Here is a 119,709-nt window from a genome sequence, read left to right as displayed (position 1 = left end):
TACAAGTCTTAGTTTATAAATATATATAGTATCTGACTATATATATCAGTAGAAAAACGAAAGTGAAGTATAATCCAACGTATAAAAAAGGGGGCTTAAAAGATAGATAATATTTTGTATTTCATGATATGATGTATGGACAACTTTTCTTTTATATTGCTCTATCCTTTCCTTTATATCTACCACAAGTGTGCATCAGATCGAGAATAACAATCACCAGCGAAAAAAGATAGTAAAAAGTGAGAGCCAATACAATTGTGTTGAAGGAAATCATGCGAAAAGATCTAGATAAGCGTGAAAGTGATTGAAATCTTTGTTAGATTATCTATTTTTGGACACCACTGTCATTAAAGCAGCAAAATGCCAACCCTCTTTAAGCTCCTTATATGTATATATACAAGATTTTTATTTTAAAAATAATTAATATTACATTAAATGACTAAGATTAAAATTATAGTGCAGTAAATTTTTTAGAATCTCGATCCCTCCTTATTTACTTCCCTCGCTCCCAATCACGGAATTGGTATATCATATGTTCATTTCTTTTACATATATAATAGTATGATACTTTTTGTAAAGCTATTGTAGAACAACTATATAATCAGCTATTGTAAAGCTATTTTTCATAAACAAATTGTCTTGTTTTCATAATTTTATCATAAGTCTTTAATAACTAAATTTAACCTCAAAATTTTAAGATATATAACATGATCACATAATGAGACTCTAATTGAATTAAATTAAATCATTTAAGACATTTGATGATTTTAATAAAAAGAAGATATAACATGATAATTTAAATTTTGTTTTATTACTTTTTGTGTAATGTCATTTATTTTATTATCTCAATATATATTAAATACAAGATAGGATAAGAATTTATCCTTTTCCTATCATATTTTATCTTTATTTTTTTTTTCTTATTATATTCATCAAATAATCTGTAAAGTTTAGAGCTATTGAAAACTTAATTATTCATGTTTGACTTATTTATTTAAATAAACGAATTTAAGTTTTAACTTAACTGTATTAACATTTTTAGTATTTGAATTTAACTCATTAATTTATATATGAATTGTTTTTTATTGATTTTTTATTTGAATAAAAGTATTTATTAATTTTATATTTAACAAGAAATTTTCATGTTAAAAAGTCAAAAAAATTATACAAACAATTTTTTCATATAAATAATTTAAGATTAAAGATAAAATATTTTATGATAAAAATAATATATTTTTAAAGAAAATTTCTTATCATCCATTGAAGTCTAACTCTTAAGAATTGAAATTAATTAAATAATATATATAAGATACATAATAAATAACATTCTTGTTTTTAAATAAATATTATAAATAAAATGTTAAGTGTTAAGATTGTCTCACCGGTAGAATATATTTTGTTTAGTAAAAATTAAAATTTTAATATATATAATCATTATAGTTAGATAGCAATATGAATCATTATACTAATATTAATTTACTTATTATTTTGAGTATCAATATTTTATGTTAACAATTTGCCTAGTAATATGATATATCGTATGATTAAGTATATACTTATAATCTCTATACTAATAATTTAATTTGTTAGTGAAAATTCGTATCAACAAAGATTAATTAATCCAACATGGAACCTTTTTGTAAACTCCGTTTCTCTAGTTTATATTAAAATGAAACTATCTCTGCGATGTATCAGCCAATTTTTAGATTATATAAATTTTGTACACTTCTTTTATTTCATAATAACTTATAATTTAATTGTTATACTAATAAAATTTAATATTCATAAAGATTAAGTTTGACAAAAGCAATTAAATATTACAAGCTACGAATCTTGATATATATATTTTAAAACATCATCTTGAATAATTTATTTTTTTACTAAAAAACATTTTTTTTACCAATATCGATGTACGTTTCCTAACTGTATCGATATAAAATTATATAATTTATACCTAGGATAAAGATGACTATATATATATATATACCTAAATACTTGTGAATCTAAACATGAAGTTCATTAACAAAATTTCTTCTGGAGATTTTAAAGCAGTGCTCTGAAATCTTCCACTGTATACAAGCCTATAACCTCATATATTAGAGAAGAAGCAATTAACGAGAGACAGCAAGAAAATGAATCTCTAATGAATGGATGGATCCCATCTGATAACGATTCGGTTTGGTCCACATTAAGAGGCATGCTTTTTGAAAATTAGACACAAAGAGGCACTCTAAGGCATAATGAAATTGGGTGCACCAAGGTGATCTAAGATAAGTGGATAAACACGATCAATGGAAGATATAATATAAAGTGTTTTATGGAACAGAGAGAGAGAGATACGAAGCAGCACACCAACAAGAAGCAATAGTAGCCTTTTTTGTTTGAGGTGAAGTGGAGATTGGATGACAATAATAAGAGAAGTAGAATGTTTGGAGTTTGGAGAAAAAGAAAGAAAGTGAATGAAAATGAGAAAAGACTCACTTGGAATTGGGAGGGACCCACTTGCCCACTTAAGGAGAAGAGAAGAGAAGTGGGTCCCAAAGGGGTACTCATGGGCACATAAGCTATGTAGAGGAGGACAACATAATGCATGCAAAGAAAGACACTTGTGGAGGATACAATCATGAGCCTTAGGGAACCTCCCACTACATTTTTCCTCCTTCATTTTCAGTGCTCCGACCCACCCCCATTTATTCACACGTGTGTTCTTCCCCATTGGCTCAATCCACCTCACATTCCTGCCACGTGTCTTTTCCATTATTAATCCCCATCTTATGATTAGTGTGCAAAGGGAAGGAACAAAAAGACAAATTACTTATGGTTTTTCTGGATATCAGTCTTGCGTTTTTTCACTTTCCAAAACTTCTCTTCTTTAAAACTAATAATAAATTCCTAACACTTTGCCTTATTTCTTAATTTACCCTTAAAGATTAAGTCATCTGCTTTTGTTATAAAACACTATTATATTCAATATAATCATTATGTTAAAGAAAATTTTATACTGAAATTGACGTTTTATATGTCATATATAAACTAAGTTTTCTTCTTCTTTTTCCCTTTTAAATGTAAATAAGAATAGTATACTTAAATATTAGCTGATCTATCATTTGATATCTGTATTGACACGATTTTATAATACAAAAAAATTAAAAGTAATATAACATGAACAGCAATCAAATTATTTTAATAATAACTTTAATAAAAACATCATGCTTGATAATTTTTATAAATATTGAATTTCTTCAATTTAATTATCAAATAATAACTATATGTTGAAGTTTATTGTATAAATTAAATACTTATAAATACATAATTTTATAATTAATATTTATTTATATTTTAAAAATTTATATGAAATATTAAAATAAAAGTGTTCGATAAATTGTTAATTAGTGTTTTACTTGTATGATTTTTTACCGGTTTGATTTATTTAAAAATAATTTCGAATTTAATATTTAAATTAATTAAAATTTAATATTTATAAAGAATTATTAAGTAAAATAATTTTTATTAAAATTGTTGATAAAGTAACTTATATATATTCTCGTATACAGCCAAACACAAACTCTCTGTTCACTCAGTTTTTCAGTGAACGCCAGATTTGAATTGTACTCGGTTGCGTGTATAAGTTTTGTTAGATAAAGACTATAATAATAAATAATTTTTTATTAAACATTAATATTTTTTTGGTGTATTTATGATATAGTTAATAATTATCTCTTTTATTAATTTTTCTATTTTTAGTGACATTTTAAGATTTTAATAAAATAATTTTTATTTCGATTCCATTCTAAATAAATAATAAATATTATTGAGTATCGTGTGAGACAATTTTTCAATAAACAAGCAGATTAACAAGTAATAAAGAAGATTTAATAAAAAAATTATTATTTAGAACATGTATCACTTTCCTTAATTTTTATACAAAAAAATAAACATAAATTAATTTAAAATGAGGAATAAAATTTTATTTTTATTGTATACATAATTTTTTTTTATTAAGAGTGACAAAATTACCTTATTTTAATAACTTTTACACCACACATAAACTTAGTCTTCAATTATTAACCAGCACACAATAAAAAAAATTAAAGTGCAATTTAGTCAATGAGTTCAATTAATTAAAAGCTAAGTAACCAATAAAAATTTAATTAGATTAAAATAATCTCGAACCAATTATATATCTCAACTAACTGGTACAGTTATCAGCAGAGATAAAAGTCAAACTCGTCATAATTTAATTAAATCTTATTTTAAGCATGATATATAGACAGATTGATAAATTTGGTGTCTGTGTAAGCATGCATTTTACTTAAACATATTAGAAAGTGTCGTATTTCTTTCTTTTTTATATGTATAATTATTAAGGGTATTTTTCAATTGATAGTTCCAGTCTATTTTATTAATTGAGTTGTAAAATTATTAAAATAAAATTTTCTTTTTCCTAATAAAGTGTTTTTATATACAATTACAAATTAAACTCGATTTAGTATCTTTAAGATATATAATTATTTATTAACTGTGTCGAACTTTATTAATAAGAATTATTATATCTAAGAGAAAAACAATCTCACCTAACTCCCTCATGTAATTGAACGAGGTCATAAATAAAAATAAGAAAAAAAATATGTAGATACAAACAAGTTATAACGATTTTTTTTATAGTTTATGTAAGTTATAAATAATTAAATAGATGTTATATCCCTTATTTTATCGTACAGTAACTGTTTATAATAACAATAATAAAAAAATCATCATTAAAATTTTAAGATGTGCAGATAGGAATTAATTTTTCATAATCAATTCAAACCTTTTTCCAATAAATTATAGCCCTCGAGGCGGTAAAAGAATAGAGAATTTTACTTTCTATATTTTCATTTGTGTATATTCAATTTCTTCCACCAATGATAAATATAATAAGTATTTATAAATTATCATAAAAATATATTTTATTATTCATAATATATTTTTTGGATTTATTTTTAAAAATTTTAAATATTCATATAATTCTTTTAATATATACTCAAAGAGATACAGTAAATACATTAAATTTTATAATTTTCTATTTATAAATTTTGATTGTGTTTTTTAAACACGCATTAAAATTAAATTTTTAAAAATAATTATTTACTGATCAAACGAATTTCATATAATATTCTATTAATTTATTTTTTATATTTTCATAAACATAGCTGTAGATTATACAAGATATTTACTAGCTACATAAAAAGTTCATTTTGAAAGTGTGAACGATTGCAGATTTGTGTAAAATTGCAGTATACGAATTTTATTATTAAAATTGCTAAATCTTAATATTAAGGATCATTGTTTTAATTTTTATTTATCATATATATAGAGATATTTAAAATATAAAAAACAGTTAAAAATAAAAATACTGTATAGTCATGGGTAGCGTGATTTTGATTTGTCAGCTAACGAGCGTTGTGATATGATGTGTGTGTGAAGTTTTTGTTTTTTTATGCAAAAAGGTCGTGAGGCAAAGGCGTCACCGTCCAATACTGGTGTTGCTCCTAATTCATGTTTCTCCTGTCATTATCATTTCTATTACAAATAATTAAATTAATTAATCATCCGTACCATTTCGTTAGCTTAACCGTCAAACTTGAGGTTCAAAAAACAGTTATTCTACATCCCATTACATTATCAGTTACGCATAAGCTTATTAATCCCTTTGCATGAGTTTAATTAAACCACAATCTCTTGATTATCAAGATCCCTTTTTCTTTATTTTCTTGTCTCTTTTATCATTCTCATCGTGTCTTTTCTATTTACAAGTTGCAAAATTTTAATTAGTATTCATGTTAACTTTAATCATAATTTATTTAATAGATAAATAATTTGTTCTATTTGCGTTGAGCATGGTTGGTTTATTTCTTTGATTTTCTTCTCTTTTTATTTTTGTTTCAGTTAGCTTCGATAACCTTGATTCCCTTACTTTTATCATATGATTGTAACTTTGAGTTGTTATTATTCGTGGAGACCAATTGTAAGTCGTTACTGTTGTTATGTGACCTTATTGTGTTTGATATATTTTTATAGTTGCCATTTCTTATTTCTGTAACTTTTGTTAGTTATTTATTACTCTAAACTCATTTTTATAGATTAACGTAAAATAAAAATCATTATCAAGTAATCTTTAGATAGTGTAATTAGACATTCATACCATATGTGAGATTAGTCTGTTTTGATGTTACCTCATATATTAATTGGATAATATAGCTCTGTTGTCATTCTTAAATAGTAAAGAATGCTAATTTTAATCAAAATGGTTAGTTTCATCTTTTTAATCTTAAATTTAGGATGCTATCATTTGCTTCTATAGCAAAAATGATTTGGGGGTGTATGAATTTCCATATTCTATTACGTCTCGTCTAAATATCTTTCACTGTTTCTTGTACATATCTTTAAAACTAGGAAATTAAATAAAAATAAAATAACAATCTTGTAATTAAAAGTAAATATAATTTTTTTTAGAAAGAAAACAGACCTTAACTTTGGGCGCACATAGTATCTCTTTTTTAATGAGATCTTATTGTTCAGTGCTAGTAGGAAAAAGTACCTAATTAATTTGCCTACAATTACCATTTACTAGTGACGTAGATGGGGAAAAAGAAAAAGAAGTGTCATTAAAATATATGTATTTATATTTATAAACTTTAGAGTCTAAAATATAGTAGTAGATGACTATGATAATCTTAATAAAGGGAACAAGTATTGGGAAAGACAGGAGTCATCTATTACTGTGTTTGTCTTTGGAAGCACTTGTATAAAAAAGATAAAATAAAGGAAGAAAAACACACAAATTTAATATAATTATATATATATATATATATATATATATATGCTTATGTTTACAAATTTTTAATATAATTTTATTATTTTATAATTTTTGACCAAATAAAATTAAAAGTCTTCTCACATTTAATTTTTAAGTGGAAAAAATTGCAAACTTTGGTTGATACATAACTTCAAAGTTTGAGTATACTTAAAAAGACAACGTACTATTGTGACGAAATAAATAAGGTCACTTTGGTCTGACAAGGAGGACCCAACCCATTAGTTTTTGCTTCTATGGACACTTTAGACCTCTAGGTACTTTTGCATTTAGTTGCTTTAAAAAATGGTTCATTGAAAAAACAAAGAACCGTGTTTCTAGTTGGAGAGCAAAATTAGGCTTAGGCCTTGTAGAGTCATCAATTTGCACTTTTATGCTCAGTGTTGGTAGTGACAATTTACAAATAGTATTAATTATCGTCTATTAAGTCCTTTTAAAAGTAAGGGTTAGTATTGAAAGGAGATGATTTGGACTTGGTATATAGGCCTTGGAGAAAACTGCAAAGGAAGTTACGTACTAGATTGTTTGCTGGCTTATGAACCTTATGGTCATATCAAAAGTGTTGCTGTTAAAGGAGACGATCTCAACTTTAATAGTGTTTTAGAGTTGATAAAGATTAGATCTTCATAATTAGATCAGAGCTAAATTAAAAGGTTACATTTACAGGTTTTCTTCCATTAACTGGGATTTGTTTTGAAAGTTTATAATGTAAGCTACGGAAGAACTATACATACATAATGGGTTAAGGTACTCCTTATATTCTTATAATATTTTTCTTTGGCTTATAAAAAGGTTGTTTACTTGATATTGATTATGGTTTGTAGTTCTTCCTAAAATCTATTTGGCTTAATCTAGCAGCAGGTACCTATTTACCTATGGTTTTAAAAAATAAAACAAAAGTTTGTGTTCCTGATTAAATCCTTTGTTCAACACATTTTTTGTTGCTTTCTTGCATTCGTTGAGCTAATCCACCTTTTGCATACAAGACAAAAGTTGATGAATAAGGTTAAAAGGAGTAATTATTATATTCATTTTGTACATAACTTGGTTACAGGCTCTTTATATCATGCATTTAAAGGCTCAAAGTAAAATGATATTTGACATTGAATCATCTGTCATGACTATGTTTTTATGTTAACATTTTAACTTCTTATCTCTTGAAATAGAAAGAAAACTATTCTAGAGCAATTAGAACAAACAAAAGGCGAATTATTATGTTTTCATGTCTCTGAAGTAAAAATTGCTTGTATTTCAGACAATATAATTGTCAGTGGATTTGATTATGATAGATCTATAGTCACAATTAATAAATGTTAGGAGAAACTTTTTCGATTCTTTTCAAAATTTAATTCTTATTGTTTATTATCATAATACTTGATTTATATAAGTATTTAACAATTTTGGAAAGTTTAACAAATATGAAAAACTTTGCCAAAAGTTTTGAAGATTTTTTACTTAATCACATGAATTTTTAAATAATTTATATGTTTATATATAAAAAAGTTAAGATATTAAAAATAAAAGCAAATAATAATAATAATAATAATAATAATAATAATAATAATAATAATAATATTTTGAAATAATAAACGGGAAGGGGGCATTATACAAGAAAAAATTTAAATTAGATTGAAGTTAAGAGTTAGAGAACAATTGTCTAATTGCTCTAAAAAAATTACTTTAAGTAGACTTTAGAGAGTAATTATTCATTTAAAAAATACTTATAACTGTCACATAACTAATAACTTAAAACATATTATTACTAAATATCTCCTTTAAATCCCTTTTAATGAAGCGTCTTTAATACTTGACTTTAAAATAAGTTTACGTGCCTTCATTGTTTACATGTCAAAAGAAAACATAAATAAAATAATTGAAACTTACACCAATAATTTTTGAGTTGGAGGACTTTCAATTTGAGACAAACCGACGTAAAAAAATTAATAATTAATCCAAGAAATACATAAATTTTTTACTTAATAAAAATATTTATTACACATGAAAATCTTAATAAAATTTTCTCTAAATATTTCTTATATTTTTACCGTCCGAAGCCAGATTATTTGAATGATGAAATGCTTCTTCGTTCAAAGTTTTCTTTAAATTCGTATTATTTTAAAGATGAGTTATCTCTGTCAAAATATCTCTATAGTATTTCCCTTTTAATAAATAAATAAATCAGTGAACAAACTTTTTAAAGAGGGATTTCTTTTATTTCAATTTTTCTGCTTAAAATTGATTTACATATTTAAAGACACATTTTATAAAAAGGAAAAAATAAAGAAAATAGATTTGTAGTTAAATATATCCTTAAAATATAATTTTGGAAAATATTCTTAATAAATTTATTGCTATTAAAAAGAAATTTAATATCCTCATTAAATTTCATCTCTAATTTTAATCTTTTAAGCAATATCATATTCTGTTTGACCAGCAATAATTCAAACAACCTTCACAAGTCACAACAGCCTTGCCAAACACAGATATCGACCATTTTTTCAACGTTGAATGTTTTTTATAATAATGTATAGTGAGTGCAATAGTGCATCATACCATCTTGTCACTGGTGGAAAGATGTACAATGCCTTGCCCAATTGAAAAGACGAGCCAACCTTTCTCATTTCTCATTTTGATTTTCCTATGTAATAAAATATATCAGAATAAGGTAAATCGATAAATAAAAAATTTAAATTAAACACTTGAATAAAAGCTTTTGCCTGAATCATAAGGGTGTGAAATAATTTATTATTAGTGATTTAATGTCAGTTTAAAAAAGAAAACTCTTAAAGCATTATAGATAAAGTTTAAAATAATTATATATTCTTTTTCCTATAATTTAAAACTAAGTCATACATAAACTTGTTATATTCTAACTTATGTTTCATATTATTTGAATCAAATAATTTATAACCCTAATTAACATGCTACTTTAAAACTTGCATTATTCATTGCTTATAAATAGGATAAGTGTCAAAGGGTATTCATCAGCCAAAATTATGTAGAAGCAAACTTATGCAAATTTAAACCAAAGTGATTGTTAGGTTAGAAAAACCATCTTTAAAGTGATCATTTTTCGATTTGAACTTTGATATTACACCACTCAACCAACATATATAATGGGATTTGTATAGTGTTAGATGAGTGAATCCCTCTTTCCATCATTCAAAGATATGAGCATTATTCCTGTGATTCTTTAAAGAATTTCAACAATAATTTAATATTTTAATATTAATATTATCTATGAAATTAGTAATAATCTAATTCCTAAACCATACGAGATTGATATTAATTCAATACCTCTTTTAAGTGTATTATTGAATAACTAAATTAAAATCTCTTTAAATTAAATATGGACAAAATAACATCTATATATATTTAGACTTGAGAGGATTAAAAAAGGTTTACTCATACCCAAAACCTCAAAACACAAAGTATATTTTCCAATTCACTTAATTGCTACAGCCATGCTTCTGCATTGCGTGTAATTATCAAACTAAGAATGAATCTTGTTTTCATTAAAAAAAAGAAATGCTAAATTAACATTATTTTTTACTTATTTTTAATTCAGTCTTTATTATAATTTTTTTAAAAATTAGTCTACATACTTATAAATAATTTTAAAATAATCTTTACCAATAACTTGTATTTCTTAATATTTTCAGTTTCTTGACTTATATATATGCTTTTTATGACTGAAATATACTCAGGTCTGAAAAATATTACGTCAAATATATAAATATTTTTTAAAAATCTTATAATGTTAGAGATAAAAATATATTTAAGCTTAATTTTATTTAGTCTGAAATACACATTTATTTTTTTATTTTTACCTACACATTTTTTAATATATTTTTAATACACTTTTAATTATTAGTTAAAATTTATTAAAAAGTAAAAAAATTATATGTGTTTCACTTTGTTTGTTCTTGTTCTTAATTTAATATTTTTCTATTATATTTTTATAAATTTTAATTAATAATTAAAAAATATGTAAGAAAATATGTTATTGGTTGGCCCTCTCTCGTCCTGAGCGCAGTTGGTACAGGTTCGGTAACTATAACATTCGTTACCTACTAACAAATCTAAAAGGATGATGTAACTGCTAGGAATAACGAAAACGGAAAGATATTTTCTTCTGATCATGTTTGACAATTTTTTCAATTAAGGCATAATTTATTTAATTATTTAAAAATTAATTTAATAATTTTAGTCTAATTCCTTAAATAAGATTTCAGATTCAAGTCTTTATGCATATAAATTTTTTTTAATAATAAACTCATTTAGTGCAACTTCAGTGAAATCTGAATTAAACCAGACAAAAAAAAATATTTATTTCATATCAGTATTAATAGTATATATTTAAATTTATTAACTTATTACTATCTTCTTGTTTTTATCTTCAAAATTTAATAAATTTTTTATTACTTTATTCAATGTTATATAATCTATTTTAATAAAAATTTCATTTAAATATTATATTGTTTTTTAATTTAATTGATATATATATATATATTTAAAAAATAACAAGAAGCTTAAAATTATTGTGAATATCTAAAATTATATTTTTTAATCTAAACATTATTTTATATTTATCAGCTAGTTTAATGATTAATTTCTTTAAATACTTTTGATTAAATAAATTTGCTTTTTTAAAAAAAAAATTAGCTTATAAATTTCTGTCTAACTTTTTAATGTCAGCTAATTTATCAGTTTTTATAAACATAATAATTGAGTGCCTAGAAAAACGTGTACTAGATATATAGTTGTTTTTGGTATGTTTTCTTACTATTTCATGAAACAAGTCAAGTCATAAATATTCCAAATTTACTAATCATTGCAATAGAAATAATCCACAAACTTTCTTGGCAATTGATATTTACTCTCAACATGCAAATTTGAATTTGGTTGACTGTGCTGGTTCCTTCCTAGTGTTGGTTTTCAAGATTGTTGTATGCATAGAATATTTTAATTTTTGTAGTCTCTAATTTTATAAAAAAAAATTATTTTATTTTCTATTTTTTAGAAAAATTAAAATAAATATTTTTTTAAAAGTAAAATAATAATAACGACTTTGTGTTTAGAGACTAAATTATCAATGCATGAGCAAATATTTCTATTAAGTTACTATGAACTATTTTCTTTTAGCCGAATCAATAATTGAATAAAACTAATTTGAACTTGTATTAAATATGAATTGATTTAACAAAAGGTGGTTTTCTTTTCCTTTAAGAATGAATTGCGAATTGAAGTCATGAAGAACTAGGTTGCATTCTTATCTTTCCAACTAGATATATATAAATTAAGCAAACCAAATAAACGAGCTCATTGAGGAAGAAGATTGAGAGAAACAAAATACAGGCACAGTCTGAAGCATAAGGAGTGTCAGAAAAAGTAGCACAGCATTTGGCCAAATTAATGATCAAAGTGTTTACCCACTATCACACACCACAAGGAATCTCCCAATTCAGCGGTAATTTTATTTTATGGGATAAGAAGTAGCTTTCTTAGTAAACTAAAGTTTAAAGAGAAATTCTAGAAGTTTATATTAATAATTCATGAGAATCAAAGTCTAGTTTTTGATAAAAGAAATTGAATTAGTGAAACCCTTGTTTCTTTCAATGGGAGTGGCATGGATATAAACTTTAAGAGGATAACCCTTTTCAGTTTTCACTTTCTAAAGACTTTTATTTATGAGAAGAAGTAATTTGATACTTGGGCATGCCCCAAACCAAGGTGAGGTTTCCCTTAAAGTTACTTATATCAATGTTGATGGTAGTGACTCCTGGCTCATGGTGGCAGTCATGCTTCATTAGGAGTTTAGGCCAATTTTATCAATATTTTTAAAAATCATAATAATTAGTCTAAAGCAAAGCATGGGTTTAGTGGGGTTTAACTTTCACTTTCGAATCTAATGTCTAAAGACAAAAGGGGCCACCCACGGCCACATAACATAGACAGAAACATATCTCAAATAAAAAAATATACAACAAAATAGGAAAAGCCTTCAGTGTTGTATTGTTAATCCGATAAGGACATTCCCCAATCCCAAAAGGCTAAACTAAAGCCTAATTAAATTAACAACTCCTTGCCCCAACATTCCATCATATATTATATTAATCCATGTAATTAATTAATCAATTAATGAACCCTTGCACTTAATTATGTTGCTTTAGCTAACACACCTCTTTTCTACAGTGTACACGTAGCCCACCAATGTGCCATTTCAGATGTTAAATTATATTTTGATCAGCTAGTTCTTCTCATAATTGATTACTTAATTCATGAACGGGTCTTGTTAAATATGGTTAATTCATGATTAGATTCTTATTCTGGAAGATATTTAATAAGCTGCCGACTTGTACGGATCAAGTCTAAATTTGCAGATTTGTAGCGGCCACTTTTTAGTCTTTTCATTTTGATCATGTTAAACTTTTCTTTTAATATTTCAAATTACAAATGGCTTGATCTTTCTATTTTTAAATTTATAATTTTTTTATCTTATTGCTTTATAAAAATATTCATTCTATTTTTATAAAGTTAATATGTAATTAAAAGTTTTATAAAATTAACACTAAAATAAGTAATTATTATAATCTCGGGCATTAAAACAAGGTTTATCCCATTTTAACTTGTCCAACATGCTGCAAAGGCCCCCGAAAAACTTTAACATGTTCATGTTTAATTAATTTTTATGTTTTAAAAGATCATTCTCCACTCATAAGAGATAAAAATATGTTACCTGTTAATTTTAAATTAATTCGTTTTTCTCATTACATTATGGTCATTATCAACTAAGTTTAAATATATATATATATTTTTAAGGATCGTGAGTAATAATTTGTTCAAGGAACATTTATAATACGACAGAGCTTATTCTCTAAGTAAATGTTTTTCTCATACACAATGTTTACACCTAACTAAAAAAAAATAAAAATAAAAAATCAAATATACACTACATGAACTAACTACCAATTACTTTAAACATCTTGCTACTAATATTGAAAATTTAGAAGACAATATTTTTTTTCAAAATCTTATTGATTTTAAAACTTCATCAAGATATTTATGTTATGTTTTAAGATTCCTAATAGATACAAAGGTTCCCAGCTAAATACTGATTATGTTATTCATAAGAAAAATAATTAAAAGACTTATACTTATTAAGATAAATTAAAATATAACGCATGTTAATCTTATAAAAAATAAATTTTCTTAGATAATTGAAATATTTCTTAAGAAAAATGTAATTTATCTTTCTAATGGATAGACAAGATTTGGTGTATAGTTTCGCAATCAATTGAATTGACTAACGAATCAGCGTCAGCGTAGTACGAAAACACAAATCCATAGGCGTGCACCGTGGCGTGCGTGAGCCTGAGGTTAACCTAACGTAGATACACACAAAAACCACACACAGACACGCGATGATACGTAGAGATATAAGTATAAATAAACTTAAGAAAATTATACGTTAACACCCATATTTTAGGCGTTAGATAGGTAAGGAAAATAAAGAAATAGTGAGAAAAGAGAAAAAAAATAATAATGGATGATGTGATAAAAATAAAGAAGAAAGTAAAAACTACATGTAAACAAATAGTATAAAAATATAAGAATTGATAAATTTATGCATGATTAATTAAGCTATAGAAAAATAATGCTTCACATAAATTGAGTCACACAACTCAATTGAAAGATAATAAAACATTAATGATGAAGGAAAATAATAATAAAATAAAAGAAAATATTAACCCCTAATTTTTAAGATTAAAGTTAAATAAATACTAACAATTTTTTTATTTATTTTTAATATAATAAATATTTTATTGTTTAATAAAAAATATAATTTTAGATTCTGAAATTTAGTTTTAAAGACTGTAATTAAGAAAACTGGCGATAAAAAATATGGATATATGAGAAAGTTTTACATATAAAAGAACAGCATTACCTTAACATATATATATATACGAGGAGTGGGCACAAAAAGCTAGAGACAAAAAACACATTCCATTATTAATCTAACTTTTGTCTACTATTATTATTGAAGCCTAGGTTATTGATGATTCTGATAAAGAACATTCTCCCAAGTTCCAATCTCTCTCCTTCTCTCACTCTTTCTCTCTCTTACCACCTCTCTTTTATTGTATTTTTTGTTTTTAGTTTTTCTTTGTATCCACTGCATATAAAATCATTATCATAATGAAGTCTATGCCAAACCATTCTTCTTGTAGTACTTGTATTACTTCTCGTTGGTTGCACTGTCTTGCCATTTGTATCTTGTGTACCTTCTTAAGCTTTGAGGTCCCTTTTACTTTTATTCCACTCAAGCACACATCAAATAAACAAACTCCTTCAAGTTCCTTCTCTAGATATCTAAATCTCTTCCTTGGAAATGGAATTCAACAAGTTCAGAATCCGAAGCTATGAGGGGCAATCTGATAGGGCTCAAGTGGAAGATCTTGAGAGAAGATGTGAGGTAGGCCCATCAGAAAGCGTGTTTCTCTTCACAGACACTATGGGTGACCCCATTTGTAGGATCCGAAACAGTCCCATGTACATGATGCTTGTAAGTGATATACAACACTATGCCACTAACTTCATGCCCTTGTAACTTTTTCTTTCTTTTAATGGATCACAATTTTGTAGCATGTATGAATTCACGTTTAAATGTCATTGGATCTACGTTTACTTCAACGCTACTAATTGTAATTTTTGCATTGAATCTACATTTATAAGTCTTCTAACGTGAATTCAAACTTAAATTTCTCTTGGTGTTTCTTATTCTTCTTGTTTGATCATCATGTCCACCACTAACTCCTCAATTTGATGGTAGGTGGCAGAATTGGACAATGAATTGGTTGGTGTCATTCAAGGCTCTATAAAAGTGGTCACGGTTCATGGTCATCCTCCAAAGGATTTGGCAAAGGTGGGTTATGTTCTTGGCTTAAGGGTTGCTCCTCATCATAGGAGAAAAGGGATTGGTTCTAGCCTAGTGAGAAGGTTAGAAGAATGGTTCACTTCCAAAGATGTGGACTATGCATACATGGCAACAGAGAAAGACAACCAAGCCTCGGTTAGTCTCTTCATGGGAAAGTTTGGCTACACCAAGTTTAGGACTCCATCTATTCTTGTTAACCCGGTTAACAATCATTGTTTTCAAATCTCATCCAACATTGAGATAGCAAGGTTGAAGATTGAACAAGCTGAATCCCTCTATAGAAGATTCATGGGCTCCACAGAGTTTTTCCCTAATGACATAGGCAACATACTTAGGAATAAGCTAAGCTTGGGAACATGGGTGGCCTATTTCAAAGGGGATATTGCTTGGGGTGATTTTGGGTTAGATGGACAAGTCCCACACAGTTGGGCTATGCTGAGTGTATGGAACAGTGGGGAAATATTTAAGTTAAGGCTAGGGAAAGCACCTTTTTCTTGCTTGTTGTGCACAAAGAGTTGGTGGTTGATTGATAAAATTTTCCCATGTTTGAAATTGCCTACCATACCTGATTTCTTCAACCCATTTGGGTTCTACTTTATGTATGGGGTGTATCATGAAGGGCCATTCTCAGGGAAGCTGGTAAGGGCCTTGTGCCAGTTTGTGCACAACATGGCTGCTGAGTCCAAGGATGAGAATTGCAAGATCATTGTGACTGAAGTTGGAGGAAGAGATGAGCTCAATCATCATATACCACATTGGAAATTGCTCTCATGCCCGGAGGACTTGTGGTGCATAAAGGCTTTGAAAAATGAAGGGACAAACACGTTCCATGAATTAACCAAAACCCCACCAAAAAGGGCTCTTTTTGTAGACCCAAGAGAGGTTTAAAGCATGATCTCAAAAAGAAAAAAAAAAGAAGAAAAAAGTAATAAAAGGGGGACAAAAAAAAGCTTAGAAAATATCTTGACCTTAATTTTTTTCCCTTTTCTTTTCTTTCCTTAGCTTTGTCTAAGAACCAAAACCCACCTCATGTATTGTATGATAAGTCCATCCATCTCTCTCTCTCCTGGTGGGGGTTTTTCTCTAGTTCCTTTCACATCGGTGACACAAAATCTCAAAAGATATCCATAATTTAGGTGCCACACTTTGGTGTCCTTCTTAGCAATTCCATCTTGTGCCTCATGACTCTGACTACTCAATTCCCTTGTGGTCCAAACTTTGTCCCTTCCCCTCAGGTAAAATTTTGAGCTGGACCCTCTTCCCTCACTTTGTCGCATCGCATCGAGATATGGTCTCCAAAACATGTCATCACTGAAAAAAAAAATATAAATAAAGAGATTTTGAGCCATTTTATATGAGATCATGAAAGTAACCATTATTCTATTCAAGTCAGAGTTAGACAACAACTGGTCCATGATAAAGGAAAACAAAAATCAAGTGTTTCAAGTCTCAAGTGGTTGGTTTCTCCTTCATTTGTTTTGGAGCATTATTGTCCCTAACCACATGAGGAATGTTGATGGTGTAAAGTTGCATGCCCTGGCTCATTGGAATCAACCGAAAAAACAAAAAAGAGACATGGCTTGGCTTTTCACTTTTTACCATTAAGGCAAATGTTAGTTAACTAGGGACCTTGTTCTCGGTTAGAACCATATAAAGTTAATGGATTTGTATTTAGAAAGATTCTGTAATTCTTCCAATTCTATTCAGCACCACCACACAATAGCAATCATGAAGGTTCCAATAAAAGGATTGAGATATCAATTGGCTCCATTTATACCATGGACCTTTTTTTATAGTGTCAACATTTTAATAAAAAATAATTTTTTTTAATTACATTATAAAATGTATATTTTTATAATTGAAATTCAATAATCTCTGTAAAAAAAAAGAATGAAGAGCTTTAACCGGACTTAGTCCCAAGTTCAAAATATTTAGCATCAATATAGTGCGATAGAATAGTAAAAGATATAAATTATAATATATATATATATATATATATATATATATATAATACAGAATATTATTTGTCATTAATTATTGAACCTTATCACTTTCTTCACAAATATTATCCATAATAATAACTATTAAATAAGTCATTACTGTAATTTTATTAACAAGTATTAAAATAAATGTATTATACAAATAATTCGTCTCTAATATAAATTGTGATACATTTTAATTTCAACCTATAACAACGATGCGAATTTTAGTAGACACAAAAAAAGGGTAGTAGTAACTAAAACCCAACTTCATGAATAATATCATATTAACGTAATATAATATAAATGATAATTATAAAAAATAATTATTTTCTATTACTCTATGAGAATATTATATCAAAAAATATTCTTTAAAAATATTTACAATAAGAATAAAAATTTGACATTTTCATATTAAAGTTTTTAAAAAATCTTTCTACCAAACGCCCTTAAAGTCAATTAAAAAATTGATCATTCATACTTTTATCTTCACTTTTTCTTTTAAATGCCTATGAAAAAAAAATATTACTCTATGAATGCCAATGTTAATTATAAGTTAATAGCAGACAAACAAATAAATCATACATACAGTCTTTAATTATTGAAAAAAAAATGACATCCTTATTACGCATAAAGTTATAATCATCATTTATATGTTTACATTCGGATACAATGATATATTGAAAATGGTGCGATTCTGTAGCAATTCTTATATTTTCATAATTTTCTTTTACAAAAAGTAATATTCATAAGAGTGACATATTTCTGAAAGGCCAAGGGCATGCATGGTTCTTCCTTGTCTTCGAAAATAGGGAGCTGAAAGTACTCCGATGATATAAACCAATAGATGCTGCGGAGGCCATCTACTATATTCATATCTGACTTGAAAATGAAAGCTCTTCCAAACTGAAGGATTTAGTGGTTGAGGAATTGAAGAGACATTCAAAGTAGCAAGTAGCCACAGGACCACTTCAATTATAAATTACTTTCACAAATTTTATTATATTTTTAGTTATTATTAATTCAAATTTATTAAAAATTATAAAAATATAAAAAAACATTAAATTAGATAACAGAATTATTAAATTATAATGAAACTCATATATATTTTTTGAATTTTTAATAAATTTTAATTAATAATTAAGAATGAGATAAAATATGTTATGAAATGTATTGTTAACCATTTTTCTTTATCACTTAAGGTCATTCCTTGGAAAACCAGAATCCATGAGTTGCAACGGTCAAATGGATTTGGTCTATCAACAACCTTGTTTTGCACAAATTTTATGTCATTAAGTGAAGCTAACTCTGTTTGCATGCTGCTTTCAATATTCATAAATGTCATTCACTTTGTTTCCATGCTTATCTTCAAAGACATTCCATGACTTATTTCCCAATCAAACATGAACATATTTGATATTAACTGTTTATATATATTATGGTGTAAAACCATTGACCTCTAATTGCAACTTGAAGGAATGCAAATCATTTTGTTAATTTTAAATACAGAAAATGGATGAGGGAAAGGGTTCAAAAGTTGTAGATTCCTCAATTGTTTTGTCAGCAATAAATTTTTAGCCTTTTTTTTCACAATTAATTTAAAGCATTTTTATTGTTTATTAGGAGTACTTTTTTTCTTGTGTTAAAATGACAACATTAGATTTATCCTTTAGTTTTTGCATAAAATCTTGAAATAACAAATATAAAGGAATAAATAGAGTTTTTTTTTCATAGTTCTAATTCTTACATTCCACATAATTTTTTTTTAATTTATACTAAAGTATTAATAATCACATATTTTTGAAACCCAAATAAATTTTTTATACCATATATTTCTACAGATTAGTTTATACAGTTTGATGATTAGGCAAGAAAAATTTAATTTGAAAAGGATTAAAATGAAAAAAATAATTTGCAGAAGAAATTAAAAATCCAAAATAAAAGGAATACAATGCGAATGGAAAGGAAAAAACACTCCTGTTTTATTGTTTGGTTTATTTCACTTCATCTACTTTTTATGTTTGATAGATTTAACATAAGTATAATAAAATTAAACTATAATGAAAATGAATACGAAAATAAAGTAGCATTGCTAGTATCTTCTTGATATTTGCAATTTATCTTTCTAAAACTTTGAAAGAAGAAATTTTGTGAACAACAGAAAAATTACGCCAAGTCGTTAAAAGAAAGGATATGATATATCATATGTGCTAAGGTAAGATTATTGGATATGGATCATCTATGATTTAAAATAAATGCACCCTACATGGTTTTTTTTTTTCTGGTCAAAATGCACCCTACATGGTTCAAGCTCAAAAGTAGACTCTCTTTTTGTTTTTGGGTGACATAAAGGGGCCACAAGCCCAAAAGCAACAACACCTATCCGAGCATTATGGACCCTAGAGAAAAAAAAATAAAGCATTGAGAATTGTTATAAACTATTCTTCAACCATACATATGGACCCAAGACAAAAACCATACACATACTTGTGTTGTAGAAAAATTGATATTGACCAAAAAAGAAAAAAGAAACATATATATGCTTTAAGATTGTATTGATAATAATTTTAGATTCAGTGGTCTAAAGCAATATTTGACTAAAGAATGTGCTTTAAATAATAAAATACTAATATAATTGTTGATTAAATCATTAATGCTTGGAATTATGATTATATATAACAAACTTCAAAGTTATTAACATTTTAATAGTTAATTTTTTAATCAACAATTTTAACTTTTTTTCGATCTTTTAAAGCACCTTATCATAATTGTGTTTGAGGATAAATTGTAAGTGTCGTCTGAAATTTAAAACATCCTCCTTAAAACATGATTGTAATCTACATTACTAGAATTGTATTTATCATAATTAAGCTAAACTTTAAAATAAGCTATCCTATTTCAACTTTACTGCTGAGTTTTGCCACTGATTATCATTTGTATGGCGTAACTGTTTTATTCAGTCTTCGCCTTGGTGGTCAAATCTGTTTCTGAGTGAGACTCTGCAGAAAAGGACAGGGGGAGAGGAAATGTACTGATCATGAATGAACGTTGATTTTCTAGGTGGATTTTCATTTTTTATAATTTTTTTATTTTTATCTCTTTATCTTATATTTTTTTATTACATTTCACACTGTTAAAGGGATAGAAGCACCTTTTTATTATTTTATACACTAAGAATATGTTTAAAATTACGACAATAACAATTTTTGTGTGTATGTATATGTGTCTCTGCATCCATTCAAATTAAAGGAGATAACTTTCAATTCATGTGTTTAAGGTCATTGTATCACATGCTATTAACATGAGCTACCCAGTACATCAATGAATACTCATATATGCTAATACGTTATACAAAGAAGCCAAGAAATCAAGTATTTTCTTAAGAGGGTAAGTTTTCTTCCTTCTCAGTCTATCCTCTTTATTTCCTTCAAGGAGATCTTGGTTTTCAGTAAGATGGTTAAAAGACTTGTAGTGGTAATCATACAAAGCACTTGAGGTGATTAAGAATTTTTTTTGCATGTTTTGGGACATGTTATGGTTTTAACTGTTTCTTCTAGACTTCCAAACCCTTTAAGTAGTCAGTATAATTGGTTTTAAGAGATTTGAGTTTATAGCCAGAATTTGTTTATCTTGATGATGGACTGTTTCGGAGTTTACGTGAACGTGAAATTCAATAAACATCTAGTAAGTTTCGGATGCATATGCTTGGTTTATTTCCATTTCTTCACTTGAGTGCTTTGCTTTCATTTGAATTAAGCTAATCTATTTTTTAAAAGATATTCATTTCATGAGATAACCTTTTTATGCCTTCTCTGTACCTCTTTGTTATATGTAATAAAATGTCAAGAGAGGTGAGGACTTTCCTTTTCAAGGCTATGTTTTATAAAAGCACCCTAAAATAATGTAGGTTGTAATTATAATTACTCTTCTCCATAGCATTTTTACTAAATTAAAAGGCTCTTAATCTCCAAACAAGTGTTCAAATTATAAATTGTTTACTGCATGTTTATTTTAATTTATGTTATTAATCAAATAATTACTTATTTTTGTTAATATCTAGAAATCTTTTTAAAAAATAAATAATTATTTTTTGTAAAAAATTACAAACTCAATTATTTCACATCACCTTTTTTTTTTTCCTGTATCTCTTTGCATCCGATTAGTTTCCTTTACTCTTCCTCTATTTCTTTCATATCTCTGTACATTTTAACACGTAGAAGGAGTGTAAAAGAAGTAAAAGAAAGTGATGTGAAATGACACCTTTTGTTTTTTATGCATAGAGGTGAGTACTGTGACACAGGGGACTTGGTATTTTTGTATTTTTACCTCCTAAGGTTGAATGATAGTACTTTATATCCTTCCATCGTAGTTATCATTCGCTTTCTCCTTTATAGTATTTGATATCAAAACTCTGAAACAATGGCATGTCCATGGTGGGATGATGATGATGATGATTACAAGCATGTGGGAGGGTCACGCCATGAGGATCACAAGGATAAGAGCCATGAGGTGCACAAGGGTAAGAACCATGAGGAAAACAAAGGAGAGAAGAAGGAAGGGAACTATAATGAGAAGATGAAAGAGCAAGAGAAAAGCCATGAAAATGGTAGTGGATTTGAAAAAGGGTATGAAAAAGGCTATGAGGATGGCTATGACAGTGGTTATGAACATGGGTTTGAGCATGGTTGTGGATACAGCCAAAGTAGTAAACGTGGTCAAGGTTACAATGATCAAGACAGCAACAAGGAGGGTCAATCTGACGATAGTGATGATATATCTGAGTATAACGGTGGTTATGAGCTTGGTCATAACCACAACAGTGACAATGAATACGGCTATGATGATGATGATGATGGCTGTGGATACGGCTTTGAATGTGATCATGGTGGCTGGAGTGACGATGATTAAGATGATCTACTTTTTTTAAGTTAGGGTAAGGATTCTTTTTACTTCATAATTATATGTAGAGTTATGTGATTTTTGCTGTTATGTTTGTATGATTATGTCAGTGGTGATCTTATTTTTTGTTTACTATGTGAAAAAAAATTTACTTTCTTTTATCATAAAATTAAAAGCTACTATGCCATTTGATTTAGCCATGTTTCTTCTATTTTTAAAATCAGAGCTAACACTTGTTTTAGTCATTTCTTTTTTGGCTATTATCTTTCTTTTGTTTGCCTCCTGCAGGTGTGTGGTTTCGGAATCAGAGTAGTGATAATGGCTTTTGTCTCACTTTAGAATTATGTGTTAGAGTGAGATTTATGTATGCTAGATAGTTACAAAAGCTCATGTTCTAAGTGTTAATCGTCTAGTTTACATGTTATATTAGCTATATGCAAAGAAGTTATGTACCTTTGAAAATTAGTTAAAGTGGGCTTAGATGTTGTGAATTGGACCTCTAAACTTGTTTGTATGTTATAAATATTAAGTTTGTTTATGTTTGTTTTTATGTTATTAATGTTAAAATCATTGAGCTTGCATATAATTTAAAAAGTGATTGATACCAAATAAAGTTGAAGACAGACAAGACTAAGAAATTGCTTTCATGTTTGAGGGTAGGATAGTAAAACTGAACTAGTTTGGCTTGAGGGTAGATGACAAAAGAATTCAGGATTGATATATCTGACCAAATGTACCTGTACCAAAAATATTCTGGGTCACAAGGAAACAATGAGCTGAAACATTTTATGTTGTAGATTTTTATTTTTATTTTTTGGGTTGTTAAGATTAACATTTATTTTATGCAAATAAAATTTTAAAAATAATATAAAGTATTTATTATATTATAATTATAAAGTATACTATTTTTTAACATTTTTTATTTACTTTAATCAATTTCGGATTGGATCTTAAAAACATCTTAAATTTTGATATTAATAACTTTTTTGTCCAATATTTTATTTTATTTTTTGGTCAATCATCCTTTGAATAAGAAGCACAACAGCCCAAAACTGCATACAATGTGGGACAAGCCCAATTTTGTACGATCAAGCGAGTAAAGATATAAAATGGACATGCTTCGGCCCAATATAACTATATGGGCACATGCACCTGAAAAAAAAAAGAGAAATAGAAAGAATAAAAAAAACAGCTTTAATGTTGATGCTTTTATAAAAGGAAAGAAAAATCGTTTACCATAACTAACACTTTTTTCCTTAAAAATGCTAGTGACGAATTTATTACTGTCAATTTAATATTTAATATGTCTAATAGATAGTAAAAATTAATAATTAGAGAAATTAAAATCATTAATTTAGTTGAATTTTTTATAGACAATGGCAAAATTAAGCAGGCTAAGTTTGTTAAATGAGTGGTACCAATGTCGGATCAGCTAATCTATTTTTAAGTGTTAACTTAATGTTAATGCATGTTTAGATGAGATTATTTTTAGTAAAATAATTTTTTATTTTTTTAATAATTGTCTTATAAAAATGTAAAAAATAAGTGATTAATTTATCAAAAAAAAAGTTATCCAAACATGTATTTAATAATATAGAATATGCGAAGAGGAATGCTCTCCGAACAGCAATATGTAAATACTAAAAATAGTAAGAGCAATGCCATACAATCAAAGCAAAACTAAAAATGAAAAACTTTTATTATTTTACTTGGCGTTGATGCCTATCAGTACGGAGACGGGAGAAACCTTAGCAACATATTTTTTAATATTTTTTTATTAATTAAAATTTATTAAAAATTATAAAAATAAAAAATTATTAATTTAAGAGTAAAAAAAGGTAAAATTTATATGATTTTTAATAAATTTTAGTTTATAATAGAAAGTATATTGGAGAGAGAGAATATTAATGGTATTTTTCTGGGGAAACATTATTGCTAATATGAATATCTCTATTCTGTTGCTTCTTCCAAGGTTATAAAATCAGAATGGCTTCTTGTTGAAACAATCTATGGTTCCTTCCACCAATAATGTTATATATATATATATATATATATATATATATAGTTTTATTTTAAAATATTTTCTAAAAGTAATAAGTTGAAGAGAGTGAAAGTAAAAAAGAACCTCTCTAGATGTTTGTATATATAATCCTTCTAACTTAACGAGTATATGATCTCAAATTTAAGTCTTAAATATCAAATTGTATTAAATGTTTATAAAGCTAAATTTTATAAGTTAGAGAACTCAAGATATTATATCTAAGCTTCATATTAAAATCTCGTACTTTTATTATCAGACTCAACTCTCAGACCTTCCAATCAAAGTATTTTATCACATTTTGCAGTTTTAATGCCTAAGTTGGCTAACTTTGCACTAAAACCTTGAATGCACCACACCATGCTAGAGGCTCACTAACACCAGAATTTCATGTTTTCTTCAGAGGATCCTATCATTTTATCATATTTAGTAATCGATTTAAGTATAATTATTTTATGTGAAAGATATTCATAGTCTAAAAAAATAAATAAAAAAACACCATTTGATACAAATATTAATTCAACGCTGTAATATTTAATAATTATAGAATAAACAACCTCTAATTCAAGATCACAAGATGAGAATTATATATACACACTTTTGAATTTTCTTTTCACTGTTAATTTTTGTATTTATCTTATATATTTACTTTTTTTTATCACATAATGTATAATATTCATTATTTTAATAAGTTTTTATTTTATAAAATAAACACTAAATAAAAATACATTCATTGTTATCTTTTTAAAAATCTAAAAAAATATATAATAATTAAAATGTTTATAAAAGCAAATATTAAAGCATTTAAAATTATTCTTTGCTTAGAAAACATGACGAGACGCAGCAACATCAGTGTATAGTGTAACTAACACCTAAAATAACTTTGGTCATCTCCCCCTTTACGTGTAACTTTAAAAATGCTGAGAGAAAAGTTTGAACGTTAAACAGTGTATGAATAGAAATGATATATGCATTTCCACAAACTTTGTGGATGGATTTCAGACGCAGCACACCAAAGCAACTACCAATAGAAAACAACCTTCATGACCACGCATGCATGCATGTGACCTATTCACTACATTCAAAAGATACAATACCCAAACTCAAAACCAGTGCGCTTCATTTCATTTCACCTCAAGCCCTTCAACACACCGTTTGAAATACTCCATCAACGTTAACTCTTCATCCACGCAATGGCGGCATGTGTGACGGACATTGCTCGTGCCGCCGCATGTCGAGACAGTGTGGCGGCATCGCATTTAAAAGTAGTCTCTGTCTTTACAATTTTTGTGACTAGCATGGCGGGTGTATCGTTACCAGTGATGCTAGCACGATACTTTCAAGGAAAGTCTCTTTATGATATGGCGATTTTGGTGATCAAATGCTTCGCGGCCGGTGTTATTCTCGCCACTTCATTGGTCCATGTGTTGCCTGATGCATTTGCTGCACTCTCTGATTGTCAGGTGGCATCACGGCACCCTTGGAAGGATTTCCCTTTTGCGGGCTTGGTATTTCTTCTTCCTTCTCATCTTTGTAGTATTAATAAAAAGGTGTTTGTTTCGGTAATTAAAAGATATTTATATCTTAAGATAGATCATTATTTTTCATTATCTATTGATGATTATGATTAATTTAGTATAGAATATCATCTTAATTTTTAAAACATAAAGAAATTACTTTAATAAAAAATAATTATTAATTTTTATCTTAAATATAAAAAATAAAAATACTTTTTAGATGTATTAATTACAAAAATTTTATATTCTTATTTCTTTTACGATTTGTGTTAATATATTAGCCACTTTTTATTTATGAAAAGAATTATTTTTATTTATTTAATATATAATATATCAATTTGATTATTGAATACTATAGTGTTTATGAAATAAAGTATAAATTTATGACTTTAAATTATATACAACCAAAGATATATAATAGCTATTAGGATTAAATTTTTGTTACTGTTCTATTAATAGGTGACCCTCGGTGGGGCTCTGATGGCGCTGGTGGTGGACGCCGTGGCAAGCTCACACGTGGAGCATGCGCACTATGCGGCAATGGAGGCAGAAGAGAAGGAGGATGAGTGGAGAATGGAATTTGTAGGCGGCGGCGGCGGCGGCGGCGATGATAGTGACAGCGAGAGGGTTGAAGAGTTGGCTCGGTTGAAGCAAAGATTGGTGTCACAAGTGTTGGAGATTGGGATCATCTTTCACTCAGTCATTATAGGAGTCACCATGGGAATGTCTCAGAATGTTTGCACCATTCGCCCCCTCGTTGCTGCTTTGGCATTTCATCAGATTTTTGAAGGCATGGGTCTTGGTGGCTGCATTGCCCAGGTTACTTCTTTTATGTTTCTATAATATGATTCTGTTAATCTTAACTTAAAAAGATTGAATTTAAGCATATAAAAATAATGTGTTTTTTTAAATTAAAAAGTATAATATTTATTACATAAGTTAAATATTTGATAAATCAATACTGTAAACTAATTCAAAATACACACAAGCTAGTTCATAAAACTATTATGTTCCCTACCATAGTTCGCGTTCTATTATACAATACAACATTATGACATAAACTAGTTTGGAAAATTAATATTCGGTGCATGTGTGTTTGGATTTTATTTAATTTATTGCAGGGAAATTTGGTTTTAAACCATAATTTTAACTTATATATGTTTCTAGCTTGAAGAGCATTGATAGTTTGATTTATATATTTGATCAGAAATTAATATCATGACGTAGACTATATAAGAAAATATTTGTGTTTTTTATACTCAGTACAAATTACAACCAAAACAAGCATCCTCTAGATAGCTATTACATTTTTTTTTGTCATATAAGCTGAAATTATTATATACAAACTTCTGTATTTATTGATGGGTTCTTTAATTTCATGACTTCGACTTATCCAGAAAAAATTTATGGCTCCCTCAAATTAATCCATGAACTAATACAAAGTGCATTTATTAATGAACTATTGTTTATGTGGATACATTTATTTGTAGGTAACTTGTTAATATTATGTCTCGTGACAAAAGATGATGTTGATTGGTATCTTTGTGTGTGTATGGTACTCACAATTGCAGGCCGGGTTTAACTTTGGAACAATGGCGTACATGTGCTTCATGTTTTCAGTGACCACACCAATGGGGATAATTTTGGGGATGGTGTTATTCTCAATCACTGGTTATGATGATAGTAACCCTAATGCCTTGATAATGGAAGGGTTACTAGGTTCAGTTTCTTCTGGGATACTAATTTACATGGCTCTTGTTGACCTTATAGCAGTTGATTTTTTTCATAACAAGCTTATGAATTCCAATATGTGGTTGAAAAAGGTGTCTTTTATTGCATTAACTCTTGGCTCTGCTGCAATGTCTGTCCTCGCGCTTTGGGCCTGAACATTTTGTCTTGTGTTCAATTAATGTGCTAGTGCTAAATACAGAGGTTATTAGTGAAAGAATTTGGTGCAAGTGTAAAAAATAAAAAAGAACTTCTACCCACAAGATATAATGTGTGTAGTGGAAATCAAATTAAGGCAATTTTGAAATTAGGTGGGCACCCTACTTTCCTTGTTCACTTTCCCAATTAAGCTATCTCTAATGAGATTAAAAAAAAAGCGTCAAGGTAAAAAGTGATTGCACTAATTATCTTTAAAAATAGCAGAAAAACTCTGTGCCACTCCATCCTAGGCCTAGCTAGTGGAGTATTGTTTGTGGCATTCTTTGTCAATGAAATTATGAAGTGTCATTATTTTGTACTAAAACCCCTTTTCTTGTTGCACTTTTATTTCTTTCGAACTTTGTTGAAAGTAAGTTGGTTCCACTATGTGCCTTTTAATTTGACTGGAACCAAACCTATGATTTAAAGTGGTGCTGATCTATATCTTATATAAAGTAACTTGTTTTGTTCTTTTCTTGTGTTTTCTTTATTATCATCCACCTTCTCTCGGTTTGGAAATTGTTGTTTGATTATCGCTTTATTGGATTTAATTAATAAACTCAAAATTTATTAGTTTATTTGAATAAAATATACTTAAAGAAAAGAGTTGTTTTTTTTATATCGTCTTTTTGAATTAAGTTAAAGCATCAATAAATAGAATTTATATATATATATATATAATATTTAGTTGCTTATCTTCAACTCTTACTCTAAATAATCAAAATTAATATTAAAGAAAATGAATTAGTTGTTCCAACTTTTATGAGAGCAAGGAAAAAATTCATGCCATAAAAGTTCATAGCATGTTTGAATATGTTTTAAGAAGTTCTAGTATTACCTTTGAAGATGTTACTGTAATTTTGAATTTACGTAAAATTATTTGATAATTTTATAATAATTTTTTAAAAATTATTTAAATTAAGTAAAATTAGTCTTTTTGTCTTATAACTTTAAAACAAGCTTTCTCTACCTTTTTTTGAATTTATTTTAATCTTTTAACTTCAAAAAAATGTTTTAAATAACTTTTTTTTTCATTAAAAACACTAAATATCTTCTATCACATATACTTTATAGATATTGGTCATTATTTTCTTCATATTTTTAACTGTGTCTCTTTCATTTTATCATCTTCTTCCTTCCTTTTATCTTGATCTTTTTATTTCATGTTTTTCTTATTCTTCTTTATTTTTCTCTGTTTTCAAATTTGTTACTAAATGTCTATTGAAAGTAGCTGCTTAAAAGTTTCTTTTGAAATAATATATAAACTTAATTTTTCTTATTTTACAATAATCATTTCTTTATTGGAGTTTACATAAAAATAAATAAAAACAAAATAGGCCTTTCAACCTAACTCTTGTTACAACTATAAAGCGAACCTTTAGCATATTCCATACTTTTTTATCTTAAGCAAAAGACTCAAAATTTTTAAAGTTACAATTGGAGTTAGAGATGAGAAAAGGTGGATTCTAATATCCTCACTTCTTTTGTAAAAAGTAAGAGAAAGAAAACTTTTGTAAAAATAATTATACATTATGGACCATTGATTTTAATCGAGTGATTAAAAATGGATTACATGATATCAGTTATTTAAGTTAGATTTTTGAAAGGATACATTGATAATTTCATATTTTTATTCTTTTTTCATGTTTTCTTCCTCTTCTTGTTGGTTCTCTTCATCTTTAGCGGTAAAAAGACCAGTTTATTCAACTCTATATTATAAATATTCAACTTCTGTTATTTTGATATATAAAGGTCATATATATATATATATATATATATATATATATCGAGTTTATTAAAAATCGGATGTTGAGAGTTTAATTTATAACGATAATTGTATAACAGAACAACAGGTGTTGAGCGTTTACAATGTTAAAAACATGAAATTTCAAATACTAACTATGTATAAAGTTAAGTTTAAGATAAAAATAACATCAGGTTGTGAAGATTCAATGTAAAAAGTAAAGATATTTTGATGGGTTAATCACTATGAGCATCGGGTAGATTTAAAATTCATTGTAGAAATTAATGTTTTGGAAGAAAAATATTTCAACATCAGTGAGTTGCAATGAGTTTATTAATATTAATGTAGTGTATATTAAAAATAGATATTTGGGTTGCATATTTATAACGATTGTATACTGTGCAGTAGTACAAAATGTAATGAGTTGTGTTCTTAGCCTTTCTCAATAAGGAGATAATTGTATTACTACAATGAAATTGGTTATGCAGGTCACAAATATGAAAAAAAAATGAATATTTTATAGTTTTTATAATGGTTCGATAGTTAAAAGATGTTAAATTGTAGACAGAGTTTAACAAATGTGTCGCAGATATTTGCATCGGTTGCTTGCTTAACTAATGCCAAAAAATAAGGACCTTTAATAATTAAGTCATAAACATATTTACATCAGTTGTGTGGGTGAACTGATGTCATAAAATGCGCACTTTTTACAATTTATTATTGCACTATATTTGCATCAGTTGTGTGGGTGAACCGATGTAATAAAATGTACACCTTTTATAATTTACTATTACACTATATTTGCATCAGTTGTGTGCATAACTGATGTTATAAAACATGCACCGTTTACAACTTAACTCATAAACATATCTACATCAAATGTATGGTAATATGATGTTAATGCCCTTTCAATATTGTGGTCATTGTAAAACCTTCCTATCTTCAGCAAGGTGAAAATTCTCGTATTTTCTATGTACATGTTCCTACGGCACATGTGAGTATTCTTGTTTATATTGCTATAGCTATAAATACTTTCTTATTCTCATAAACAAAACATCCCCTTTTCATCTCTCTTCCGAAATCAGTATAGAAATAAGTGTTTTTCTTACGTTATTTACCTTAGTTACTGGGGGGGGTTTTGGAGAAGACTTATATGGGGCATCTTTTGGGTGTGGGATGCTTATTTAACCTCTGTTCTCATCTCGTTTTTTATTTACCTAAGTGCACTGCGTTTTTCAAAAGTTTCATGAACTCACTAGGTGAGTAAAGTAAAAGATTTGGGCAATATAGATACAATAGTTTACAAAAAAATTTTTAAAATAAAAACAAAAAAAGACAATGTTCATCAATGGTAGAATAGTTTCCGCACTTCTACCTTTCTTCTGTGAAGATGGAGCCATTTACGGTGTACCAATGCAATAAAATGTGATATGAACTAAGGTTTCAAAAATGGTAATGCATACAAATTCACGCTTTCATCATTTAACAATGCCTATAGGACATATCTAGTGTCATGTATTACATTCTTTTAAAATTGTACATAAAGATTTTTACGTCAGTTATAGAATTAAACTGATGTACAATTTATCCAAGTTTATGTTGAGGTTGAGGTCTTTTACATCGGTTGGACAACATAACTGATGTAAAAGTATTACTATATAAAAAGATAACTTTTTACACTAGTTCTGTGAGAGAACCAATGTAGAAATAGTTACATAAACAAGAATAACTTTTTACATCAGTTCTCTCTAAGAACCAATGTAAAAAGTTGTAATTTTTTTTTTAAAAAAATATTTTCTGCATCTTCTTCATTTTTACTTTTTTTTCCATATTTCATCTTCTTCTTAGTTTTGTTAGAGGTCTTTTTCTTTCCAGTGAGATTTTTCCAGCCATATCTCAACCTGTTTTTTGTTATACAAATTGAAATCCAGTTTTAATTGATAAGGGAGTGCATGCGATTTAGAGGAAATAGCGGTAGAAGTCACAAAAGAGAACGAGGGAAGACCACGTAGCGAATGGTTCAGAATATGAACATAGCGTTTCATTACTTAATTCATTTCGATAAAGTCTTGATATCAGGACAATTCAAACAAATAGAAAGTAGATCTGATACTTTTCTGAGATCAGGAAATCGGTACTTTCAGAACTCAAGTAAGCAAGTGAGTTGCCTCATTCCTCTCAACCTTAGCCTGGGAATATGCTTTACCATTAAGCTTCTTCTGCGTGTGGAATAGTTCTGACGAGGAAAGACCACATTTTCATCTCTATGTAATTTCATTTTCATAAATACATGTTGGTATATTTAAATTTTAAGGATGATAAATTAGACTTAATTACATACAATTTCAAAATTACGCAAAAAATTTAAAAACACTCATGTGTTAGTCTATCTTGATTGATTTATGCAGAAAATTTTAAAGTTTTACGCATATTTTATGTTATACAGATTGATTTATACATAATCCAAAATATCAATTTTACCTTATTATCTTTCTTCATCTATCTCACTTATAACTTCTTTTCATATTTATTAACATTTTTAACTTTTAATCTTAGCAATCTATTTTTATACTACTTCTATCAACGACTCAAATTTAAATATGAATCACTTATGCAAAAGTAATATTTTTAAACCAATATATTTATTACAAAAAAAGGAAAGATATTAAAATCTCCCATGAGAAAGTTTTAAGAAGGGTACAATTTCTTAAAAAAAATTATTAGTGTTTAATCAAGTCTTAGGAAGAAGGTCTTCTGCTTTAGCTTTTCAAAGACATTCTTAATGATGACACTTCCCTAAATGTATAGGTAACTTGTGAATGGGTGAATTGGCAAGAAAAAAAAAAGAAAAAGAAAAGAGAATAAGATGAAAATGAATAAAAAGATAAACATGAAATGGATAAGGAAGATGAAGTGTTGGAAGAGACACATCGAAGATTTGAAAAAAAAAAAACAATAGTCACACAATACATATAATAAAAAAATAATAATTTTTTTTTAATGAAGTTAGTATTTTTTTTTTAAAAAATTATTTAAAATATTTCTATAAGTTAGAGAACTAAAATTGATAAAATAAAAGACAAAATTCAAAGTTACTTTAAAGTTAAAGAAAGGAAACATTAATTTTGTCTTTAAATTAATATAATAAATTATAGTTTTTGTGTAAAGTAAAACTTTTATATTAAAATTTTATTATAAAGTTACTTTTTTAAAAAATCAAATATAAATTACTTTATTTTAAATTTATTTTAATTAAAATTAATTTTATAAAATTTAGTTTACAAACACCCAACCAAATAAAAATTATATTATTCTTAGCATTTTTATATTATTTTTAAAATTATATTTAACAAAATACTTAAAAAAATTAAAACCTCAAGTCCTCTTCCACCCGAATCTTGGCCTTTGAAGTAAGTTTTTACTCAGTTTCACATATGCTTTTATTTTCTTTTTACAAATGAATAAAACATCGAACCAACTTTTTTTTTTCTTTTAAGGTGAATTATATCCACCTAAATTCAATCTATGCAAAATCTATTTAAGCAAACAATGTTAAATGTTTTGATTCTTACTAAAATTACATTTTATACATAGTTTAAGATTTTAAGTTCCTTTTCATGTTGTCACTAAAATAATTCGAACACTCATCATTACTTTGCTATCATCTTTACCCAGTACATCAGCACTATTGATTTTCCATCACGATCACTGCAGTTAACAATTGTAAGAGTTTAATTTAGATGAAAAATAAAATATTTATTTTAAAAAATATATAAAATTTAGAGGTTGTATCGTGTGTTTATTGAAAAGGTTTAAATACTTTTTCTTATATTTTTATGAAAATTTGATTTTAACATCTTAAATTTTTTTTTGTTCAAGTTTAAGTTCTTCAATTTTTAATATTCAAATTTTTTTGTCCTTAATAACAATTTAAGTAACTAAGAGATTGTCTAATGCTAATTTTTTGTTACACTGTATTAATGAAAAAGACAAATAAATGTTGAATTTATAAAATTTAAGTTTAAATAAGAATTAAAAACTCAAACCAAAATCTCATAAACTATGGAGATATTAAAACATATTTAAAGGTTTAAATATGTGATAGCTAAATTTTGGGAGAAAAAATATTTTATTTTTAAATTTAATTATGTAATATTTATAAAATTAATTAATTAATTAATATATAATATTAAATTTATACTGATAAACAGTTTTAGAACTTTAATTTCGAAAAGTTATAAAATTTAAAAATTATTAATTAAAAAAAAAATCTACCCTTCCTTTGAAATCTAATTCTAAATCACACTTAAAGAATAATAAAAGTGTTTGTATATCTACCTACTCTTGGATTCTTACTTTGTAATACTACTCTTTCTTTTCTTTTTCTATACTGTGGCTGTGAATCCCATTAAAGCTGAAAGGAGCAAGATCAGTAATGTAATTTTTGACACATTTTTATAATATATCTTTATTATTTGATTAAAATTTATTAAAAATTATATACGTCTTATTCTTTCTTTTTTATTCTTAAATTAATATATTTTTATATTTTTTAGTTGTAATAAATTTTAATTAATAATAAAAAAACGTGTCGATAACATTTCTGATATTAATAATTTGTAAATAATTGAGAATCATAGGATTGGAAAATTGGTGATCCAAGTCCACCAAGTTATTGGATGATAAAATTTCCAATGAAATTTCAGAGCAATTTAATAAAATGGTCGGTTACTAGTGACCTAACTATAACTACGTCTAAACAGCTACCACAGCCAGCAGTGTATCCGTGACTTGTGCAAGTCTTCAAAATATGCTACTTCCTTCCCATCTTTTTTATAAAAAACAAAAATTTAAATTATTAAAATAAAAAAAAAGCAATTAAATCTGTTATATTTTTTATAAATATAAATTTTATTTCAAAAATATTTATAATATTAAATAATATAATTAATAATTTGTATATTTATCATACTGATAAAAAAGTATAAAAAAATTAATAATTAATATATTTTAAATTTATCATTTATTTTTTATACTAGAGACTAAAATAATGCTTCATTTTGTTTCTTATAAAAAAAATCAGAAGATGTATAATTTTTTAAAATATCAATGCATTAATATATACTATAAAAAAAAATTCAATAAACAATTTCGTAACTATGTATCATAAATATGTTTCCATAAAAAATTATTATTGATGAGATATTTTTATTTTTAATAACACACATTTTTAATATACTTACTAAAATTTATTAAAAACTATTAAATTATGTGTTTTATTCTTTTTTTACTCATAATTTAATATGTTTTTATTTTAATAAATATTATTTAATAATTAAGCATACGTTGAAACAAAAATTTAAACAGTGTCAGTAACATCTTTTTATTTAATAAAATTAGGTAATTTTATTAAATAATAAAAAGTATCCATCATAAATTTAAGCAGTTAGAAGCCCTGAGCTGTAGTTCTAGTTCAAGTGGTTCAGTGGCCCAACCATACTCACCCATTGACCAAATTTTCTAATGCCCATACGTTACAATTAGTATACCAATTGATAGAAATGAGGAACGAAAGTTTCATTCACCAAATATAATATACACTTGATAGATTTCTCGTCATTCTACATCTTTTTATAAAATTATCTCATTCTTATTAATTATTAAAAATTGAAAAATAATAGCAGCATACTTTTTAATATATATTTTTATTAATTAAAAATTATTAGAATTATAAAAATATAAAAAATATAAATATAGAAGTGAAAAAAAGTAAGACTAATATGATTTTTTATAAATGTTAGTAGATAGTAAAAAGTGTGATTAAAAAAATCTTTTAAATTATTAAAATTGAAAAATAGTAGCAACACATTCTCTGACATAATTTTTATTATTGACTAAAATTTATAAAAAAATACACGTGTTCCACTTTTTTCTTATTCCTAAATTAATATTTCTATTTGATACTTTTATAATTTTTAATAAAGTTCAGCTTACAGTAAATGTGTTAGAGAATTAAATTAGCACATTCATTTTTTAGAAAAGAGCTCAAACATTTTTAATGATGTATTAATATATTATTTGACAATAATGTAGAAAATTTAAACAAACGTATCAATGATTATTAAATGCAGTTAATTTTTTTCATAAAACATACGTTTCTATAAATATAAATTTCAATAAATTTATTAAAAATTGAAAGATATTTTTAAATTATTAAAAATAAAGAAATATTAGCAGTATACTTTCCAACATACTTTTTATTTTTGGTTAAAAATTATAAAAAATATAAATTTTATTTTTTTAACTCCAAAAATAATGTTTCTATCTCATACTTTTATAATTTTTAATAAATTTTAATTAATAATAAATAATGTGTTAAAAAATGTATTACTAACATCCTTCTTGAAGATTAATTTGATTTGAAAAAAATTTAAACATTTTTAATGATACAATTTGATAATAATATAGAAAATTTAAACAGAAGTATAAAAAATTATTAAATGCAATAAATTTTTTTTCATAAAACATATTTTTTTTACAAATATATTTTTTAATAAATTTATTAAAAATTGAGAAATGGCAGCAACACTCTCTTTAACACTTTTTTTCACATTTTTTTATTTATTCAAATCTCACTTTTTGTCACTCCTAAATTAATGTTTCTATTTTTAAATTATAAATTATACGTTACATTGCTATCATTTCTCTTAGAAACTTATCTTACACAATCATTATCTTAAAAGAAAGCTCAAACATTTTTAATGACGCGTTAATATATTATCCGACAATAATGTAAACAATTTAAACAAACATCAATATAAATGATTATTAAATGCAGGAAATTTTCTTCATAAAACATACTTTTCTATAAATATTATTATTTTATTTAATATTAATGTACAATAAAAAGTAAAAGTAAGTAAGGTTGCTTGTTAAAGACTTGTTACATACTCTATATAAGGCATTTGTCAGATTAAACCTATTTACTAAATGAGTTAAGTAAATTAATTTTTGTAAAGTCTCTTTAATCAAAATACGTCCGACTTAAATACATTTCCATCCTTGGGTATAAATCAAGATCTTAAATGATTGAATTTTTAAAATTAATTTGAATTTACAAAATTAATACTACAATATACTTTTTAGATTTAAATATAGTCTTAGTTTATATTATATTCATATATATATATATATATATATATATATATATATATATCTTAATTTTAAAGGTTTTAGTTCTTAGTAATGATGAGACTAATTAAGAGAGTATCAATGTAACTTTTTATCAGGTAACGTCCTGAGAGAGTGAAATTATAATCTTAGAGAAACAAAAAAGAGTTAAAGCATATTTAACTCTATGTTTTGCATACAAACAAAAGAAGATTAAATATTTAGTATATCGAAGAAACTGAAGATGCTTTGATTTGATTTTTTTATCTCTTCTTTCTATGTCAGTTAGAAATAGACTGGTCCTATTTCCTTCAGGTAAAAGAGGGTTTATTATAACAAATGCTCACAACTACCATCCACAGGACTCATGATGCATGCTCTACATTCTTTGTGGGCAACTACTTCCTGCACGGTATGGTCATAAGCTTATCTTATACTATTAATTTCCAATATAACTTTTTAACCAAACTCTCTCTGCACAGCTTTCATTTTCACTCTTCAACAATCTCATACCATTCCACCACTCAGAAATGTCCTCTGAACATCACTACCATTTTATTAATCTAAAGGGTTCAAACTTTCACTCCTATGGCCAAGGTCTGTTCCTATTACTATGGTTTATTGCCATTCTCATTTTTGTCCCTTCATTTTTCCTATGTGTCCTCTTATGTCACCGTCGCTTCTCACAACAACATAACTCCGCAGCCACCACAACGCTCTCTCCCCTCCATGATCATCAAAAGGTAAGAGTTGATTTCACCAACAACACTTTGTTTTCATCTACAACTACCAAGGTTGATGAAGGGTTTGAGAAGAAAGAATGTTGTATATGTTTGAGTCTTTTCCAAGATGGTGAAAGGTTGAAGGTGTTAACCCAATGTCAACATGCCTACCATTCTGAGTGCTTGGATATGTGGCTTCGTGCACATCCTAGTTGCCCTCTTTGCAGGGCCTCACTCAATGTTAGTAATTCTCTGATGAAGAAATCTGATGTTTAATTCAATTGTGACTTTGATATTTGTTAGTGTTGAAACCATAGGATATATCATATCATTGCTCATACCTTATGGCATGAGTTATATCTATTAATGTACTTTATTGCTTAGGAGTTTCACAAGGGATTAAAGAATGTTGATCTCTTAGCTGGGTATTAATTTGGTGCATGATTTAATTTCTTGGAAAATGATTCGTATATCACATGGTGTGTCTATTTATGAAAGATAGGATTGAGAAGGGGAAGGGGGCAAGGGATAAGTAATATAATATCTTAATAAAAGAGTTAAAAATAAGTAAAAAAAAAAAGTTTTTATTATTTTTTAATCCATATTGATTTTATATAAATTATGCATTAGTTTCTAATATTATTAAAATATAATGAACGTTTATGTAAAAATGAAACGTATTTTTTTAAATTTTTTCAAATTAAAACTCAATTATATTACCCTACTTTTGCTCCACTCTTCGCTTGCATAAATTTCTCATCACTTTAATAGAACAGTTTACGAAATGGGCCATTTTAAGAAACTAAAAAAAGAATGTGTGCACGCACTAAATATAGGAGTTTCACAACAAATAGTTGTATGAATAATTAAAAATTTATAATATATAAAAATTGTCACTTGTCAACCGATGACGATATATGAAAAATAAAAAATTTATAATGAATTTAGTTTGCATCGGTATCAAATATATAAATATTTGAAATTGACAACTTATTAATGTCATATTCAACATTTCTATTCGCAACAAATGACTTATCCGAACATGTAATTAATAAAATTAATTGAAATACATCAATATAAAAATATATATTATTATTAAACTCTGAATTATCGTATTAATTAAGATTATTAATTTTATAATAATTAAATTAAATTTATATATACCATTATTCTAATTAATGAATACTATGACCATTTACTAACATTAAACTTTAATTACGTTCTTTTCAAGTTTAGTAAATAACACGCATGTTATTAAAAAATATATAAAATAATGATAATCAAGTTTAACATACGTTCAGATTTATAGTTTAATTAATTAATTCACATTTTTTATGCAAATTCATATAATAAATTTATAAATCGTTGATTTAACCCTTCCAAACTTTTACACTTGAACAATTAATGGTAGGCAGAGAAAATAAAACAGTCCATAGTCAACCAGAAAGTATCTTTTGGTCATTAAAAATAAAAAATATTATAATATTTTTATTGAAGAGTTTGTTTATAGTAATTCTATTCGATTTAAATAAAATTACTTACAATAAAAGAAATATAATTAAAAATATATATTAAAAAAACATTAATTGGTTACGGTAGGGGATTGGGACAGAAAGTTGTTTTGGTCCGAAGATAAATGTGTTGGCCATCCCATTAATAACTGGGAGAAGCCCAACCAATTGAATTGTCACTCAATGCTTTCAGTTCCATTTCCCAAATACCAAATAGCCCAAACATGTTGCATCACTATTCCAATATATCACCTTATTATTCTTTTAATGAAGCTTCATCTTTATTTCATGAACTTTATATTTTACGTTTTCTGTCTTTTAACATTGCTTTATTTTAGAAAACGATTATTATTTTTTAATATTATTGCTTTATTTGTTTCTTATTCAAGATATGGTACCTTATTAACAAAAGTAAACTCCACATGTACCAAAACTTTCAACATAGCAGACAAAAGAATTTGCAAAGTTGGGAGAATGGGAGAAAGTTGGCCATTTATAATATTTAAGTATATAAAACTATCCTCTATGGATTTTGGAGAGTGAATTAAAATGTAATTTTCAGCTCAAATTTAATTAATACAATAATATTAAATATTTGATTCGAATAAAATTATTTCAAGCAGAGAATACTTAATTAGCTAGTTTATTACAGAGTGATGCTCATAACAATATGATAGATTTGATCCAAGCAAAATTATTTTATAATAATTAAAATATACAAAGAAAAAAGAAAGAAGCTAAAGAGGAAAAATAAAAGAAACTTAAATGGCTTTTTAAGGCCAAGAAAAGTCAAAAAGAAACAGAACAACAAAGTAAAGTGCTTTAACACATACATAGTGGTAGGATTAAATTCACATGTTTCATGATGCATGTAAATTTAGATATATAACATCCCCAAAACCTTTCATTCCTGAGCTTGTGTTGCGAGGATTGAACCAAATTTCACAATTTTTTAGGCACTTTTGAACCAATTTTTTCTAAAATTTAAAAAATCACTTTCATCTTTGCATGACAAAATAAGGATTTCCTCATTTTTCTGTAGCCTTGCTATGCAGAGCCGAAAGACATTGTAATTGCTTGTTAAACAATGTTGCTATATCAAAATTAATTTCTGTACTCAAATTTTTAAATTAAATAAGAAAAAAAATTAACAATACACATTTATTGTGATTTTTTATATTTTTAATTGTCATACATATTATTAGTTCTTTAAACTATATATCAAATTTTAGTTTTTGTCTTTATAAAATTATTATTTTTTATTTTATAACATGATAGAAATATATTTATTCAATGGTGCCTAAAGACTAAAACCAGCAATTTTTAAAAATATATGAACTTGAACCGTACTTTTATAGAAGCTAAAATAAAAAAAACATTATATTTTGATAGATAAAAAATATATTCTTAAAATTTTAATATTTTTATTAATTTTTTAATCACTTTAATTCGAGTAGACCCTATTTTTTTAAGTCTCATAAATACTTAATAAGACCTTTTTCTTAAAATATTTTGTCATTAATAATATAAGATAAAAGTGTATATATAATAAATTAAAATTAAAAACTTTTTAATAAAATTATTGTTTATAATACTTTTATTAGAAGTGATAGCAACATATTTTTTATAACATATTTAAAATTATAAAGATAAGAAAATCATTTAATTAAAATTAAAAATAGCCCGACTTTCATAATTTTAATAAAATTTAATTAATAATAAAAAATATTTGTTAAAAAAGTGTTAAGATATGGGTTGATAATATTTTTATTTTTTATTGTATCTCTAAAAGTAAAAATCTTAGATCGATAGAATATTTTTGCATAGAGTGATGATTAATTGCTGATCATGTGCGCTGTCGCATCTTCACATCTACCACCATTAATTGCATCAGACAAATTGCGGGGAACAACAACAACGGTAATGTCACAGATTAATTAATCGCTTCTAATTTACTTTTATAATTTACATTATCATGTAAAAATTTTAACATCACGTAAAATATTGATATATTTTATATATAATCATGTTAACTTATTATTTAAATATTAATATTTTTAACAGAAAAAATTTATTCGCATAGTATTTGTTATAAATTAGTGTATTTTATGTAAAAGTTCTTCCTTATATAGTATTATTATAAATTGTTATTCCTCTTAAAACACACACAAAGAAAAGTTTCATCCCTTGTGAAAATTGGTATATACATTATTAACAATAAAACTACATTAATAATATAAAGCATTAAATTATCAAACGATTATGTAGATATAGCAAATTAATATATACATTTGATATATTATATTACTAACATAGACTCACAATATTTATATTAAAAGTTTGATTTTTCATCAAACAAAAAGTATATGATCAAAGATAAGTTTAATAAGTAACGTGAGATGCAATATTGTTAATGCAACTCGAGAATAGAGTGAAAATAAGTAAAATATTAAGAAATGAAAGAAATAACCCATAAATATTGCGGTAAGTATTTTATTAAAATGTGACATGTTTTTATTTTCTGGTGTTAGATAATTTTATGTTAACCACACTGAAGTAGTTGAGCATATTATCTTTTCATTGAGATTCATATAAAGATTATTAAAAAGAATAAGAAAAACGTGTTGCTATAAAATGAAAAAGTATGGGGATGATAATCCAATTGTTTTCTGTTTTCTGTGTGAAATATTGACTAAACAAGTTTGTCTGGGTCAGGCCAAGGTGTACATTAAATTCTGTGAAGCAGTCATCATTTCTGATGGGCTCACTTGCTCCAGTTTCTTTGACCCACAAGAGCTCTAGCCTCATGCAGAAAATTTCAAAAACATTGACCACCAATCATGGAAATGCTTGTACACACTTTATTTTGTCCTTCTCTAACACTGTTTTCTGGTCACTTTGGACTTTGGATTGGAGCCATAAAGTAAAATTTAATTAGATTGATTTAGTTTTTTTTTAAGGTTATACATTTAATTTAAATCAAGTTTGAGTTAATACCCTTTTAGTGCTCAAGTTCAAAACTTCAAGTTAAGACCAAATTGTTATACACACACATGTGCACTTACTTACTCTTAATTTCCCAATGTCAGTGATGATTATATCTAAAATCATTTTTATTAAAAAAAAAATACACCTATCCCTTATTTTATATATTATTCTTGCAGAATGAATTAATGATACTTATTATTTAAAAATAATTATTCATACTTTCTTTATTTTTATATACGGATTGTTCAAAGTAGTTTGAAAGATAATAGAATAAAATATGTATAAAAGTAATAAATGAAAATCGTGAATCAAGTAGGATTAAGATGTAATATCAAATTTTTATTATTTCATAATTCAAATTGTGAAATCATTTGAAACGTTGGCATTACACTTCATAAAATATTTATCACTTTTTACAGCTATAATTTATATTATTAGTCATTTGTTTCACTTAAAATACGATGACCAGGTTTCATAATAGACAAAGATTGGAAGGACTTGATCATGTTTAGAAAACTATATAAGAGTATTGTTTAAATATAAAGGAAATATTTAGAAATATCTTTAGGATATTGATTAAAGCATAAACAAAATTATATAAAATTATTACTAACACAATATCTTATCATTTATAATATAGTTTCATCATAAATTTAATAAATTTATTTACTTATTAATTTTTTAACCAGTATCTAACTAAACTTAAAAAAAAAAAACTAATAACTCAAATATAAAATGCACCACTATAGAAAATTAAATTCATAATAAATTAACTATGTGAACCAATTCAGATATTAAATTATTGAAGATATTTATAGGACTGATGGACCCGCCTAAACGCTACTCTAGTAGTTTCCTGCAAACAAGCGATCCATTATTTTGCAACTTTTGAATTTTGATCACGACAGTGAACAACACAACTCTAGACTTCAGAACATTCAATTGCTGTGAAAAAGCGTATCATGAAATGTGTTAATGTGAGTAACCAAAGTAGCATTGATAAGTGCCTAAGTGGTATCCATAAAAGTACTAGCTAGCTTGTCTTTACCCTTTGATTTAGCCAGCTACCTCTAGTGTTGACACTTTGCGACACTATGTTCAAAAGAAGCAATAGAGGGGTTGCTACTACTGCTAGCTCGCTGCATTGCTCTTAACATAGATACAATTCACTATAGATTATGCTCATAAATTGTTGTAGATTTGGTCTAAGTAAAAAATATTTTTTAAACAGTGAAAATTTTGCGATGTCAAATGTGTGCTAATAAGAAGTTAGCATTAGCAGAAAGCCCATTCAACTAATCCATAAAAAAAATAACATTTTTTAATGTGTTTTCAATAATACTTGTCAAAATATTAATAAATAATAAATTTTTTATTAAAATTATAATATTTATAATATATGTTTAAAAAACTTCCTTTATATTTATTCATACCGTCTAGCTGTCACAAAAAGCGAAAAATGCATTGGCCAGTAGTGAAAACAAGAGAACAAAAACGCAAAGTGAAATTGAAAGACAAAAAAAATTGCCAAGAACAATTTCATAGAAGGATCAGGAACCAACAAGCCAACAAAGAAGCCTGTACAGAATTATAGTCGATGTTGCTTATATACTATTCATGGTGAATTGTGTAGATTGTAGAAAGTAGACACTGAACAATATCATATATATAGCATCATCTCAAGCGTGTAATTCATTTACATTAGAAGGTGGGAAAACTTTGCTAAGCATTCTCTCCAAAGAGCACACAAACAAAGAAGATGAAGTTTCTGACACAGAAACACTTACCCTTCTTCCATTATCAATATTTTCATGCTCACTCTCTCTAACCTCAGAACTTGGAGCATCATCAATCACAATCTCAACCAAATCAGAACCATCATATTCATCTCCATCAATTGAAACCATACGAGAATCGTTCTCAACAACACCAACTACAATCGGAGCTCTACAGATTGGGCAATTGGAATGTGAACTCAACCACATGTCAATGCACTCAACATGAAAACCATGGCCACACTTTGGCAAACACCTTCCCATTTCGCCATCCTCAAAAGCACTCAAACAAATCACACATTCAACTTCGTCTTCAACCTTCTTCTTCTTACCAATACTACCCTTTTCATCATCACCAGTACCATTACCACCCTCTTCATAAATGAAGAGTGGAATTGATCTAATGATGGATGAGTCAAGCCCTTTGGTGTGAGAACTGGAAAAGGGTGAGTCTTGTATGTTGAAGCTATGGAAATGGTGGAACCTTGCAGGGCCAAGGACGTCGGAGACGGTCACCGTCGTTCGTCGTCGCCGGCGCCGTCGGGCCTGAGCTTGTGCCTGGGCCAAGAACCATTTGGCATAGAGGTGGAGAAGAAGAACAAAGAGGATAACAAGAAGCAAAGAAACAATAGCTGCAAGCATGATGTTACTGTTGTCTGAGAAAATGTTCTGAAACATTTGGGTCAACGTGTTGATGGGGTTGTTGGATGAGTCAGATTGGGTTGGCATTGTGAAGAATGGCCAAAAGGGTGTTTGATTTCTGCATAAAGGTTTGAACTTGCAAGGGTTTTATTAAGTGGGTGGGTACTGGGTGGTTCAGAGTGAAGTGGATCAAAATCTTGGTGTGTGGTTACTCTTTTTGTGTTATGTGAAAGTGGTTACGTGAAAGTGAAGTTAGTTTGTGGTGAGGGAATGGATAAATTAGGGGAGTGTTGCCTCTTGGGTATGATACATTTGCGTGTGATGGTTAGCAACAAGTTTGTGTTTCTCATGCATTATATGTATTGTATTAGTGAAAAGGGTGTGAAGGGTGAAGTTGAAGTCAAAGGAGAATCCCTGTATCCAAGGAGCTAAATGGGGACTTATGCATGGGAGGGTGATGTGATGAGAAAAAAAGGTGAAGAAATGAAGGACTCGTGAAGGCGACGGCAGCAGAAGAGGGTAGTTGAGTTTTATTATATTCATGTGGAGCAGTGTAGTCTTTTTATTTATTTATAGTTTTTTGTATACTATGGTTTCGGTGGAGTAATTTTTAATGCATCATTATAGACCCTCAATTAATTATCGTTTTATATGTATAAAAAGTTATCTTGCTGAGAGATGATAATATTGGCCAATGAAGATCATAATTTATTTCTTATAAAAGGGTTATAAATTCTTCTGAACAACTTCTTAAAAAGAGTAAGTTAAAGAATATCCTAAATAGGCTATTTAATTAATCTGAGTCAATTTTATTTCGTTGGACTGAAAAAATTTGTTTCATATTTGAGCTATAAAATAATTAAAATTTAAACCTTAAAAGCTAACGAATTTAAGTCGAAACGACCCACTTCATTAGCTTCATCGAGTCATGATAAAGGCTTGCCTTTTATTAAATAATAATACATTTATTGAATAATAATGGAAGTATTTAAGAGATCGTGTAAAATAATGAACCATTCTTCCTCAATTATTTATTATAAGTGGTGATTTGAGTAGGGGATCCCAAGGTCTTATCATTCCGAGTGAAGATTCTTGAGACTTTTGCAAAATATTATTGCACCAAAGCCAATGTAAACAAAGGAAAGGGAAGTTCTTGCTTCAACTATGTTTTGCTTAGTTATTATTATCATTATTTACTTAAAAGTTTGTCAATATAGGGGTGGCATTTTGTTTGGGCTAGAAGTGGGGTTGGGTAAGGGGTCCCCATTACTGTGTTTAAAAGATGCAATGGGATGTTCAGGGGTCCCATGTGAATGGAACCAGACACTATCAGAACTTTATTTTCTTTCTCTTTATTTTGTCACACATTGACCACTCTACAAGCGCAGCTAAATGCCAATAGAAACAGTAGATCTTTGCATAGATTCCACCATTTTTTGCTGCATGCTTCCGCCAATGGATCAATTCATTCCTTTTAAGAGAGGACATGGCATGCTCATATGTATAGGCTCGTGAACTCTGACGTACTCCGAACTGCTACCATGTCATTATTGTATCATGTAAAGAGCCACCTAATATGGCAAATTGCCATCTTCCAATGCACTTCAAAATTATTGCACTTTTTTTAGCTTTGTTTTTTTTTTTTTTAGTTATTTGATCATTCTACCTAATCAATTAGTTATGTTAAAGTAGAGCATAAAATAGGTTGTATCGGCCTCACTAAATTATAAAATTTAGACTTCAAATTTTAAGAATTTTTTTCCTAATTCATTCAAAAATATTTAAACAGACCCTAAACTCGTTTGAGTTGAATTTGAACTTTTATTTCAATTGATATATGTTTTATTATAAACAATCTTGTTCAAGTCAGATATAATTATTATGTACATCAAAACTTTTTTTCTAATTTGAATTCAAAAATTAACTTATAAGTTATATATATTAGTTTTTTTTTTTTTAAACAAGTTTAATTTAAAGGAGTGTTAATTTAAATATTGTATACAAGATGTGACTCGGAATTTGCGTTGAGTGCGAAGTGAATGGTAATTATCGTCGTTTACTTGGCTTGCAAATGGTGGGATGAGGAGATGAATAATCATGCAACGTAGGCTTCTCATGGTAATCGTACGGATCAGTTCTGATGCCATATCCGAACTTCTTATTTATCCATGTTCTGGCCTGTTTATTCTTCATTGAATAGGAAGACAAAACTAAGTTATCTCAATATAATATTTATTATCAATTAGTTATTCTAATCATAAAATTGACTTTTGTTTTTTTTGTTTAGACTCTCAATATCTAAAAAAATACATTGAAGTTCGACTGATTCAAAGTTAAGTCAGGAGTCACTTGGGAACAAAGCCATTTTAGCGTCTTAATTATACATTAATTTTTTTTATTAATTTACTTTTTAAAACCTCATTATTTTTAAAATATATTCAATCCAAACAGTGAAAGATAAATTACAAAAAAAAATAAAATGCTAACAACACTTGCTTTAACACATTCTTAGTTATCAATTAAAATTTATTAAAAAATATTAGAGTTTCACTTTTACTCTTAATTAAATATTTTTTAATACTTTTATAATTTTTAATAAATTTTAACTAATAACTACTAAAAAAAAAACACGTTAAAGAGTATTTTAAAATTACGTGATGGTCCATAATCGCATAATAAGATTTTGGTAAGCTGGGGTTAAGACTAGGCTTGTTGTAACCATGATGGAACCAAGAATGGGTTAATTTTTCCCTCATTCAACCAAATGTTAAAGTCAAAGATGCACTTAGATGGCAAGGCATAAAAGCTTTGAGCTTTAATACTTTCTGAATAATAAAATCATTTAACATAATTTCATAATTAAGGACTGAAATATTAAACTCCTAAAGTCAAAGTTTTTTTTTTCATAATCAAGAGCTTAAACTTACAATATCATGGAATGTGTATTAGCAATGCAATGGATGAATATATTTCCAAAAGAGAAGTCATTTACATTTGAAATGAAATAATATTGAAGAGTATAACTTCCCTTCGTTATGGTAATTTTAAACAATGTAGTCCATTCACGGGAATATTACATTTTGCTAATAAATTGAAATCAGAAGAATGGATAATTGGTTTGTTGGCCATAATATTAGCAAGAGAACTTTTCTTCAATTCATTTTAGTCCATTAGTTTATATCTTTTCTCTTGGACACCCGTAACTCCCATTTGAATCTCTATTATTGTATGAAGAGGAACCTGGAAATGACAAATCTCATGTTAGATTCTTCAGCATGTTCATCATCATTCACCAAAAGTGACCACTTTCCCAAATGACATGATCCCATAAAAAAATTGTTAACAACAAAATATAAGGATGGAAAAGTAAGACAATCTCCATTCCATTAGAGTATAACTACAAACAACTGTAGTTTGTTCTTCAATAAATTATCAGTTTAATCGTTATTGAATGCGTTGGTCATTTTAGTCTCCTTTCAACTGTAAAAGAACATTGCTTACGTTACTCCTTTCAACTATAGACTAATATGATTATGCATAATGTTTTCTAAGGTTAAGGATAAAATGATTAATGCTTACAACATAAAGAATAAGGCTACACTAATTTGTTCTTTAAATATTTGGAACCAAGTAAATCAGGCCAAAGCATCAAACTCCAGGTTTCATATGCACCCATCTAGTAAGAACAAAACTTATAAAAAGGTGACAAGAGTTCAGCTAAATATGAATACACAAATTACCTCTATATGTGGAATTTCTTTCAAAGGCCTGTCAGCAAAATAAGCATATAGTGCCCTCAAAACTGCCTGCAATGAGAAAAATATGGAAGAACCTCGTGGATTAAAACCAGTCAACCATGAAGTCCATACAAGCACAAATTTAGCTTAATGTTTTGCGTACAACCTGGTGAGATATCACAACAACAGGTGCTCGCTGTCGCTCGAGCTCTATAATTACAGGTTCTAACCTGTATTATTGCTAAAACTAGAGTTACTTGTATAAAAAAAAGTTGAAGCATGAAGATAAATAATGTTTATAAGATAAAATGTATGAACCTTTGAATAACATCCAAGTATGACTCCCCACGAGGATAACGATACCTAAGTTTGTCCTTCTTGCGGGATCTGCAATAAGAGGGAAAAAGAAATAATCATGCCATCTAAATAGCATTTCCTAACCGCAAAAACCAAAAGTTTCACATTAGGCTTCTTTGTTATCTGATATACCAGTTGCATTCAACTTGCAAATAAGAGAGAAATTATAAGTCTGCAACATACTCATACTCCCCTGGCATGTTTTTCTTGATTTCTTCGTATGTCATGCCATCACAAACCCCAGCATTTATCTCATCTAGTGCACGCCATTGTATCTAACAAACATAAAGATAGTAAGTCACACGGCGTAAATTTGTCAACCCATTTCTCCTGAAATAAATGAAATGACTGCAGACAATCATAAGCTTAAGTATGACACTAACCTTGGGAAATCCAACAATTGGACTTGCTGTCAGAATTGTGCGCTGCAGCGTACTAGTCCATATCTAGACAACCAGTTACAAATATCACAAATCATCCATCACTTCAATATTTGCTTATATTTATACATGCTCTCAGTTAATATGAGAACTTGTTTGTTATTAACTTCAACAAAGCCTACATGTAAAGATAACAACACTGTAGTGGTAGATATGAAAATTCATGAAACCTTAAAAGGTTTAACTTGCTTGGGAGGGAACCTGCACTTTTATGATGATACCTGAGGTCCAAACCTGGATAAAACCCTTTCTGTTCCTTCTCCACTCTTGTTGAATTTAAACCATCACAAATGTCATCAGCACAAAGACGTGCCTTCGAATTTATTGAGTCATATTTAGATTAAATAGACGAATCTTGTCTTGTGTATTACTTCGAGGAAGGAATAGAACCTAGGATTTATCTTCTTTACTTTCAAATGCATGGCAAGTTTGGCAACTCTCTTTGTATTGCCTTCATCAGAAACGTATTATTATGTCTAGGTTTAGTGTACTATGTAAATATTGTAATTAGAAGAGTTGTCATTTGGAATTTATCATATTCCTAATAAAATATCGAGTCTGTGTTGTAGTTGAGACTTGAGACATCAGTTTTCAGCACATGTATCTCTTTTCTCTCTCTCTCTCTCCCCCCCAAGTTCCAACAACCTTTTCTAACAAGAGACAATAAAAAAACTTTCCTGCATTAACAGCACAACTATTACCCTCATTTTTTAACACAATTCATAAATCATAACCCCCCATCCCCACCCTCCTCCCAAAAATAGTGACTCCAACCACAACAAAAGACTTTTCACACTAGCTGCAGATCAACTATAGAGAGTCATGGACCGAACAACATCATTTAATGCCAAGAACCAGGTGTTTAGAGAGGCCATTTTAAACTAAGTTCTTTCTGATGGTTTCTCCAAGTTTTAGTCTTCAATCTCTTACTAAACCACTGAAATTTATTGAATGAGTAGTGTCAATCACTGATTGACTTATAACTGATTCTATTTCTCACAACATTGTTTAGCAGATTCACTATAATTAAGTGATATATCGTCAATGACACTGGCAATATATCACAGTTCCACATAAAATGTTATATGCGGATTTAGCAGACAACAGCCTAGGCACATGTAACAAATAAGCCTTATCCTATGAAGTCAATTACATAGATCATTCGACGCAATTAAGCTCAGTCATAAACCAAATTTTTATAAGCCTAGGCACATGCATAGAAGAATATTAGTATTCCAGCATCAACTTTGTGTAAACATTGGGTTCCAAGGAAAATTGCAGTGATTGAATCTATACAATTGATAAAGCTTACAGAAGCAGCCCGTTCTGATTTAAGACGCTTTCCAACAAAGTTAGCAAGCTTCTTTGCATAAAGCTCTCCAGCCTCACTGTTATAACAAATAGCATAGTGTTTTAGGTAGTCGGCCAAATATTAAGAGTGATTACAGCACATTAAAAAAGGGAGAAGAGTAGCAGGAATTCAAAGATTGAGGAGTTAGAACTATTGCACTGTTTCAACCTTTGCAAGAAAGCCCTTAAATTGAATTTATTATCTAACAACCCTTGTCTCCCCTCAGAAACCAATTGTGCCATAATACTAGAAGTATATGACAACAAAGCCTTAAAGGTCCCAGTACAAAACCTCCCACTTTCCAGACTAATTGGTAAACTAGTCAAAACAGTGACCAGATTGTTCATTTACATTCATCTCTCTTCCTTTTCTACATCATATATCATCCTCAATTTTAACCTTACATTGAATAGCAACTGAAGAGACCAAAAATAAGAAATACCTTATTGCAGTATCCCCTCCAATTCTGCCTCTCACATTATCCTGACTTTCCCCATGTCGAGTAAGCAATATTGGGCGTGGTGTAAGATGTGTATTTACCTACGGCACATAAATTGAGGTTTCTATAAATGTATGAAAATGAAACGGAAGAAAACTTCTGGTTATTCATACGAAAATTACAAGTGATACAATGTCTATGCAAAACTTCTTAGATATTAGTTTTTGTAAAATATATAATATTTTCAACTATCAGAAAACCTTCTATAAAAAACCATTTTTATTTTATAACCACATCTCCAAATTTAGACTGAGCAGTACAATATCCCCAGTAACATTTTCCTGGAACATTGACATGTATTTGTGAGTGAATATGAAAAAGTAATTAATTAGTTTAGTTCCAGTATCCATGGATTTGTGTATTTCTTGTTCCACAGAATTAGCCTTCACATAAGTTGACTCAAACACTAGCATAAATAACATTAACTACCTATTAATTCTTGTAAATCTCCCTAACGTGAAAGCCTAGTAATATTTTACCCTTAATAAACAACAACCAAGCCTCAGAAATATCATTTATTACTGATATCTTTTAATAATTTCTTCTAAAGTTCTTTTGAATCATCTACATTTTTTCACTAGATTAAATTAAGTTATCTACTCTCCTCGTTGGTGTCCTTGATAGCTTTCTTGGCACGTGATCAAACCACTTTAAATGATTTTTTATCATTTTTTTCACTAATTTCACTATAGATATTACTCGAATATTCTCGCAAATATAATAATTTCTTATCCTGTTTTATCTTGTATGACCATTTATCTATTTTAATATTCTCATATCTGTCACTTTCATTTTTTTTTTCTCATTTTTTTTAATGTCCAACATTTGTTACTATATAGAATAGTTGATCGTATGAAGTACGATAAAATTATCCTTTCAGCTTAATAAGTACTTTATGATTATAAATAACTTACGATGCTAATATTTTACCCTTAATTGAGTCAACAAATCTTAACCAGGCCCTATTAAATTTAATATTATTTTGCATCATGCCGTCATCATTATTCCTAAAACACATTTAAGAAACACAATCTATTTATAATTAATAGCTATCTTGGCCGCAACCTACAAGAACCACTTTGTTCATTCAGATTGAGTAGAACTAATAGAACTTCCCATTTAATGGTTTATAAGGTAAGTATCATAAAGATATTTTATTGCTTTTTAGAAGATTATGTATGTTCTTGCATCTGTCCTATAAAGCCAAACCCTAGCCACAAAGATTTGTAAGACTTGCTGCTTCCTAAAAGTTCGAGGAGAAGTGTCTTTCCAGAAGGTCAATTACGAAAGCTCAATTAGACATTTCACTAGGTATAAGTCCAACCCAATTATTTATGTGATGCAATATGTAACCTAGGTGTAAGAAACTTCCGTATTTTCCAAGGATAGAAGTTTAGAGTGATAGCTTATTCACATTAATTTTGTCAATATTGGGTCAGATAGTATGTTAATCAACTTAATTGTTTTGTGTGTGTGTGTACACATTTTAACTGTAATTTTGGTATTTAACTACATACTTCAACAAGCTTACCAAGAAAAAGACAATTCGTCCGGGAAGGTAGCCACTGATATTGTTCACCTAGACCAAAGACACAAATTATTAACAATTAACAAATAAAAGTCACACATGAAACTAAATAGGTACGTAGAAATTCAAGAACACACACAGAGGCCCTCTACACTCTATCTTTGCCAGTGTTCACAAAATATCTGAATAGCCAATCAATTCTAATACATGGAAAAAGTTCTGAAGTCAGCGCTTAAACACTTTGTCAATGATCACAAATTTTCTACCCATCAACATCAACATAATTAAGAGCACTATAATACTAAATATTATTCACTTGTGCATTGTATTGTATTACAATAAGATGTTGTTCAAAAAACCTAAAGCATTAATCCTTATTTATACTAATCATAATCCTAACTAAATTTAACAAATTATGAAATAATAGGAAAGACAAAAACAAAGAAAATACAGAAACTATTTCTAAGAAATAATCTCTAAAATACCGTAAACTAGTTTAGATGCAATCTAGATATAATTGGAAACTCCAAATAACTATAAGTATTAATATTCCAACACATGGAACAAATAATTATAGACAGACATAAAGGGAAATCAAAGAGTACTATAATCATCTTAAGTTAGATGTGAAATTAAACCATTTCAATATCCAAGATACCATAATTAAGATGTTGCTGCAACTAGAATTTACATTTAGTTTATCAGGGTAGTAAAAATCACTACCCTGACCTAAAAACCTCTAACTTAACAGAACTATTTCTTGAATCAGTTATGTCCAATCACGAGTAACACCATGAAGGAAATCAATAAGCTGAACTACTAAAATTTTAACATTTTTGCACCATTTACAATTATCAACACATCTTATGCTAAGCACATCACCAAGCATTCATATGCAATCTTTCAACTATCAAACTACAGCTACCAAATGGACAACCACCATCATATGCAATCTATTACACTAGCCAACTAGATAACGAACTATGTAACAGGATTATGTTCAATGAAACAATGACATAAACATTGAACTTACTTGTATTTGTCCACCATGTCCACTGACCATATCAATCATTTTTATGTAAGATCCTTCTTCTACTGTCTCATAAACCTGGTACATGGAATCAACATTATTTAGGGAAAAAAGCTCAGCCAGAACAATCATTAAAAGTAAATTGTATAGACTTGCCTTCTCATAATTGGCTAGGCGAGTTTTAAAGTCTTGCAATCCAGCCTCAAAATCTGGCCTGCAAAAGAAAGTTAATTGCATGTGTATCCACATAGCCATCAAGATACGGTGTCACTGGTGTTAAATGAAACATTACTCTTCTGCATAATCAGGACTTTGCTGAATTTTAAGACGAATATTCCTTTCAATTATATTTACATCATTGCATATTGTTTCCAGGAAGATAATCTGCAACAATAAGACACGTGAATCAGAAGAGCTCAAAACTAAAAATATTACTTTTATATCATACACTTATTTCAGGGCTGTCTTTGACTACCTTGCATCTTCCTTCAGCCAATTTCATTAGCATGTTTCTTCTTTTCTTGCTACTGTTTGTGGCATCAAATATCCCAACCTAAATTGAAATTAAGACTTATGCAAAATAGCATGAAAGAACGCATTAAAGTAACAAAAAATCAAACAAGAATGAACTTACCTGGCCACCTTCTTGCATCCAAGATATCATATCTTCAAATGCCAGTGCTGCTACCTAGTGGCACGTGATATATTAAAACTATGTACACAGAGAAAGGGTCAACATGGTGTCAACATTATGTGAACCATCCATTATAAATCAAATATTAGAAGTAGCACTATACTGAAGGATAGCAAAGTCTAAACATGATGATGTCTGCCAATATGAATTTTTCGCGTTTCCTTTATTCTAAATTTTCTGGGTGGTGTTACTTTATGCTAACAAACTCATTTAAAACAAAATAAATGGCAATAATAGCACTGTTTGAGATAACACTGTTTTACAAGGCAATGTATGCCAATGTGTGATAGGAATCCCCTCCCCCCCCCTTTTTTATGGGGTCAGGATGGTGAAGTTTTTGCACCATGCTGTACTTAGCAATCACAGAATATTCAACTTGAATAATATTGGTTTTATTCAAGAAACAGTGGCAGGTATGATTCAGAACCAAAACAGTAGTATGGTTTTCTTGAAAGGAAGAATAAAAAAATAATTAGTTAAGTGGCATGATTTAAGAAATGAAATAGTCCAATAGAATAAGATTAAACCAATTATAGTAGCAAAGCCATCAAAAAATTGTAAATAATAATAAAGACCTAGTATGCAAGCTATATATTTTATCGTGTCAGTTTTCACAGGTTCACACTTAATCTACTTAAATTAAGGGAAAAAAAAAAAGATCAAAACTACCTCATTGCGTGCCTCGACACCCTCAGGATTGTCAGCTCGAAAGAAATCAGCAGACTGCAGAAAATAATATGATAAGAATTAAGATTACTCAAGAAAACATGGCAGGCTAGTGCAACATCTTGATTTCAAGAATAAAACAAACATCTAGAAAGGAAATCAGCTGTCCACTGCCTTGTGATGATATCATGACGTGGCAATTTTGAAACAAGCAGGCTATTCCATTACAAAATTGTGCTCAATTTGATATGTAGCAATTCCAACTAGATCTCAATCTCACAAATACCATCAATATCTACTGAAGGAGCAGCACTGAAATTGATAATAAATACAGAAGTAGCGAGGGTGCCAGCCAAACTAAAGTCCTGTGTAGGGTCACCTAAAAATTGAGAATGGGTGCATATGTGTGGGGTATTACTCTTTTTAAAAAGAGACAATCACTGACTGTCAAACTTATAGCAAATCATGTTCCTACTATATTCGTTTTGGTTTCTAAACACCAAGCCTGTGTCATCATATTAGAGTCCATCCCCACATGTTACTCATTGAACTTTAGAATACTGAGAAGTGATAACTAGTTAAACAAAATGTTAGAAAAGAATTCTATGACCACTGTTTTGGAATTATTTTCACCATCTACACCTTCATCACAAACCCCATTAATTCTTATGACAATTAATATCAGGCATCAGTATACAGTACTATATCCAATAAGGGAAATAAATAAAAGTAAAAATTAAGCATTATAAATATGAGAGAACAAATTTCTGTAATCATGAGAACTTGTATGCCATTAAATATATAATGTAACTATGCAGATAACCATTAAGTAAGGCATAAACTATTTCACAGATGCATATGATAAAGTTTACCTGATTAGCTCCATGCTTAAGGCGACGATACTGCGACCTCCAAAAATAAGTGTGTTAATATTTACATTTGACATATTTTCAGTTTTGCACTAGGTCAAAGTATATTGATTAAACAGATGAATGGTGTTAAGAATGTGAACAACCTTGCCAACATTGAAGTGTTTGGTATTATGACCTAACCAGCGAAGATATCTTGTAAGTTTAGCAGCAGTGAAGGTTTTACCTCGGGCTGGCAGACCCACCTACATAAAAGAAATTACTTAAAATTAGAAAAAAAATATTTTTAGAAATTTTAATTTACTAAATTTGATGAACTACAAACGGAATTATGATATTTTTATCAGGAGTTTCCAAATACTCAATATATATTCTTAAGTTTTTATCTAATGTAATTTACAACCTAAGACTCTAACTTGAAGCAACAAGAAAAAGTATAAAGAGAATTACTAACTATTAAAATTAATGAGTAACTACTCATCATGCCAGAGAAATACCAGGATAATTGCCAAATGTCTATCTTCCTTGGGACCCAGCATCTGATCAGCAACAGCTGCTGCAGCAACAGCTCCAGCAGCAGCGGGCATTGAATTCTATCAATAGAAATGCAAAAGGGCAGAAACAATTACTAGCCTTGCAACACAATATAAGTTAGTTGACATGCAATTAATTTAAATAATAAACAGAAATGGAAATCATTTATACAAACCTTGGTATCATGATACAAATTGAGATCAGTAGAGAAAATATTTGAACTAGAAGATTTTACAAGTCTAGGAGATCCAACACCTCTATCAACAAAAAGTCCCCTCTGTGTCTCTTGCCTTTGCAGAGGTGAAAATGTTCCAACTGACTTGGATTCAACCATTCCAGAACTTTGAAACATCTTTGATGGATCGGGCACAATAACCTCCATCTCCTGATTGGAAGATCAACATAACCTATTAGGTGTAATATATTATGTATTGCAGTATCAAGAATCAGTATAACCTATTAGCTTACTTTCCTACGTATTTCCTCTTAGACTCAAGAAGTGGCATTTTACATTTAAACATCATATAAAGTGCTATCATTTGTTACTTATAAAGATATAGTGACTTATCAAAGGGAGGGAGAGTGTGTCAAATTAGCACCCTGTAGAATCAAATATCTGCCAGTTAGTCACAGATGTTGATGAACAGAAGACATTTCATTGTCGATCTTGAAATAATTAGTCTTCTGTAAATAAAGTTAAAGATCCATTACAATCACAGAAAAATAAAGGCTCGTGAGAGCACCATTGCACATTATAATATTAAGCCTCTGTCTGATAATCAAAATTAAGGAGCACAGGTGTTTCCAATCTTGAACCAATTAAAATCTTACGTAAATACAGTTACAGATCCAATACAAAAAAATAAAGGTTCATGGTAAAAAAAATGACCAAGTTAAAAATAAGCACAGAAAATTTATTAAATTGATTACAATTTATCCTCTGACTGATTCAAGTTTTTTACTTAGTCAATTATCCTCAAAACAATAAACTGTAAAGAACTAATAGTCCATTTAGAACATATAATCATAATTTTAAAAAGTGATTTTGAAAGTAAAACCTTGACGGGATATGAACTGCTGCCAGACCCACTAATTAGTGACCTTGGATTCTCTGTCATGTTAGCTGCATATACATGGGCTGAATTTGCAGAAGTTGAAGGAGTTGGGACAACATAATGCTCAAGATCAAGCTCCAAACCCACAGAAGAACCATTCTGAAGCAAGGAATAAAGTAAGCCTCACATTAACCTTGACCATACATTTCACATAACATCCTTCTCAGATTAGAAACATACTACAAAACAAAGTAACAAACTACAGCTCTATAGAAATAAGACAGCAAAATTAGTTGGGATTAGAAAAGTCCTGAGTAAATTACATTGCCTACATAACAATCAAGGGAAAAATTAACCGGACTATCAAACTGACCAATATTTTTGCACTAACAGTTGAAAAATATTGTCTAGAGAAAGGTGAGGTTTTAAGTGCAAGACATCCTTCATGTACACACCATCTCAATACTTAAAACCAGATTAACACTTTGTTCTACAGATAGCAAGGAAAGAGAGGATTAAAAGTAAAAAGAAGGAGGCCAAAGAGGAAGGATTTTATTTTGGTTTTACCTCACCACCAGTCTGAGGTGCTGAATTTATGCTAACGTCAGGGATCCATCGCACAGATGAAGGTCGAAAATTGTCCTGATAAGCCCTCCAACTAGCTGCAAGGTCAAAGGGAGAAACCCTGTCCGCTTTAACAAATACTTGATACTCGAGAACCTCGCCACTATCAATCCTAAATAACGCAAGCCTGGCATCCTCCTGCAATGCTCCCCCAACTAGTAGGCGGCTCGGCCCCTCCTCAACAAAACAAGGTGCATTGCTGTGCTTAGGTTTCAACAGGAATTTGAAATCCAAAGTTTCTGAAAACCCCACACATAATTCAAAAATTAAACACCCCTTCAATGTCAATAATAAAATTAAGCAGAAGACAATTTTCATAGCCGAACTTCATTTGTTTCACAAAAACAAGACACCTTAACACCAGACTCTGTTCATAGTGAAGGCAACGAAGCTATTGCTTTTTTCCCCTCATAATCTCTGAATCTTAAGACATTATCCACTGTTTTACTGAGCATACTTTTGTTAAGTGAATAAGACAAGGAACAGCAAGAGACAAATTATTAAAAAGGTCTTGTTAACAGGTACCCTTAAGGTTAATTAGTAGAAAGTTTTATTAACATTAGAAATCACGTGAAGAGTGCATTGTTGTACTTTCAAATAAAAATTTTCACTTTCTCATTCTTAACCAATGCTATTGGCATTTGCCTTAGTACATTTTTTTTTTTTTAATGTATGCATCATTGCACATGATAAGAAATCGATAAACAGTAAATTTTTGTTAGAAATTACAGCGTTTAATAGTATCAATCCATTAAATTATGTAATTTGCAATAAAAGAAATTACTGTATAAAAATTCTTATTACACACAACATTGCACAGGTTAGAAAGTCATTAAAAAACGCAACTTCAGAATTAAAAAAGAAACTGGAAAATACATGAAACACAAAATAGTTTTAATTAAAAATTATATTGACGTACACTAAAAATCACAGAAAGAGTAAGTTATTACATTTTTCAATAATAAAAAATTACTTAATTCCTTATGCAGTGCCTGGATTAGCAATTAACTTATTAAAAATTGCAACTTTTGAATTAAAAAAAAAAAGTAGAAAACAGTTGAAACAGACATAAAGCAAAATTAAGCAAAGCAAGAAAGGGAAAAAAAAAAAAAAACCATTACCATGATTAGGTGGAATGACAAAGCTAAGTTCCCACATTGACACTGATTCCCGTTCCATAGAAAGCTAACATCAACAACCATAGAAGGAATGAAAAAGAAGAAAGACCCGTTAATATATGATTGAAATGCAGAAAAGGGTAGGGATAAAAATTACAGCTTTGGAAGGATCCCAAGAGCCAATAAGAGGAACAGAGCCATAAACGTGAGGAACGAGGTCACCAGTGAGTTTTCGATTCTCCATCTTGAGAGAGACATAGAGTTGGCGACCAGCTTCTTCAAGGCCATCACTCTCTTCCTTGCTTCCTTCATCTGAGTCCTTGGATGCACCAGTTCCCATTGTTTTGTGGATAGGAATAAGGTTCTTTTCCTGTGTTAGTGTGTTTGGATTTATGGATAAAGAATTTGACAATTGAAAATGTGAGAAAGACAAACAAAGGAAGGGAAGGTAGGTGAGTGGTGAGTGCTCTCTTCTTCTTTGGACCCTTTATACCTCTCTCTCTCTCTCTCTGGTGTGGTGTAGAGTGTAGTGCTCTTCTTGTACACTACTTTCGCTATGCCTACGTGTTTTATCTTTATCTTAACCTCTATTTGCTCACACGTGTTAACATTATGCTTTCTCTTTTGTGTTGTTTGTTGGGATTTGTGTGTATATATAATAAATCTTTAAACATGTAATAAAAAAATATTTTTTAAAATTAGTTTTTAATCTAGACTATATAATATTTTTATACAAAATAATAATGTTCCAGTCAATATTATTTATTTATTATTTCTTTGGATATTTCCCTAAATATAGTAGCAAATGATTCATATTAATTATTGTGTATGCTTTGCTTTTTCGATCGTTGACTTGTTATCTATTCTTTCAGGATTTTACTGACGTTTGGTTTTATAACGTTTATGACCCCTTTTTAATATAAAATAATGAATTATTAATAATAAACTAATTTTTGCATGCTTTCTGGTTAGTCGTTTAGCTTTTCAAAAGTCAGTTTTGTTACTTTGTAAATAAGTCATTATTCTAAAAACAGACTTTTTAAAGAGTTATATTATTTGCTCTAATTATCTTTGTTTTGCTGAATTTTCTTTTATATGGACATATTTTAAAATACTTTTAAAAAATCATCGAAACAACAAATATTTCACCAAAAATACTGTAACAATTATTGTCATTTAATATACACAAAATGATTATTCTTATTAGCCAATAAAATGGCTTGTTTACTATATTGGCTATTAACTTGCCTGATAAAAATTTAGAGTTTGAACTTTTCCAAATTAAGTTCAAACTTTTTAAATCTCATTCTATCAAACTTTTTATTAATTTTAAATATTATTTTTGTAAGTTCAAATTAAATTTGTGTATTTTCAGCCTTTGACTGCTGGAGCTTATTTGTTACATCAAGGTAGATCAATTAAGTAGTCCATTTTGTCAACATTAATTTTTATTTTGTTAAATTAAAATGGTTGCATCACACATAGTAGAACTAATAAAGCTAAAAGTTTAGCTATTCTCAAATTTTTTTAATAATTAATTTTTTGTGAAATATATGATATTATATATAAACAAATTCTTTATCATTAATTTATTTTAAAAATTAATATTTTTTTAAATAGATTATTTTTTAAAGAATGCATTGATATTTATAAAAATAAAGCAATAATAAAAATTATATTGAAAAGTAAGGATATGTTTGTTTTCTATTTTTAAAGGAGAAATCAAACATATCCTAAAGTCATTATTTTGCCGAGGAAAAAAAAACCCAGTTCATTATCAATGGCATAGTTTTTCATGTCTTCAGTTAGGTATTATTGCTTTATATTATTTTGAGCTTAGTTTTCTATCATCTAATCATCATGTATTTCGAAACCACCAATTAGAAATTAAATATCTTAGTTTATGTTGTCCTCCTATTATTTATTTATATATATATATATATATATATATATATATTTATTTATTTTCCTCTTCTCTCGCTGCTCTTTCTTGTACAGCAGATTATTAAAGTACTAGCATTATTATTATTATTATTATTATTATTATAAGGTGTGGTTTGTTTTATGAAACACAAAAACTCTAACATTGGTTATGCTCATGAGAATGATGAGATATAATTGCATAATGAAGGAATCATAAGCCTAGTAATGAAAAAATAGGCAATGCATTAGGATAGTACATAAATATGGGAGCATATACTTGCTTGTGAGTTCCATTTGTCACATGTGAACATCAAGCAGATATAGGAAGACAATTTAGGATATAAAAGTTGTTGTGGGTATGATGAGATTCCTATAGTTTGGTACAAGCACTACCAATTTTCTTCAATTCTTGAAATGCTTGTATGGTCTCTGTATCAAAGCCACCTGCAAACTGAATGAATAATGTCTTGGTGATTGATGAGATGAACAAATGCAAATGTTTTCATATTTGTGAAAATATGATGAGATACCTGATGTACTCTGAATGCGAACCTAACTCCTTGTAGTAGGAGGTTATCTTCTTGCAAGGCTTCATTACATTCCAATTCCTTCGTTATTCGTTTCATGAATTCTCTTGCTAGCCTCAATGAACTTAGTTTCATCTGCAATTATTCAGTCAATGGAAATAAATAACTAAATACTGAATAATTATTAACTATTAAGTTGCATGAGATCACATAATTCTTATCATTCATTGCTTGTTATTTGTTAATTTCTTTTTTCAACTTATATACGTGACATAATTTGTATGGTCAATCACTTAATTCAACTTAAAATTTTATTGTGAGATTTGGATTAACCAAAAACTGACTCATTATTTATAGACATATAGGTTCATTTAATGCATGAATTGTTAATTTGCCATTTATTATTATAATATTTTTAAAATATAGTATAAATTTTTTACTAATTTTCATACATTATTATTATAAATAGAATGGGATGAGGTATCATGGTTTATGAATAGTTAACTTTAAGGGTCTGACTTGGCCAGGGCATGTGTATGCAATGCAATGCAAGTGCTTCTTAACTTATATTTAGCTTTTTCGACCAAAAAAAGAAGGGCACCAAATAGCCATGCTCCCAACATTGATGAACCTTCATCCTAACAACTATCGTCTAAGTCACAAAACAACAAACAAAATGATCATTGTGCCAACCAAGTGGCATATTAATCTGCAGTGCAGAGACTAAAGTATAATATATAAATAAAATTATTTCTTACTCATTATCTAACTTATTTCTTTAAGTGCTTACTTCGTTTAGAACAAAACTTCTCTGACTTTCCGAGGTTGCTTGATTTGCAAACATGTTATATATATCAGCGTCAACTTCAACACTTCTATGATTAATATTTTAAAATGAGTAAATATTAAATTTTAAATTATATATATAAAATGTTTAAATTACATAAAATTTGATATACATGATAATAAAGATAATTTAAAATGATGCAATAGTTAGATTAATTAATCTTGCATTATATAAGAATTTATTAAATGATAGAAATGTCTCACTCTTAACACAACTTATATAAAACAGGATTGTGAGCATGGTGAAAGGGTATTATTAGTTGAAGAAGCAAACTTTATGATTATTAAATTATTGCAAAATAAGGCACGTATTGCCTACCTGACCAATGAGCCCTGTGTCCAGCATCCACTCCCAGGGTATGTGGAAATTCCTATATCTTTTACTTGCACTCTCCCTTGTTCTCTCTGTACTATTTACACTTCTCTCCAACCTGCAGATTTAAAGGTAGATCTTTGAATTACTCAAAAGCACTGCACAGACACAATGTCTGTTTGAATTCAGATTTAAATGATTATGGATTTACATTTATTTCAACGCTATTAGTATGTGTTTAGAAACAGTTAAAAAGCTTGGAATTGTGAATCTAACGCAGAAGAAGCTACAACAAGTAGTGTTGAAGTAAATGTGGATCAAGAGTATTGAAAAGTAAATCTAAACACGCTTCTAGTTATAACTTCGGCATTAGATCCACGTTTACAAATTTTTCAACATGTTTCCACACACACTAAGTTACTGAATATTCTAGTTTTGTACATGCTCGCCTGTCCTGAAGTGCTTGGATCCTTTTCAAAGCCTGAGCCAATGACTCTTTTGGGTTGTCCTCAAATGATGAGACTTCTGATTCAAGGTTCTTCAGATCTTTGTAGTTGCAAGAAGCTTCTCTAAGTGCATCTGCTTTTTGTTCTGGCCAATGTGGAAAATGCTTTAGCACTGAACGTTCATCCACCAGTGAAGATAGCTCCCCATCTAGCCATTTCACAAATGGCTCCACCTCAGAAATATCTCTGTATGAGGCAGATTCTACCTCTTTTATCAAGAAACTAATAAACTCCCCTTGTCTTTGAACATCTGATTTTATCTGTATAATGGAAAGCACAGATATAACACTAGACACAGACACGGACACAACGATATGAAAAATATTTAAATGTATAAAATTTATTTAAATTTAACATATAGCACGGATCTTTTATTTTTCAAAAGAGACATATTATAAATCTTTGTAAACATAATATAAATGTTATAATATATGTAATTAGTGTAAAATTCTTATCTCCATCTGAATTAGTATACTACAAAGGTTTAAAAAATAAAAGTGAAAGTGCAATGATCAATTGTAGCTACGAGTAATCAGAGTATTCATGCAGTGTCCACATAACTACATGTTCATACTTCCTTGACTATCCATGATAGTATTGTTTGATATGTAAATTTTCATCAAAACTTGAGAAAATGAGCATCTTGGAACTAAACTTACAGCTGAGAGAAAAGATGATCGATTTTCAATTTCCTCAATCATGTTTCTGGTGAATGCAAGTGCAGGAGTTCCATTGGAATTTATTTTGCTATCCTTGTTGGGATCATTTCTTGTCAAAGAACGATAGAGTTCGATTACTTCCGGCACACGGCGCACGGCTTTCAATCCAACAAGTGATTTCGGAGGTGCTGGAGGTGGCGGTGGTGCTGTTGTTGGCAATGGTTGCACTTTCATTCCTTTCTCATTTTTGTGTGAAGGAAGAAGAGGGGTTGAAGCAGGCTTTGGTGGAGGTGTGGGTACTCTTGTTGATCTTTCCTTGATTCTAGGTGCTGTTGGTTCTTGCAAATCTGAATTTGTATGCACATTCTTCTCATCTTGTGGACTCTTTTCAGACATTGTTACTTGAAACGATGCTTTATGTTGAAGTGAATCTGAATTGTTGCCATCCATGGATTTCTGAATCTTCTTCCATAGTATGGTTTTCCTCTCAATGTTATGTGCTTTCAGTGAAATAATCTGTGACTTCAAACGGGTCACTTCTTGTTTGAGATCCTTGTTTTCTTTCTCCAATGACTCATTCCTTGCCATTTGGACTTCAAGATTTTTCTTGAGGGAGGTGATCTCAACCTCATTCTCTTGTGACATTTTCCCTCCTTCTCCTCTCCTTAGAATGATGGCTATAACTGTGGCTATAAAATTAATTAATATTTGTATCATTGTGTCGTTTTCCTTTTATATTTGGTTTTGCTTTTGAAGTAAGGTTGGTTTGTTTAGGAATAGGAGTTAAATATGAAAGAATGCCCCAGAAGGAGGTTGCAATGGCCTTATGGACATGCTGAGTAACTTGAATCTTAATAAGGATGCTTTGGACATTTCACAACACCAATGCTCTATGCTATAAAGATTCATTATGATGTCTTTGCAGCAAATATTGTCGTAGATGAGAGATTACTTGGGCTTGTTGGAAGTCACTATTATATGATAGCTGCCATTTTAATGTTATGTTAGGTGCAACCTTAAAATATTTTGGTCAAATTCAAATATTAATCTTTTTTTTTCTTCCTTTTTTTGGTTTGGTTTTTAAGCTGTTACAATGTCATATGTTTAGGGGTTAGTGGTACACTACATACACGTACACTGTAGAAATTTCTTTAGAGGAGTCATTTGGCCTTAGACCCTTTTATGGTGAGTGCATGCTTGTTATGTTTCTTGTCTTCCCTTTTTGAAATGTAATTTGATTTGGGTTTTCATATATATTTATTATTCTACACGTGGTTTGAAGGGTGTGATTGGTGACTACCGAACTGATTACAAAGTCCTAACATATATGGAACTTTCTTGGCAAATATATCTCTAGTCCAAGTGCAATATTTGGTATGGTAGTATTGGAATAATTGGGTCAATTTATCTTCATTGTGATGGTTGCTTTTCATCTTTTGTGAGTCAGTTCCCTTCTTGTAATTTGAATGGCATTTGATTATTCTTTGCTTGTCAAGCAATGAGAGGAAAGGACAAAGGAGGGTAGGAAAAAAGAACACCATAGTGAGGTTCCGTGAAGTGAAAAACTTTTCACTTGGAAAGGGAAGTGGTTGATTACTACATTATACCAAATAAGATCCATTTGATATAATTTTTTTTACAATTTATTATGTTGCTAAATGTCCCTTGTGAACTCTTTTTCTTCCTTCCTACTCCTCCCATAGACTTCAACCTCCCTACTTCCCTTCTCCCTTCTATGCTAACAAAAGAGTGTGAAGTGATTGAGATTAGTTTCTGTTGCAGTTGAGTGAGGTTGAGCTTCTCTGACTTTAATCATTTGGGTGAAGAATGAGAAAGCAATCAGACAGAAAAAAGCTTTCAAAGTCCTTCAAATGTTTGTTCAAAACTACAGACAAAAAGTTATGCCATTACATACTTGAAGTCAGACTTAAATTTAATATACAAAATCTTGATCTCTAACTCATTTATAAAATGAGTGAACATTTTTAACATAGTTACTAATAAAGTGAGTTGCAAGTTGGTTTAGGAATTGACTACACTCACTTATAATCCTAATAACAAGCTATACATATATGTGACATACATGAGTTTGTGATTGCACCAAACTGTGTAATTGTTTTTACAGTTCACGTAAATTCAATTCTTATCATTCATTTTTTATTCATTTTTTTTTTGTCGCTTACCATCAACGGGTTTCTCTTGATTTTTATGTAATTTGTGTTGAAAAAAGTTTCTGCATATAACAATTTTAACCCTCATTCAATTGGTAGAAAGTAGAAATAATGGGTAATAATCAAATTCTCTTTTTGACTTTTCCTTGTACCGAGAAAGAAAGGAAGTGTAGAGGAATGAAACTATATAGGAAATACAGTAACATAAATGAAATAATAGATTATGTCATCCAGATTCCTTTAATATGAATGAGGGTAATAGTCTGCTACAGCTAAAGGAAATTTTGGAGATTTTTTCTAATGAAGTTTCTTCAACAGACAGCTATAAACATTTATTGTGCAGTTGAAGCAGTAAAGTTGGTAGAATATATACATCGATTACTTGTTTAACTACTCAAAGAGTAAGATTTCAAATGGGTTGCTACGGTATGAACATGAATAATCAGTCCATTATCCATGCTTATCACCTAATTATTCATCTTTCTCCAAGCTCAATTAGGGTCCATACTCCATACCATAATTACACGTGTAAGTCCAACAAATATATATGTTGCATTTTTGTCCCAAATAAAATCGTGACATTGATGTGAAGTTAATAAAGAAAAACCTATTTAATCTAATTTAATCAACCAAACTAGTCCATGAAAATACCAACTAAGATTAGTCATGATCACAATTTTATAACCCATTCTTAACTATGAATTGAAATTTATGCAAGTCTGATTGAAAAAATTGTAACAACTCTCTTCCTCAGAGAGGGCCCATATATATTTATCTAGAGAGAATATTAACGAGTATTTTTCATGCAACTCTACCATAATTTATATTTTAAAAAAATTATTTATTAATTTTATTACTGGTACTTTAGCGCACTCGTTACAATCACTCTTTACTTAAAAATAAATTATGTGTTGAAATGAGTTCATTGCTAACATTTCTTGGAAAAAAATGAACCATTAAGGACTGTACCACTTGTATGTCACTGAAGCGCTTATCCTTCAACGAAGTAAAAGGAACAAGAAACGGAAATTAGGTTGTCGTGATGGAAGAATATGCATATTTTTTTCAAGCAATTTTGTCAGTGTTTTTATTTTCTGGTATGAAACAGTTTTTTTTTTTTTAAATTACATTATTTGATACAGAACTATGAACATCAAAAGATCAATAATGAAAAATTTACACCAATTAATTTGATCATTGGCTTGTAGAAGTCATAGTCAGTGTCACTCTTTTAAACCAACACTAAACCCTGACTATTTTCTTCTAAGCAAATGGCTCAAAAAGCTAGACATAGTAAGTCATACCAACCAATAGCAAAGAAATATGAGGAACATTCAGAACAACATCAGTATCTCTACAATTCTTGCTTAGAAATGCAAAAATAATATCTATAGCAAATTTCTTTAAGATAGAAGATGAGTTCTTTGCCTTTGCAAGGGAATGACCTAGTATATAGGTAACACCAAACTCTTTAGCTTTCATAATCTTCAGAGACTCATCTTTGTAGCATCACAATTCATCATTACCTGAAAATCACGTGAAGATGGCAACAAGTTCTCTTCACAACATGACTTATTACATGTGTTTTGTGAAAGTGAAACACCAAGGTCTTCCACATTTGAGTTTCCATCATTTGTAGACAATTTGTGTGTTAGGTCTGGAATTTTTTCCTCCTCAGCTTCTACAAATTGTATTATAGCAGATATCACTTTGTTCTCAAATTTATATTTTTCCTGTTGCATGTCCTTGTAAACCATACCTGACAATGCAACGAAATATGAAATGCTCCTTTGAACTAACCCTATTAATGACCAACCTTTCATTTTCACTGACATGAGGGACTTGAACTGATTTGACACAGACAAAAACTAGCACCTGATTGAATGCTGGCAAGTTTGTGACAAAGTGACCAAACATGGCGGGGAAACCAGAAGCCAGATTAGTGTACATGAGCCCTACTCCGGGGACACGAACCATACCCAAGAAAGGTCCCATAGATAGTATTTTGTTTATTGAAACCTTGTTTTCCACATCAAATTGGTGTTTCTTCATCGTTCCATAGTGAGATCCACCCTCCTTCAGGGACCTTGCAGATACAAGCTGAGATGTAAAGAAGTTCAATTGATCCAAACAATAGAAAGCATGTAATGGCTTTTATTATTCCTTGCTTCCGGACAATCACAATTACTAGTGTCATCAAGCATGTTGTCACAAACATAACAGTGGTGACAGCTAGCCCTACAGATCCAACAAAATAGTTATATTTACTCGTCAAATTTTCAAACATCATAATCATAGTGGAAAAAAGTTGTACCATATGCATGACCTATCATGTTAGTGTCCCTTAGGCCAATTGTGATAACTTAACAAAAGCACATTAATAACCAATTGACTTCTGGGATGTATATCTGCCCATATATCCTGGTTGAAGTATGAATAATCTTTACTGAAGGAAAACAATTTAATGCACAACATTGGCTTATGATGGAAAAGGTAGCAGAAATTACTGCTTGACTTCTTAAAATGACTGCAAAAGTGGCCACTATGAACACTGGCCAAAACACAGTTTCTGCAGAAAAAAAAAATAGTGACACAGTTAGTTACGCCAGAGGGGTCAAAAATAATGTTACGAAAAGAAACCTTGCCTGGTATGGCTTTGTAGAAACTTCTTTGAATGTCCTCATGATGCTTAGAGAGGAATGCAGCCTCACCCATATACGCCAGAATGAGGCAGGGATATACTAGAGACATGAAAGCTATCTGGAATTAAAATACTACTGTTAAAGCATAACTCATTTTGGTTATTTAGCACGGTAGATCGACATGCTGGCATCGAGTTAGTAAAGTACACTGTCAAGTTACCTTTATTGGGAGAGCAGAAAAATGACCTAAGTTAGCATTGAGAAAAATTATTTCCAGAATTCAAACTGGCTAATAATATTATGTCTTAGCCGTATACAAGTACCTGTGATTGAAAGCACCACTCCACCTAATGACAGCCATCCTTCAATGCCAGTTGTTTTGATGAACTTCAACATGTAGATTGGAGAGAGTGCACAGTATATTTTTGGGTTCTAGTGGAGTATGTTGTATATACCAATACCACTGATACACAAAAGCCATGTTGCTACAACTGGAGTAAACAAGAAAGCAACTCTATTTGTGCCATGATGCTGAATGGAGAATAGTCCCACCAAAATGGCACATGAGACTATAATAACATAATCTGCAAGAAAAATCACCTGAAATTTTATAGATCAATGAATCGATGATATATGACTGTGACATATGGTAATATAAGAAGCTTGCTGGACTTACTATCATGGAGTTCACTGATTTTAACTTTAACACCTGAAACTGCAGCAAGAACTGGAAAGAAAATAGACACAAAGGAGTAACTCACATAAGTCTACAAATATAAACTCCAGCACCAACTCAAAAGTCATAATCTTCTAAAAAGTACACTAAACAAAGAAAAAAAACATAATATGGATCCATAAATTTTAAATATGACATGATTGAATTGAAAAATAAAAGAAATTTGATTCATAACACGCAGTCTAACTGTAAACAATACAAAATTCAAGGAGAGACTCTTTCATCCCTTGCACCTCCAATTTCTTAAAAATGCTACAGCTCTGCGGCCAACTTATCTTTCCTCAATCATCATGTAAGCCTCGCACAAGTTCGCAACATCCATCGTAAAAACATTGTTCAATAACAACTGTTGAAGTCCCTTATGGTTAAAGTAGAACTTATAAAGGTTAAAGAAATCCTCACGTTACAAACTAGCTATTGAGGTTGAGTTAAGGAAAAGCCTAAATTTAAGATGGTGATCTACTGGGAAGAAATCACTAGATAAATTCTCTTTCACTAAAGAAATTGTCCTTGAAAGAAGAATTATATTTATACTTTCCCTTTCAATCTAACTTAAGAGCATACCAGAGAAATACAAAATATCAGTTAGCCTTTGGTGATTATTTTTTATTTCCTAGCACTAGTGCTCAGGCTACATATATTACATAAAGAAATGAACGATTAGTCTATTGTATTTATAGTGTGCAGCTGAATAGGAATGGAAAATGCATCCAAAATAAGTATATATTCTCTAAAATGTGTAAACATCTAATCTCAAATGTGTTAAAGCTATTTCATGAATGTAACAGTAACTTGAAATTTCACCACTCATTCAGGGATGGATTTCATATATCTATAATGGAGGCAATAAGTGATCACACACTTCATGTGTTTTCAGACTATATACCAACTACTAAGTTCCTGCTTACTTATACAAGTAATGCCAAATAGCTAAAGTTTAGGTAATAGAAGCTCAGGAGCTGCTCCAGATCAACTACCTGATATTGAAGGAGAATCACACCATCACCAATTGCCATACTGGTTCCTAGCAGAACAAAGATCAGCAGTCCTTTCTGGAATGCCGGGTGCTTTTCTAGGAATAACTTCAAAAGGGAAGAGTGCCATGTGTCTGCTGAATCTTCTGTGGCATAAGTAGACAATGTCTCATCGGTGGGTTGTTGATTAGGTAAAATGCTTAGTCTGGCATTTCGACAGAGAAGCGAGTACAATGCAAAGGTACCGCCTGCACAAGAGTGAGCAGTTTATTCTTTTTGTTTTTTCTCTAAATGTGCTATCTCAGATACCAATTGTTGATCACAAAGGATATAATAGCAACTTTGCTTAATGACTTATTGTTCAGTCCACTAAGTTAGAGAAAGTAAATTGACCAGAGCGATACACTTTCTAACACACTACATTAAACACATCATTTACTATTGGCTAAAATTTATTAAAAATTAAACAAATCATGTTGGCTTCCAATTAATTAGCACAAAAAACACAATTACACAAGACAGTCATGAGAAAAATAGAAGAAAACAACTATGTTCTCAATTATATAGGTCCAAAATGAGCAAATGACTGCAATAGCATATTTATAGACTACGCTTTTGTCGTTCTAGGATTCCATGTGACACGCATGCCACACAAGTATCCACGCAAAAGGAAGTGCCAAATAGGAGCTTGAAGATTTCGAAAGGGCTGGATAAACACACTCCATAGTAATCTAAAACACCAGAATCATGTTGCAAGGTTCTACCTTCCCCATTGTCATCAGCAGCCATCAGAATGAAAACGTATTTGATGAGAGCAATAATGGTAAATGTCCAGAAGATAAATGAAAGCACCCCAAAAATTTCTTGATCATCTTCTTTGAGGCTCAATTTCCCTGAGAATGTGGTCTTGTAAACATAAAGAGGGGAAGTACTGAGGTCACCATATACCACTCCAAGACTTTGATAAGCTAGAGTAGCACAGTTGCACAAGATGTCCTCTTGAAATTCTAATACAAGAAGCCAAACATCAGCATATATACAAATAAGTTTAACCAAATGTTATGTAACAAAACAAACAAAATTGCTACACAATTTCACCCTTCATCAGTAAGCATTTCACCAACTTCTTAGTATCAAAATCATATGGCCGAGATTCTCTCTCTATTTTCTTTTATTTTATTTTTGGAGTGCAAGGTCATTTTAAATCAAAAAAGGCCAAATTCTAGAATCAAGATATCTCTCCAACTAAACATTACTTATGACCCTATAATTGAATACACAAACTCTAAACAAACAAGACTTTTGAAGAGATGAAACTCATGTGAGCAAAAATTTCAGTTGAAGACACATGTTATACTATACAATGTCTCTAGATAAATTCTACCCATCAATACCAAAATCCATCATAATGCAGCCAATTGAAAAGGCCACAAATCCCTTTTCAATCATAATCAGAACCCACAAATGCCTTCCTTATACACCTTGGGGACAATACCCTAGTAGTCATCAAGAAATCAACACGAAGGATATACCACATTTTTTGCTCAAAGTTTCAAATTTTTTCAATGTTGTCTTGTTTAGGAGAACTTGGGCATACAAAATATTCACATAGTTGACAAGAGACTATGCAATGCATTGTGGGGTGACAAAAAGTTCCGTAGTTTAGAGTGCAAGAAAAAGGGTACCTGCTGAGATGTTCCCTGTTCCATAGAATGCTCAAATGAATTCATAGCTGAGAGACTAAGAAGAGGAAACCCAATATCAGATATTCAGATTGGTTATTGAGAAAATGTAGCATACAAATGAAAATGCAAGCAACATCTAAAGCGAGGTTGGTATAATTTATAAAGGTATCTATGTGAGGATTCTTTCTTAATTTAATTCATAACATATGATAATATTAACTTATTAAAATTTAAGAATGAACATCACTTTAATGGATTTTTTTCCTCTAGAAAATTAAAAAAAAAAATGGTGGGAGTAGTAACAAAAGATGTGTGCAGAAAGGCAAGTGTTGTGTGTCCTAAGAAGTTACAAAATGCATAATGCTCCGTTAGCTAAGGTTTGGTGGGTCTGTCCTACAAATTATCCTATTTGCTAAATTAAAAAAGAATTAAATGCATTATATATTTTTTAGACACTGAATATATTCATATTTTCATTTAAAACTTACTTAAGCAAGTATGAAGAGGATTAATAAAAATAAATAGTGAAAAAATAAAATATTATTCAGACCAATTTATCTGATAATAAGAAAGGACAAATTATTTTTGAATTAATATTATAGATATTTATGAATTTAATATGAATTAATAATATACAATTATTTTTATTAATTTTGATTATTCATTTATTTATTATTAAAAATTAAAGTAATAAATTTTAAAAGGATAAAATTATAAATTTTTTATTAATATTAATCTTTAGGATTGACTAAGCTTTTATTAAAAAAGAAAGTATTTAAAATATGTTTTTATTGTAATACACTATTTTTTATAAAAACTTAACACATTTAAATGTGTAAAAAAATTTCATAATTGATATTAATTTTTTATAATTTTTATCAAAAAGTGTAACATTTAAGTTTATTAATATAGATTGCTATATGATTTTTGATAAACGAAAATATTTTGTAGTTTCTTAATCTTTTCTTTATGATTAAGAATAACAAAAACCTTCTTTTTTTGTGAATTTTTTGTGGGCTTTATAAACACATAATGTGAAAATATTAAATATATCTTATTGAATAATTTAAATTAATTAAATTTTTAAATTTTAATATATTAAATAAATTTTTTAAAGAAAAATTTTATTTTAAATTTCTAATTCGTAGGATTAGGTACACTATAGATAACCCCTTTGTTTGTTAAATACTCTACCTTTTTTTTTTAATCTAAAATCAGAAATCATATCATAGTTTTAGGATCAAATGGTCTAACACTTATTCCTATTTTTCTTCGTTTCTTTTTACTTTTGTCTTTACACAAAATTTAAAAGCATAACATGTATTAGATTGCGTATGGTAGTAGTGATCATATGGCAGTGAGAAACTAAAATTTGTCATTAATCTTGTAGGATAGCCACAAATTATTTGTGAGTTGTTAAATTAATTAAAAATATTAATACCAGTTCTTAGAATTAATTTAAAGCATTTAAAAATAGAGAAAATTATTATTACATTAAAAATTCAAAAAATAATAAAAATAATGAACTGTCCCTTAGTCACTGTTACCAATAATATTAGCAGCAAAGTAAAACTTATTACAAATAATATGTAACTAATGAAATTTAATGTTCGTGATTAAATTCGATTTCTTGAAACACATTGCTTGTGGTTTGTATCTTAAAAAACAAGTTCATGTACTGCTAGTATTATTTCAAATAAACAAATGAAAAATGATTTGGCTGTTAAGGTAAAGAGGATAACCTAAACAAATAAAGAATGATTAGTCTAAGCATTGAGTATGTGATCAATTAACAATAATTACACTTTAATGAATAGTTTTCAGTTCAAGTCATACTTGTAGTCTAAAAAATAAAAATGATTAACTGAAGTTCTTGACTTAGTAATATTTTGTCCACACACAGTAATATAAATATGAAGCTGAAATCTTTCAATTATTTATAGGAAGGATCAACTTTGAATTTTTTTATCAACAAAAAAATTATATGCAAACTTAATGTTTATAAAAAAAATAATTATTGATTACAATTATAAGAATCTTTAGATTGATTCATGAGTTTTATATATTTTAAAGATTTTGTTAATCTTAATTGTAGTAAATATTTTTTAATAAATTATTATTATTAATTATTTAAATTTAATTTTACGATTAAGATAACAAAATCGTTAAGGAATGTGTTAATAAAGATACTTAATTGCCATATACACTCATCATTATATTTAATCCCTGAAAGATGAACTCTGATAAAGTCCAATAATTTAGGCAAAATGAAAAGTGTTTTGAAAAAATTACCATTTTGGTAAGGTTGCAGGGGTGAAGTTCATGCAACCTTATCGATTTCATATAAATACATTTATACTTTCTATTTATATCAATTTTTGTTTTGATATATTTATGGCAAGTCTGATTTGGCATCCATAAGTAAACATATATATATATATATATATATATATATATATATATATATATATATTAATTACTAAACATAATATATGCATTTCAAAAATACATATACAATATCAATTAACATTCAAACACACGCTTAGAAGTTCTTTTTTTAATTTTTATAATTTTAAAATTTAACTCAATTCTCATTATCAATAATAATCAATACACGTGCTTCACAAAAGTATAATAATTTCAATTGATGTCTATTATTAAAATATAAATAGAATAGAATAATTAAAAAAAATAAAATTATAAGGAACAAAATCCAATTAAACTTATAAAATTATAAAAACCAAAAATTAAAATTTTAAGATATATAAATTAAAAATAAAGTATAAAAATTTAAAATATATTTAAACGAACCTTATCCAGTAATTGCTTTCATAGAGCAGAAAAAGTTGCGCCTGTATTACATCATCCATTAAAATTCTTATTCCCTTTCAATTTTCCCATTTTGATTTGGTCATGCCCTTTAGTTTTCTCCATTTTCCTTTGGCTGCTTCAATTTTTCCTCGATTTAATTAGGCTAATGAAGTAAGGGTTTTGTTAATTTTAACCTAAGTTTTGTTAACCTAAAACTTTTGAAAGTAATAATTTTTATTAGAAAGAAAATATTTACTATATTAAAGTTATAAAAATATAATAAATATTTTTTAATAAAATTTTACTGTTATCAATTGTTTAAATTCAATTCTAAAGGCCAAAATTAACATTTTTCATAAAATAGAATTAGTGTGAAGCAATGGGCAAGCTACACAAGTGTAACAAGTCACAGCAAAATATTGCAATTAAACGAGTAAAAGTGAAATAATTAAGAACATGGTGTTAGTTATCGTATTTTGAATTGTTTTTGTAATTTTTGAGAATTTAGTTTAGTTATTTCAAAATTATGGACAATTGTTAACTTAGATTAGAGTTTAAACACTAATTTCAGTATTATTTATGATTTACAGTATCACGTTATGTTGAAATTATTACTGTTAAATTAGTAATAAAGTAGTTATTACCCGGTCCTACTTCCTCTCTCTATCTCTTTTCTTTAAATTTCTATTCTTCTTCTTCTTCTTCTTATGCCAGAAGCTTCTAAAGTTGGCAAGAGAATTATAAATGTAGGATAGGGGTCACAGCCTTAATACAATTCTAAGAGCGGATAATAAATGAAGGAGACCAATATTGATCGAGATTATCACTGCCAATTACATCAGTACTTTTTATTTTATTTTTTACGTTTAAGGTTTTGTACAAAAAATAAGAAAATAATTAATATTTTAAATTTTTTATAAAAAAAACATGTTTTATTAAACAAACATTAACTATTAAAGATAACATATAAACTGTTAAATATTAAATAATTTTATATGATAATAATAATAATAAATAAACAAAGTAAAATTATTATAATGTCAGAAAAAAATTGGAGAGTAGTTGGAAGATTGCGTCGATAGGCACTAGGGCTGCCCCTTCTAATCATTTTGTTGACAAGCTAAGTGGTAAGTGCTAGATTTCTATCATTCCAGTGCCGGTGCAATAACTCCTTTGCACACTGTTCAATTATTGCCCCCTAGCATCCCTTCTTTATAGTTTTTGCGTGCTTACATCAATATCCCTTTTTATAGTAGTTTATACACAAGTTCTCTTTGGTAAGTGAAAGATGGAGTGTCGTTTGTAACTGATCAACCTAGCTTCTTATTGATAACTTATCTTTTTGTTAGCTAACTACAGTTGAATATTTGTGATACCAATACGTGAATGTCTAAGTGGAAGGAGCTCAAGCTTCCTAATTATTATTTTGGGTAAAATTTGACTAGTCACATCATTTAACTTGCTATAAATGTGTGTACTAACTTTGCAAAGTTTTAAATCGACAAAATTTTGATTTAACCAAGTCCAACAATGAATTTTAGTTGGTGAACTTGGTCAGGCTAGATCATTGGAGCAATATTTTCGATTTTTTTTTTATACTTATTAATTTTATTTATTTTCGTTATTTATTTATTTGAATTACATCTTTGAACTTGAGGCATTTGTTGACAACAGTCGATCAAGAATTAGATTATATTAACAAATTTTAGCATATAATTAAATAGACCTAATCCAACTAATTTTTTGGTCAACAAATCCAACTTATTTTGAAAAATGTCTGACCCACGTTGTACCAGCCTGTTGTTGTCCAAGAAATATGCATTGTACTAGCTCAACAAATCATCAAATGTATGTTGGTGTATTGATAAAAAGAGGATTATAAACAAAGTGTTCAGAAGTTGTCCACATACAAAATACATTAGTACTAAATATGCCTACTAATCGAAATGCTTTATCACGAATAACGACACCACTACAAATTTAAAGTGCTGAAACTAGAGCAGATAATTCGAAACAATTGGAATGGATAATAATAATAATATAGAAAGGCTAACTTACAACTTTGAAAGAAAAAAGAAATTTAAGAGACCTTTTTTATATTATATGAACGTTTATGTACCACGAAAGAACAAAATTTTCTTAGTCCTAATCAGATTACATGACTTCACAACTACGAAAACAAATAATAATCAGGGAAAATAAACTACACAGGCCTCAACCAAGCCGTTGCTCAAAAGAGATACAATCAAGATCATTTGACCGCCTGGCTCTCGAGAAAATGATCAAACAAGCCGGATAGTAAGAAAGCAAAAGAAATAAGAACTCAAAATTTTCAATGAAGAAAGCCGCCGTCAAAGGAGAAAATCATCTTGAATGAAAGGCAGATGCTTGGTGCCACCACGTCAAATTTTTTAACCCTGAGAAAGTCACCTTGAATGAAAAAATGGGAGATTCTAAACTGTCTAGCTTTACCAGGAAAAAATTGTCGCAAAATTACTGTGAATCGGTAGATTAATAACCCATTGGAGGCATGCCAAAAGGAGGCATTGGTGGCATCCCCATTCCACCCATTGGTGGAGGGTGTGGCGGAGGACCATAACCTCCTCCCATTCCTGGCATTGGAGGTGCTGGCAGAGCGAGAGGCAGCAACTGGGCATACATATTCTGGAGATCATTGAAAACACTGTTAATTCAACAATCACACAAATTATAAAACTGTCTTGTAAAAAGGAAATTTGAAAAAGGTACCTGCTGAGCAATAGTGTCTTTCTCCTCCTTTTCCTTGGCTTTCTCTTCATTTTGAGCTTCAATTTTATCCTTGATAAGGTCGTCCACTTTGCTTGTATACTCTCGAATAAACTTAAACAAACAAATAAATAAATGGTTAAAAATAAAAGAATATATTTTCTCCTTTAATGAATTTTTTTTTAAAAAACCCCAAATAAAAACATACCTGTAAGAGATACGGGAAAGCAAAATCAATCATGTTGTTCATCCAAGCTAGCTCAAGAGCAACATCTGGCCGTATAAGATCATAACAGACAAAGAGGCATGATGCAAAACACTCTTTCTTCCCCTGCAAATATATCAATATTATCCCTTTGTAAGTTGAGAGAAAAGAACTGGTGCTGGAAACATGAGGAAGAAAACAATAGCAGCATTTCTAGAAAGAGAATCAAAATTATTTCAAAGTGAAGTAGTGGTCAAACTGCACTATGCCAAAAGGCCTAATCTATGATTACCAGAGTTTGATATTTCAAGGAAAAGGACAAGAAAATCAAAACCTGCTCAATAAAATAAACCAGCAAATCTTCTGAGAGTTCACGGTCACCAGATTGAGAGCAAGTTTCCATACAGTCCTTGTAAAGATTGTCTTTCTTTGATAAAGCAATGGATTGCTTCCATCTGCCTGCTTTCTTGTAAATGTATGCAGCAACACGCCTCATTTCAAGAAGTTCATGCTTCTCAATCTGCTCATGTGTATTGTTGAAGCCAGTCAATAATAATTCAAACATTTTAAATTTCTTAGTAACATTCCCAGACAAAAGATAGGCAGGATTCACCTTCTGTGCAAGACCTATCTGATCAAAGTTGTCATGCAGATCTATTGATTCTCGAAGTCTGTCATAGTCCTCCTCCTCAACATAAATTTCATTCAAAGCTTCATTGACAGCAGACACATTGTTGCTTTGAACCGCAACCATGTATGGCTTAATTAATCTGAGGTGTCCAGCCTAAAATAAAAAAGACCAAGCAACAAACAATATTGCAGAATACCAGTTAAAAGCAATTAGTTATTGGTTATCTCACCAAATAATTTAGAAACTGTAGACATTTGGCAATATGGTATTCAAATTGCTGACCTTCCGCATTATATCTACTACACGAGTATGATCCACACGAAGAGCGATCACATTCAGAAGATCATTAATTACTTCAGGATGTTCTTGCAAGTAGAAGTGAACGGCCTTATAGTAAAGCTCCACACTTGCAACTTTAACTATAATGTCTTTGAATTGCATGTGGTCCCATGCTTCTGGAGAGTGATTCATTACAGTGGTTGCAGCATTATCAAACTCATCATATTGGATGTGTAAGTATGTAAGTTCTTTCCAATGCTGCTGTTCGTCACATGCCCGAATAAGCTTTGGAATGTTAAGCCGGGTTGAGAACAACTTAATGTGTTCCATTAGCTTCTCAGGACGATATCTTGCATAAAGAACTCCCAACTCAGTAAAGATACCCATGTGTGCACGCTCTAATCCTAACCCACTCTCCATTAGAGATATGAGTTCATTGAAGCATCCTCGGTTCTGATAATACTCGCTAACCTCCTCCAAATCACCCACCTTCATAATGACACAGTGAGTAGCCAGACAACAGCAAAAAGTTAGGCAAAGCAATCAATAGTTTTTCCGCAAAATGTTTGTACTTTGTAGTATTTACTAGTAGCTACATCCTTTAACTTGCATTTAAAGGATTTCCAATATGGGGGAAAATTTGTGTAACTGTTTTGGAATGAGGTGGGAGCAATCAATCCTTGTGGGTAGAAATTTCAAAGTTAAATTAAATTATATGCTAGAAAAAGGTGTCACCTGAATGATAACATTGAGACCACAAATCTGAGCTAAGCGGAATTCCTCAGCATCAACACACGCAAAACAAACTTCCTTCCATGTTTTTGAACTGTTAGCTTTCCTGGCAGCATCGACGGCACCTTGGAACTGTTTAAGCTTCACCAATGTGACTGCTAACTTAGCCCAGTTAGAAATAAAGGCAAATATGATTTTTGCAGCCTCGTACAAAGCCTCGTCATACAAGCGGTCTCCAACATTTGGTAAATTGGCAACATTTGGCATCAGTATAAACTCTTCAATTTCTCCAAGCCGGTCAATCTTAGCATAAGCATAAATGAGCTCACTGTCCACCTTGGGCTCTTTGGTCTTCTGCCTAACCATGAGAAGGTACTTTACCAGGTCATGATATACATCTGCATCTTCGGCAGCCTTTATAACCTCTAAGAAATGAGTTGCATCATCTGCACGAATGAATGATTCAATTGCTTCACTAACTAGTCCTTCCCTCAGTTGTGCTTTAGCCACCTGGCTCCAAACAGCATCTTCTTCAACTCGGAAAGCAAACTCCACAGCACGATCAATAGTACGAAGGTTATCTAGCAGGACATTAACAGCCTGAACATTCAAATTAAATTTCTTGAAAATAGAAAATGCCTCTTCAAATAGTTGTGCTTCCACAGCCACCTCCCCTACTGCAGGCCCATCAAAGTTGTCCAACCTGTTTATGTAATCCATAACTCTAGAAGGATCTGCCTTGATTGCAGTAAGGATCAGCAAATTTTGCAGATTAAAGTTTCCACTAAAAGCAGAATTCTGTAGCACAATCTTTTCAAGAAGCTCGATCAATTCATGAGGAAGATCAGCAGTCATAAAAGCTTTCACCGCAGCCGAAACTTGCTCAGGGCTCTTGCTTTCAGGCAAAGCGGTGGATACTACTTGATCAATCAACTGCCTTCTAAACTCATTCTCAGGATCAAGAACTTTCTCCCAGAGGTCAGAGTCCATCCTTTCCACAACATATCTGACACAAACACCAGGAAATAACATGAGTATCTTGGACTGGCATTATGAAATACAAAGACATCTTCCTTGTGAAGGACACAGTATATACCTTGCTTGGAGTTTGAACAAGGAATTTTTATTAGTAACATTAACAAGCTCATCATCGCATTGCCCTCTTCGATAAGCAACAACCGCAAGGGTAGGATCCCGCTTCTCACAATATTTACCAACAACACGAGAATCATAGTATGGGTTGGTTGTGAGAAAATGCTCAGGATTGTTGTTGCTGTCAATAATGATTTTACCTAGGGCATTATGTACATGTACATCCTGGCTTCCTTCACTTACAAGATGCTCCAAGAATTGAGTAAGCAAGCGGAGACGATTCCTATACATAAAAGGATAAATAAGAAAAGAATATGGCAATGATTCTGGAGATTAAAGGTAAAGAGAAAACTAGTGCACCTCTTCTCACATTCTTCAACCAAAGGCTCAACTGGCAGAAGGGAACGAACTGAAAGTATAAGACCTTTAATAAAATCTTCAGGGCATTCATCATCCAATAACTGTCCGACAACTAGAGGAGCATTTCCAGGATTGACCTAAAAGCAAGAAGTATATGTTTAGGTCTCAGTTTAAATTTTTTATAAGAAAGATTTAAAGCACACTCATATGCTAAGAATCACAAAAATCAAATACAACCCCTGAAAACAAAGTTACCTTTTGAACATAACCTTCAATATAGCGAAGCATGTTGTTAGTATAAAGATAATGGGTGAGATCCGGAACAAAACCAAAACGATCACAGACATTAATCAATGGACGTGCATCTGGAAGCTTGGCCTCCATAAGAAAATTCTTTGTCTTCTCTGCATCATAAAAGTTTGATTCCCTAGTTACACGCTCTACCTCCTTAATTTGTCCAGTTTTAGCAGCAGCTTCAATGTACTTGAAGTGAAGGTCAGGATCCTCACTTTACAAGTTAGAACAAAAAAACAAAATTAAAATTGAGAGAAAACTAGAAAAGCGAGGCAGGCTAACTAGTGAACTGAGGTCTTGTTCATTCTCCAATAAGAAAGAAATACCTGGAGCTCAAGTATGCACCCAAGAAAAAGTATAGTCCTTCATAGGATTTGAATTGCTCAAAGAGTTTGATGCATGCATCAATACCCAGCTGCTCAGAATACTCCTTAGCAGTCTGCAAATCATGTATTAGTAAGATTCTCTTACAGAATTCTAAAAAAGGGACAGGAAAGTCTTGTGGAAAATTGTTCGAAAATGTTACCTGCACAATTATTTGAAGATTGCCCCTAAGGTTGACCAGTAAAAGATCTTTCATACATTCAAGTGCCCATTCTCGAGAGAGGGTTCCAAAGAACTCAACTAAAGCCTGAAATGCATCATATAGTAAGAATATAAAACAAATTTATAATATATTAAGTCATTGGACAAAAATTGCAATCAGAACCTGGGGTTCAATGGCATGTGTATTCACAATGACACGTTTGATATCAGGCAATTCAGCATAATGCTGCACAAGACACAGATAACAAGGTTAAGGAAATTGTTCTGACAAGAAAACATTACACTGCCATCAGAACTAAAGAAGAAAAGAACCTGCAGAGCCCGTATGAAGAGGCCCGCCTTTTCACAGAGTTGTGCAATACGTGGGCGATCATAATGACTGAACATGCCATTGGCCAATATAGCATCAGCAACATTAGGAAAGGTCACAAGATTAATTTCCAGAACCTAAAAAAAGTTCATACACAATTGTAATTTACTTTTAAAATCTTTATATAACACCATCCAATTCAGGGACAGAGATAACAACACATAAAATATAGAACCTTTGTTTGAAGATTTCCATGTTCAGGTAGGTTTGGCTTCAGCACATCCAACAAAAAGGCTGTTGCCTCACGGATCAAATTCCTCTAAAAAGTAACAGAAGAAATATGTATAAACAAAAGTTCCAGCATACAAATAACAAAAAAGTAAAAACTTGGTTCTTACTTTTAACAAATAATTCTCAGTTGAAATTACAGAAAAGTATGTTACCCCAAGCAAGATAGCTATCAAAAGGCATTTCCAAATCCCGTTTTAAGAAAGAAAATTTTGGTTTCACAAAATTATTAATGTTTTTCATTTTAAATTTTAAAAAAGGAACAGAAAAAACAAAATGGAGATAAAAGAAAAAACATTGTACATGATACAGCCTTTTTAAAATTACAGGATAAGGAGAGCACAGTGAACCAAGTATCATTATAACAATAAGGGTAAACTGCAAATAAACCTGAAGAAAGAGATCAGTTATTGTGTTGTAGTCAATGGGGCATCCTCCCTCCATTTGAGACATCATCAGGGCAAAATTTACAGCACCCTGCAGTCAACAAGTTTTGAATTATGATACACATAAGAATGAAGAGAGAGAGAAATCAGCATGCAAGCTAAATAAATCGAATTTCAGAGTATATTTAGAAATATTGCTAATCTCCTCTAAAATTATAAATATTGCTAAAAGGAAAACATTATAAGCATGAAAAAAACATTTTCATTTGGACTCATTTAGCAGCCATTCATGGGTGATACTATTTTAAGCCATTCATGGGTGATACTATTTTAAGCAAGTTACAGTATGCTCACACTTCAAAACAAAAATAAGTGCACCACAAAAGTGAAGCAAATCAGAAGGTAAGGTAGAATAGAATCAAACATTTGTTCAGAAAAAACCTGCTTACCTGGGGATCTGTTCGTAAAATTGTTTGTAGAAGGAACAAATAGTCAGGTGCATATCCAACCTTCAGTGAAGAAAATGAGAAGAGTGCATAAAAAAGATAACATGGGAGGAAAACCCTCAGTAATAAATAATGACACTAATGTGTTCGGAAACATGTTAAAAAGCCTACAAACAGTGATCCAATATAAAAGTTATAACTAGTAGTGTTGAAGTAAACATAGATCTAAGAAAAGTTAAACGTGAAACCAAACCTGCAGTAAGACAAGATATAAATCTCTATACTGCTAATTTTACAACTTACAAAACCAAACAACAACAACAACAGCAAAACTTTATCCTATTAGATGAAGTCATCACACGACGCCGCTGGAGGGAAAACCAGTAAAGAAAATGAGATGACTGCATTAGAATATCATGGGGGAAAAACCCTAATTAATAAATAATGAGTCAATAAAACAAGATTTAAATCTCTATACTGCTATTTTTACAATTTACTAAACCTAATAATAGCAACATAGCCTTATCTCATTATGTGAAATCAGTTACATGAATTACACAATGTCATTGAACTTAATAAAAATCTACTAAACCTAACAAAACAAAACAAAAAAAGTACCTGCTTAGAATATATCAGGATCTTGTCAAATTCCCTCCTCTCTGCAAAAGCTGCAACAACTTTTGGTGTGGCTCTAGCTTTGATATAAATTTTCAATGCAAGGTCATTATCCACTGTCTGCATTATCATTAGGAAGGAAGACAAAGGAAAGAAAAGTGAAAAACAAATGTATTCCATCAAAAGGAATTGACAGTTTGGGGATATTCCTTCCCCAAAACATCACAAAATAAAATTCAAAAATAAGTCCAAGTGAAAAAATGAAAAACAATTTCAATTTCTGCCAGGACCTTGACAAGGTCACCAAGCTCCTCACTGCATTCAAGTTTATCCTCTGCTAGCCAATTTTCCAAAAGATTCTTTTTGTTCTGATTCACAACAAGCCGTGACAGTTCCAAGGACTCAAAAGCATTGAGTTTTCCCCTGGTTAACAGAGTTCCAAAGTATTGCAACAGTGGTGGTGTTTGCCCAGCTTGCACAGGTACACTCTGACGCAATTTAACAAAGGCAACTCAAGAACTTGACAAAAAGAGCATATTAAGATCTTGTATTAATGTGAATGGATCAACATGTATAATGCATAACATACCTGAAATTTAGCAACAGTGTCAGGAGTACGAAGTATTCCTTGAGGCGATTCTGCAGCAAGCTCTGCAGCTTCCTTATACTTGGTCTGAGCAAATAATTCTTGAAAACGCTTAACAACCTAAGAAAAAAGACAGCAACTTAACAATCACTACCAGTAAATAAAAATATGTAAAAATTGAAAAGAAAACCATGCTTTCCCATGGACCAAATCAACTAGGAAGAAGAAAATGGTGGCTTGGGCAAACTTTATTCCAAAACAAATTTCTGATCTTTGAATCAGAAGTGCACAAAAAATTGTGGTTGTTGTGCACATTTTTTATGCCAATATTATACTTCCCTGCACATACTTTTGATCCAGATCCCCTCAAGTAATTTAAGCTTACAGACTGTTGTGTGTCCATTTTAGTATTCTCCGTAAAAAAAAAAAAATTTATTTACACTAGCAGATGTCAAAAAATAATTATTAGAAAACTAAGCTTAACTTACTTCTAAAAACTAACTCAAAGGAGGAAGATTATCCTAGCCTTATAAGGAGTATTTTAGCTCTATTCCTAACTGACGTGAAACATCTTAACAAAAATAATATATTGTTCATTACTATGTTGCACACTAATATTAATTGTTATGCTGATAATTGTGCAGTGATAACACTCCTAGAATGCTTTTAGGACAACTACAATCCATTGAGAAAAAAGGCATGTAACAAAAAGTATTCAAGTATTCAACTGACTCAACAGAAAGCCAGCCAATTTTGAAGTCAATATGCAAAGTTTACAAATTCTGAAACAACTGATAAAAATATAAAATTATAAAATGCAGCTCTAGTTACCAATTCTTCTGCACCAGGGAGGTTTCCCCTTTTAGCAAGATTAACAGCAAGTTCCAAGTTGTTTAACTGCAAAAGATCCAAACAAACATTTAGATGCAGATACCAAAAAAGGTATCAATTTAAACAAAACCAGAGTTACGCATTAAATACCTGGCCACTAACAAAGGGTACAATGGTTGCCTCATTCACAGTAGCAAGCAAGACTTGGCCACGTCTATTTATAGCATAGAAGCCCCCCACTGATGATGCTTCTGAGGTCAAAAATATTGGATCAGGACTGATTCGATTTCTGTAAATTGCAGTGGCAGTCTCCAGATCATAGACAAATAACAGCCCAAGTTTTGTGATAACATATATCAAGCCATACTTATTTGAAATCTGCATAATAAAAACAAATCAAATATTCAACATAATTTCTATTGGGAATTGTGTATCCTATAGTTTACACATATACCTGCATTGATACAGGAAAGTCATCAGCAAAATCCGGAGGGAAGAACAGATCTGCTTGCTTTTTTGTAAATGATGGCTTCCCTGATAACAAATACCACATTACCAGAAGGTAGCGAGTAAACATGATTTGGAGGCAAGAACATGAACTACTTATAATATATACTCAATGGAAGTTTTATAGTTACATTTTTTTCCTCCATTTGAAAAGGGTCCTTTTATATTTATGATATATAATAAAGCTAAACTTCTATCGCTTAATGTACCATCATCTCCTATTTTATTAATTAATTGATAATTTGACCCTGAAAATTTATATTTACTTTGAAGATTTAAAAAAAAATACCAATATGTAGGTATGTGATGTGTTGATTGGCTACTAAAGGATAATCTAGCCATGCTTATGCAGTTATACCTGGCTGGGCTCCAAGTTCAATGACATGCATCTTCGAAGTAACCTGTCCAGCATTGATGCTCTTTGATGCAAAACAAATAAGAATTGAATCCTTATCATTGCCAGCAACCTACATGTTGCAAAAATCAAAATATCAAACAGCATTCAACCTATGAACCACAAGGTTAAAATTCATATTACAAATCACAAAGAAGACAAAAATACTCTAAACGAGGCAAATGAGGCAGCATGTGCTTCAAGAGCCTGGCTCCGTTGTTGATCCACAGAGAAGAGTTGCATGTTTCCTTTTACAAGTTGTGGTCTCTGTAAGCAACAAAATAAAATACCATCACTCAACAACTGATAATTTTGGAAGGTTTGATATTCTGCAATCTGAATCATGTCAAAAGATTAAACATTCAGGGACTTTTATGCACATTACAAAAAGTGCATAACTTATTGCAGCAAGGAAAAAGGACGGGAAAGGTTTGTTACTACTACAGGTGATAATTGGATCTATTTATCCATTAACCATATAGCCCATCCATATATAAATTCAACCTCTGCCCAATTATATAACTGTAAGGATTGAGTCAACATTCATTATCGAATGGTTAATGGTTTATCCAACATATATCTTAAACCATTGTCAATATATTAAAATAAAAAAATAAAATAGTAGTAAGTACACATATTTATTAATAGTGGCACTATAGTGGAACAGCTGAGCAGCCATAGACTGCTATAAAATTTGAATAGCGGCCGCAATGCTGCTATTGCAGCTCTAGAGTGAAACTTTTAAAAAACAAATTCATTTTTGCCATAAAAGTTATTGCTTTGAGGGATTTTTTATACTTTTATTGTTACTTACTTGTATGTTATGCCTAAGAACTATGACTTCTTACTTTTAATTATGCATATGTCATGGATTTTGAGCTTTTTTAAATATCTTTTAGCATTTATATACATAGTTTAAATTATTTAATTTATATATAAAATTTCTAAATAGTAGTCATTCGGTTATAGTTATTCTACTATAGCATTTTTGGTGTCTGTCGCTACGCACCGCTATCCAAAATTGATAACTATGAAGTACAATACTGCCAGCAATTTGATCACATGGTGTTGAGGCCACCTTATTTTTTACTACTCTCCAAAGATACAGTTCTGGACAACTTTCTTCCCTTTTCTTATCGTATTCTTTTTTTTCTCATAGTTTGATTTTGTTACTGATGTATTATAAAACCATTTATGTGTCTTCCCTTAATAGCTTAAGCATTTGATATCAAAGTTTCTATAACCAAGTGATCTAGAGTTCATTCCTTGTCACCTCCATTCTTCTAATAAAAAGGTTGAATTCAGCACAAGTGGGCCTGTGCATCATCCACACTTAAGCCCACCCAAAGGGATCTTGTGTGAGGAGGCATGTTAGATGTATCTTCGCCTAACAACTGAATCTTTTGAGATTGTTGGTCTATGACAGGTTTCAAATTTAGGTAATATATAGCATAGCCTTCATGTTGCACACAATGCCGATTGATGTCAGACATGGTTAACTTCCAGTTCCTATTACCGATATCGATTTAACTGTAAGGGTCAAAAAATATTGCATACTGTTATATATGGTGTTGTGTAACATACAATAAGGGGAATCGCTGATCCTGATACCTCCAAGTGCAAGGCCTAGAAAACTCCAAGAGAGGAAACACATACCTCAGGAGAACCAGGGGCAATTCCAATCAACACCAACCACTTCTCACTAGGATCACAACGATAATTGATTATCTGATTATTTGACAGATTAGCTGTTCGGTCAAACATCTTAACCGGCTCACCATCACCTACATATGAGATACGTTAAAAATATTAAATTCGCAATTCAGAAATGTTCCAGTAACACATTATAAAACGATCCACTGTCATATGCAGAATTACCACCATAAAGAGGCAACAGAACAATACGTCTTTACCTTCTATTGACCAATGATAAACAGATGACTGAGTGACTATGCCTAGTGTTCTCGGGGTTATCCACTTCCAAAAGACAACCTAAAGGAAACAGAGCACGTGGCAATCAATAATTAATAATCACACACATAACCCAACACAACACACACACCAAAATCAAAATCAAAACCATTAAAATGTTCACCTGTTGGTTCATTTGATGCGATTTCATCTTACTTTTCGATTCAATGTTAAATACTTGCAAATGATCCTGAGTAGTGCCAGGAACTTGAGCTGCATGGAGTACACAGAACATTGATAACACAACAAACCCTCCAAATCGCGATCAAATTCGAACCGCTATTAAAAAGTAATGTAACCATAGCATATAACATTTACCTTTAAGAGCAAGAATTTTGGTGTTAGGGTTCATGAGAGCAGAATCAGCAGTAATAGGGCGTCTGAGAGGTTGCATGGGCATGTTCATGTCGATCATAACGACACTGTTCTGAGGAGCGGTTTCCCTGACGCAAATGTACTTATCCGATTCCATCGTCACGTGCGTGAACGTGATGAATTGCGCATTGATTCCGACGCTTCCTAACTGCAAAAACGATCACAGAATCGCAATGTGAGAAAACAACAATGGAATCGAGAATGCCACGTGGCATTGGGATCTGAGTAAGGAAATGAAGTTCGGAAAAAGCGGAATTCGGTAATGGAAATGAGAAACGAACCGTTAAGGCTTCTCTCATGGAGATGGGAGCGTTCGCAGCCATTGTGAGAGTGGATCAGAGAGGAATTTGAGTGGTGAACGAGGCTCTGTTACGCTGCAAGACCTGAAGCAGCGAAGCCCGAGAGCGAGAAAGAGAGGGAGAAGAAGAAGGAGAGTGTGTGGAATGAGCAGAGAGAAACAGACAGCAAGGTGGAAATGGAAGGAGGATCATTCCTTTCTAAAAATGTTTTTGCTCTTTACACGTCAGAAGATCAGGGCCCACCATTACTATGGCCCAGTAATATTGTGGGCGTTGGGCTTAAAAGGCCCAAGTTTGCGAGAGATTGTGATTTTTTTGCATGGAATTTGGACGACAAAAAACAATTCTTGGTTATTGATGATATAGAAAGATATGATTATAGATGACCAAAAATAAAGATATGATCACACATTAATTATGATAAAGGATCAAAAGTGTAATTGAGGTAAAATTATATTTGGTCAAATTAAATGAATTTCATCTTCTTAGTTTAAATTAAGTCTAATTTATCTGATTCAATTTTCGCTTCTAACATACTTTTCTAGGTGATCAAGAATTTCATTTGGGTCATACCATATTCAAATTCAAAGCAAGCATCTCATTTGGGTGATACAATATTGCAACCTATATAAAATGTTAATCAGTTGACCCAAAATTTGATTTTTCTGGCTTACTCCAATTGACCATCTCCTTGTTTTAAAAATTGAGTGAACTTTCTCGAATGGGCAGCCCAGAGAACAAAGATTATTCTTTGAAAGATTCCAATTGTCACGTAGGAAATTAGTGACTATTTCTAGAAAACCATTTTATTTTGAAATTGTTAAGGTAAGATGGTTTCATGAACCTATTATTCATCATTATTTCAATTTAAATAGTTTACTCTTCCACATGGAGGAGAGGTACTTTTCTTAATCCACAGTATAAAGAAGTGATAAAGTTGTAGCTGTAAGATTAGAATGTTAATACAAAAATTGTTTGAAACTTTGTAAACGTCACTTGCACTTGCTTTGTCATCAATTAATCTTTTCGTGATGTGTTTGTTTATCTTGTTGCTAGCGTGTGGATGAGCTTGCCAATTGAAGTGATGGGTCACTATGGTCTATGGATGCAGCACTGACCTCAATTCATGGCCAAAATCCTTTAGAGACCCAATGTTCAGTTAAAATAATCGAAAAAAACAAATTTTCTTTTCTTTTCATGATTATTCCTCTTATTGGGTATTTTTCTCTATCCATTAACACAAAGCGAAAAGGAGAAGGAGGCACGCATCTTGTACCGCATATAATGCATCTTTGTCCAATCTCTGGCAAATTGAACAAGAAAAAAGCACCCAATTGCAAGTGCCATGTGCTGCATATATGATATATCATCCCTCCAATCCTACGTCACTTTAACATTGCTTTTAAACAGAATTAATTTCATGAGATGAAACTATTCAAATTCAAAATTGCAACTCTTAATGTACGTTTTAAACTTAAATTTGGAGTTTCCCAATCCAGAAGTTACAACATTATTGACACAAACAAGAGACAGAGCATCACCAATTCACCACACCAATGCATTTGCATCAGGTGTGCATTATGTTAAGCCCAGCAAAGATCACAACCTCATCCAATTCATCGTCCCATATCCCAATGCTCCATTTCAACTACAACATGTGGGGTACATGGTGCAGCCATATCCACTCATGCAATCTCACTATCAAATCTCTACAATGCTGGGTTGCATGTGCTGTGGTCAATTCCAAACAAGCATTCCCTAACTCTAAAACACAAATTCTCGAAACGTTTTTCTCACATGAATAAATAACCCAAAAACATAAATTATATATATATTTAAATACTCCAACAATAAACAATGTGATTTCAATAATTTACAATACAAGTTGTAAAAGCTTGCTTTCATTATTCCGTTATTCCTATCCACATTTTCCCACCCATAACTACAGCTCCAACCAGCTACACTTTCTTTGCGGTTCCACTCACTCTCGCCTTCATCTCGCCACTGCACCAAATTACATGTTTCCAAATTTACCCTTTTTTTTTCGGAATATGAATATTCCGAATTTGCCCCTTTATTAATTTCCTGTTCTACCCTCGTGATCGTTGAATTTTCCCAATATGTCCCTTCTCTAACGCCCTCAGAACCCTCAACTGCCACCGTCGATTCCGCGGCAAAAGCCATTGCCCTCACCGCCATCCAGCCTTGTGTTTCCCAATTTGCCCTAACGCTCATTGCCAATTTACCAATTCTATCCCTAGCTGAATTTTCAGTTTCAGTTCTCGTTTCTTCTTCTTCTTCGAACTCGGCAAACTCTGAGTCAACTCGGTCGAGAACACACCGAGGCGACGATTCCACGACTTCGCTGGCGGAACACGGCAACAAAAATGGATGCTGCAGCAGCTGATCGCAGCTCCACCGCCGGCGTGGTTCCCTTCTCAGACACTTCTCTAGGAAATCCCGGCCGAGTTCAGACAACCTAGTCGGAAACGCCGGCAACTCGCCGGAGTAACCGATTCGTCTCAGCGCGTCAACGGCGTTTCCCTGCCACGCCGGTTTTCCTGTGAGCATTTCGATCAGCGTGCATCCCAGCGACCACACGTCAGACTCCGGCCCCTGATACTCCCCGCGAATCACCTCCGGGGCCATCCAAAGAGGACTCCCGCGCGGAGACACAGGCGGCAACTCGTCGCTGGAAAATTCCACCGCCGATCCGAAGTCGGCGAGCTTGCAGCCGCTGGCTCCGACGAGGACATTCTTCCCCTTCACGTCACGGTGAACGACGCTGTTAGAGTGCACGTGTTGCAGAGCGCTCACCAAGCACCACGTGTAGTGTCTTACTAAAATCTCGTCCATGTCACCATCCACGTCAGCAAGTGTGCCACCTGGCAGGTACTCCAAGTGGAGGTTCCGGTGCTCGCACGTGGCGTCATCGCCAAGGAAAGTCACCACGTGCGGCGAGGACATGCGTTGGAGGATCCGAATCTCATTCTCTAACGCTTCGAGTTGACCCGGGAGACCCGTTTTGAGATTCACGGACTTCACCGCGAACAGGAAACCGTCGAATTTGCGAAGCGCGATGCTAACGCTGCCAAACGCGCCCTTACCTATACACTTCCCTCTTATCCAAGAACCCATTCAAATAAATGAAATAATGTGTTTTATGTTTCTTAGTGTCCAATTGCTGAGGATGAAACTATATATAGTGGGTGTTTGCTGTGTTTGGTCTCACACTCGACCTTTTAATTTTTGTATTTTTTTCCTTTTATGTCCAACGTGGAATTTTATGAAAGTGGATAAATAACAAAAACGGTGGTCGAAAAGGTTTCAAATTGCCAAGTTCTTGACGTAAACGAGGGGTAAAGAAAGGATTGAATATATATTTTTTTTAAGGGTGTTTTAATCCTTATCCATTTTAATTTTATATTTACCTTTACCCATTTTACTTTTACGTGGAATAATTACGCAATTATTCATTGTATATAAGATGAAATCAGTTAGGGGTTTGGTTTTATTACCTTCCAAGAGAACTTTTTTAGTTAAATTTTCCTTTAGCTAAGGAACAATATCAATTAGAACATGTGGCTGTAGTGAGGAATTTGGCCTTTTTCTGGTTGAGTGGTTATTATTTTAGGCTAAGAGGAACAGAACACAGTAAAATAGAAGTGGGCAAGAGAGGCTGGTAGAGGAGATCCCATTCCATGATGCTTGTGTGTGGCTTTTAGCCACACAATATTTTGTTAGAGTGCAAGTCTCTTGACGTGCACCACCAGCATCCATTAGATATGTATATTAGATTAGATGCTATTGTCCCAAATGTAATGAAAATTATTTTATTTGGTTTCTTTTGCTGAGAATTTTGTTGCATGTGAATACTTTATTTTTTTGGTAAGGGCCCCAAATCTAGACGTATCTTTTTGAAGATCAGAACCAAGCTTGCATCATAGGATTTCCTTCTTTGTTTCTCCTTGACATTTTAATACGCTATTTAGAACCCTCACATTACCTATTTTCCCTTGTGACAAATTATTATACAAAATTAATTAAGGGGAAGATAAGCGTGTCCTTTTATGAATTGCTTTTATCTTTCTTTTCTTTTCTTTCCACTGATTTCGTGCATGCAAATCAAAACTCAAGTTCAGTGGACTTAAAACTATTGTAGTAGTGCCACTTGTCATCACGTGAATGCTTGTGGGGGACATTGGAATCAAATTGACCCAAAAGGGATTTAAAAAAATGAACACAACAGCGTTACGCAGGGGGAAAGGGAAATGAAAGGAGGGGTAGTCCACATAACATTACTTTTTGCACAAAACTAGATATGTGTAAGGAAAAACGAAGTTTGAAAAGGAAATTTGGATCCAATTCAACATGATTCTGCATTTTGTTTTCTTAATTCATGAAGAAAAGCTCGAAAAGGCAACAAGTAGAAGCAAATTGAGTTTGTAGCACTTTGCCATTTGGCTTGCGTAGACACAACTTGGAGGGTGGTGGTGCCTTCCACCATCAAATGGATAAGGATTAGTGGGGAGTGGTCTCTATATTGCAAGCACATATTGACGCGTAGCAAATGATTTCTTAGTAAACTTCAATTTTGATCATTTTCACATGACGACACCAAGGTGAAGACTCAGCATTATGTAGAAATATGGAATATAAATGTGTTGTATTTTACTCGGTTACACATGCTTTGGTTTGGATGAGGTAGTTGTTAAGACGGTTAGCAAAGTGCTTCATGACTTTGACTTGCATATTTTGTGACGCCATAAATCATTTATCTTTATTTAAAATAATTTCTTTTCAGAAAAAACAATTTAAAAAAAAATTAGTCAATAGATAATTAAAAAAAATCATTTTTTATTTATCTTGGGTGGCCCTGATCTGTGTCTGTAAACGCAGCCCAAATAGTAGAAGACGACATGTACTAGATATCACTAACGTTGGTTGGGATTGGATATTCGAGTTAGTTGCATGATCATGCTTCTCCTATATTATACTATTTCCAAGGACACACACTAACCATAGTGCGCACAACTCTTCAAACCTTAAAGAGAACAAGTTGCGTCTACAAGAAAGTGGCCGCAAACTGAAAACTTGTGTGAATTAAGTTCCTCAAAGCTCCCTTTGGCCCCATTCATACCCAGTCTATCTCAAGTCAAACCACATCAAATATCATTTTCTCATCATCACTTCATTGTTGTTCAATACATATATATCAATACTTAATGTCTCGTTTCTTATTTAATAAAATCGTACATGTATTTTCTTAAAATTGTAAAATACTAGACTAAAAATTAAATATATTATTTTTATTGTTATTTCTTGTCTCACGTAATTAAATGAACGGAGTACAAGTTAAGATCACTCTTTATGTAAAATTAACTTAGATAATAATACGTTATATGCAAACTCCAATAAGTTTTTAAGACTTTCAAATGAAATTTATTTGTTACTTCATAAAATAAAATTAGTAAGGATCCATTTAATTTAAATTTCATAAGAAATGACATCAAAACGATTTGTTTAAAATTTGATTTTAAATAAAAAGTAGTTTTTACTTAGAAAAATTAATCTTACTTAAAAGACAAAGTATTATTCTTTTATATATGTATGCGTTTGACTTATGTATCTCGCACCTTAAATCAATTTGTATATTTAACAATAAAATAAAATAACTTCACTTTATTAAAAATCAAAACTATTCACTACACAGCAACATATTGAGTTGTAGAACTTCATTGAATTCTTTTGATGCAAATGGGATTTGAATTAGGCTACATCCAGATAGGTTATACACAATGGGTGAAAAAGTATTTGCAGTCAACCATCCCCCACGTTGTTTTGTGGTGACAAGAAGGTGATTCATATTATTCAACATTCATGTGTGGTTGCCGTAAACAAAAATGAGTGCACGCTATGCAGCACATATATATGCAAGATATTCTATATCTTTATTTGGTCCATAGTGGACATTTTCTATGCTTCTAATGGCCACGAAACTTGGTCAATTCTTTTACCAAATTGTGATTATGGTTCTAAACAATCGCTTTCCCACTAGTTCTCAAAATTTCGTAAGAAGAGTTATTTTTTTCCCTTGGTGTCATAAACTTTATGCATGTTTGACCTTATCTCAATTTCAGCTCCCCAAACAAAACAATAACTATATTCCCATTGTTTCATTTCAATGCTTTACGAAGTCAACTCATGAGAGAGGAAAAGTATAATAAAAGTCAGAAGTTGGCAAACCATTCATATTCCAACAATTTCACTCATGAAAAGTTCGAAAACATTGGAAGACTTTGTCTATTAATTTTCAAACAAAAATATAAAATATGTGTTCGTAGCAATTTTGCTTTAAAATTTTATGATGAGCTGTTATTTGTTTAATCCAAAACCTGTTACACATCCTACTTTCTCGAAGCATTGACGTAGGGTTGCCTCCCATTGTTTTATAAATAAATTTGATTTGGTTTTTTAATAAAAGATTAGGGAACAGAGGTTGCTTCTTAATTTCACCCACGTACGGCAGATCTTAGCGAACATACAACTAAACTTATAAAATATCTACCAATAAAAGGATTTATTTAAGTTATTCTATGAAATAAATAAATCTCACTTTAAGTAGTTACACTAACGGGATTTTATATATAAAAAATAAAATAAAAAGTAATGTAAATATTAATCTTATGAATCTGTATAAAATGTAATTATTTAAAAGTAAATTAGACAAAACTCCAAAAAAAAAAAAAATGTCCGTGATACACAAACTCTTTTTCAATGTTTGATCTGGCGTTGCTTGAGGCAACTTTATTTACTACATAAAACACATTTATATATAATTATAGAAGAGATAATTTATTAAAAATTTGAATTCAAGTTCCTTAAGATTATAGATATCTAATGATGAAGGAAATCAAATAAAATAAAATGTTATATTATTATTATTTGAATATTCATAAAACCTAAAAAAATGACTGATTCGGTCTTTACATCCTATAGAGAATAAAATAATAAATGAAATGAAATCCAAGGTTACATTTTATTTCATCTTACTTTAAATAATTTAATCAATAAAATTCAATATAATTTCATCTTCATTTTATCTCTTCTATTTATTTAAACATAACCATAATCTCTTCCGAAGTAAAGGGGATCATATATACTCCTGTTAATCTTGTGTCTAACCCACAATTAATTCGAGAGAATTATATAAATAAGCAGCATCATTTGGTTTGGCTGTTACATCTTGTAAGATAGATAGTTAATTAGAATTATTGTTTTCAACTTAACGTTAAGTATCCAGAGAGAGAGAGAGAGAGACGAGGCACTTGATAACTTCAATTAAGAACATGAATTACATAAAATAATGAAACACTTATTTTCAACGTAGCCAAATGGACTAATGAAACATTTTTGCATGAGGATATAAGTTGAACCCTCGGTGACTATATTTTACATCCCAAAAATGCTTATTGCATCAAAAAGGTCATTCTACCCAAAAACTGCTTTAACTTAGTGCTAAAATCTCCTATGTTCCCCACAGCTAAGGGTCACCAGTGTTATCACTCGTTGGATATGTACAAATTAAAAGTAGGTACTCCTAATTTCAGTACACCAGCTTCTTTCCTTTAATCGTAATCTAACATTCATCATCTTATAGAATGCTAAGATTCAAGAAGAAAGATGGAGGAGGCCCCCTTTACCCTCCTCCCAAGCTTTCTCCACTTGTATCAATGAGACTTCAAATATAATTTTGCAATTTGATAATCATAACACTTATATCATCCACAGAGCCTCGTGACACAGATAAATCAACAAGCTTTTTGCAAGCCACCAATGGTTGTTGTCTATTGCTCTCTACACATAAAGGACGAGCAATATCCACTGCTTCCTGGTTACTAACCTGAAAAAACAATATTCAAATAATCAGTTAATAGTTAAGTAATAATCATATAAAAGAAACTACTAAATAATTGCTCAAATCATATATGCATACCTTTTCCCATAATCCATCTGAAGCTAAGATTAACAAGTCATGTTGAGTTTCAATTCTGAGAACTTTGGTCTCAGGTTCTGCTATCACCCATTGTTTAAGGTGTCTATCTCCAATTCCTCTAGAAACAGCCAATGATCCCTGGATCCTCCAAACACCACGACACATATCAACATAGCCACCCTACAAAAAAGTCAACAAGTGTCAAATTAAGAACTTGAATGAGAACATACTCAAACCAACACGTTAATTTCCAATGATCAAAGACAAATAGAAAATCGTATCAGGATACATGGTTATTTAAACACAAATCCAAACATAGCTTTAAGTCAATTGGTTAATTACCTGAGTCTCAATTCTGTCCCTTTCATCTTCCCTTGAAGGCTTGTGATCAGATGTGAGGGCTTCTGCAACACCCCCTCTGCTAATGACAGCACGACAATCACCAACATTGGACACAACAAGGTTACCATTCCTAATCAACGCTGTTACACAGCAAGAGCCACCATTAAGATCCTCCTTCAAGAAATCAGAATCTGTGTTGAGGTATCCATGCTTCACTGCCTCCTCAATGTCACTCTCATCTCTCCCAATGACTTCATCCAACACATTCTTTTCTAAGTTATGTGCAGCAAACTCCGAAGCTTCTGTTCCCCCATGCCCATCAAATATACCAAAAAAAGCCTGTAACAATAAAAAAAAAATTTCATGTTAGAACTCGTTGCATTTGCATCCATTTGGCTCATTAAAAATAAAAAGCAAATTTCATTCCACTTACTATTATTAGTTGCTTAATTTCAGTATTAACATATTTAAAAAGTCATTGTTCCAAATTTACTTGCTTCAGCTATCTATACACATTGCAAGACCAAGATAAGATTTTATCTTCAAATAACAATTGCTCAAAGCGCTGAACTTAAACTTAAAGCTCTACCACTTTTACTCATGAAAACGTGTAAGGCAAGAAGATCTTATAAATTTGAAAATTAATCTTCCTAGAACCCAATTTTTTCAAGCCAAATATTTGCCTTAAAACTCTACATAAATTATTAATTAGAACATTCAAAATGGACCTATAAAAATTCACCACTATTCAATTCTTCGAAGCCTGTAACTTTTTGACAACTCCACGTCCCAGATACACACGCAATCCAATACCAAAGTTACAAAACAAAAGTTTTTTTTAATTTTTTATTTTATTTCTAATTACCTGTTTTGGTTCTCCATGAAGATCAACGGCAGCAGAGTAACGATCCTCCATGTGGGGTCTCTTTCCTCTCTTGCAATACACGGAAAACCCACGTCCCTCAACCTCGACGACGTCACTCGCCGGCGAAGTCGCCGGCGGCGGGACCTCAAAAGTGAGAGAAGAAGCTATGGGAATGTGAAGCTTGGCGGGTCTCTTCCTCTTCAATAGGGGTGAAGAGGGTGGTGAACAAGACGGCGTCGTTGAAGGCGTAGTATTGAGAATTGGAAGAGAGAGAGTGAGAGGTTCTGGGGTTGAAGAGTTGTTGTTGTCGTAGAAGAGAGGAAACGCAGAGGAACTTTGAACTGCTACGGAACAAGACATGTTGCAATCAATGACAACGTTGGAACTATGGTTCTCGTTCTTGTTCTTCTTCTTGTTGTTTATTTTGTTCCTTTGTATCCACTGTGTTGTGCAATGACGAGAGGGAGAGCGAAAAATCAGGGTGGTATTTAAAGGAGAGAATGTGTGTCGTGGCGAAGGGTCAAAGTGGGCCCCACTTTTTTTTTTCCCTCCTCTGATTTAGAGACCCTATCATTTTTTTTCATTGAATTATAAACACACAAAATGAGAAGAAAAAAGAAAAAATACAATAAGTAACGCGATTAAAAAGGGTAAATTTAATTTTTGTAAATAGTTATTTTTAATTATTAAATGATGGGAAAGTATTTGAAGGGAATGGTGAAATGTTAATGTTAAAAGGTTCATTGATGTTTGACCACATCTTTTGTGGGGGCACGCCGCTCCAGAATAGGCAACGAGGTTCCAAATTGAATGGCCGGTTTCTAGAATTTTGGAATCAGCACACAGCCACGCTGGACTCGTTCTTCTCTTAATTTTATTCCATTTTTTAAACGTGGTTTTTCAAGTATGCAATAATATTTCTGATAATATATCATATAATAAGAATATCTTACTCACTAATTTTTTTGTGTACTTAACATACACGTTAAAAAATTATTTATATATTGGAACGTTTTGTATCTTTTTTATTATTTTAATATATATATATATATATATATTTAGGTGTTATATATATATATATATATAGGTATAGTTAAGAATAATACTTAAATAATTTTAATTTGAGATGTTAAGATAATAAATAATTTAAAACTTTTCACACTTTTTAAGGTTAAGAAAATGGTGGAAGTTCCATTTACTTAACTAGAAGGACAAACTCCATTTATAATAGTTATACAAGCAAAGTCTATGTTGTAAAAACAGTTCAAAGTTTTATAGTCGAGTAATGATATATTGTCCTAGTAAACTTTGCATCAATCATTTTAATATATCAAAGACAAAAAAATATTTAACACTTTTTACACAATAAATAAGAATATTAAGAAGAAATATCATACAACTTTAAAATTATTTCTTTATTTTTACGAACGGATGTTATGTGACCCTCAAATGCTTCTTTTTTTTTTTTTTTGGTCAAATATTATTTAGGACTAAACTTAGAGTTTTATTTCAACGTGGTTAATATTCAATTAAACTTAGAGTTTTATTTCAATAAGTTTCAAAATATTAAATATAAAATTTTAATTGGTGAACAATACTAACAGCTTTTAAAAATAGTACCTAAATTTTGTCTTAATATTTATTATTGTCATTAACTAAATTAAAAAAACTCAGTTATTATAAGAAAACAAACCAATAAAAGAGATGATAAATTAAGAAGGCAAGAACTTGTCAAAAAGTTTCAGAAAATGAATCAAATATGAAAGAATAATTTTCCGTATCCTTCTCTGAATCGTTAAGCATGGCCTACTAATTTCTATTATAGTGTAAGATAAGTAAATTTTAAAGATGGTTTTCATGACTGCGTTGTAAACCGGCATCAAAATCTGTAAACAATTTAACGTTGACTAAAACAAGTGATCAATTTCCTTTTCTCAAAATATAAAAGATGATTAGAAAATAAAAAATAGTTTTGAATGTGTATTGAAGTAGCACTGTGTGGAGGTTTGACTTAATCACTGTTCTCTTTGTTGGCTAATTAAGATTTGTTTGTGGTTTTGAGCGCAGGCAACCGTTATTTGGGGTTGGTGGCAGTTGCCAAGGTCAATTCCATCTCATCTTCTCTTATCTGCTGGCCACTGATGTGGACATTTTCCAACGTTTAACATTCTTTTTTAATTCAATGTTTATTTTAATTTTTTGCATCATGATGTATCAAAGTTATAATTTTTTTATAAACTCTTTCAAACATTCCTTTAATTTGGTTACATGATTCATATGAAAAAATGCTGATAAAATTGTACTTAAAATTTTGATTAAAAAATATCTTAAAGACACTACTTAACAAAAATATTTATTATTAATTGCCCAGTATAAGAAATTAGAATCCTAATAACAATTTTAATTCTATCCGAAGCTTACCTTTCCTTAATTTCTTCCTTCTTAATACTCTTTGACTCAGCTATTATTATTTATGAAATAGTCATTGATATTATAAATTTATGATAATCTTTGGCAGTGCTGGCATTTTAGATGTGGGAGAATGAGTTTGTAAGCATGTGTGGAATAAGCAACCATGCAGCCGTTCTTGTAGTTATTCCAAAGCCATTTAATATCTTCAGTCTAGTGTCGACATCATTTTAATTAATTAAGGATCCAATTATCATAAACCATCAATTCTTTCTAATTAATGGAAAATTTCCACTCTATAGTCTATAAAAATTAAATACCTTTATAAAAACTTACAAGGTTTTCACGGGGCTAATTCTATGCAGGCTTATCTGTCATTAGAGGAGGTCAATCATTCTACTTTGAAAAATTGGCTGGGTATCATTATATATATATATATATATATATATATTCTGCTTGCTTCAGATTAATTCTTTGAAACATTCGCATGCATATCATCCAGTGTAGCAGTTGCTCATGGCATTTATTTATTTTATTGAAAATTATTATTAATTAATAAGTATTTTATGTATTATATGAGTTTTGTAAATGTAAATAAAATTTTAAATATCAATAAAAACTACATTTAATATTTTTTATAAATTATGTATATGTATAATTATTTAATTTTAAAATATTTTACAATATATATATACACACACACATGTTCAAAGATAAAGTATTTATTATTTAACATTATAAAAAAATGGATAATTAATTCAAAAATTTTGAATTGAAAAAATAAATAAATGAGGTCATCATTATTTAAGAAAAATAAAACTTATTTCACCATTAAAATTTATATTTTAATTTCACATATAATTAAATTTAAATTTAATTTATTCAAGAATATGAATAATCAATATTTTAAAATAAAATAAAAATTTATTGAAAGTAATTAATTTTAGAGTTTTTGAAAAGTATAAGTAATTGCTTACTGGTTTTCATTGTATATATAATTTATTAAATATGATTAAAAACATATTAAATGCATAAAAATTATTAGAAAGGATACACATAAAAACTATAATTACCATTGAATTTTGGTCATTCTTCAAATCACGCAATAAGAAAACCTGTTACAGCACAAGATTAAATCCTCATGTGATAGGAACTAAAAGAGAGTGGTAACCTCAATTCGAGGGAAAGTAACTTCCACAAAATAATAATAAAAATAATTGATTTGTTCTTATGGCCTAATTACACTGTAATACTTCTCCTTTATATAAGAAAACATGTTTAAAAAAAAGTCACATCAGATGACATCTTTTGTATTAAATTCTTAACAACCCAGAAGTCTTAAAAATGAAAGAAATAACTAATTAAAAATAGATACATGAATGATTAAGTAAATACCAAGAAAACACGATAAAGTAAGAATATAAATTAAACTTTCTCTCACTTTTAAATTAATATTTTTATAATTTTTAATAAATTTTGACTAATAATTAAAAATATGTTAAGTAAGATGTAGAGCAGAATCTCAGCTTTATAATTAGTTTCGGAAATTAAGGGCAATAGGCTGAAATTCACACCGTCCTTTCTTACTGGGGTGATTGTGGTCAATTTTGGTGATTTCTGACCTATCAGCTTCTCAAGACTTTTCTTTGCTATTTTCAAATGTTATTATACCTTTTTTCTTTCCACTGTTGTTTTTGTTCAATTGTAACCAAATTAAATAAATTGTCAATGAAACTTCAAATCATTGTCTTTTTTATTCAAATATACTTCATAATTACACCATAACATATAATTAATTTTATTCCTTAAAGTAAAAACAAGATTTCACCCAAAAAAAAGTAAAAACAGGATATAACAATATTATAACTGCAAATTATTTTGGGATATACTCAAGAGTAAGGAATCAAACTCGATCGTTTTGGGATATACACCAAAAGTTATCAACATTGCTTTAAATTATTTTCTCTTTGGGGTTACATTTGGTGTTCAGGAGGTAAGTCTCTTACTGGTTCTTCTTCATTAACCTAAATTTTTAAGTAAAATAGTATTATTCTTAATTATTGATGATCGGCTCAGTTTGCATTCATTGGCAATAGATATAATTTTTTATTTTTTTGGTAATATGTAATGAGTTAAATATTCATACACTGTTAGTGTAAGACTTTTTATACTATTAATCCATTATAAATTATTTTAGGTATGACTTTTAAAGTGATTATTATAAAAATTAATAATTCTTAACAATATGATAATTATTCAATGATTGAACAAGAATATTAAAAAAGTATATTATTTGTCTATTTCAATTAAGTTTATAGATATAATTATTCTCATTACAATGACTTATATACCAATAATTACCTTTATATATTGCTTAATAAAAAATGTAATTTATTTAGAGAGAGAAAAATGTGAAAGAAGAAGACACAGTCCCCTAACATGAATAACAATATGACAATCATTTTTGCAACTGCGATTAAGATTTACCCTCACATACTGTTATTGCCCTTTAGTAATATGCCATTATTGGTAGCTTATAACAACACCATGTTTAAAGTTTAAGATTAGGAGGAGGGGTTGGATGCGTATGTGGACCATCATAGTCTATATCTGCCAAATGCCTTTCTGAATTTTCTGTGAAATCCAAAAGGAAAAAAATAAAAATAAAACATGAATATTTTTTAACAAAATAACCAAATAAATATCGTTTAAGATAACAATTATTTAAATTCAATCAAAAGTTGATCAGATCATCTTATTGCTGAAAACTCAGGATAACAATTTTGATGTAATTATAAAAGCTTGTATATTATCAATGAATCATACAGTGCATACACTCTATAATATAATTAAAAACACAATAATGTTCCAAAGGTGCGTTTTAATTAGATTTTTTTAAAAAAAAATAGTAATGAACTAAATTTAAAATTATGAACAAAAAATTAACTAATCTTCTATAAAATAAATAAATAATAACCCCCTCCCAATATCCCGAGTTTTTTTATTTATTTATTTAAGAATTTTCTAAAATAAATTTTAAAAAAATACCTACCCGTGAAAGAAGACTTGACATATGCTGGAATCTTGTGGGTGAGTGTGTCTTTGTAATATGGCAATGATTGAGAGTTATGGTGATGATTTGGAGATGAGATCTTGGGTAGGTCTTCGAAGTCCCCAAGTGGTTTTAGGTCTAAATATACATAAAATTGAGAAGAATAGTTAGAAATTTCTTACAAAATCTGAAAGGCAATTAGAAATATATTTTTAAAGGTAGAGAGATATAAATATGATAAAATATTCTCAATATGACTATAATTTTGCATGCACACATATACCTGTGAGGATGCTACGACCAAAGCAAGCCATAGCAAAGGCAAAGATGAAACAAAGATACAAAAAACCTGAAGAAGCCATTTCTATTTTTCTTTTCTTTCTAATGAGGAATTGCTACTGTCGAGTCGTGTCCTTATAATGCAATTTGAAAATAATTTATCACAGCAATATTAATTTGAATTCATTGGAGAGAAGAAATATGAATTTTAAATTTTAAATAATTTACTTTTTATGTTTAATTTATTATTATTTGAACGTTTTATTTATGGAAATGATTAAATAATAATGAATGTGGAAAATTGAATACTTTATAAATTATAAAGATTCGGTTATAAGTTTTTAAATCAGAGGAATAAAACCCTACGGTCCTACAAATTAATTCAATTAATATTATTAAAATACATACATTAAATTTATAGATTTAAATAAAAACAAGCTTTGAAATTCTTTTAAACCAAAATAATATTATAAAAAGAAATAAATCTGCTGCAAGTTTTAACATTATTAGTTATATATATTTAATTTCTAAAAAGTAAAACGTTTAATGAAATTTTTGTCTTTTACACTTTTTTAAATGTATATTTTATTATTAAAATTATCTAAGAATAATATGTAAATTTACACTCTTCCACTGTAACTGTTTTATTTTATTTTATTTTTTAATTTTATTCTAAATTTTTAAAGAACATAATTATTACTTAATTTTTTAATTACTTTATATAAACTTTAAATTTCTTATAAATACTTGCATTTATATTTATAAAATTTGTAATATTTAATCTATTATTTGCAAACCTCTTAACCAAAAATTCTCAAAATTTACATATATCTAATTTTATGCGAGAAACAAATTGTTATTTTTTTCAGAAATTACAAACTCTATTACCTTTATTTTTTTTCTCTCAAAATTTATATTATTTCAAATTCTTTTTTAACTTCTTTCTTTGGTTAATTATATAGTTGAAATACATATTATAATTAATTTAATCTTTATTAATGTATTATATTTAATTAATTTTATAATTATGCAAAATTCTTAATTTTATGTCTTTGATTTTTATAATATATTTTAATATTTTATATTTATTTTAAATAAAATATATGCTCAATTATTATGGGATATATATATATATATATATATATATAAACCAAAATTTTTCTTAAATAGTGATATGAAATTCAAGTCTCAAAAATATAGTTGTACTAAAAATTGGTAGAAAAATATTAGACCGCCTTTAATAACCTTATCTTGAGCTTGAATAAGGTAGGTAATTAGATCCTAATTTGTTAACATTAATTTAAATAATTTTCTTTTGTTTTTTCAGGTCAAACGTGCTGTTTTGTAAGGAGGTGTTGTTTGAGAACCGATGTAATTTTCAAATAAGTGGATAATTGTCTTGACTGCCAATCAAAGTGCAGTCAATAAGAAGTATTTTTTAATTAAATTAAAAAGCATAAAAAGAACAAACTATTCCATTAAGATCAGCAGGTTATTATTCTCTATTATTATGAATAATTGGCATGACGTTTCTTTTTTCAAATTAAAATTTTTGACATCACCCAAATTAGCATAGCTAACCCTTAATTAATACTACCCAATTAATGGTGGTTTATTAATAGTTCCTCCAAGCATGATAGTCTACATCTACGACCACCGTTTCTGGATTCTCTGAAAAGCAAATAAGGTTTATTTTGTTTCTCCGATCCTTTTAAGCATTTGCTAAAGTAAACTTTAAACAGCGTTACTTACCCTTAACATATGAAGTCTTGGAAATGCAGTGATGATTCAGAATGATGGTCATGAATTGAAGGCGATGAGGGCTTGACTAGATCGATATGCTCCAAGATCACTAGTGGTTTATGCAAAAGGTATATACAAATTATTACATATATGACAATAATATGCTGCATATACCTGAGGGGATGGAACGAGCAAAGCAAGTTATAGCAAAGGCAAACATGAAAGACACACACAGAAAATTGGGTGGAGAAGCCATCTTCAAGTTTTTGGAGATATTGCTGCTAAACTTGAGAAGATATTACTACTCTGTTGTTGTAAACTACGTCTTTATATAACTGGCCTTTCAATCAATGCTATTTTACCACATTTATGTCATATTAAATTATTAATGTATATATATAATATCAGTTAACATTCTCATTATAAATTTTTTATTTTATATATAATATATTTTCTTATATGGTATATTAATTTTATAAAATATTTTTAAAATAATTTTGTTAATAAAAAATATTTACATCTTTGAGATATAAAATTATATCGTTATTTAAAACTTTCAACTATAAAATTTAAATACATATATTTTAACAAAAAATTAACATGAAAATGTATCAAAATTTTTTGTAAAATGTGTAATTATTAATATAATAATTATAAATTATATTTTTCATTATTATAAATCATCATTGTATCATATTAAAATATTATATTAATATTTGAGTATTAACGAATTAAAGATTATCTTGTGGAGTTTTGATAAATTTTTTATTTTTTAGATAAATAATAATTTTTTTATTTTTAAAAAAATAGTTTTCAATAATTATTTTTACACTAATTATTTCTCAAACATTCTCTAACTACTACAGTTGGTGTTTAGATGTGCATTAACTGTTAGAGGATTTTTTTTAACCCACGTCACTAGTTGTCTATTATTAAAAATATGTTTAATTTTTGTTTTTCTATATCAAATATAATTTTGTTTTCAAACTTATGTTTTAAAAGTTAAAGGATACAAATTTATATTAAATTATTCATTGTAAATTTAAATGTAAATTTCTTTGAGATAAAAATTTTAAATACAAATAATTTTTTTTAAAATTATTATTAACCAAAATTACACGTTGTAAAATCAAATATCTTATTCGTATTAAATGTTTGTGGATATCAATGAAGAAATTTTTTTTAAAAAAAATATTGAATGACCATCAAATTGCATTCCCATTAATATATAAATAATTTCTTTTAACATTGTATATCATAAAAAATTATGTATTGTAAATTTATATTAAAAATATATTTAATAGTGTCAATGCAATAAATTATATTAAATTATGTAATTTTCAATAAAAACTTATTATATATATATATATATATATATTTATCGTGTGTAATATTTTAAATGTTAAAAATTGATATATAAATAAGTTACAAAGAAACTAAATTGAAGAATGAAAAACAATGTGAAAAACTAGGCAATATTCTGTTAGAGGTTAAATTGCAAGACAAAAGATAATGCAAAAAATTAACAAGAAAAATTAAAAATTCAAAAACTAAATTACATGACCTTTAAAATCATGTACTATTTTTCAGGTTCATTTAAAGTATTATATAAACTACTCTTAAAATTTTTCGGAAAATAAAAAATATTAATCATTTTTAATTTATGAAAAAAAATTATATATTTTATTTAATTTTTTCTTTACTGTAAAGACTTTCGAAGAAGTTTAAGCAAACTTTGGCTTAACCCTTAATAACTTCACTTTTATTTTATCATTCCACCGGTTTTCTTTGACTACCAGCCAATATATCTTAACTTTTCAATTTTCAGTTACACAGATGAAATGTAATTTAAATTTTTGTTTGGAGTGTTCCATTGACAACATAATAACATTTTAAAAATCATAGAAATATAGCTCATACAAAAAATTATTTGGTGTTATCATCAGCTCTTAATTATAGGAACAATGGCAGAAACTTGATTACCATTCTTAGAGTAAATAAAACTTGGTCGTGTCTTTCTTCTAATTCTTCATTGTTAATCTAAATTTTCCTAGTAAAAGTATTTTTATTCTTTTTTACACCTTTGATTGGCAGTCAAGATAATCTACACAATGACATAGATGCAAATTAACTATTATTATTATTATTATTAAATAAGAAATATATTTTTATTTAATTAAAAAGTGTGAAAGAATCATACTTGACGGGACAACTATTGCATAAAAAAAAAGAAATAAAAACAAGAGTTTCAATCAGTTTATAAAAACTTATTATAAAGAATCATTATTAAAGTTTATCAAAGAAGATTAAAAAAATAGTTAAAAAAAATATTAAACTATATTTAAATTCAAAGTCATTTACGCAGAAAGTATTAATACCTTAATACATCTGTTAAATAAAATAATAATTTTTAATTAATTATGTAAAATTATTTTAACTTTAAAATATTTATAATTTATAAGTAGGTTAATATACTCTTAATCGAAAGTCACACTCTCTTAATATGCATAATCGTAACATTACAATTTTTTTTGTTGGCACATTTACAATATGATAATTTAAAATTATGACATTTCTTGGTCCAATGACATGACTATGTTTAAATTTGAAACTTCTAAATTAATTGCGATGAGGAGGGGGACTTGGGTGCGTATGTGGGCCTTCATAGTCTAGATCTGCCACCAGCCTTTCTGAATTATCTGTAAATAACATATTAATTACATAAAAAAAAACCCAAATTAGAAGGATTCAAGTTCATATCATCATGTAAATAAGAACCATAAGTTCAAATAATCTTATAACAGTGATGTGAAAATTCAAGGATTTAATTTTGATATGATTAAAAAATTTATAATTTTTTTATCAAAGAATCATATGATGCATGTAAACTGTATACTAATTAAAAACACAATAATATTCCGAATCATATTTAAAAAAAAAAAATTAATTAGTCTTCAATAAAATTATTTTCAAATGATTTAGTAAAATCATTCGTTCTTAATAAAATAAATTTAGTTGGTAGAACATTATTCCATTCTAAAGCCAAAATAAGTCACAAGCCTGTGTAAGAACCTTCAACATAGTACGATATAACCTACCAAATGCCAACGGAAGTCCTGAAATTTACTGTTCAAAGTAAGTTCCATATTGTGTTTTATAGTTTCATCAGAGACTATTATAACTTCATTGATACACGGTTCTTTAAAATTTTGGATTATTTATACATAAAGAAAGGTAACCATACATTTTCAATATCATTACCACATCTACTTTAATTTTTCAAGAGTAAAATATTATAATTACTTTAACAATATGATTTTCTCTTGATTACTCATAGTGTATAAATTTGGACGTGATCCATTTCGTTATCTGATACAGCTGAAAGTTCATAGTATTTGTTTTTCCAAATTATTTGAGTATTTTCCAGTAAAATTTCTGAAATTCCTTAACCAAACAAGCCTATTTCTATAGTTTCATTTTCACCATTTCCTAGGTAATTTTCCCCCTAAGCATTTATAATTATAGTAAAGTAATTAAACAGTGTCGCCAAGTACCCGTGTATGAAGACTTGAAATGCGTTGGAATTGGGTGCTTTTGTGTGGCTTCAAATTCTGGCAATGATTGAGAACTATGCTCAAGATTTGGAGGAGAGGGGTTTTGGGGTAGGACTTCATAGTCCACTGGTGATTTGGGGTCTAAATATATATATAAAAAAATGGTAAGGAGAATTAACAATTAATAATCATTAAAAATTTAAAGGCAATAATCTATACAATAATACCTGTGGGAATGCCACGAACAAAGCAAGCTATAGCAAAGGCAAACGTGAAATACAGATATGAAAAACATGCCGAAGCCATGTTTAATAATTTTTAAGAGAAATTGGTATAGTGGTACTGTATGGTCGGTCTTGTACCGTTTTTATGTATAAAGCCTTTCAATTACGTGGCGTTTTGAAGATGTTACGTGGATTGAAGTTTCTGATTAGATGCTACATATGGCAGAGGAATGCAGAATAATTCAAAACTTGTAGTGTGACAACTTTATAACGTAAATTATCCCTTCAAAATTGGCTCAAAATGAAAATAATTTCAAAACCCATCCGAAAAATTATAAAAATTTCCAAATCAACCCCGAATTGTTAAATTACACCTTTTTCAAGGACTAGTTGTAATATATACACGTAACATTTGTCTCATGGTTAAGGCATAAACGTTCTGTACAAGTCATGTCCCATTTTAACACCGTTAAAGGGTAATTACTATTTCAAAATTTCCAAAGGACATATTCAAACATTATGGGGTTGAAATATGTAAGTTTCACTGAGATCGCTATTACAAAGAATAATTATTGATTCTCTCAATAATTATGTTAAATAAGTGTTCAATATTCAGGGCAATAATATTTCTCATTTTGAACATTGCAATTTCTCACATATCTTCACATAGTACCTTCTCCATCATTGATGCTGATGGAAGAAAAGGAAAATGGAAAGAGAGGTTTGGTGAGTGATGGGTTGAATAGTCAATGTAAAGACTATGCAAAGAATGTTTGCAAATAACATGACGCTTCAAGTAAATAGAAGAACCAAAGAGATTTTGTTTGGAAGAGACAGAGCATTACTCACACAGAATATCCAACGATACTGTCATCACATCATCAGCAAGGAAAATGCATTCTCATCCACAGCAATATCTGCTGTGTAGGAAGGTGTCCTAAGATTTTTCCAATTTCATCACTTGATGTGGGATACAGAAAAAAAAAGAAACGAAAGGAACTTGAAAGCAAAATCCACATTGGGAGTAGGCGTTAAACCAACTATGCATGCCAAAAATGCATAAAAACAATTAACTGAAATCTAAAATCACATCTCAAAAAACAAAAGGCATGCCAAGAATTTGTTCTATTCTACAGGGTGGATAACTAGGTTTGACCAAAAAGAAACTCAGCCTAAAAGAGAGGGGAAAAAAGATAAAATCTATCATTTGATTCGCTACACACAGCTTGCCATTAGTGACAAAGGGGGGAAAGTGCAAAACCAGGTAGATTCAGAAGCGAAAAGGAAGGTTTACAATCACTCAATTATTTCAGATCAAGTGTTGGATTATATACTTTGCTTCATCCCAATCTACCAAAGCTACAATATATCAAACAAAACTTCAATAACCAATGCCAGTAGAATTCAAGACACCATCACCAACAAAGAAAATTGCATTTTGTGCAAAATAAAAACTCACTCCAATGGCTTCGAAACAACAATCTCAATACAATTATATGATCACACTGACTATAAAACATCTGCTCCTTAATTTTGAAAGCACTTCCAAACACAGTATAAAATTCACAATACGAGAAAGCAAATGCCACATTGAGATCCGAAACAATGTTAACTTTTTAACAATAGACAACTGAACTGAAAACTTAAAAAAAAAAAAAAAAGTTTCCAGAAGAATCAACAACGATTGAAAAGCAAAGGTAAAATTCAAACATAACTCAGTCCCTTAGATGTTCATTAACGATTGCGATCATACCCGCAAATCATTACAGGTCTGTAGGGCTCATCACAGTTACGCATAATACCCATTTCAACAAACACCAAAAAACCGCAAACCCAAAAATCAAAATCGTATCTTTTAGAAAAAAATTCAGTTGCTCTAGTGTTACCCCCCAAATCAACATAGAAAAATGCTATGGCTTCAAGCGAACAAGTAGAATGGTAATCGAAAATCTGCAAAGACTAGATAGTAAAGTCCTGCTGCTTAATTGAAATTCGCAAGATAGGCTAAGAAGATAATGCAAATACGCAACAACAGTGGTTTCAGCTCAGAAAAAGTTGGAAACAAAAACCCTAATTTCAGGGGCGAAGGTTAAAGCGATATTTAGAGTTTGTAGAGTCCATATGATTGGGCCTATCAAACCTTAATCAGCCCAAGCCATTCATGTTTATAGTTATGACCCAATTTGATAAGAGAAATGTCATCTATATAACACAATTATTGTGGAACAAAATTTGTTTGTTTTCTTTCTTTTTTTTACAAATTAGAGAGAGAAGATGGTGATTAGAAGGATAATGTGATGGAGATAGAGATAAACTTATTATTATAAAAATTTGTTACAAGCGTTAGATTTGTTGACACTAAGTGTTAATACTTACACCTCTTAATTGATATATAAAAAATATTAAATAGTAGTAAGTTTTAAATTTTGATATCTGATGTTAATGGATGCCTACTCTTATGTATAAAAATTATTGTGAAAATAATATATTTCTTTTTTTTTTTTTGGTCTGATATACTCATTCTAATATGCTCAAAAAATGTAAATGCCAATCCTTCATTTGGGCCAATGTCCTCTATATAAGCCCAATGAAAAATGCTACTTGGACCAGCTTCTTTAGTCTTAGGCAAGGTCAACAAAATTTTGTATCTCTTTCGTGCGTGTAAAAATTTTGTATAAAAATTAGTACAAATACATTATATTCATGATGAAAAAAGTGACTAAATAACCTTATATTACAAAAAGAAAAAAAATGGGATTTCAATTGGTTATTACAGGTATATTATTTGGAATATCCATGGATCCTTCTAAGATGGTGTGGAAAATTCTAAACGTCCCCAAAAGAGTAGTCAAATGACTCAAAATTTCCAACAAATCATTTAATGAAATTATCCAAAGAACCCTAAAAAAAATCTAAAGGAAACACACTATTGGGAATTTCCATAGCCAAAAAAGTTTTGACCTTATCCTCACACTACCAATTAATGTTTGCTATATCTTTGTACGAATTCAAGACCATTTTTTGCCATAAATTTGTATCTTCTGGAAGCCATGCAGAAGCCAATACTATAAAAGATTAAAACTAACCCAAAAAAGTTAAATAACTAAAATTAAATTTGAGTAATCGTATTTATAATAATGAAAAGTGTATTAACTCTATATATATATATATATATATATATATATATATATATTGTGGAATCTTTAAAAATGAGAAACATGACGTGGAGTATGATTGATATTTAACTTATTATCAATTAATTAATTAATTGCTTCATTTTCACTAATCCAATCACGGATTTAATACAATACTTAGCAAACTTTATCTTGTGCGCATCTAACCCAACTAATCTAATCCAAGGAAATGTCAATAATTTCACCGTCTAGAGTTAAATAATCAAACACTTAAAAGTTGAAGTTGAACCAAAACAACACCCTATTGGGTTATCTAAACCATGATTATAACCATGAAAATCCACTTTTCAATAGTTCAAAGTCATTATCCAAAGAAAGGGGAAAACCCTAACCCATTACAACGTTTTACATCGTTGAACATATTACTTAGCTTTTGCACACGTAACTGCATCGTGTCGCCGCACGCCATAATTATTTGAGGCATTTTCTGTTCAGCTTGCGTTTTTGAAGTGATGAAGTTGTGAGAGTGACAGCTTTGGAACTTATCAAACCAACCAAAGTTATGTTATTTGTTTTTCCAATTTACTATCTTTTACTTGGCCCCATGACTAAGCTACGAATGAAATAAAAGGAAAAATAAACTTTTATATATACATATATGGATTTCGTTTTCACTGACTTCTTGTTTTCTGAGTTTGTAAATTAATATGGTTGTCAATGTCTACAACGCATCATGCGCCTTCTTACGCCACATATCGTTATTATATGATTTTATATAATGTAACATATTATATTTCCCAGAATATGCCTTTCACTGCCCAAAAGCTTTATTTAATATAAGAAAATAATTCTACTAATTTAGTTGCAGAATTTGTTGGAAAGTATCGTACGAAATATGAAGTCGTCAATGGAATTATGTTGAGAAGAATCCCCGAACCACAACTTCTATAATTTATTCTTTTAACTTATATATATATATATATATATATATATATATATATATATATATATAATCATACTAGTCTATAATTTACTATTAATATTACCTTTTGTGTTACCAACGAATATGCTTTTGATTTCAAAAGCATAAATATTGTACAAGTATGAGGAAAGTCCCACCTTAAATTGGAATCAACAAGTTATGAAATATGTAACTAAATAAATATTTTAAATTATTCAAGCTGAGTCATTATTGAATAAAAAAGTAAAAAAAAAAAATATGATTTGTCTTATTATTTGAAATAGTATATATTGTGCAAAGGATAAATTTAGTATCTTTTGACACTTCCTCTCTATTTTGAGTAATATATTTATAATTGAAATGTGATAACTAATACTTTATCATGATTTTTATATATTTTAATTTCTTATATTAATTAAAAGTTAAAAACAAGATACAAAACACAAAACATTAAATTTAATCTAAACTATTTTTTATAATCAGATTAAGTTGATCTAAATCGAATTACAAAGAATTTTTTATTTAAAAATTAATTAAGTCAAACTAAAGTGGGAAACATTCCTAATGTTTTAGTTTCATGAAATAAAAATATCAAACCACATCCATAATATGAATTTTCTTAGGTCATATGGGGTTGTTAGCCTTGACCTTAAAATGGGGAAAGTCTCCTTTACAATAAGCGTTTCAGAGTGGATAAGAAAGTTAATATATATAGATAAATATGCTCCATTATTGAGCTTGGCACAGAATCTAAGATTCCTTCTGAAAAGTCAAATATTGATCTTGTTCATACTACACTTTCTTCTTTATTATTACTATACAACAAGTTTATTATGTTTTGTGCTAAAATAGAAGAGAATGGAATCTGTTACCCAGCTATGATTGACAAGTTCTTACCATAACAATAAATTGCAATCGCATTTCAATTAAAGTTTTGCAAGTTGGATTCCTCCCCATTTTCTACGATCTCAATTTGCCACAATGAAATCCCATTTTAGCTTCCAAGCCCAGTATCATGCTTTAATTTATTCCAATAACTATGCCATTTTTATTTGGTACCTTCAAATAGGGAATTATGACCACCACTTCCACTTTATGCTTAGAGGTTGCACCATTGATTTGCTAACATTGACGCGCACATATCCATATTTGGGGTATTGTAAAATACTTTTTAATTAAAAATTATGTGAATTTTATTTTAAATTTAATTTTTTTATAATTTTTAATAAATTTTAGTCATTTACTAATTATGTAATGAAAAAGGTGTGTTAACTACTATTTTACTTAAAATATTACAGGAAGAATATAATATAAAGTAGAACACAATTCACTTGAGTATTTCATGTTTTCGCGAGTTTTCCAGTATTATTCGTGATTCACAAGCTCAATAATTTTCCAAAAATATATTTATTAAATTGGGTTAGAATGGGAAAAGGTTCGAAAAGACAAAAAGGATAAGTTTAAATAAGTGCACACCTTTGGCATATGTACACGTAGGTTCTTTGGATATGGTTGTTTATCTTGCCATGCCTGAAGAAGAGCAATTATACATGTCCTTCATTATTTGCTCTACGATTTGCTATCTTTTCATGCCATTCCATTCCTCTAGGCTTAGGCACAATGAACATGCTTCTGGATCTTATTTTCAAGCTTGGCAGAAAGAAAGGAACAAGAAAATATGACCCACACAAACCATGTTTGTTTCCCTGTCAAAATGTACCACATGTCCTGGCCTCCACTTCACCATGACTAGTTGATAAGGCCAAGTACATTTACTACCATTTTCCTCAATTTCACGAGTTTAAATGCAAAAGGACTTGCTTTTGTCATTTATGTGGAAAATCGTGTAAGACCAGAGTTCATTGATTATGTATAACAAAATAAAAACAGTGTTTATCCATTTAAAAGGGTGAGGATAATTGTCATCCCCGAATAGTTCAATTAGCAATATTGTATATGGGTTTAAATTTTGTATAGGATTTCTTGCTTTTAATCTCTAAATTAAATTTAAGTATATAAAAATAATATTTTTTATTAAAAATATATTTAACTTATAATTATAAAAATATGATAAATACTTTTAACAAAAATTTATTATTAAACTCAGTCTTAAGAATTGAAATTAACATTTTTTTTCATTTTTTAGGATGTATTTAAGAGTTAACTTTTAAAAAGATATATTTTAAATGAATATTTTTAATGATTTTTTAAAATAAAATAAAATATAACCCCTTTTTTATTATTAAATTAACAAAAGTATCATCAATTATAGATTTTGCCTCGTTGCATAGACTTTCACTTCTATTTATTTTATAAGTTTTTAAATTACAATTAATAGTTATAAAATAAATAATTATAATATCATATCATATGAATGTTTGACGTGAGTTGTGAACTTTCTATCAGCTGCTAGTGTTGAGGGTTTGGCCAACAATGCCGTCATCAGGTATCTTCTGCATGCTTCCTCTGCGTATTATATATATATATATATAGTTGTTAACTATGTATGCACTCAGCTATATATTACTAGCTTCTTTTTATTGAATATATCGATATTATGTATTTTTTTAGGCGAAGTTTACGCGATTAATAAAATAGTAAATTAATATGTACTTAACGATCATCTTGTTGTCTTATTAGCTTCAATAATTAACAAGATCATCGAAAAATCATCGCAATGGAACAATAATTTATTGGTCCCATATATAAACTACCCACGAGTTTTTCAGTGTATTTATTATGCGGTTCTGGTTAGGATCTAATCGTATATTCATTAGTTTAATTAAACAAGTTTTTAAAAGTCACAATGGTGTCGTATTATGACAAGAAATAAAATACTACTTCAACTAAGAGACTACTTTCCTTTTTATCAATGCATGTATACAACAAAATAGTTCCCATTTTAAAATTAACTAATATATTTTGAATAGCAATTTGATTAAAAGAAATAGGACTCCTACAAAACCAAAAAAAGACAAAATTCTTTTAAAGTGAATGCACATAAATATATTTACCTTTGAATACATGGATTATAAATTAAATTAATTATTTTTCTTATTCTTAATGCATTAATTATTTATTTCTTATCAAAAGAACTTAGAAAATATTTTTTTTATCAAACAAACATTACTTAATATGAATAAATTATAAAATAATATTAGTTGTTTATTATTATACAAAATAATAACAAAAAGTGAACAAAATAAAATTATTGAAGTGTCATAAAAGGGAAAGAGAATTTTTTATTTAAAATTATACGAAGATAAATGTGTCTTTATATTTTTTAACCATTAAAATTTTCTTAAAATTAGAAAGGTAGCAATACTTTTTGTTATTAAATTAAGAAGTCATTGTCAATGTCTTAAGTTATGTATGTGGATTAGGAAATAACGAAGAAAAAGAAAATGAGAGCACGACCTAACGGAGATACCAAAAGACATAAACTAAACTAAAAATTAAAGGGGTGTGAAGCACTATACATTATGAATAAATACAAAAAGGAACTCTTTGTAACCTCTAAAAGTCAGTAAGATTTGGATGCAAAAGAACGACATTGTTTTTCTGAAGCGATGTTTTCCACCATACTATCGACAAAGACATCAACTTTTAGTTTTTCTTGACTTCTTTTCTTTTATATTTTCCCCCTTCGCCATGAAAACAAATACCAAGTTACCTATACCAATCATAATGTCTCCAAATTCGTCACAAGTCACAATAAACAAGTGCCACACACGTATGTACATAAACCATGTATACGTACGTAAAATTAAATGAACCCCTAGAGATGTCTAAAAGCCAATGAACCTCATCAAATTAAATTGGTCTTAATGGTTTGTTTTTTTCTCTTTTAGTTTCTACCAATGCATATGTTTTTATCTTGTATGATACGAAAAGGAAAAAGTGCATAGCTGAACAGAGAGAGATGTTTGAGCTTTTATATGATATATGACTTGATTTGATATATATACATTCTTTAAAAAACATTACAAGTTCTGCATTAAAAATTCAATATAAGTCTGATTTGTGACTAGAGGATGACGAATATAAAGTTGATTTTTCTCTCAATTATATATTAAGTTGTATTTGGATAAAGAGTTTTAAAATTTTAAAAATTATGAAAGTAGGAATTTATAATAGGAATCGAGTATGGGAGGAGTTATGAATGATAAATATAAAAAGTTAAATATAATAGAGAGATTTTTAATTTTTTAAAAATAAATCAATTGAAATTATGTTTATTTGACATAAAATATCTAATTAAAATTTGTAATTATTTTACTATTCAAATACATAAATTATAGTAATTTTAAAATTTCTTATCAAACACAACCTTAGAACAATATAACTGATGGAAAATTTTCAATTTGACACAAATGAAGTAAGCTACATCACGCTAATGTTGCATATATATATATATATATATATATATATATATATATATATATATATAAACTTTATTACCTGGCAGTTTAAAATGTTGGAAGTGTTGTTGCTTGTTTCAGGAGCTTTTGTGTTGTGACTTAGGTATGAAAGGAAAGGCCAACTAAAAAAATTAGGGTCAAGTATGGATTTTAAGTAGATAAAAATAATAATGTAAAGAATAAATAAATTTTATTTTAACTTATATAAGAAATTCTATTCATTTTTTATTTTCTCTCACAAAAACTTATCTGGCTTACTCAAACAAGGTTTAAGACTTACTAATTAATTAAATTAAATTTCCAATAAATACATAAATATAAAAAATTAAGCAATCAAATAAAATAAATTTTTAATTAGTTAAAATTAATTTATATTTCTCTATTTTTTAAAAAAAAATTATTTAACTTTTTTAAAATTTAAGAAATATTAATTAATTACTTTTAATTTATGAGAAAAAATTTATTTAATTTTTATATTAATTATTTTCATCTAAATATTTATTTAAAATTTTACTCAAATTCAAGTAATAAAAAAAGCCCAACAACTTAAATATTATATTGAGCATTTTATCTATTTAACGTGAAACTCATAATATTTTATAACTAATGAAGTTATGTCATCTCTCTGTTCTTTTTTTTTTTTTTATAGGCAAAACAAATCTTATTAAAAAAAGTTCAAGGGGAACTCAAAACCCATATACACAAAACTACTTACTCAGAGAAATAAAAAGCAAAAATATACTTATACAAAATTAAGACAGATGCAATTTCGTGGGTTCAAATATCAATCAGCTAACATAATAGCTTCTCCCTTACTAACAAGTGATAACCATTTCCAGGATCTCAGAATAATAGAATCTAGGACTTCCCTCTCATCCAAAACACCATTGGAAAATATAATTCTATTTCTATGCAACCATAAAGACAACACTGTACTTACCCAAATAATTAATAAGCATATTCCTTCTCTTTTACTACAGCCAACACCAACCCAAGAAAGCAAGTGAGTCGATAAATCTGAAGGCAGAACCAGTGAGAATCCAAGCCAACGCGCAGTAAAGTACCAGATTTGAGATGAAACTGAGCACGTTAAAAATAAATGAGTTGGAAGTTCCTCCAAACCATGACAGAAGCAACAAGTTATATCATCAATTTGAACACCACGATCAATCAGTAAACCTTTACAAGGAAGTGCATTCAACAACAATTGCCAAGAAAAAATCAGACATTTAAGAGGGACCTTCCCTCTCCATAGCCTTTGCAAGGCATCTGCCGTACACTGATCTACACTATTAGGACCACCAAAAAGTTTAAATAGCCATGAATACGCAGATTGCACTGAATAACAACCTGAAGAATCTGCTATCCATACCCATTTATCTTCTTGTAGTAACTTAATAGAAACTCCATCCACAAGTTCCAACAAAAGATTAAAGCTCAAGATCTCATGTTGAAAGAGTCCTCTTCGCCAACTAACATTCCAAACCCATCTAGTGCCATCATGAAAACCATTCTCCAATACACATGATTCAGCATTTCTCGCCACTGCAAATAATCGCGAAAATGCTTCACACAATCGCACCCCTCCTACCCACTTATCTCTCCAAAAGAGAGTGTGAAAACCTGCACCCACACTTCTATCAAACTTCTCATCCAGCCATGAATTCCCTTGATGAATAACCTCCAGCAAATCACGCCACCACAAAGAACATCTGTTGTGAACTGATGAACGCTGAAGAGAAGAAGCTAATCTTCCATATCTAGATTCCAACACCCGCACCCACAATGAACTAGAACAGTTAACACATCGCCACAACTATTTACCAAGAAGCGCCCA

At 29.6% G+C, this 119,709-nt stretch overlaps 10 protein-coding genes, 3 non-coding genes and 1 pseudogene across 18 annotated transcripts; 4 read left to right on the top strand and 10 right to left on the bottom strand.

Annotated features, from left to right (window-relative positions):
• The first annotated feature begins 14,966 nt into the window (after positions 1-14,966).
• Positions 14,967-17,328, top strand: LOC113850343 (probable N-acetyltransferase HLS1-like). The gene is made up of 2 exons (XM_027480850.1): positions 14,967-15,422; positions 15,690-17,328. Exons 1-2 carry the CDS (start codon positions 15,249-15,251, stop codon positions 16,680-16,682), a joined length of 1,167 nt encoding a protein of 388 aa, XP_027336651.1. The 5' UTR covers positions 14,967-15,248; the 3' UTR covers positions 16,683-17,328.
• A 4,830-nt stretch (positions 17,329-22,158) lies between these two features.
• On the top strand, positions 22,159-22,681 carry LOC113851206 (sarcoplasmic reticulum histidine-rich calcium-binding protein-like). The gene has a single exon (XM_027481678.1). It carries the CDS (start codon positions 22,193-22,195, stop codon positions 22,679-22,681), a length of 489 nt encoding a protein of 162 aa, XP_027337479.1. The 5' UTR covers positions 22,159-22,192.
• A 3,189-nt stretch (positions 22,682-25,870) lies between these two features.
• On the top strand, positions 25,871-28,113 carry LOC113851517 (zinc transporter 6, chloroplastic). The gene is made up of 3 exons (XM_027482025.1): positions 25,871-26,218; positions 26,687-27,046; positions 27,799-28,113. The coding sequence occupies exons 1-3, from the start codon at positions 25,904-25,906 to the stop codon at positions 28,111-28,113; spliced, it is 990 nt and encodes a 329-aa protein (XP_027337826.1). The 5' UTR covers positions 25,871-25,903.
• Positions 28,114-37,597: 9,484 nt separating this feature from the next.
• On the top strand, positions 37,598-38,065 carry LOC113851205 (RING-H2 finger protein ATL66-like). Its single transcript, XM_027481677.1, has one exon. The coding sequence runs from the start codon at positions 37,598-37,600 to the stop codon at positions 38,063-38,065; it is 468 nt and encodes a 155-aa protein (XP_027337478.1).
• A 5,902-nt stretch (positions 38,066-43,967) lies between these two features.
• On the bottom strand, positions 43,968-44,805 carry LOC113851204 (RING-H2 finger protein ATL63). Its single transcript, XM_027481676.1, has one exon. The coding sequence runs from the start codon at positions 44,790-44,792 to the stop codon at positions 43,968-43,970; it is 825 nt and encodes a 274-aa protein (XP_027337477.1). The 5' UTR covers positions 44,793-44,805.
• Positions 44,806-47,599: 2,794 nt separating this feature from the next.
• LOC113850340 (6-phosphofructo-2-kinase/fructose-2,6-bisphosphatase) lies at positions 47,600-59,750 on the bottom strand. Of its 6 annotated transcripts, XM_027480845.1 has the most exons (24): positions 59,365-59,732; positions 59,211-59,274; positions 58,041-58,328; positions 57,729-57,730; positions 57,469-57,624; positions 56,586-56,795; positions 56,374-56,469; positions 56,023-56,121; positions 55,880-55,909; positions 55,011-55,064; positions 54,282-54,335; positions 54,123-54,200; positions 53,940-54,031; positions 53,804-53,861; positions 53,651-53,725; positions 52,621-52,668; positions 51,033-51,130; positions 50,552-50,627; positions 49,183-49,245; positions 48,983-49,074; positions 48,761-48,829; positions 48,609-48,672; positions 48,446-48,511; positions 47,614-47,945 (listed from the first exon to the last, which is right to left on the bottom strand). In XM_027480845.1, the coding sequence occupies exons 1-24, from the start codon at positions 59,545-59,547 to the stop codon at positions 47,868-47,870; spliced, it is 2,193 nt and encodes a 730-aa protein (XP_027336646.1). In that variant the 5' UTR covers positions 59,548-59,732; the 3' UTR covers positions 47,614-47,867. The 6 variants fall into 6 exon arrangements, 2 of the variants coding, with proteins under 2 accessions (XP_027336645.1, XP_027336646.1); XM_027480844.1 differs by lacking the exon at positions 57,729-57,730 and having other exon boundaries at positions 47,600-47,945; positions 58,033-58,328; positions 59,365-59,750; XR_003502190.1 differs by lacking the exon at positions 57,729-57,730 and having other exon boundaries at positions 47,679-47,945; positions 48,609-48,683; positions 58,033-58,328.
• A 1,750-nt stretch (positions 59,751-61,500) lies between these two features.
• On the bottom strand, positions 61,501-64,698 carry LOC113851203 (protein CHUP1, chloroplastic). The gene is made up of 6 exons (XM_027481675.1): positions 63,982-64,698; positions 63,230-63,582; positions 62,966-62,974; positions 62,823-62,934; positions 61,661-61,792; positions 61,501-61,581 (listed from the first exon to the last, which is right to left on the bottom strand). The coding sequence occupies exons 1-6, from the start codon at positions 64,696-64,698 to the stop codon at positions 61,501-61,503; spliced, it is 1,404 nt and encodes a 467-aa protein (XP_027337476.1).
• A 2,738-nt stretch (positions 64,699-67,436) lies between these two features.
• On the bottom strand, positions 67,437-72,234 carry LOC113851202 (annotated as a pseudogene).
• A 5,061-nt stretch (positions 72,235-77,295) lies between these two features.
• Positions 77,296-89,004, bottom strand: LOC113849056 (clathrin heavy chain 2-like). The gene is made up of 30 exons (XM_027478637.1): positions 88,875-89,004; positions 88,537-88,741; positions 88,343-88,431; positions 88,161-88,239; positions 87,904-88,031; positions 86,416-86,514; positions 86,212-86,320; positions 85,801-85,880; positions 85,497-85,724; positions 85,347-85,412; positions 84,519-84,635; positions 84,220-84,417; positions 83,933-84,049; positions 83,318-83,377; positions 82,873-82,959; positions 82,430-82,513; positions 82,197-82,331; positions 82,048-82,110; positions 81,865-81,969; positions 81,665-81,777; positions 81,300-81,552; positions 81,045-81,181; positions 80,689-80,967; positions 79,596-80,598; positions 78,864-79,349; positions 78,564-78,734; positions 78,285-78,470; positions 77,954-78,076; positions 77,749-77,859; positions 77,296-77,664 (listed from the first exon to the last, which is right to left on the bottom strand). Exons 1-30 carry the CDS (start codon positions 88,914-88,916, stop codon positions 77,512-77,514), a joined length of 5,106 nt encoding a protein of 1,701 aa, XP_027334438.1. The 5' UTR covers positions 88,917-89,004; the 3' UTR covers positions 77,296-77,511.
• Positions 89,005-90,459: 1,455 nt separating this feature from the next.
• Positions 90,460-92,043, bottom strand: LOC113851201 (mitogen-activated protein kinase kinase kinase 18-like). Its single transcript, XM_027481674.1, has 2 exons — positions 90,792-92,043; positions 90,460-90,540 (listed from the first exon to the last, which is right to left on the bottom strand). Exons 1-2 carry the CDS (start codon positions 92,028-92,030, stop codon positions 90,460-90,462), a joined length of 1,320 nt encoding a protein of 439 aa, XP_027337475.1. The 5' UTR covers positions 92,031-92,043.
• Positions 92,044-96,633: 4,590 nt separating this feature from the next.
• On the bottom strand, positions 96,634-98,305 carry LOC113851386 (probable protein phosphatase 2C 25). The gene is made up of 4 exons (XM_027481850.1): positions 98,096-98,305; positions 97,231-97,569; positions 96,889-97,068; positions 96,634-96,795 (listed from the first exon to the last, which is right to left on the bottom strand). Exons 1-4 carry the CDS (start codon positions 98,144-98,146, stop codon positions 96,634-96,636), a joined length of 732 nt encoding a protein of 243 aa, XP_027337651.1. The 5' UTR covers positions 98,147-98,305.
• Positions 98,306-110,230: 11,925 nt separating this feature from the next.
• Positions 110,231-110,325, bottom strand: LOC113851730. Its single transcript, XR_003502297.1, has one exon. It is a non-coding gene; the product is annotated as a small nucleolar RNA snoR31/Z110/Z27 (small nucleolar RNA).
• Positions 110,326-110,620: 295 nt separating this feature from the next.
• Positions 110,621-110,709, bottom strand: LOC113851740. Its single transcript, XR_003502306.1, has one exon. It is a non-coding gene; the product is annotated as a small nucleolar RNA snoR31 (small nucleolar RNA).
• A 356-nt stretch (positions 110,710-111,065) lies between these two features.
• On the bottom strand, positions 111,066-111,150 carry LOC113851652. Its single transcript, XR_003502224.1, has one exon. It is a non-coding gene; the product is annotated as a small nucleolar RNA SNORD25 (small nucleolar RNA).
• Between the last annotated feature and the right edge of the window lie 8,559 nt (positions 111,151-119,709).

The sequence above is a fragment of the Abrus precatorius genome, unplaced genomic scaffold, assembly GCF_003935025.1.
Source record: "Abrus precatorius isolate BTA unplaced genomic scaffold, Abrus_2018 Scaffold9, whole genome shotgun sequence".
Classification (NCBI taxonomy): domain Eukaryota; kingdom Viridiplantae; phylum Streptophyta; class Magnoliopsida; order Fabales; family Fabaceae; genus Abrus; species Abrus precatorius.
Note: the sequence above shows the minus strand (reverse complement) of the source record. Positions and strands in the feature narration are given on the sequence as shown.

Excerpts from the sequence above, each read along its gene's own strand:
- LOC113851517 (XM_027482025.1), top strand. The coding sequence starts at position 25,904 with ATGGCGGCATGTGTGACGGACATTGCTCGTGCCGCCGCATGTCGAGAC. Across the intron at positions 26,219-26,686 it reads ATTTCCCTTTTGCGGGCTTG|GTGACCCTCGGTGGGGCTCT; the intron begins GTATTTCTTCTT and ends TTCTATTAATAG. Across the intron at positions 27,047-27,798 it reads TTGGTGGCTGCATTGCCCAG|GCCGGGTTTAACTTTGGAAC; the intron begins GTTACTTCTTTT and ends TCACAATTGCAG.
- LOC113851201 (XM_027481674.1), bottom strand. The coding sequence starts at position 92,030 with ATGGGTTCTTGGATAAGAGGGAAGTGTATAGGTAAGGGCGCGTTTGGC. Across the intron at positions 90,541-90,791 it reads GGAATAACGGAATAATGAAA|TTGAAATGGAGCATTGGGAT; the intron begins GCAAGCTTTTAC and ends CACATGTTGTAG.
- LOC113851205 (XM_027481677.1), top strand. The coding sequence starts at position 37,598 with ATGTCCTCTGAACATCACTACCATTTTATTAATCTAAAGGGTTCAAAC.
- LOC113851386 (XM_027481850.1), bottom strand. The coding sequence starts at position 98,146 with ATGGAGGATCGTTACTCTGCTGCCGTTGATCTTCATGGAGAACCAAAA. Across the intron at positions 97,570-98,095 it reads TTCATGGAGAACCAAAACAG|GCTTTTTTTGGTATATTTGA; the intron begins GTAATTAGAAAT and ends TTATTGTTACAG. Across the intron at positions 96,796-96,888 it reads CAGATGGATTATGGGAAAAG|GTTAGTAACCAGGAAGCAGT; the intron begins GTATGCATATAT and ends TTGTTTTTTCAG.
- LOC113850343 (XM_027480850.1), top strand. The coding sequence starts at position 15,249 with ATGGAATTCAACAAGTTCAGAATCCGAAGCTATGAGGGGCAATCTGAT. Across the intron at positions 15,423-15,689 it reads GTCCCATGTACATGATGCTT|GTGGCAGAATTGGACAATGA; the intron begins GTAAGTGATATA and ends ATTTGATGGTAG.
- LOC113850340 (XM_027480844.1), bottom strand. The coding sequence starts at position 59,547 with ATGGGAACTGGTGCATCCAAGGACTCAGATGAAGGAAGCAAGGAAGAG. Across the intron at positions 48,673-48,760 it reads TACTTGGATGTTATTCAAAG|GTTAGAACCTGTAATTATAG; the intron begins GTTCATACATTT and ends GCAATAATACAG. Across the intron at positions 47,946-48,445 it reads AAGAAATTCCACATATAGAG|GTTCCTCTTCATACAATAAT; the intron begins GTAATTTGTGTA and ends TGTCATTTCCAG.
- LOC113849056 (XM_027478637.1), bottom strand. The coding sequence starts at position 88,916 with ATGGCTGCGAACGCTCCCATCTCCATGAGAGAAGCCTTAACG. Across the intron at positions 88,742-88,874 it reads CCATGAGAGAAGCCTTAACG|TTAGGAAGCGTCGGAATCAA; the intron begins GTTCGTTTCTCA and ends TCGTTTTTGCAG. Across the intron at positions 80,599-80,688 it reads TTGTTCAAACTCCAAGCAAG|ATATGTTGTGGAAAGGATGG; the intron begins GTATATACTGTG and ends TGTTTGTGTCAG.
- LOC113851204 (XM_027481676.1), bottom strand. The coding sequence starts at position 44,792 with ATGCCAACCCAATCTGACTCATCCAACAACCCCATCAACACGTTGACC.
- LOC113851206 (XM_027481678.1), top strand. The coding sequence starts at position 22,193 with ATGGCATGTCCATGGTGGGATGATGATGATGATGATTACAAGCATGTG.
- LOC113851203 (XM_027481675.1), bottom strand. The coding sequence starts at position 64,698 with ATGATACAAATATTAATTAATTTTATAGCCACAGTTATAGCCATCATT. Across the intron at positions 63,583-63,981 it reads GATCATCTTTTCTCTCAGCT|ATAAAATCAGATGTTCAAAG; the intron begins GTAAGTTTAGTT and ends TCCATTATACAG. Across the intron at positions 61,582-61,660 it reads TCGCATTCAGAGTACATCAG|TTTGCAGGTGGCTTTGATAC; the intron begins GTATCTCATCAT and ends TTATTCATTCAG.